Genomic DNA, 144179 nt, shown 5'->3' with positions numbered 1-144179 from the left:
AAGAAGTTAATTCTGTAAATGGGGGCAGTACATAAAAGTGAGTGGAGGAAGCACAGGTTCTGTACAGGGGGCCACAGACCATCCTACCAGCACCTGGAAGCTCCAGTGGAGAATATGAGAGTTTCCTGTGTTATGGCAGCTCTAAAGGACTATCCCAGAGCATCCAAATTATGCTTTCGGCCACATGCGCCAAATTGGTCAAGGATCACAGAAATAGAACAATATTATTCTCAAGCTGCAAACACAGAAGTGACAGCATACAAATGATAACTAAAAATGCAAATTAGAGATCCTAAGACCTTGGAACTGTGTATTTCCCAGGAATAAACTTATGCCCAGATTTACATGATTTCCTCTTCCAGTTATGCCAAATAAAACACAAGAACTGGCTGTGATGAGATGCCCCAGGCACTTCCTTCCCTGGTTGGAATCAGAGAGAGGCTACCAGCCCCAAAAGAGAAAATGGTTCAGCTTAAACTGATTATTGACTTTTTTGGGGAAATTCAAGTGGGGAAGGTGAGACTGCTGAAAGAATTTGACTTTTCTGATAATAGAGATTTCGGCTTGAGGGAACCCACAGTGGAGAGCAATGTCACCATCTGAACAACAGAGAAGAAGCAGAAGCACAATCCTTGGGATGCTATTTCCCTAATATTTACAGAAATTTCCTGATTTTTTTTCATAGCCTGCATTGATACATAACACATGTGGAATACATTAAGTCAATTACATTATATCTGTTAAAGAATTACTATGGATAGGATTCTATTTTATCTGAGGGAATCAGAACTTTTTAAAGTAAATTTGGTCCAGAATTCACTTTCCATCAAGTACCAAATGCTTTGGGAAAAAATATTGACTATTGCAAAAACATTATTTTGTGTGAAAATATTTGAGTCACTTTTTGAAGTATTTCAAAATTAAAATATAACATTTGGGATTGGAAGTGAATGAAACAGTTTCCTAACATTCTAAATACATAGACTGCAAAGTTTAAAACAAAAATGTCAAATGTTGACTTTTGGAATGAAAATAGCTTCTTGTTTTATAGCCACTCATAAAAGAATTGTCTTGTATCTTTATAGAATATACTGCATAACATATCAGCCTTAAGGGTAATAACATTGGCACATAAATATATACAAATGAATTATTAGAATTTACCAGTCTGCAATGACATGGGAGAACTGGAGCTGGGTACTCTTGGTCTTCGGTTCAATGCATGTTCCTTGCATTTAAGTTTCATAAACTGTTCAAAAGATTATTGACAGAATTAATAGCCAAAATTTTGCTTCTCAACATCTGGTTCATATTCTTCTCTCTGTTATACCGGTGCAACTCTAAATTAAACCAAATGCCTTATGTGAAGCCACTCCAAATTTATTATGGTATAAGGAGTTGAACTTGATTCTTTGTCTTTAAAATATGTATTTGCAGCCAATAAAATCAAAGAAAGCTATATACTCTATGGCACAAGAGTGCCATCCAGTGGTTATTTCTAAACGTGTATTTGTGGGAGAAGTCCCCCAGGAGCAGGCTGACAACTGTCTATACCTGCTAATCCGACACCTGCAAATGCCAGCTCTGCAGAGCAGTTATTGCCAGGTTGGGATGAGTAGGGCTCATTAAGATAAACACCCTCTTTTAAAAATCACATCTCAGTCATACTGAAACGGTACAGATGAGGTCGTTGCTTGCTTGAAAGCAGCAGTGTGCTCAAGGCAGGACACGACAGCGGTGTCACCGCGCCGACGCGCGCTTTGGGGCTAAGAGCTCTGCCTCAGCATCATCCCTCTCTGATGCCGTAGGGCGGCGTAACGCGGTTTGGGGAGAACGATGCCAGTGCTGATTTGGGCATTTTTGTTCTGAGCATCATCATCACCCACTGGAGACACGTCCTGTGAGGCTGGTTTGCAGTGGATACTTATGCACATGCCTATCCATCAGCATGGCTATAAACACCTCTGATCTGCAAGGAACAGCTCCAAGCTCAGACCTTCCACTTCCCAGGTAAATGCTCTGGCCTCCGCAGTGTGTCACAGAAAGGCCCTTTCCGAAGGAGCAGGCGTAGCCGCATTGGCGCGGGCTCAGCGCCGCTGGTGTACGTTAGAGATGACCAAGGGCCACCTCCTGAACGAAGGCGCTCCGGGAACCTGCAGGGAGGAACACGGGATTTCAAGCTCCCGGGTAGGAGGCGACCAGCCCTGCGGAACGGCAGCTGTGCTGGGCACTGGAGAAGACGCTCGCTGCCCCAGGAGCTTATGCAAAAGCGCACAGCAACTTTCCAAACGGAGCACGACCCACGGCCGGACACCAGCTCACCGGGGTTTTCACCACCTCAGTTTTAGACTTAGGAACTCAGATACTGCCATCACCTCATACCTTTTATTTTTATACCTGTCCTGTAGCCAATAAAATAAATCCAAACCAATAACACTGGGGAAAAAAATATATAGAGAGGCTTTTTTTTTTTTACTGCTCTGCCTTACTCCCTGCCTCACAACCTAACCCCAAATCTGTAATAGTTCCCTTTATAGTTAACTTTGCAACGTAGATGCATATGAATGGCTATGAATGATTCATGGATTTGTTTGGCCTGATTGTCGACAGATTAAGTCACTTTGTGCAATGTTCCTATTAGTGTCCCACACTCATCTTACTTCTAAACAGGAATTCAATTACCTGGGGTTCTGTGGCCTCCCCTCCACCACTTGCAAGATGGAGAGCTCAGCCCAAAGAGCTGCTGTTCCTGAAGTGGATGGACATAGACGCCCCTCAGTAGATGAAAAAAATGGAGAAAGGGTACTTTTATTTCTAGATATAAATCCAATTTGAAGCATCTCTTGCACTAATATGTGAGATCGGATGGCAAAGTCTCATGTTCTTCCTATAAGCAATACAACAATGCAAAGACCCATGGGCAAGCTATGAAGGGATTGCCAGTTTTCCATTATTGCTATTCTATTCTACTTCCAAGCCCATTTTACTCTGTTCTGGTATGATCAGGTATGCACAAAAGTGACATCAAAAAAAAAAAAATCACCTAGAAAGCAATGTAGACCTAGCACTCATAATCCAAGTTGTCCGAAACATTAAGGATTGAGGAAAAGAAATTCAACACAAACATTTTCCACTGAAGATTACTTGAATACTGAAAATATGACTAAATCTAAAATCACACAACTTGAGCTAAGAATTTAATATGGTAAAAGACTGTGACATAGAGATAGCAATAAATCAGCTCATTATATATTTCATAGCAATTCTCTTACTATAGATACACAGCAAAACGAAACAAACTGCCAGTTGTTTATACTAGCTCTGCAATGGACAAAGCCAAACTATATGGCCACACCATGACCAAAGAAGTCTAATTCCTTTTTGCTAATGAAACTCATAAAGCAACCCACAATTCATTCTGAATTTAAGGAATGAAGTCTCACACTTCAAAGCAAAGCAGAAATCCAAAAGCTTGTTACCAGAAACACAGATATTATTTGGTGTCACTAGGATTGAGAAGGGTTTCTTTACCCTTGTCCCGTAAAAGGATACAAATGGGTATTTCCCAGGTAAGTTGCCTTCTTCTAGAGGAGGGAAACACAGGTACTTGTGTAGACAGACTGTAGCTTTTTGGAATACTCTGTCCTTGCAAAAGGGCTGTGGTGGCAGCATTCTGACCTATTTCTATGTTAAGTGAACCTTCGAAGCAAAGGTTGGACATAGTGGAAACCACAGGTTATGTTTTCTGAGGCCTTTTCGGTGTCAACTATTTAAGAATTGAAAATATTGCTAGCAAGAGTTTCTAAACTGAGAGGTAAAGCCAAGAGAAACCTCTTTAGAGGTTGCTCAGTCCGACTTAGAAATTGACAGGGTGGCAGGCACAGTAGTGTGGGTTCAGACCTCTGGAGGCCTCGGAGAGGAGCCAGACCCAAGATCAGAAGCACTCACAGTCTGCAGCAAGGGAGCAGATAGGCAAGGAAATCTGCCACCTTCTGTTTCTCCTGAGGACAATATAACGACGGAAATAATTACTTAATCTTTTGTTTAAATAAAGCATTGGGAGGGGGAAAATGCTAAAAATAAACACTGATTCATTCCTTGTCAGGGAAGCTTCTCTTGTCAATTATCACATTGGTACTGCTGTTTTTAATCTAGTCAGATGGTGAGATTGGCAATCCCTTCTGCAGGGGCTTTTGGGTGTTATTTTGTAGAGAATTTTGCTTAAAGGACTGATTACTGCTTTTATGGGAGCCAGTGGGAGTTTGGCCACCGTCCTTCATGCATGTTAATTTGAGGGACTTCCAAATGTTAGCTAATGATCTCAGAGTTCTTTTTATGAAAGATGTGTGGGTTTGTTTTAGGTTTTGTTTTCTTTTTTTTTTAATTCCCAGCAGGAGGCAATTAAGAGAGACCAGGGAAAGTTTTGTGCTGAAGCTCTAGACCAGACTCCCGGTCGTACTCAATGCCCTTGTGTGAAATATGTTGCAGCACCTATTGCCATTGCACCTGGGTATATTATATGTGATAACTGAAGGTGCCCATATAACTCATCTAGCACAGACCACTTGCTTTGCATTGCTAGGTGTACCTATTGGCCTTCATTTATAACTTGAAAAAAACAATTACACTAAAAATTACCTTTTTTTTTTTTTTTTTTTAGGAGCAAAATGTAATAGCCTCCACCCCAAAGAAAAAAAACATGTCAACATGGAAAAGAGAGGCTCATGTGGGTGGGGAAGTTTCATTCCTGGTTGTTTTGGGAAGCTTTATGTAGCTGTAAAGGAAAAACATAGAGGGGAAAAAAAAATCCAAACCCACCCCATAGAAGCTAAGGCAAACGAACAGAAAGCCAAGGACACAAGTCCAAGCAAGTGCTGTGATTGTGGCGCTCAGAAAAGCTCATGGAGAGGCATCTTTGGGCTAAATGCTGACTTAAAAGGGCTTGGAACGGGTTGCAAAAACAAACAGTAGCTCTCCTTTCTCCTCCTTCCCACCAAAAAAAAAGTTCGTTCCAGGCTGTGCTTGGGCCAGGAGCAAAATTTTTTATGTACCTGGAGAAAACAGGACTAATGACAATGCTAAGCAACTGCTGTGGCCTGCTGGCTCTTCTCCTGGTGACAGCAATTGCTCGCAGGACCTTGGTTATTCCCAACCTGACAGAGAATATGACGGCTCCAAACGGCATCCGCCGCCTGCGTCACCTTGTCCTTGGCCACCACACACGGCCGGGTCTGAGCAGAGCGCGCGGCCGGCTTGTTCTTACCTTGTTCCTTCCCTCCTCAATGTACTACCAGCACAAATCCCACAGCTAAAAGGGTGCACGAGTGTCCAGAGAGGCCCTGGCCACACTGCGGCCTGCACCGAGGAAGAAGCGGCTCCGGGCCTGGCACGGAAGATCGTGGTGTAGCTCGTATGCGTGCGCCCTGCGGCATGGAAAGCATAGGAGCCATTTTCCTACCACAGTCTGAGTGACTCCTGTCATCCAAAGGGGCAAAACACCCTCAGCAAAGCAGCGGGAGGAGCGGGCGGGAGAGCCCGCGGCGCGGGTGGCCGCCGGGCCCGCACACATCCCCTCTCCTCCTTTCCAACGCGGTGGAGTCACCACAGGGCCCTCCTTTGGCTCCTTCCCTTTTCCACGCTTGAAGAGGCGTAAAGCAACAAAAACGTCTTCTCCTGAGCAAAAGAAAAACAAAGAAACGCAACCAACCAAATCCCAAGCCAAACGGCATCTGGCTTGGGATGAATACTGGGCCACATTAGTTGGGAGCGAGCATTTTGGAGAAAGACAGGCTCTAGTTAAAAATGGACCCTGTCATTCTGAGGCTGAATATGAAAACAGCTTGCAAAACATTTTTTCAGGCTTCTAACAAAGAGTTAGTCCGTTTTTTTCTGCTCTGGTATCCAGGCTACATTGTGCAGACTCATGCATATCGCTGGTTTTATTCACTTGAGTAATTCCATTTGAATTTGGAGGGACAACTTGTATGTGGCAAAGTTCTGTGCTTCCTAACTGTCTTCTGGGTGATGAAGTTTATATACTGAAATTATGTGGGTTTATGTTTTTGCCATCTGCCAGTGCAGTCCAGGACTTACTGTCGGCATCCAGGTCAGTGTGAGGCATCAAGTTACTGTTACCATTTTCCTGCCTCACTCCTCTTCTTTTCCCTGCCAGACTAAAAACCTGCCATTCCCCTCTATGCAATCTATTCCAGCTATGCAGTCATATCATCTGTCTTCATGCATATACATCTTTTACCTGAGTGTTTAAATGATCTGCCCCATGAAAGATCCTTTTTGTACTTACACTTTTTTTCCCTAGTTATTACTGATGGACTTCCCAGTTGTGCCATCTGATTCTTTTTCATGAGTCTTTCATGACTTCTCTCAAATTGTAAATCTAAATTCATACTGATTCTAATGTGATACCCAAGTGTTTTAATAGCTGCCAGCTGGAACACTTTACTACTCTCAATGCCAGCTCTTTCTTCCTTCATATTTGACTAAAACATATTTCTTCAAGCTACCGCTTCTCCTATTCTCATAACCTTGTATGTCCTCTCAACCTACTTGCTCCTTGTTTGCCAAGGCCAAACTGTCTCAGGGACGAGAGCATTGTCTATCTTTGGTGAAGTTTGAGCACAGCTGAGTGTTTATTAGATGTCTCTTTTCCTCACTCAGCAAATATAAAGGACAAGCAATTAGATTTCACTGCATGTATTTTATACCAAAGATAACAGCTTTGTACTGATGCACTCTCAGCTGTCAAGTGTATACCACAATACTCTAGTTTTCGCCTGAGGAAAGTAGGCAGACCGTGCAGCCACTTACACTCGGTAGATACACTCCTGTATCTACTAGATTATTGTTTCCTAACCTACAAAATTTTGTGAATTTTGTAGATCCTCCCTTTGGAAGGAAAGTATTTGGAAGTTGCTTAAACAGCAACTCACGAGCTGTCAAGAAGACACGTTCAGTCACACCTAAGTATGGGTCTCTGTCACTGAATTTACCTACTGTGTCATGAAGGAACCCAACGAGAGAGCAAGTTTCTTGCATTCTTGCAGTTCCTGTGAAAGCCCCAAACAAAATCTACTAGGAACATTAAATACACCATTTCCAGGGGCTGAATGACCCATCTATTAGAATGTCCTGTTTCTAATGGTGACAGTACATATTATATCCAAGGAAAAGACAAAAGGCCAGATACACGATAGACCATCCTGTGATCACGGTAGGAGTTTCTCATTACTTTATCTTGAAGCGCACAGGAGCTCTGTTTTCTCCCTCTGCCATATTTAGAACATAAAAAATTACCTGTTTCAAACTCAGGTAACACTCAAAAGACGCTTTTCTTGCAGTGACACTTTGCAGTCAGGGCACCTATCCCAGTGACATGGGGAGTTCACGATGCAGAAGGAATGCTCAGCACACTTGTGCGTGGAGTCAGCAACATGACCTTAAATAAAAGTGTAAAAGTTGATTAGCTTTCTCAAGTAAATACTCAATTAAGGACCAAAAATTATTAACACCCATAAATACTCACATTCATTATCAGCATAAGCTTTCCATCAGACTGGTGCTGGTGCACTGGATTTATATGTCCAAAATATGCTGTGCTCCTGCCACCTGAAAATGAGTATTTCAGGAAGGAAGTTCTTTCTCACAAGCTTCATTTAAAATTAGGTCTCTGTCGAATAGTTAATTGCAGTCCTGGAGATCATAATTAACTGATTTCCTGGGGAGGACTTGCAAGTGAATAGAGAATTGGTTAAAAGAAGCATTTCAAAAAAAAACGATTAAGGAATTTTTGTAACAGCTAAAACCACTTTGAATTGGACTATTCAAGCTACATATTCTATCTTTATGTATAAAAAGTCCTGTTGCTCAAAAAAAAAACCCTAAACTCAAAAAAATCTAATTTATTGGGGAAAGACATGAAAGTAAAGCAATGTCTATAAGGTTTAGGCTTTTCTTTTTTTTTTTTTTTCTTTTTTTGCCTATACAAGAAGGCACATAGTCATAGACACAATATGACTGTTCTACACACTAACAAAGATGATTTCCTGATTAATATACTAGATTACAACTGTGACATTTCCAGAAATATTTTAAGTAAGGAATTTCTTTTTTTTTTTCTTTCCAAAAACCAGAACCTCCACTATATTTGGTAAAAAGGTGAAATCTTTACTGTGTTACACCAACCAAAATGCATTTGTATACTTAAAAATGAGAAATATACTCAGCACGTAAAAATATAACTCAATATATTTCTACTTCTTTATCCAATAAATTTTAGGTTAGGTAGAAAAATTATAAAAGAAAAGATATCAATATTATTCAACTGCAAAAGGAAAAGCAAAGTCTCACTGCATCAGCAAGTTGCTAATATGGAAATACAGCATTCTGCAAGGAAAGGTCTGTGGGCCACTAACAGAAAAGAAAAAGGGAAAATCCTACTATTCTGTGTTTTTTTTTTCTTTTTTTCAAATAAGTGTGATTTCATATCTTATTAATATTTCCAAAGGCTTGATTCTCTTAAATCTGAAACCTTGTTGGGTATATTGGAAACAGATGGAAAGGAAACAAGTGACCCAGATAGGAAAAAAAAAGACTTGAATAAATATCTATTTAAGTAATATTTTAAATAAGTAAATCTTTTTGCCCGATAAAACATGTTTAATAAAAATATAAATAACGATATAATGAGCCCATAAACTACATTTCCTGAAGTAATTTCTGTCTTTGCACATTTCCTGAATTATTTTTATTATGAAACAGTAGTGCAGTGCCATTAATCGATAAGTATTCTGTGCTCCAGCTCCCATGCTAATTACAGCTTTTTAGGGCCTCTTCTCACACATCCTCACGCTGCTCAACAATCGGGGCTGATTGCACGGCTGCTATTTTTAGGCTGAAATGGCAGAAGAATTTGGAGAGCAGCAGACAGTTTTTTGAGTGCTACAGCTGTTTTGGAGAAGTTGGTGGAAAAAGTTCCAAGTTGTCGGGGTTTGTTTTAATGGGGGAAAATTATGCTGAAGTTGAAGCAGCGGTCACTATTTTGTCACCTGGTGAATATCGCTTCGTGACCCCAATCTCGGGAAGGGCAGCAGTTTTCCTTTGCAGACAGGACTGGTAAGGTGGCAGTGGAGGAGCTTTGGCGAGCTGAGCTCTCACAAAAGCAGTCAAGGAGCCAAGTTCATAGTTTAAGACTGACACTGAAATGCAAGATTCAAGGTGGTTGGCACCGAAGGTACTTTTTTTTCCAAACCACGGAATGAAGCAATTTGTTAACTGATGCATTTAGTGACCGTAGGCCTGTCGGCAAGGGAGTAAATGGTGATTTGCGAGGGTCAGGGCTGCTCCCAAGCTGTGGGTGGAAGGAGGCCGCCTTCACCTCACCCCACACCGGCCTTTGGCCATCGTGTCGCGCTTGCCTCGCTTGCACCCAGCTCAAATGGGGTAGTTGAGACAAACCAGCAGGCAGGAGCATTTTGTAGATAACTGGCCACATGAAATCAGGCCCAGTGTGTTCTCTGAACAGTTGTATCACAAGGTTTGTAGGAAGAACAATAAAGAGTTTTATACCTGGAAAAAATAGAAACATTTATGGGCACAAGCCTATTTTAACCTTGTAAAGATGTTAGTAGATAGAGACCTCTCATCAGCTTTTTTTTTCCCCACCTCAAATCATTATTATTAATAGCAATAAAACTGTGGCACGCTCATGTAGCACTGCATCAGCATATTTCAAGTGCTTGACTAAAAAGGTGGTTTTGTCCTCATTTAACTGTGGAAGAACCTGAAAAAAAAAGAGGAATTGGCTACAGTTACCCTGCGGCTTGGCAGAGTTAGGGAGAGGAACCATATTTCATGGCTTCAGCCTTTTTGGGGATTGACACGCACCAAATGCGTCACTGCCGCGTACCTGCTAGTGCCCTGGCATCCTACAGTGCTGCTTTATGGCCCAAAAACCACTAACAAAAATTGAATAGTGAGTGCTACTGCCTTATAAAGAGAATCTTTAGCAGGATATCATCATTAAATCTATTCTGGTCCTACAAATGGTAATTTGCAAAGGAAGATCAGATGATACATTCCAGTATGATACTGGAGCACACAATACGAGGAATCTGGTAAATGAAATATATGTATTTCATATGTAATATGCTGTAGCTACCTTCTATAACTTGTTTTACTGTAATCCTTTGTATTTTCCAGAACTATGTGCACTTCTCTCCAGAATTCTCTGTGAACACCCGAAGATAGAAGTGCAGCAAGGATTCATCCTGAAAACAATTCCTGGGTGCAATTCCTTCAATTCCTGACAATGAAAATAAAAAACGTAAGTACAATTTTCAAGCATAACAAAAATACAGGCTTTTACATTTTGCAAGTAGACCACTCATTTTCTTAAGTATTTCACTATGGCTATTGTGATTTTGGGAATCAGTATTATCATAAGCAGCAGTTGCTTCATATTTTATTTACACTGTATCCTAAACTTCTTAATATTTGACTGACAGACGTCAGAAATATCAGAGAAACCCTGAAGTACAGGTCACTTGCTATTTCTAGGGTAGTAGCAGTGATGATACCCCTGAAAATGGTGGGATTTGGGATAATATTCATGCTGCAAATAAGCATTGTATGCCACCCATGGTCCTGGCCTGTGGTCAGCAGGGCTTTTTATCACCAGCTCAGCACAAGCTTGAAGGAGTCAAGCTGATTTTAAAGCTGATTTTAAAGAGGAAGGCCAGTGTCCATCAGCACCTGCACTTTCTACCAGCAGAAGAGGATTATCAGTCTGCAGAGTGTTGGCCCCAACCTGGATCTTTGCTGAGTTAATAAGATCTCCTGATATCCGAGTGTCAGAAAACACGCAGAGCCATGTCTGGAGTTTCTTAGGCTGGACTCCTTGCAGCAGGCAATGAAATCTCCCATTCTGGCCGCAAATCAGCCTTTGGAGCAGCATTTGGTGAATGCTGTGACCAAGTCAACACCTGAGCTAGCTCTGCAGAGCTCCAGACTGCACCTCCAGCTCTGTCTGGGCAATCTAACAATTTAAACCATAATTTAAGATGTTACTGCTTTTTTCCTCCCAGATTTTCCACTGCTGCTTGCTGAAAAACACCCCTCCCTGCAGCAGCCTGGGGAACACACACACACACACAGGGCCACAAAGCGGAGTGACTGCGGTTGAGGTACGGCCCTTGCCTTCCCTGCAGGAGACCAGCACGTACCGGAGCGGCACCACCACGGCGGGGCTGCCGGGGGCCAGGGCCAGGACGGTGACGGGGCAGCCCGTGTGCAGAGACAGGGGAGCCTCACGGTCTGGGCCAAGAGGGAAGAAGCAAAAAGGAGACGTTCAGGAATTGGAGAGATAAGTAGAAAGCAATGCATAGTATAGAAACACATAGGAAAAAATGATTAAATAAAAGATTATGCAGTTGGCCACTCTAACTCAGCAAGCTTGTGGGCATATAAGACCAGTTTTACAGGAATCTCTTATATGCAGGTTTTTCTTATGTTTTAATAGTTTGTTCTACATTGAATCCAACCCAACCTCAGTCTTTTTTTTTTTTTCTAAAGACAAAAGGCAACTTTTGATAGAGATCTAGAACTCTGTAGAAAATAACCCCTTGTCCTATAATCAGATACACACCAGGTGAACAGTGCTTATGTAGACCTTCACTGACATATATGTGGCTAAATATAGTTTTACATGGTGAACTTCAAGGCACGGTTCATAAGTTAAACTGTGGCGATTCATAAAGGAAAAGTACCCAGATGGAGATCTACGGAAGAGGCCTCCTTGTAACCTAAACTAATCATTGCTATGCTTTCTAAATAATTGTTCTGGCCCAAAACATGTTTAAATGGCAATTTCCAGGAAACAGCCCAGCTCTCATCCTTCCCCTGGCTGGGGTTTCTGATCAGCCAGCAGTAGTACCACACTGCTGCTTTTATACAGTGTCTTTATGAATTTACCTGGGGAACTGAGATTTTTAATGTAAGGCACCTCTTAAAAGCATTTTTATACTTTCTGCATAACCAAGCTGAAGACCTCCGTGCAGTTAGCTGGACATTGATGAATGGCCCCGGTGCTGCCTACACAGCTGCTTGCTGACATAAAATTAACAGGCTTTGTGAAAGTGTTACTGCAGCCACCTCTGCTTGGAATAGATGCAGGGAAAATTTTGAGCCTTGGCACTTCTTTGTTCGGGAAAGCTGTGAGCAATGGAGGTAATGCAATTTATCTGTGGATGCAAATGGATTTATTGCTGTACATCCTGGTCAAATTCAATATAGCTGCTCTTTTTTTTTCCCCTTTAATTAAGAGTAATTGTGATATGTTGCCACACTTTCCATTTATCACTCTTACCTTGAAAATGGTCTCAAATCAAAATAATGGATTTGCCATTATACGGACCATCATATTATTTATTATATGGACCTAAAACATGCATAACTTTATCCGTTGGGACACTAAGTATCTGTGGACTTAAAAGAGTAAAGTAAGTGCACAGAGTACTCTAAATTGCTGACAAACAGGCACTGCTTTGTAGTAGGTTAAGAGCTAAGGGCTTGTCCACACTAGGAGGTTGCCACCTCTCCACTCACTAGTCCTCGCTAGTGAGACTGGAACCTGGATCTCACTTCTACAGCCTTGGAAATAAGAGTTTTTATTTACATTAGACTTTGTCAGCTCAGATATGTATCAAACACAAAATGCAATATTTGGTCCAATTATTATTTTTCTGATACCTCGTAAAATAAGCTATCTGCAAACTGTGGCCATGATGTATTTTAAGGAGCATTAACAGGCAAGTGTTGTGTCTGCTGTTTCCACTTCAGAGAATATAGTGGCACCTTGTGGCAGGTTGAGGTATATGCTCATATTTTTCCCTTTTTTTTTTTTTTTTTGCATCCTAACTTCAGCTGTTTCGCAGCTGTAAGCCTGAATACATTCTGGAAAACTACTTATGCATCACTCATCTGTGTATTCACTCTTTCCCAATTTTGTTTCAAGTACAGGTTGCAGTGAGCAATAACTGAGCCTTGTTTTATTTGGCAAACTTTGGTTAACAGCGAGAAATGAAAAATGCTAGATTGCCCTAGAGATGGTCCAGAAAAACTTGAACAACATTCACTAATAGCCTATAAAGTGGCAGACCAAGACTTACACTATCCAGATCCTACAGTACACTGCCCTATCGTACAATGAAATAAAATGCTATATATTTCTATGCAGTGAAATAACATTTTCCAGAAAAGACCATTATACCAGTGCAATTTTGTATGCTGCAAAATGTTTTGAACTCCTTCTGGATAAAGGAAGAGGGTTTTAGTTTTGCAGTAGTGTGCAGCAACTTGATTTCTTCAGTCAATGCTCAAAAAATACTAATAATACAAAACAAAGCCCTTGGCAGCACATTCTCTGATTTAGCTGAATAGTTGTAAGAGTTGCTCTGAATTCTTTTGCATGGCAAGATACAGTATCAAAGCATTCAGGACGGAGTTTACACAGAAAAAGGATGGGGGAGTAAAGGCAAATAAGAATTGTAGTTTTACTTGTGAGGGGAAAGCAGATTTTAGGATAACAGGAGCTGCAATGCACAAAAACCTCCTCCTAGAAATATCCATAATCTAGTCTTACCTCTGAGATCCCCAGATCTCCATCCTTTGGGCTGTCACATATTGCCTAGGAAGTGAACTCTTCTGCACTGCTGTCCCCATTAAAGAGCTCCACACTCATCAGCATTTCCTACTGGGAGAGGTTAAAGACGGGATTAAGAGTTGGTGTCTTTCTGTAGTTGCTCTGTAAATTAATAGATCACAACACTCATTTTTGTTAATTATATTTAAGTGATGGCACCCTTTTCACTTCAGAATCGCTTCTGAATTACTTTTTCGCCACGTGCCTACGTGGAGGCTCCACACAAACACTTCTGCATTTTGCGGGACACTCGGTATATTTTTTTGTGCAGTGGTGGGTTCAATTTCCGTGCGAGCGAAGCCCCTGCTCTGGATCCAACACGTTGGTAGGACACGGTGCAGTCAACATCTTCCATGGGATGTTCCCAGTCCTCAGGCACCGGCTAAAAGAGAGAACCACGCAGTTCCCGGGGGCTTGCAGCGCAGCCTGGCCTGCCTTTACAAGCAGCAATGTGTGCAGAACTGGGAGCTCAACCTTGCCATAAAGTTAGGCTATTAAGCTATCAAAGTGTCTGCTCTTCCTTTAATTAGTAATTATTGCGCAGCAACTTTTTATGTATTTTGTGGTCTCTGTATTTCTATTCTTTTTTTCCCACTGAAGTTTACTGTTTTGCCATAAAGAACAAAAATTATTAAATGCAATATTTAAATTATTGTTCATTTTAAGTTATATACATTTTTATCATTTTATATCGAACTTTGGTTCATTCTGGAGGAACATAAATTGGTGAACTAGATCTCATTTTGTATTTTTGGCAAAGATACCTTAGGTGCCAGCAACAGTGATGAAACAAATAAACACAAACCCCAAATAAAACTAAATAAAAAGGTGAGAATGAACAGCAGCATTTTTAACACAATCTTTTTATCTTAAAAAACCCACATTTTGAATCTCTCTCATTTTAATCTGTATAAATGCAGTGCAAATTTTCTATTTAATACTAATAGCATACATTTTATACATTGCCCCTGGGGAAATGCTGTGTATACTAGTTTACCATATCTTTACTATATTTTGATATGAGAGAGGAAGATTCACACTGAGATTTTTTCTTTTTGAGCCAGTCAATCTTGTGGCAGGATCATACTCAAAGTTTCCCAGTGTCTTTTCTTCCTTCGCTATGTAACCCTGAATGAGCAGGCTGTTTTATTATCCTTGCTCTGTTTTCCACTATTTGTCAGACAGAAATACTCACCTGCCTGGAAAAAGAGAGATGCTTAGATAGGCTCGTGGAGCAAACATATTTCTCAGGAGAAAGCATCTTATTATAGTATTCACCAGTGAAAACTGTGAACGAGCCATTCAAAAGTCATTGTGATTTTAGGCTTTTTCACTGTCATTGTCTAAGCTACTGCCTAATAAATAGATCTTTTACAAATATCAGCTTACACTTCTCCCTCCCTCTCCTCCTCACTGGGTGTCTAATGTTTCCACCAGTTCATGATGGGGCACATACAGACCAGTGAATTTGGACCTACCGTCTGAGGAGTACTTTAAAAGTACCTCTGAAAAGGACCAAAAATCAGACCATCCTCATCAAGTGTGAATTTATTATAGAAGGAGCCAAACCTCCACAGGAAAACTGGAGGTTCTGCGGCTCCAGAAAATGTTGAAAATCACGGATTATTCCTGTCTGTGACTAGAAAATAGGAAATGTATTATGGTATCTCGTTCGGTCTCGGGCACAGGTTACGGAGAAACTGTTAGAACTTGTCTCTCTCCAGTCCCATGTGCTGGCGGCAAGCGGATTTCTTCACCCTTGTCAGTGGAAAACACCCTGATGAGGCACACTTGAAAATTAGGGCCGTAGTAGCTAGAATCAGCACTGGAGGGGTGTCCTCTTGCGGCCTGGGCTATAAACTGCGCTTTATTAAAGCAATCCCCCTGCTCCTGCAAGATGGACAGAGTGCTGCAAGGTGCCGGCAGGGCCTGCGGGAAGGAGCCAGGAGCGGGGAATGTGTGAATCAAATGCCTGTTGCTTTGTTGATTAAACAGATTGCTTTGAAATATGTTCCCCCAAGCAGTTCCAATCTAATCTCTTTGGAGACATGTGGCTAGAGCACATACTTTACTTCTCTGCGCTTTCCATCACCAGGGTTTATCGCTTCCTTAATACAGGAATTTAAAATACTGCTCTTGAATTTTTGAGTCCTATCTAGGAATTGAAGTCCTAGACCTCCACACTGCTTTGTCTCGCTCAAGTCCTGATCAGGAAAGCCAATTTTAAATGGTACTTTGCAACCGTGCATGAAATCTGTGCTTTTAAAACAAGGGTTGTGAGAACAGATTGGCAGTTGCACTAATAAATTTGGAAATGTGAAGTGCTGCAGCATTTCTCATTTCTTCACTCTGAACACATGGACGCACCAAGATATTGCCACTTTTAAATGAAAACCTCAGTGCAAAAATTTCCATGTTGGTCTTAGGAGATTGATTTTATAGCACTACGTGTAAAAAAAGTCATTCATTTTTGATTACAGAAAATTCATACTGTGGTAAATCCTGTTAGGATGAAATTGCAGAAAAAAACTTAAGATTTGACACAGTTACTACTGTGATTACTTGTGACCAGCAGAGGAGTCAAGGGAATGTTTGGGACTGCAGGCCCATTGGTAAAAATAATAATAATAAAAAAAAACCTAAATACAGCATGAAGCAAACGGGGCAGTTGCTTGCGTATCAGCCACTCAGTCTGTATTTAGCCCTAGCATGGCCTTAGTTTACTCTGCTTTGCTGCTGTATTGCTGGAGACACGGTGCCATCTTGGGCCATGTCAGTATCAAAGGAAAAAAAAAACACTCATTTTATATTTTGCCTTCTTGCTCCAGCTCTACCTGGGCCTCCCCACAGCGACGAGTCCTGCAGCGCTCGCTGAGAACCGCTGCAGACGTGGTGGGAACCACCGGGTTCCCCGAGCCAGGGCTGGGGCTTGGGCAGGGGCAAGTCCAAGCCGGGCAACATGGGAGATCCTTCAGCACGGGGGGCAGTGGGAAGGGGCTAATCCTCCCCACTGTTCTCCCAGGAGCTGCCCGATACATCCACACCACGTCCGGGAAGGGATAGGGAAGCACCCGGCGCCTCGTGGAAGTTGTTCCAGCAGGAGGGGGAGAGGAGGGAGGCTGCCGGCGCACGGCCTTGGGGTGGGCTGAGAAAGGGAGGGTGCTTAGATTCGGGAACGGTTTCCATAGGCATCAATACACATCTCTGGGGTGGATTTACTCCTTATTTTCAAATAAGTTTCCCTCAACTCTACACAAGGATTTTCATTGCTTTGCAATAGCTGGATGTTTCCAAGACAGACGTCGCTCCTGATAGGCCGTTATCCGTTAGCATTTTCTGTTTCATGACTCAACTTTTGTTTCAGACCTTGGCACCAGCTAACAGAAACGGCCACAGTGCAGTCATGTACCATTCCAGCATGCCCATCTAGGAGGAACAGGGATATACTTCGGCATTGGAAGCATTTCACAAGAGTTTTGGATTTCCCATTTTAGAAAGTTAAAAAGCTTCTTCAGACTTTGGTCCAGTGCCCAGCACAATCAGTTTAAACCCATTCTTGCCACAGGGCAGGATGGATTACTCTGTTAGGAAAGTTCTTATCAGTAGAAATGTTGTAAGTTAGATGTGGCTTCTGTTTGGTGGTAATTTAATTACCAGTTCTGTCAAATTAATACCCAGCTGAAGCTAACTGGACTGGATTATACTGTAGGAGTGTTCTGCAATACTTGGCTGTTTCAGAGCTGAACATCATCCAGTAGGTTTTGCCCTCTATTGACTACATTCTTCAGGGATTACTAAAAACTTTGAATGGCAGCAGAGACCTTCCCTGACTTCAGCCTCCTAATGCCATATTTTGAATCCTAAATCTAGTTTGCTACAGGAAGCCAAACCTGACAGGACAGCACGAGCATATTTATGTCTAATCTGGTAACTGCAAATCAGATAATTCCCAGAGACTTCCTAAATAGGAAGTTGTTATCTGATGGCCTCTCAGTAACTGTTTTGAGGTAAATAATGGGATCCCAGGCAGATCCCACATAGCCATTAATGAAGCAATGTTTTTGCTGACTGTTTTCCCTCTTAAATCTAGAAAACTATCTGTCCATGTCAGAGTTAATACATTAAGAATGCAGCAGGAGAAAGTGCTCTGTAAACAACATTTCCATGGCATCTGTCATACAGCATCTGACATTTTCATTAGGAACACATTTCAAAAATGATTTTTAAATACGTTTTTTCACTGTCAGAATTTAAGCTGTTAACTGATGCCATAATAAGCTCAGAGCAGAACTCTTTATTCTCCAATAGAACAGTACTTTGTTCTGGAAATAAACCCATTCTGAAGTGCTAGGTAAATTGGGCAACGTATAAATTAATATTTTGCTTTAAGATACAAGAAAATATGTGTTTCTACTTCATGTCACAACAGTGGCCCAGGGCCTCAGCATGGTCATTCAGCAGTGGTTTGTCATGCAGCCGTGTATGATGGACTGAAGGAGTGAAGGAGCTGAGCGAACAGAAGGACTTACAGAAGTGGGACCTTATAGGCAGCAACTCGTCCAATATCATTATCACAAAGCATTCCACTTGTTACACTAACCTGACAAGGAAGCAGAGAACTAAAATCTTACCACATGACAGCGTGGCCTGCGGAGAGGGAGATGCTGCCCTTTGGTGGTGGTAGGAGTTGTGCAGATGAAGACGGAGTCCTGCTGCCTTCCCCACGACTGGATGGGGCTCTGAGTTTGCTCCATTTGGCTCTGTTTGCTGCAGATGTTGGCACTGCACTGATGCAACTAGCAGCAGTGTAATTCTGATGTCCAAATGCAGCTGCTCAGTGAGGATTCTTTTCAGTCAGCAGAAAAACAGAGGTTTCAGTGTTATGCTTCTTGTCGGTCCCCTCCTAACTAGTGCTTTCTCTCGCATTTGCCAAGGACCTCCTCACATGCTAGGTCATTTGCTAGTAGCAATCATGCTGAATTTTGGTGGAGGGATCTCAAAAGCCAGTCCTAATGGGAACTTCGGAAATACTGTTTCCATACACAGACATGGAAGAAGTTCAGTAATAATACAAATACAATTTTTTCTCCTAAAATGTATCACTGCATTCTAGGAATTGGTATTGGTTTCCAAATTACCTCAGATTTCTCCAAGACATTTCTTAGTCACTGGAAGAATAAGCAGAAAGACCATCACCAGCTGCTAATCATCTCGAAACAGCAGAATACATGACAGATATTCACCTATAAAACCAGATTTAAACCAACCCTATGCATGTTATGGGAACTACGAGGAATTTGATAATTTGATGAATTAAATATCCTTAATGGCAACATTTTCTGAGATCTTTTAAATTTTGTGTGCTTCTGAGAGTGTTATGTGCACTGCACACTGCTGAGAACAAAACCCAGCAGAGAGTTTAGCAGTCCAGAAGGTGTCCAAGGACTGCACCTAACTGATGAAGGGAAACCATTAGTTTGCAAAGAGCTACTTAAGGATTAAGAACTGCATGTTGCCATATAAATGGCCTGCTACATTAGCATCAGTGTGTACTTGCTTTCTCAACGGTTGTGAATTTAACTTCTTTATTTATAGTCTTGAAAAGAACTTACCTTTCTGAATAAACACCACGCTCCTGCAGGTGCCCGCCCATCCCATGGGAGTTCAGCGAGCCTCCAGACTTTGACTTTCCAAAGAAGTGCCACACTTTTCCCTCCTGGAGGCCTGCGAGTTGCCTAGTTAAGAGGAGGTATGTTTGGAAAGAACTTCATACAGCAACTGGGCTAAGCACACGCAGAGCACAGCAACCCCAAATCAGTAGCACATTTCTCTTCTACCGGCTGATACGTCTGTTTTGGCATTATCCAGAGCAAGCTACTGTAACATACGGACTTTCATCTAGGATTGATGAGGAAAGGAAATTCAGCTGGAAAGGGCTATAATAAACCACCGACTTTCCAAGTAATGAGGCAGCCTCCTGGCAAGCACACGTATCCTGGGGATGTGCAGCAGCCCCAGGAAAATGCCACCCAGCCTCCGCCATTCCTTTTGTCCTCCCCGCAGCCTCCCTTCCCTTTGGCAGCCCCACCAAGAGTTTCAACATTTACTGGGTGCCAACGTTGGCAGGACGCGCGCCAGCCCAAAGGCCGGGCCTTGGCACGGCAGGAGGAAGCGGCAGCTTGTGCCTGTGTCCCCTTCCCTGCCCTCGCCTCTTGGGGAGCCAAGTCAGCACCAGCGCCCCGGCCACATCCCCGCTGTCTTTGTCTAAGAAATGAATCTCCAACCTCCCAAACCCGCCCAACTGCCCCGGGCCCCTCCGTTCCCCGGCCCCTGCGCGGCCCTTGCGCAGGAGCTTGGTGCAGACATCCTGATGGGAGCAGGAAGAGGAGAGGGGCCTGGAGGCAGCAGAAACGTGGGCTGGGCTGCCTGGGCAGTTCTGCTCGAGGAGGGCAGCAGCCCCCAGAACACTGTAGAGAAGAATAGAGCTCTAGTACTGAAAGTGGGAACCCGTGTTGCCAGACGACTCACCAACTCCGCTGGAGGGATTGTATCCCGGTGCTGGCGTGTTCCCAGGGCTTTAAAAACAAGTTTGAGCTGCACCTGGAAAGAAGGGGGTTGAAACATCACCTGCCTCCCCGTTCCTCATCGGGAGCGCTCTGCGGTGGGCACCGCCTGCACCCCAGGTTCCCCACAAACCACAACCACCACCCGACACCGGCGCACGCTGCTCACAGCGTCACTTCTCCTGGGCCAGCTTCTGCTTCAAAACTTAACATTAACTCCTTTCCAAGCACTTGGATTTCATTCCCTCTATTTTTGACCCCAATTACACTACTGGGTACAATCACCTTTTTAGCAAAGAACACAAGCAGCTTTGTGGATATTCTTACAATGCACCTCCATAACAGAAGCAGGTAATGAGGATTTAACTTGGGCCCAAGCTAGCGACAAAAAGCTATGGCCATCTGAAAGCTCTGTGGTGGCCTGCATGAAATAATGAATGGAATTACTCCAGCTAACGGCAATTATTTAGAAACAAAACACATCACATCATTTTTGGCTGGACACAAACTGAAGGGGCTGCCACTGAAGCTAGCTGCTTTCAAATATTTCTGAGAAAAGCTTATGTAAATTTGATATGCTCAGTCCCAATTCACTCGGTAAAACAAAAGCAAAAGGATGCAACATTCTTCTGCAAACTGTTCCAAGGTAAGAGATGTACCATTATATCATAAGTCTTGCATCCAAAAGAACAAATCTGTCAGCCTCAAGGAGTGTTTTCTCTATTTACCACTCCCTGCTTCTGAGCCTTAAAACGTATGAATAGGAGAGGGATTTTCCTTTAACATACAGACATTATTATGAATGACACATAACTTTTTGCTTTACTTAATAAACATATCTAAGCCAAACCTAGTTCATCGCTTTGTGAATTACAAGTGGATTTGAAGAACAACTCGGTGACTCTGTCATTAGTGAGTTCTCAGGACGAAGCAAGTCTCTACCACACACCTCTGGCTTTGATTTCAGGGACGCAGTAGCTCACGGGCCCTAAATGTACTGCTCACTTCCTACATTTTGGCTGACCTACCTGGCTTTTACAGCTGTGCCATCCTATAAAAGCGGTGCTTAAAGATGACTCTATGAGACTTTTGCACTGATGTGGTATATTTAAGACAAAACTACAGTATAAACATTTCAAGACTGGGTTGAATGGACTACAAATCACAGTTTCTTGTTCCCATGTACAGTTTCAATACAGATCTCAGTGCAGTGCCTACAGCAGTTCATATACCACTACTCTTGTGAAACAGAAGCAAGAGGGTGCACTTTATAAAAAACAAATAAATTATACATTGAGAGCTATTGCCAAGCTTTACATATAAAAGGTAAAAATACAGTAGTTAGTGTTGCTTTAACAAAAAAAATCTAGATAAAAAAATATTCTTACATATCTTAAAAATAAGTTTGTCCAGTTATAAGTAGGTGTGTGTATGCTTGTGTGTCTGTGTGTGAGAGACAGAGAGGGACAGAGGCAAAGTGCTCAAGCTAAACAGTAAAACCGAAGTGAACTCTGTAGGAAAATCCTGCAGCTCTCTGCCTTGCAGGGTCTCACATTACTATACATGGAGCAATACTCACTCCTCCTTTCCTGCAGATGCACAGTCAAACATGCTGCTGAATGAAGGATCCTGGCTCTCAAACAGGCTGCTCCAATTGCTGGGATTTCCCTGCTTAACACTGTGACGAGATAGTATAATTAATTATAGCACACTAAATCTACTTGCATTTGAGTGTGGTGCAAAAGGGGCAGTAGTTATTTCTGTAGTGCTAACATTCAGACCAAACACACATGGATTATACCTGCATCATGGAAAGGCCATTAGCTTTTTTTTTTTTTTTTTTTTTTTAAGGTTTTTGGTATAAAAGTTACAATTGTCCAGCTGCATTTGAACGTTGTGATGGAATCGTGTCTAACAGTTACATCATTTCACTACAACCTTCTAGCTTAATGAACACCTCTGTGTGCCCAGATAACTGGTCATGGCACAGAGACACTAACACTCAACGTGTAGATGATCTGGGCAGGTGTCAGAACCTGTTCACAGTGTGAAAAACGCATCCCACCCTGTTTGTGAAGGAAAGGCTGACCGGAACAGCACAGCTTTGCTTGCAAGAGACCAGAACAAGCAAGGTGCAGACACAGGGTTGAAAAAGAGCTTGTGGAAAGAGACCCCAGTGTAACTGGACTGTTCACCAGAGCTCCTGCTCTGCTACAGCAAATTTTCTCCTTGCCAAAGTTCTGTGTTCCAAAAACTGCCCAAAACATACCTTGTAGATAGCTGTCTGGCTTTGACAAAGTATGTGTGCAGTTCAAGCTTAAAATTAGATACATCCTATCTAATGCATTAACCATGGCTGATTATCATTTAAGTACTTGATACCATTTGCCTTACCTAGTATTAAACCACGTTACTGAAGAACTAAAGAAGATTTTCCCTTAGTTCAAGTGGTAAGAGGTCCTAAATGCCTGCATTTTAATTCTGAATTAAAATTTGAATTCAAAATTTAATATCGACTATCAAAAGCATGTAGTTATAAGATGCAGGTATTTACCATTTACTCCATGTATTTAGACCTTCCAGTCTCTTTCTTTCAGGCTAAATAGTGAGACTGAAAAGGAGCTCAAGGTCCACGTCCATAGGGTTAACCAGTTGTTAAGCTGTTCGGTTTGATTTTTAATAAACATTAAGATTTATATAAAAGCTTTTGAAGTGCCCAATTACTTTGTGTTATTAATTAAATGATCATTTTTAATATAGAATTTAAAATTGCCCATCTGACCAGCATTACAGCCACACACAGCAAAAGGGTAAGGCAGACTAACGAGCATAAACTGGAACAAGCATCGGTGAGTCAGTAGGTGGTAAATTTGTAAGAAAAACAAAAAAGAATTTTTTCTTTTTTTAATAGGGGAGATGGCTTTTTCCAAAGGACTGCAGCACAACATGTAGCTGCATTTATTCATTTCTCCCAACTTTCAAAGCTTCTGAGTGGATGGCAGACTTGCCAATGTCTCAACTTTAGATTCATACAATAGGGAAAAGTTTTATATATGAATCTCTTAAAACTTTTAGAGGGTGATTGGATCAATAATGTTATACCATACTAAGTTGTGCCACTTTTTCCCAGTGGCACAAAGGCATTAACTGACACGTTATAACATTAAATGCAGGAACTAGTTTTCCTATTTGTTTGATAAAACAAAGGTGATAAGTAATGCTACATGATTTGTTATGATAGCCAGTCATGACACAGCATTTTATCTGTCATAAGTGTTAAGTGAAATAGTGATGTTCAGACACTGAACTGTTCAGATCATACAACCATGGTGTTTTAGTCTCTCTGGTCTCCCTATGAGAGTCATGATTTAGAAAGCTAATTAAGTCATGCTGACTTAAAAGGAGTATTTGCTCCACGTATCAGGACATCACTGGAAACAGTTGGATTTGCAACCCTCTAATATCACTAGAAATTTTAAGTAGGTCCCTAATTGGACTCTTTAAGATTTTAATTTTTTTAAAGAAAGTTTGATGTATTAGTTTTTCAGTCCTCTCAAAATTGGGTAAAAAACCCACTGAAAGCAACTGGATTTTTTCTTTAGCTGTGTTAGTATGTATACAACAATCCCACCCATCCAAGTCACACTAAGAGTGAAATAGCTTAATAGTTGAAATCATTTAGATTTTAGGGCGGGGCACTTTCATCACCACTTTATTTACTGGATGGGATTCCTAGGGAGGAATCTAAGTATGGCATTTAACAGACAATGCTGTAAACCTGTTGTTTTGCTTTTGCGACACGTTCAAGCTCACAGGGCTCCTGAACCCAGTGGGGACAGTCACATATCAAACATGCCTGCAGGCTACTGCATTCTGCCTCAAACCCAACACCCGCAGCTGGCAAATGCCAGCCCAGCTACTGAGCAAACAGATCACGAGCAAATGCCCAAAGATTCCCCACCCAGCACCGGCTTCGTGCGGGACGCACATGGTGGCAGCCCCAGCTCCCCTTCTGCAGCAAGTTGGTGGCAACTGCACTTATCCCAACTGAGACATTTGATGTTTGAAACAGGAACCCTAGATCTTAACATACAATAAGGCTCAGACTTAAAAGTATTAAGAAAAAAGCCCATACTCAGCTGGAAGTAACGACAGAGCTGAATGGCTGGCGAGCAGGAACACTCCCCCGGGTCCAGAAGAGCAGCTCCCCGTGGCCAGCAGTGCCGCGAGCAGGGAGGACGCCTGCCCCGCACCGCTGCGGGCAAGGAGGGGAACCTGAACGCCTGTCACCAGCCCTGGCTCCTGCTCCTTGTGGCAACGGCTGCAAATATTGTCTGCAGACAGCCACGCTGCTATGTCAGTCTTCAGAGCTCCCCATGGTTTCTATGCTCTTCTGTTAAGGCCTCTGGGGTTTTGAGGAGCGGCGGTGGGCCATGTAAATGCTGAGTGGTCTCTGTCTTTAACACTCTCCTTCAACATCTTGCAAACAAGAGCACAAAAGCAGCAGTAAAAACATCCAAGGGGCCCCCCACTCTGGAAGCAGCAGCCTAGCTGGACACCAGCAGATTGACACAACCCACAGTGGTTTGGTCCAACTCTCTGTCTATACTGAGAAACATAAACACAGCAGGAGTGCGGGAATGAAGCTGTGCCTTCAGGTTTGAGAACTTTCACGTTTAAAACTGTTTCCAAGAGACACACGGATATAAATATTTATAAACAGTAACACTACGTAGGAAAGACTCTCCAACCCTAGTCATATGTACAAGCCTCTTCTTAAGAAGGGACAACCCGAGTTGTTCAATCTGCACTTTCCTGCTAGGAGATGTGGAATTCATTGCTGAGTTCTACATTTCTCTCTTGGCTCTGCATTGATAACTTTCACAAGATGAACTCGCAAGGTTCACTGGATCACCCCTGAGTTTCTACACAAGGATCCTTTGCTCAGGGTGCAAAAGAGCTCTTCACACAGTACATATCACATCCTAAACTTCACCTCAGCCCCCAAAACCCTTCACTAGCACCATGCAGAATGCTTTGCAGTGTCCTACCTTCCTAACATTGAAGAGCCTGAATTGCTTTTGGAAACTTGTCATTGCTTTTTCCTGTTTTCACCTTATTCTTTCTGCTCTTTGTCCCATAAAAACACCTATGAGAAGAGAATTGGAACAGGTTTTGAGGCGGTGTTAAGAACTGTCCTAGTTGGACCCTCGTGCTGCTAACACACCTGACAAATATTCCCAAAGCACTGCATCTGGAGACAATACCTAGAAACGATATGAAAATAAACAAGAAAAGACATTTCCTTCCTAGCCCTAAATGACAACAAAATGAACCAGCAAGCTGCTTCTGAAGTAAGTTGTACTCACAACTTCACTGCTTGAACGCTCAAAATTCAACACACATCTGTAGACTAAAATGCACATATTTGAGTCAAACAAGAAATGAAATCAGCAGGGTCAGAATGTGGGACCTCTGCTGTAGTCTGCTAATGCTATGACCTTTTGGCAGGTTAGTTCTCCTTTTCCTGGTTGCAAAATGCAGCTCAAATCCAGTCAAAGTATTTGGTCACTCACAGACTAGATTTTCATTCTTTCCAGGTATTGTAACAAGAGGCGCAAAGATTATAAAGGGTTTTAAGGCCAAAAAGGCAGGTATGTGCTGGTAAAACAAAGAAAAAACAGTGGGAATAGTCACACAGAAGAAAGTGATCTTGGCTATGGGAAACAGTCATCACTATTGTGAGCCACCAAGTACAGTATGGCCACAAGGTGGCCCTACAAGGTCTCCTAACCTTGTTATTAAGCTATCAAGACCTGGGATGCAGTGTTCAAACACTACTCAGCTAACACCACAGTGAACACTTTCCATTAACACTTATGAAGCAGCACATGGTAAAAGCAAGACTAAGCCTAGTTTGAATGGAACACATCTAGATTTTGTTCCTTATGTCCAGAACTAGCTCCAGTGTAGTATTTCACCTCTCCTGAGGGAGATGAAACTTTTGTGTGGTTTCATATCATGGGTTAGGTTGTAATTCCAGTTGGATTGCGATAAAATGTGGAAGTCTCTTCCTGAATCCTGGTAAAACAGCTGGCTGTTTGATACCCAGTTCAGTGAGAGCTTGATCCCAAACAAGTCCTTCCCTTGGAGATGTTAGAAGGTTCGAGGCTTCACAAGGTGGGAAGTGCAGAAGCTCCTTCCTCTACAGTTCAGTGGTGAGTAAACATTTCGTCCTTGCTGTAGCATCCTCAGTTATCGGGCTAAAAAGAAGAAAATGAGGCCCTGTAAAATACACTGCTCCAGAAAGATCTGCTATGAAGGATTTCAAAAAAAACACACAGACTTTTCAATTGGATAATGTACAGAGGGGCAAAGAGTATGATTTTCACAGAGTGTAGAAGCAGCTTGATTGCCATCCACCTCCTGACTGCAGGAGCCTTCCCTTTGTAAAAACACTCACTCAGCTCACTGCTAAGTGCCTCATGGGCACGGCAGGGAAGGGGTAGCAGACAAAAAGGTTTCTACAGCTGTTGCTTCCTGGCTTCCTTACAGTTTGGAAATAATCGGGGGGAGGAGAGCACAACAAACCCTTGAACAGCGATTCAAATACTGTAAGTTCGTACCACAGGTCTAGCCTAGCACTAAAAGATGTTAACCACGTAAAGAAACTGAAGTGAAATGATAATGAGAAAAATAACCACTTCATAGCACTTATAATGACAATAGTTTCACCTCTAACTTCAGCAACATTAGTATTCGTTGTTTCAATTCATTTTTCCTTTAATTATTTCAATTAAAAAATGTTTTCTTCCCCTTCAAACTATGTTATATAAAAATATGCACACTATACATTAGCTGGTCTACTGATTTTTAAAATTTCCAATGCTGTAGAAAGAACTACAGTTTACTAGCACACAAAAAAACAGGTACTGTATCCAAATGGCCACTCTAACTACTTAAGTGGAAGTGGTAGGTGGACACACTTCCTTTACATAGGCTCTGAACTGCAGATGAGATCCTACCTTGCAAGGACTTCAGATGTTTGCTGGGATGCTGGCAATCCAGCTGGTGATGACAGAGCCTCCATGCTGTCTTTCACTGCCTTCAGAGCTAAGGCAGCATCAATTCCCAAAGGTCCATTTTGAATCAATCCCGTCTGAATGGGGAAAAAAGAAACAGAAAAACAGAAATTAAAAAAAGCAAGACAAGATACACATGTTTTCAACTGAAATTTTCAATTTCAATCATTTACAAACCTGAAAACTAAAGCTCATCATGTTCTATGGTGGGGCTTAGTAAATGGAAATCCCTAATGGAAATCATGGTGTTTATCTGCTATGTAACACAGCAAAAATGAAGTTAAAATATTTAAATATCAACAGGATATGTATATCATTTGATTTATTCAGGCCGGATTAATTTGCCTTAGTTTTGCTCTGCTGCACTATTGTACACTAGGCTTTCAAATCACTGCAAACATGAACAATCCTACTAAACATTTAATAAACAAAACATACTTCTTAAGTTTTTTTTCTTTAATCCATGACAAAAGCTTTTTCACTACCACCCCTCCCCACCACCCCCCTTCTTAAAACTAGCTCCATCATGGCTGAGGAATGGCTGAAGAACTCACTGGCACTATCCACCTCGGGGTTATCGTGGGCTGGGAAGACACCTATGAAAAGCAAAGACATAGTCATTAGAAAAGGTCTGGAGTAACAGAAAACATTCCAACAACACTGTCCTCAGAATGATCTCAGATATTCATCTGCTGCTGCTACAAAATATCTCTGAACAGGGCTAGTCATAGGCTACAGGTGAGGTGACTGCACACAGAAGGGTAATTTTTGTTCACACAGGATACTGTCAGTCACAGAATCCCACTGCTTTCAGTATACAGCCCTTTCCAAAAGGCAACTAAGCTCATGGTTATTTTTTTCTGCTTTATGAACAAAACTTAACTAAGAGCACACTTCTGTGAACAGTTTAAAGACCTTCCTCCTTCCCCTTTTCCCTGCTACATACTTTATAACTCCTTTTTGTCTTAGCACAATTTGTAAGAGATATAGAAGAATCCTTCACTTGTATTAAAAGTTTATTTTTGAAGATTTTTTTTTAATATGTATGTATGTATATATGTATACACACACCCACACACTTTTTGAAGCATTATAAGTAAGACCAGTATCAGGCTGGCACTTGTAGGAGTTCTAAGGTAAGACTAAAGGCTCTCGTGGTACAGATAAAAAGCAACTTTGGAAACAGATGCAGGTTATTTCCCTTCCATTAAAGTTGTATGTGGCATATGTGCCACATACATATCCAGATCTGTCACTAGCTCACTCTACGGCCATAGGTACAAGCCTGATAGACAGACTAAGCCAAAGCAGAGTCTGTAACTAGACAACGTTTCCTTTTGTGTCAACAGCAAAATCTGTTGCATGAACAAGGAAAGAAGCTTGGTTTTGAAATACATTTACCCGCGGGGTGGCTTCTGTAAAGTCAATTAGATTTTCTGTCAGTGGCGTTACTGAAACGTCCTGGTCATCTGGAGCGCTCTGTGGAATAAAACAGTCGAGTTATAGACCAGTGTTCTTAACGATCGCTGCCCTTCATCAGGCTTGTTCTCTAATAATCTTTTCATATGACCTTTTTTAATAGCCTTTTCATTTCACTACCAACATGCTGGAAACAATCTCGTTGCCATGAAGCCTGTGAAACTGCCCAGTGCTCCTGGGTACAGATACGTTATTGCTGTATTCTGCACGGAGGTCAAAGTCTGTGAGCTGAGGCTCCAAACTCAACAAAAAAGTGATAACAAGTCAGTGACATCAACTAAATAATGCTGCTTTAGGGCCACAACAAATGAAGGGAATGCTGCTTCACTGATCCAGAACAACCCCTCGATCTGCTGAAATAGCAGCAGAGTTCAGTTTACTACTGTCTTTTGTTTTGGATGGGGACAAAGGAAATTTGACTCCTCCATATGATGTCCAATTAAACGTTACCTAGTGTTTAAGGTAATCAAAATACAATAGTTACACATTTCAATTTTAAACTTTTCTCTCTGTGATTATTTTGTTAGGAACTGCATATATCAGTGTCATCACTACTGTCTACCATTGGGATATAACAGGCTTTTGCACAAGTGTAAGGAAAACGATAAAGCACTTCAGAAGTAGTGCCAGGCAAACAATCTGGAAGCGCCATATGAAATGGACTTCAGAACCATCTATATAGTGTCCTTCTCTACACCAGAAAGTACTCTTCAGTACTCACACTCAGAAAGAGCATCCCAAAGTAAATGTTATGATAGGCACTCAGCAAGGTCTCTTTTGCCAGCCTGAAGGCATCAACAGCTCATGTGATATTCAAAAATCTCCTGGGCTGGCAGGTGACAATACCTTTAAAACAGCAACCTCTTCAGCTGGAGTCAGATCAGCTGGAATCAGCAACTCTTCATGGTCAGAAGCAACATTATCCTCATTTAATGCATTCCTGAAACAAGAAAACATTCTCACCACTGCATTGCATGGATGGCATGAAACACACAGTGCTGCTTTCCTGATAGCTTAGCCCAGAAACACAAGTGCGGATGATCACAGTGAGCCAGACAAGAGACTGGTGTTTGTGAACACATTCAAGTAATTGCTTTGCAATACTCAGTACCTCTAGATCACTGCTCTGTTTTACAGATTCAGAGAACAGCTGTGTAGTTTGTATCCTACAGACCCAATGGTATTAGTATCTTCAACCTTGAACAAGCTTTTCCAGCACATCCTTTGTCTACACAGAACTGAAGTTTTCACTGCTGCCCTCTTAATTTTCCATTTAGAGCCAAGGGCAGTAGGATATAACAAATAATAGCTGTCTCAGAAAATCTAGGAGATTCCCTTACTACTTGCTAGGATACAACTCTGAGTCCTGGCCCACACAGATTGACCACTGCAACACGAACTAGGGTCAGTCAAAAAATTTGCCTAGTTAGATATAGTCGCGTATGGGAAAATTATGCTCAACTGATCTAATTGATTCTGTCTTTGACAGAAGACAGTAACTTTACACACACAGAGAGCCGGTAGCCTAGTCTTGCCATACTTCCTTTCTGAGTAGCAGATTTTGAAGATGCTGGGTTTAGTCCTGTTTAGAAAATGATTTACCAATGAAGGCAATCTCAGCATGAGACTTTCAAGGAAGACTGATTACTTCATATGCTTTACCTTTCTTCGAAGCATTTGATACTCCCTGTTCTTGAAAATGAGACAGTGGCTGAGGTAAAACTTGGGTTCCCACCAATCACGAGGTTTAAAGGAATGAGAATTTCTTGTAGAGAGAAATAGCACTTACAATGCTCACGGGCCAAAGAGAAAAGAACCTTGTGCCCTATTGAGAACAAAGCATTCTTGCATTTGCTACTCCTTCATTTTAAAGTTGTACTGCTGCCAATTTCAGTTTAGCCAGCTGCAGAAATACATACACAATCCTAATGCTAGAATCAAATACATTATTCTTTAATAAGAGACTGCAAAAATCCTTTAGAAATAAAGACAGTACAGTGAGCCAATCACAAAAATCCTCTTTTGTATTTGGAAAGAAGAGATCAAGCAAATGAGGAAATACATATTTCTCACCACAACTAAACATGTAATTAAAGCATTTCGTCTATGCACAGGGGAATTAGAGAGAAAGGTCAACAGCTGTAAAACAAGCATATGCACCACTGAGAATCTTCATTAATAGATTGTTTTCCCTAAAGGTTACAGGGATGTGACTACTATAAAGTTCATGTACTAAACTGTCTCAAAATATTAAACAAAGCATTGATAAAAATGATACTGTCTGATTGAACATACCATAAATAAACATGAAAGTGATAAGTTATAAGTGATGGTGATAAGTGTATTTCATATTTTTCTATATAAATGATTTCCATTTTACGGGAGGAAGACAGAGGCAATAAGGTAAAATGATCTCTTTAAAAGGACTCAGAGAGCCACTGGAAAGATCAGAATTTAGCCAGAATTTCTGAATCCCAAGCCTTGAGTTCCTAACTTGCCTAAGTTTTCCAGTTACTTGTCAGACATGAGGACTGCATTATATTCCTAGATTTTCAGATCAATACCCTGTTCTAATAGGAATCTTAAGAAAAAAAAAACTCTTCAGAGGATTTCTATGCTTTTATAGTTTCAGACCTATGTTTGTTTCGTACAGGCTAATGCTCCTCCTTGAAAGCGGTTTAATCAGCAACTGCATGGCTGAAGAATGCTAATGACAACCATATACTCCTGTACTGGCAGCTTTGTTTTTCATTTTTTTAATATCATCCATTTTTCCAAGTCATGAGAAAGCTAGCAGCATATACAGAAGTGACTCCCCCCTTTCTCTCCTCTGCATGGAAGATGTGTTTGAGTGACCACTCTCCTTAACTGTCCATCTTTCCCAGCCCCTTTCATGCCAATCACTATGTGATTCCCTTACCCAGGGAACATTTTTCTCCAGAATCACTTACGGAATGATGGTGTTTGAGGCAGAGATTGCTTTCAGCAGCTCTCTTGGTTCTTGAAATGCTGGGCTGGTTGTTGGGGGACTGCTCTGGTTTTTGCCTGCTGGAACACTCCTGTACAAACAGAATAGGCACACACTCTCACTGCAATATCCCTATGTGCTCTTTTTCATTAACTGGTCTAGAAATTACATATTATAATGCTTTATTTTTTATATTCCTGGTAGTTTTCTATCAAACCATGTAAGTTTGATTAATTCATAAGGAAGTGACAGGTTTTTGTACACAGCATTCTTTCTTCACTGCAGAAGAGCTATTATAAACCAAACTCTTCCCCCTTCCCACACTAAGGTTGTTCAGGGGTCAGAGATGACTTCAGTATTTTGGTTTGCTGTTGAAACAACTTTATCAGATTAAAGTATGGGAGAACAAAATAAATATCTGGATTAGCTTGTACATAAGCATACTTTGCACCTGTAGTTGTTGCCGTTTTTCATCTTAAAAAGGCTTCATACTTACCAGATTAAGCTATGCTGTAACAGTAAAGCGAACCTAAAAATGCCCTTTCAGAGGTAAGACTCAATGATCACTAAGCCACAGAAATATCATATTGAATGTCAAGACTCCAGAGCTCCAGAGTCTTAATGCTGGATTTGAATAATTACATCCTATTGCTACCTAATCTAGCCAGTACCTGACAGCAGCATCCTGAACACTGGAATTCTTGATACCTCTCAAGTTGTCTTCTCTTGTGACCTGAGAGAAAAATGGAGAAGAAAAGTATTTTTTTGATACCTGTTGCCATTTGTATCAGTTCTGAGATACACAGAAAGGTTGAGTTCCTTCCTCCCAGCACTGATGTGCACTCTTCATCCCCAGCTCATGGACTTAGCATGAGTTCTACTATACTAAAACTTCAGGGGAATTGAAAAAATAACTCAGCAATGCAGCCAAATAAAGCATTGTTTATTATGAAATGTTCTAGGGCATGCTAGAAACATACCTATAAGCAGAGAATAATTTTGGTTAGGAGGGAACCTTTGGAGGTCATCCAGTTCAATCCTCACTCAAAGAAGGGATAAAAACCAAAATTACATTAGGTTACTCCAGGCCTCCCCCAGTTAGGTTCTGAGTATCACCAAAAACAGAGATTCCTTTTTGGGTAACCTGTGCCACTATTTGGCCACTATGACTGTGAGGAAATTTCTTCTTATATCTAATCTGCATTTCCCATATTATAACTTCTGTCTGCTGCCTGTTAAAAAAATAAGAAAAAATAAGTGTTCACCTTGTATCCTGTCTCTGTCTGGGCCTTCAGGATATTACTTTTCATCTCTGCTGGAAGCCATGTTGCTACCGGTATAGGGCTCTCTATTGCATTATTAAGACATTTATCTGTCAACTTTATCACTTCATCCTAGGCACAGAAAATTTTTATTAGAAGCAGTTCCCACATGGAAAAGACTGAGTCGAAGTCACGAACATCTCTAAATAACAACAAAGTCCCAAGGCAGAGGAAGAACAGGGAGAACTATCCTGAAAAAGAAAGTAATTTATTCTTTATTTCAGAAATTAGTTGTAAAATTACATGTAAAACACAAAGTTGTACAAAAGGCGATGCTTAGAAATGCAGATGCAAAGCATGAAGTGAATAGCAGTGAGCACTAAATTTGCAATAGATTTCACTGATTCAAGATCAAAGGGCTTGCTTTAAAAATCTGGCAAAAAGAGGCAGAGATTTGAGATAGATCACTGAGCTAAATGCATCATCTCAGACCTGCATTCTCCCTTCAGCTCTCTCCTCTTAGGATCGTTTATTATTCTAAATAATGTGTTTTCATAATAAACTTTCATTATTAGCTTACCAATCTAAGTTCTCTTTCACCTACTGAGCAGTAGAACTTTGTAATTACCAGTCTTGCAGAGGAGGAGCTAGGTTGCTACATAAACAAATGATCACAATGCATATTCATCCTGACCATATGCAATTAGTCATCACTTGACCTGATGGAGTTTTCAAGTACAGCAGGGCTTTAAACACTATTTATTTTAACAACGCATTTACACTGGCATAGCAGCCAACATCTTACATGGGTGTATCTTCAGTATGAGTTAATAGTTTGCTCTCAAAAAAAAAAATTAGGGAATTTTTACCTTAAAATCCACTCGTAAGTCAGGGCAACAGGTTAATGTTATTATCTACCTCTCCTATAACTAACTATATAAAAGCAATCTGGCAGCCTGACATATTCTGAGAACAACGAAAAATTAGATACCTTTTCAATACTGTATAATTTGCTAGGTGAATTCTATTCCTTCATTATAATATGTTTCTTAAGAATTCAACCTACTAATTGCTTTTTCATTACTGGCAGAAATTAATTAGCTGAGTGGAAACTTTGTGACCTTTCTTCTCAGGGTATAGCTCAGCAGGGGGAGACAGAGACCTACTTTCCTCACTGTACACCAATTTCTGGATAAAGAAATCTCCTTCCTCAAGGCAAATGCTCCATCCCTACAATGGGCAAATTTTAGCTAATTTCTACTTGCATGAACCGCAGCCTATCCAGAACAAAGGAGCCCATTGCATGGAGAGAGAGCAGAAAATACAAATCAAAAAGGTTATGGGAAGGCAAGTTAAAAAGGTGAATACCTGTCTCTTAACCAGCTAATCTCTGCTTCTAAGTTTTGTCACTAACTGGAAACACCAGCGATAACTCCTAGGCACTCAGACTTTGTAGAGGGGAAAAAAAATTCCCTCTGCTTGTCTCCTTCCAAGTAGTTTCTTTAGGTGCCCAACTGAGGGCTTATAAGACTAGGTGAAGGAGCACCCATTTTTAAACTTTGGCCACAGTCAGCAAGGAATACCGAGCTTTTTAAAACCTGAAATGAACACTGTCAAAATAAATGTTGACATATGTCAGCATAAACAAACAGAAACCACCATTTGTTAGCAGATATTAAGAGATGCACATTCACGAAATTCATGCACACCAAAAAAAATTTATTAAACATTTAAAGCGTAGTAATTTTACAGAAGCTACTGTGATTGTCAAATGCCTGGGATAATTAAAAACTAAATCATGATTTGTACTCTTGCGGCACCCAACACTTAACTTTTTACACTGGACCTTATTGAACTGGATAATGTAACACCCTCTGCAAGGAATTCCCCAGCACTAATCTGGTGCCAGTCTAAAAGAAGACATATTATTACGATTTTTTTTTTTTTTTTTTTAAGAAACAGCACGTAGGTAGGTCAGAAAGCATTTGGCACCTGACAGATTCTTAAGATATCTAATTTACAAGATGTTCAATGATCACTTAAAACAATTAGGCTGCTGTGCTTTGTCAATATTCTAACTCATTTAGATTTCTTACTGTTTCCATGTACGGAACAAAAAATATTTGTCCTTTATTCTTCAGCCCAAAGCACCATTTCTGTCTATGGAGCTAAGCAGTGACATAAAAACAGAATGCACAATTAAAGGCAGCAGCAGGATGTGTTTTCCCAAGCCTTTGTGCTTTTGAGCAATGCTTCTGCTGCCACTGAAAATCTCTCTGTGAACAGAGAAAGCGTCTACTATACACAGATTTTGAGCAACCTCCAAGTGTTCAAATTCAAAGATCACAACAAATAAAGGGAGGGGAAAAAAAAGAAGAAAGCCTTGCATACTTGCTCTTCTAACTTTGGAGCAGATTTAAACTATAGGCAAATGGGGTTAACTTTATTGCTCACTTCACTTTAGAAGCTGATGAAAGCAGAGTGCTTGTGTATTTAAGAGTTATTTGCTCTCTTTTGTCAGATCAGGCCACTGTGCTAGTGAAAGCCTGGAAGTGACAAAGTTGCATGCTTCCATTCCAGCAAAATTTGGCAAAGAGCAGCTAGGAAGAATAGGGCCATTCATTCCACCTTTCCTAATTCACATTCTGGAAAGGTTTCTCCCTTTCTAAAAGGGCAGGGAAGGCTAGATAAATATTTGCCTACCAAAGAAATCAAGCAAGAGCTTCTGCAAGTATAGAACTATGTAAAGACAACTTCAGCAGGCCATCCGAGCTGGGAAGAAAGAAGTTCAAGATTTTTAATTAACACAAAATAACTGAACAGTTCGTTGGCATCTGGCAATTACCTACAAAGTTGAAAACACAGCTCTACCTTCCCAAGCAGTGAACTAATGCTTTCCACTGAGGTATTTCATCAAACCTTCTATGGGTTCTGTTTAAACATACATTAGTATTTTATGCATTGGTAAAACTTAAAGGATATTAAACAGGCTGAAATTTGCAATTGCATACTTTCAGAGAGAACAGCTAGAACAACAGCAAACTCCAAGATCTAAGCCGATTTTAAGGTTTCAGTGGACATATAGCAGCCAACAATAATATATTGTCCCATTCTGTTCTGCCAGAAAAAGACACCAGAACCACTTCCTTTTATGAGTAACAGTGAAACGACATGCATGCACCTACATGCCAGTAAAAGTATATTTTGTAACAAACCCCATGTGAAGATATTTTTTTAAGCAGCCTGAAGAAAAACAGGGAAATAAAGTGTTTTTAAGAGTTATTCTGAGGTCACTCTTTTCAGAACCAATTTCCAAATGATTAATCTTCATCTCTAATCACAACCGGAGCGTTCTCATCCAGCAAACACTAGTCGACTGTAGCCTACCTGTCTCTGCAATCCAAACCCTGCATAATTTGACGTACACAGAAACATTCTCTCATCTTTGTTCAGCTTTTTAAACATCATTCTCAAGTAACCACTTAGTAAGCTAAATCCCAGAGCTGAAAAGCTTTGTTTCATCTTTTCCACTTGAGGAAAATCACTGATAATTTAAGCTTTCAGAATGCAATTTGCACTTCCTAAAAGTTGCTGATGTCTTTGCTTCCAAAAGGAAGAACCATGCTGGTGTACTGTTGATCCACAGATCACCTATTTCTCAGTTACACAAACATTCTTGCTCTTTAACCAGGGTCATTTCATGCCAGCCTCTGTAAACTCTATATTCAGAGTTACTCGGCTTCTCACATGAGAGCTGGACACCTGTGACTGTACTGTATTGGCAGCTCATGGATTAGCTCATTACAGGAATCTGGCAATTTCTAAAAGATTATTAATACAGTTTCGCTCCATAATCTACAGATTTTTTCTTCTGTTAAAAACAGAGCTCATCGGGTGAAGATCCTCTCAAATAAGCTGTGCACACTCGCTCCTGTTCATGCTGAGGCAGTGCTTTGCTGTAAGGAGAGCTATCGGCTAATCTGCTTAGGGACGTGGTAATCTTTGTAAGGCAGTCCCTAAGCAGAAAGGTACACAAGGCCTCCCGGGCAGCCCTCCTTAAAGGGCACCAGCAAAACGGCCTGTAGCAACAAGCCTATGGAAACAAAAGCCTGTTCTCAGAGAAAGAGGGGAAACCAATGCCTTGGAAAGGCCTTAGCCCAAACACGCACTACTAAAAGCCACTCGCCCAACCTGACTCATTTTACTGCTGAGGGAACAAGCAAATCGCCATTTCACCAGAAGGTGGATAAAACCTCAGACCTCGCTGCAAGGACAGTACTAAATACAGAGATAAGGCTGCAAGTTGTTTTACGGTTTCTTCTTACTCAAAATATGATAAGCAGCCTTAAGTTTTAGCACAGGGTAAAGGGATTCAATTCCTTTTTTTAAATAGGATTTATTTAGAGCGGAACCCTGGAGGGAAAAAATAAATTCAGTTTCTTTGAAAAGCAAAATCAAACAACCAACAAATTGAACAGCTATCACATACAAATGCGAGAGGGCAAACAAATCACCCTTCATGTGCTCTGCCCACTGTAAGGGCCTTTGCACTATACTAGGATTTTACAACCACAGCCCCTTGTCCAGGCTGGTGAGCCAAGCCACCCTCTGCGGATGCAGTTAGCTCTCCATGAAGCAGTAAATCGCCACACGGTCACTGCTGCTGTAAGGCAAGATCCTGTTCCCTCCATCTCTTTTTATTCATGCAGCTTATTTACACTCTGTCTCTGGCATTTCTTGCACCTCTCCACAAGCTATTTAACTCACAATTTCAAAAACCGAAAAAGTATTAACAACAAACAAAAAAAAAAAAAAGGTCAAAAATAGTTTTCTGACATTCTGTGATTAGATTGGTTCACTGAAACATCCAGTGATTACAGGAGGCAGCAGAGGAGATGGGGAAGCTAAGAGGAATGAAGGGCAATGGAGTCCTCCCCCTCTTCTGAGCAGGGAAGCTGTAAGATTGGCTCAGCAATGTGGAAATGCAGCCTGACTTGCTTGAAGGGATTTTTGAGAGCACTACATCAAGCCATGCCATTCCTCTCTGTGTAAACACAACCTCCACTAACACCTGTTTCAAGGAGCTGGTTAAAAACTACTTACTTAACAGGAGAGGCAGATTGCCAGCAACTTTACCTTAATGAAAGGTCAAAACAAAAGTTCTACAAGAATTAAAGTGTGTGATGGGAAAAAGAAAAACACCCAAAAAAGCCTAAAATCTGAAAAAAAAAAGGATGAACTATATATATAATCTACAGACAAAAGAGAAGAGAGAAGGGGAACATCTCAACTGCTTAAGCATCCCAAACATCACCAGGCTGCAGTACTAGTATACATATGTGCACTCTGATCCCCTTCCTCCTGATCTGATGCAGAGATTTACATAAAACAAAGTACTTGTATTTCTTTTACATTTTCCTAGCATTACTTACATTTCTTAAAAATCTTATAAATGGAACAGGTTAAGCAGATTTTTTTTTCAGAATTATCTGAACAAATCTCCGTGACCCAAGAAGGAGGAATAAAGCCCAAGTACCTGCACGTTTATGTTGATGTTGGGACGGGCAGTTGTCAGGGGGCTGCTGTGCTCTGCCTCCAGCTGTTTCAGCTTTAGGAGCGTGTCTTCAAATGCTGAAAAAGAAGGAAAAGACAACATCTTGCTAACGCCACCATACAGACATATTTGACTTGTGGCTCGCACTCTTCCTAAGCCTAACAGCAAAAGTTTTAAAGATGTGGATTAGCACAGGAAGGTGCGGTGGGGAAAAGCAACTTGTTCAACCTTTAATGCAATTTTCGTGTCTATAAACTTGATATATCTTAGACTATTCTGTACTACTGCAAGTTCACTATTGCTCAGATGGTGGCACTTCATTTGTGGCTAAACTCAAATCTCACAAAGAATTGCCCCTCTTTCCTCATACCCTTTGCCCTTGGAAATAAGCTGCTTCCATCTGAAACAGGCCAGATGCGACTGACTATGTTGTGCTAACCTGCAGGATGAAAAGGCATGGCAGTATCTTACACATCTCTGGAATAATTTCTAGCAAAATACTGCTACCAGAAAAATCAGAAAAGGCAGCATTTTATTAGCCAGTCAGAGCACGAAATAAATCTCATGCACGGTACCACAGAGTGACCTGAATTTGCCAAGGAGAGCCTTTACAAGGTGGTTCCTGTTGCTAAGTAAGTGCAGTCCAGCAGATACACAGACAGCAAGGCTAGAAATCTCACTGAGAGAAGTCTGCTTGTGAAACAGCCTCTCCTGAAAGATGATTCATTAACATTTTGGTACAGGACTTCAGCTGAACTAGGTGCACTACTTCATGTCCTGGAGGGAGCTGCACTCCAGTGTGAAGTGTTAAATTCATCCTTACATACACTGTCAAAGGGAGTTCTCTCAAACTGTTTTGGATTTCTGTAAGGAAATAGCCTCTAAACTATTTAATGAGCTAACTTTGACCCCAAATATGACATGATAATAGGAAAAAAATTGTAAATTCTCTTACGATCAGAGTCCACTCTTTCAACAGCAGTTTCCATTGTGCCAGGATGAGGGCAACCATCAGCATCTTCCGAAACTCCTGTGGTCAGGCCAGCAACCGGATGGCCGAGGGCATCATCAACACAAGTTTCTGGCAACTCTTTGCTGTCTAGTAAATCAACAAGAGGTACACTGCAAAGGCAGAAGGATGGGCAGAGATAGGAAGCATCACATCACCACTCTTGCAGTAACAACAGAAAGCTTTAACGTACACAACTGCTTTTTCAAGCTGGTTGCTGCTAACCAGGCACATTCTGTAAAATCTGTTTCTGGTAACTAACAGACACTGGCTGCCAGGGAGTTAGAAAAAAAAAAAAAAAGAGAGAGAGAGAGAGAAAACAGGAGATATTCAAGTCTCTAAAAGAATTGACTTAATTCCAGTGACCACAGGTCCACATTTTCTGTTTTTTCATCATGTAGCAGTAGAAAAAATGAAGAGGAGGAGGGAAGTCTCTAAGAAACTCCAAAAACTCCCTGATGTGTAAACTTCAAAACAGCAAAAGAGTGCAAGAGAATGAATCTTCAAGCAATCACAGTAAGTCCTACCCAGCATGTATATTCAAAACTCTTTCCAATGGCAAAAATACATTGATTTATATCACTTCTATTTATTATTATACCACAAGATGATTCTACTTCTTTCAAGAAGTAGGTAAGTTTTAATCTGGTACATGGATCTTTTTGGAAGAAGCATTTGAAGCTTTTCTAGCTCAAGGCACATTTTAGCATTTTACATAATAAAAAGAAAATTTGGGGGGAGAGAAGTTGATACTATTTACAAAAAGGGTTTTTTTTGATTGGTTTTAGTTTTACTAATTTGGATAGAATGAAAGCTTTGTAGTCAAAGTATTTTAAATGAATCACAGCACTTACACTGCACCCAAATGTTAGGAACATTTGTCTTTACTTCCTTGGCTTTCTAATAGAAATGCCTCCTTTTAATTTTCCTATCATCTGTACTTATCAGAAAAAAGTGGAAGAAAATATAAAAGTTAGTCATACTATGATGCTTATGTTATGCAAACAGTCAGGAATCTGTCATCCATCTCTTCAAAACTCAGGAACAGCTAAAGTTATCACGACAGCAAACTGTAACAGCTCGGTAAACAACAGCTGCTGCAGAACACAAAGGGTTAATCAGACAACCTGTGCATGTAACTGCAGTTTGGCTGTCTTCCCTTTCAATGAACAACTATATTTACATATGGTCTGGCTAAAATATCGGTTTGAAAAGAAAATCCATCAATTCTGAAGCTCCTATCACAACTTTGAAACTGATTAAATACCAACCGCAACGGAACTTAGCCTCATGCATAGATGGAGGAATTTCCTACCAGCCGTGGACTAACTGCTCATTTGCCACTAACGGGTTAAGGCCCCTTTCCCTCCCTCCAACCCCTGGAATTTGGAAGCAGTCCTGGTCGCTTCCAAGGGCTCCAGGAAGAAAACACCCTTCAGTGCAAGCACCCAGAAGAATTCTTTCAATGTTAAATATATGCTTTTGCAACAGATTATAGGATATCACTGCTTTAACAGTAATAATGTACTATCATCTTAGGACAATTTATTTGCTCTAAGACAAGTGGGGATCACTTGCTTGATTCTCTAGGCAGTGGAATGAGCACAGAAGCTGCAAGCAAATCAAAAAATATGAACATTTTCCATCTACTGCATAGTCTCTCTGTCTACCACTAATGGGAAATAGCAGGTAGCAAATGGTCTTGCAAGGATGCAACGACAGGTACACAGAATTTCAATTTTTAGAATAGGAACAGATGCTCTTACAATTAAGACAAGGAAGAAAGTGAAACTGAATCCCCTTATCTTGCTCTCAGAGGCTGTCCATGCATGGAAGTGAAATGTGTTTTCAAATCTCCCCAATGCCAACATTTTTCTTTGCATTTTTGCTGATAGATTTCTGTAAATAGCCTCCCAAATGTCCGGTATGACAAGCTGCATACAATTTTAAAATTTTGCCTATAGTGAGCTTATAGGTCCCTGAGGCCACAACACGTCGAAAGGAGCATTGCAGTACACTGCAGAGAAAATGGATGAACGACAGAATTGATCTCTATTAGAAAGTTGCTATGATAATTACACTATCTCCCTTTCCTCAGGGACAGCTGCAATATTTAATAGACGGACAAGAGAGTTAATTTTGAAACCTGTCCGTTAGAGATAAGGGCAGTCTTGAAACACGATGACATATTCAACAGGAACCCTCAGTATGTCTAGAGCTGCTTCAGAAGCAGATTACCACTTACACTGAGACGGCAGAAGTTTGTAGAAAAACTTACTGCCATTTTCTGCCACGAGATGGAGGCCTGGCCAGCGTGGCAAGGATTCAAACGGGCTTCACCTCTGCATCACAGGAGGGCTGAGAGAAGCCTTGTAGAGTCAAGGTTCAAATAGTCAGTCCTATTTTTCCTCCAGACTGATCAAAATAGCTATTCAGCCACCCCTCAAGGGCTGATCACAAAAGAGAAGTCATACTGCAACTTGAGTTTGTATTGCTATTAGTATGTCAGACCTTAATACAAACACCTGTTAGGAAGTATACATTTCTCCCAATGCCTTGGATGTAAGCATCAGGAGAAAGGAATTGCTGCCTCAAGCAGCTTAGGTTTCATTTTGTTTTGCAGATGCGCTACTTAACTACCCAATATGGCCAAAACACCTTTTGAACCAGTTGAAGACTAGCAGTGAGCCATCAGACTCTCTCTTCTGTACCTTCAAAAGTATCTCAGAAGACCCTCTCCCCTCTGCACAAGGTTATTTTCATCGCGGCACACAATTTTTGACTAACAAAAGGCTGATAAGTTATCACGTCAGTCCTAAGGCAGACAGAAAAAGGTATCCAGTGAAAAGCAGAACTGCTACAACGGTAAGTGTGCAGCAGTCAAGAATGAAATGAGAAGTAGCATGTTTGAATCTACCTACACAAAAGAAAATTTGAACTTTGCACAGTAACAAGCACCAGGCTCCATGTCTTCAGAATCAGCTTCTGCTGCATATTTCAAGAAACATTCTGAGGGGAAAAGCTGATAAATGACACCGGGAATTCAAGCCAGACAAATAATTATGAATAAATGAATAATCAAAAGCTTTTGATACTTGGAAAAGCTTTCCAACTCAGTAATAAATCACAAAGATATCGTCATATACTCAGGAACGCCTACAGCTAAGGGAGTTTTTTACTGCAAAGGGAGTTTGCTACTGCATCACTACTATTTTTTTCCCCTCTAAATATACTAACATGTATCATCATTAATATGACTGAGAAAACTGTCTATTGCAGAGAGGACGATAATTTGGGGGAATTTTCCAATTGAAAAAGGCTAACAATTTTCTAATTGAAAAAGTGAAACAATATTAATATTTCATTCTCACTAGTTCATGAAATACAATCTACAGAATACACTGATTATCGGAGTCAGCCACGAAAGAGATAACTCTTTTTGCAAGTAATCTAATCTGAAACAACATGGAGTACTATAAAAGCTAATTCATTCTCCCAGGCTGGCAGTGGCACAGAACAGCTTCTGTCTCTGGCTCTGCAGGCTAAATACCTTTTCAGCACAATTTTTGTACACTAGTATGAAATTCTTTGTCCACTTCCTTCATTTTGAGCAATGCTGTACCCGAAGGTGATAACTGAAGTTGATTACCTTTTCAAAAACTTCTTACAAAAATGTAAAATACTCAGGGGGGGAAAAAAAGAAAAAAGAAATGCAAACTTTGTATTCCTTTTCAAGAAAGAAAAGCAAAAGAAAATATCTTAGGAAGGCATGATCTCACAAATATAGATTGTTCACATGGATTTGGGTTTCTAGTGAGCAGGCCACATCACATTCTAAGATTTTTACTTTCAGCAATTTCGTTGGACAGTGACAAAATCTGGAGTCTTCTTAAATAATGAAACCATAAGGGCAGTCATATCTGTGCTACTATTATTGCACGAGATTTCCAAATACTGATTTAGCAGAATACATCCAAGCCAAAACTAGGAGAAAGGAAACACGTTTAGAAAAAGGTGTTGGTTGCAGAAGCTTTATGGATACTGAGCAAAGATCTATCACCACTACACCATTTAAAGAGACATCTGTGCAGTTCAGCAATGCTGTTTTTTAAATATGTGACCTGCCTTTTTAAAAAGATCAGATAAATACTGGTGGTACCAATGTGTGCTTGTTTGCTGCAATTTCTCAGCCTGCTGTTGGGAGCTCTCTCTCTCTTACCCTGGTGTGAACTGGGTAGCAATTTTATTGAAGGCTGCAGAATTGCCCTAAAGTAAACCCAGCACAGAACAAAACGAACCCTTAGGGTGTATGCAAGAGTGAAAGCCAGCTGGCAAAACATGCACAAAACTAAAGTAAATCAATTCCAAAAACAGATGGATTTCAGACAGCCAGGGCTGATTCCCCTGGTGGGACTAGCTCTGCTGTCACACAACAGTCTACAAAGAAAATTTCAGCTACAGATTTAATAATTAAATTGCGGTTAATCCCTGGGCAATCTCTGATGTTCTGTGCACTGCACTGCTGCTGGGCTCAGGCCACATCTGCAGGGCTGTGTCCAGATCTAGGCTCCTGGTCCAGGACGGACACGTTATTGTGAGAACTTTCTTAAATGTTAAATACAAAACCATCCCCGATTCCTCCACTCAGATTAACTGTATCTCTTCCCTTCTCTGCCCAGAAAATTATATCGTATTTCAAAGATAAAACCCCACGCTTGCTTTCATCTGCATATCCCTATATACACATTTTTAAGTACCAGCCAAACACACACAGAGGTTTGCTTTGCTCTAGAAGTTTACCACATCCACACTTTGCTAGATCTAATTAAAACAGCACAACAGACTGTGCTAATCATCTCCGTGGACCCCAGTGATCTTTAATATGCAACTTGCATATCCTCTATTAGAGTTGTAAATGGAGACTCATGTTTGATTAACAACCTCCTTTCCTCCTTTCAGACGTAAGAGGTAAGGAAGCTGAAATACCTCAGGCAAAATTAACTTATTAGTTAATTAGATTTACTGGATTAGACTTTATTTTTCTTCAGATATATGAACATAATATTTTTCTACTTGTGGGCTCTGTGAATTGGCAATTTGAAAATTATTCAAAGACCTTCTCTATTCCAAAACCAACCACAGGCCAATTTAAAAGCCCTTCACCACAAACTCTTCCTCTTTTTTTTTTTTTTTTTTATTTATAGAGGAATAAATAATTTCAGTTTAAAAGCAGCTAACTTCAAAAAACACAGTGTTCAAATTTAAAGCTTGTTGAAGAAGCTCCCAAGAACACCGATGAGTCACAAAGCTGGAGCCTTAACCTTTGACTTCACCATTAACCTCATGATTCATGTGGTCAGACTCGTGGTTGTCACCAGAGGGGTCCTGTTTCATTTCAACTGAAGCATGGCAGTGAAAACGAAAGAAGAATTTCTAGAAAGCAATTCAGACATTCCCAAGAAGGGCCCCCGCCTCCCCAAAATATTACTCTTTGCCTTTTCAGGAATTCTGATAATTTTATTTTAAAAAATTTAAAGTAATTCTATTCCATTTCCAAAAGATTTATCAGAAAAGGACTTGTTAAAAAAGTTAAGTTTACAGATCAAACATTACACCTTCAATCTTTTTAAATAATCATCATACAAGGGGGTGGGGGCAGTCACATGCCCCTACTGTGTTTAGATATTTGAAACTATACGAAAACCCGCAGGTGGCATGTGCAATTGGGTTATAATAGTGACTTCCTGCCTGGCTCTCAGGTTAAAAAGAGCTAAAATCTTTCAATCATTAAGGAAAAAAAGATTAAGGCAATTAAAAAGATAGATATACTCCTTCTATTGCAAGATTCACTGGCATCTTATAGTCCATACATTAATTTTTCATTAAAGACTCAATACCAACAGCACCATACGCAGAGCTTTCATAGTAAGTTTTCTTTTTTTTTTTTTTTTTTTTCCTTCTTTTAATTTCACCCTAGTTTAGCTTCGTGTCCGTTGTCCTTATCAGAAAGGCAGCTCAAAGCGCGTCTTTCTGGCGGCCTCTGCTCCGAAGCAGCGCCCGGCTCCAGAAAGGCCCGCGTCTTACAGACTGGTCATGGTGGCACGGACATAGGCCAGGGCTCCGCTAGGAATGCCCGCGTTCCTCGCGTTGCGCTCATGGACAAAAGCGGAGTAGGGTCCGTCCGCGGAGTGCGTCCTCGGCGGGGCCCCCGCGCTCCACGCACTTCCACCACGGTGACGGCCGTCGGCAGCATCAAAGGGCCTGGATTATTGGGGAGCGGGAGGGGGCACAATTAGTCATTAGGCACGGATGGGAGAAGGGGTGGAGAAAACAGCAGGCGGGAAGAGGGATGGGAAGAGACAAGGAAGGACGACATTGCTAGAAGGTGAACAGTGAAGGAAGGAGGCATGCGAGTAAACATCAAGGCAGCGGCAGGTAAACAAACCCTTTGCTGCTGGCTAACACGGGCGTTTTTGCAAAAGTTAGAAAGCAGGAGTTAAGCTACCTGCCTATAATATCTGCTCTTACACAAAGGTGAAGTGCTTCATCTGTCAAAGCACTTCACAAATCTGAGCAAGGACGATGCTCGTTTTATAGATGGGGAAAATGAGTAACATGGTAGAGAGACCAACCTCCCCAGTATACAGAGCATTTTATATTCAGGAAGCTTAAAGGGTTTAAGTGGCAGATCTAAACATACAATTGAAACAAGCTCCATCAAGCAACATCAAGTTTCAGAGCCAGTGGAAAATGCAGATTATAACACGAGTAGAAGGAAGCAGAAGCCCAGAGGAAGGAGCATTACTGTGAAGGAGCAAACAGGGCAATGTACACAGACCATTCCCTTCATCCTTTTTCAGTAATGGACTAGATACTATTGAAGATGATGATCTTAGTTATATCCACTTAGCATAAAAAAATATGTTTGCAGGTATATTTGAACATTCAAGCCAAAATTCCTACTTTCTTTTAAAAATCTTAGTTTTGGGAGCTAAAACGACCTGAAATAGACCAAGTGCTGGTAGCTGTTGTCTCTGTTGTAAGCTAATCGAGCAAAGAAATTTGCCAAAAAATGTTTTTAATGTATTCAATGTTTTTAATGTAAAAATCTCTAACTAATGACCCAAATCTAAACAACAAAGTGGAACTCTCTTGCTCATTTAGAGGGAGTCCAGCACAGCCCTAAAGTTCAAATTTCATCTTCTCAAGTTCCAACACGACCAGTTTTACATTTCGAGTCCCCTCAGAACAGCCAAGCAGCCAGCGCGTTAGTTGGAAGATCACATGTATGAAGGCAGGGAAGCAGAAAAGCATGCAGGACTCACAGCGTGGTAAATGATTCATGTTCAAGGATAGCCCTCCTTTAGCAGAGAGAGGATTGCTACAAAGCTCACCCATGGGTAAATTCAGATTCTTTTTTTCCTTGTGGGACATATTCTAAGGAAATGACCCATGAAACCTGAAGTAAGCAAAAACACCCCTTACATATTCCAGGATAAGGAAATATAATGACTCATCTTTTGTTTTAGCTTTTCAGAAAAAGGCCAAAGTTAGAAAGATACCAATTATGTTTTATGTTTTCTGGCCTTGCAGCTAATATTCCAGACCATCTGGAGAGGCAAGAAGGACATATGCACTTTCCCTATTCCAACAGCTTTACGGGAATGGAGGAAAGAGAAAACAGCAAATAACTAAAATCCTTCCTATCTGGCAAAGTACTTCCTACAATCTGGCACAACTGTTGTTGGCAGCTGTAGCATTAACACTTTAAATTAAAGGAAACATTGACATTAGGAAGGGCTCTAGTTGCAGTGTAGCCAATAAAGGCACCTGCCAAGAAAAATACAGAAACCCACGAGGTCAGAACCTTACTCCTAAACCCCTTCAAATCCAGCCATCAACAAAATCCCCAGCCTGAAAGATTTTGTTGCTCTTATAAAACCTTGGCAAACTCTCTCTCTAAAAGAAGACTATTTTTCTGACAGGAAGCACAAGTAATTCATGCAGCAACAGGCCAGTTAAAGACGGGGCAGGTTAGAAGAGCCCTTGTTAGCAGCATCGAGACACCAAGAGCTGCAGGCGCCATAGCCAAGTCACAGCCCCCGCGACAAACGCGCGCGTTCGGGCAGGGGCATTAACTGCCCCCCGCTTGCCGGCTGCGGGACCGGGAAGCAGCGCGGCGGCTGACTCAGCTCCAAACTGCTGCCTTCTTCCCACGGCTGGATTTGTCCTTCCCCACAGGCAGCACAGTTTCCAGCACACACCAAATCCCCTCTGCCAGAAGACAACTGCCTTCAGCAATAAGGATAGGCCTCTAAGAGGCACAGAAGATAAGCAGTACAAGCACCGCTTGCTTGATCAGCAGGCGTTAATTGCCAGAGAAGATGCTTTCTTTTTCGGGTTACCTACAGGTATATTTTATTTTTTCGCTCATTCTCCTGTGGAAAGGCTACGTATTGCAGCAGCTGGCACGTAAGCTCAGCCTCCTTGACAATGTCTGTTAAAGAGAGACCGGCTGAGGCTTTTAATCCTGAACCAGACACACAAGATGGAAACTGAAACAGACCAGCTAGAAAGTCCTCTCTGTTTCTGAACAAAAGCAGCAGGACTTCAGTGCACAACAGAAGCCTTGCAAATATGAGCATGAATGCCAGCATGAATCAGATACCCAAGAAAAGCTGTTTGGAGCAGGAGTCATACATTTCCACCCGAGGAAATACTCATTTCCAGCACGCATCTTGTGGTTAGCCCAAGAAAATAAAAATAAACCTATTTGAAAATGCTGAAGAATAAGGAAACCGCCACCTTTCAGCCACCACCGTGGAAAGAATCGAGCGATCAACAGGATCTCATCATAGACAAGCACAGATTTCAGATACTAAACAAATCAAGGGCAAAAGAAAGAAAAACAGCATTGATCATTTGTTTTGATTGAGATTGCAACATAATGCAACAGACAAAGCTGAATTATCCTCCCTCTTATAATCCGTATCAAAAGTCTTTAATCAATAAGATTTAAAAATAAAATCCATTTGTCACTGTACATTAGAAATAGTTATTATCTATATGTTAGAGCAGCAAAAAAGCTTGATATTCCAGACAAAAGGAGAAACTCCTCTCCTTTTTTTTTTTTTTTTTTTTTTTTTTTTTTTTTTAAATATTGAAGGCTGAAATTGCTTCGGATAAGAGCTTTAATACCACTCCATTCCAGCACCGCTGCTCTTTGGACTCTCATAGAAATCAAAATTATCTCTCAAGGATTGGACATATGCACAATAAACTGGAAAGAGTCAGAAGAGTGCAGAAATGCTAGGTGTCAATTTTGGTTTGAAATGCCTTTGCAATATAAAATTACTCAAAAATTGACACCTGATATGTACATTTATCTTCAAACCAACCAGCCTAATTTTCAGATGCATCCAATTCCACAAATGAACACCCTATTTACATAAAATCAAAGCTCTTATCTTTAGTTTGTATCATTTGCCTCAAATTCCCAGCCTCCTCCAGATTAAGAAAAAGTTAGTTTACCCATTTCAAAAGTTTTTCAAGGAGATTCAGAAGGACACTGATTTATGAGCTTCTGCATTTTGTTAAGGATTCAGAGAAGTCCTTAGGCCTCTGTGACACCAAGCAAAGGGTTACAAGAAATACTGTGGCAAAACAGACAGTCCCAGCTCCTTCGAAGACTTAGAAATGCTGCTACTGGTTTAATGATCGGCAGTCCCTGGAAATACCTTTTTTTTTTTCCTGTCTGGCAGTGACTAAACATGTTGTTTTCACCTCCCTAGACTATATTAATAGCATTCATGCAGCTGCATCATCACTAACCTGGCTGTCAGTTTATGTTAAGGATACAAGGTAAGCAATTTATTTAAGAGTAGATAAAGAAACACTCACTTGGACTATGCATAAGCAAGCAACATTTATTTAACAACAAAGCAGAACATACCACTTCTTGTCTTGCTGGCTGGCTCCAGGGCTCCTTGGGAGGTTTTCTATTTCCACTAAGACTGGGGTGGAGGGAACTGCTGTTAGGACAGGTAAGTTTGGCTTTGCAGTCCAACTCTTTGGAGAAAGAACATAAACAATTCAGTTATTACACACGCTTTAATGAAAGAATGAGTGTTACACACGACAATACATAACATCACTTTTCCTAAGCACAAAGCTAAGGCACGGCTGCTTTCTTCCATTACTGCACAATCCAGAATGTCTAGGCTCAATCTTCCCCAGTATGGCACATCCTACTGGAATCCAAAATGAATTCACGGGTGCTCAAAGATCATGGTAAAAAGCTGCAGCCTGTTGTGTCCTTTTTTGATTCATGCAGTAATTCTTTCCCTCTAAAGGTAACTTAGTAATAGTGATTGCAACTTCTGGGTTAAAATTCTAGCCTTCAGGTAGCCATTTGAAACTTAACCTTAGCTCTTGCAAAAAGCAACTCATTTTGCATAGAAGACAAGAGAACCTGCAGAGCAGCAATCCACCTCCATGCTTCCAGACTGCTTAATATTAAAATAAATTTGTTTCTCTTCTCTGCCAATCTGTGAGCTGTTTTGCTGCACTTTGCATCTGAAATACCCCAGAGAGTCAAGGTTTTTCCAAACTCCAAGTACAATTATTTTGCTACTCATGAAGAAAGTGTGTTAGGTTAGCCTAAGGTCTGTTTCCAGGGATATAAGGTATTCTGTGCACAAGTACTAAGAGGACACGCATCTACAATTCTGTTCTCAAACTGAAAAAAACCCTTACGTTTTGCTAAGGATACATTCAAGTTGCAGATGCATTCCTCTCTTTTAGAACACTAGAAAAAGAATACTGTACCAAGAAATCAGCATAGCTGCTTACAGATTATGCTCTCCCTATTTTCAAAGTAACTTGGCATATAGAATTAATATACTTCAGAGACTAACAACTCTCAAAGATACATACAGATAGCATAATTTGTTGTATTCGGGCATGAGGTATTTTCCTTATTCCAAAAAAGTTAATCAATTATTATTTCTAAAAATTACGAAATATGCAAATGTGCTGAAACTGCATTTAAAGCGATGGGCAAGTTGGGCCTTACTTGTTGCGATCCATTATTTTGGTTAGTAACAGCATTGTTTGGAACACTGGAAGAGAAAAAGACAAAAGGAATTTATATCAAAATGTTTTAAAAAACAACAAACTATTTTTGCAAGCTGACAGGACTGCGTTTTCCTAAAGAAATACAAAGTCCAGCAAACACCTTTCCAAAGCACTTTTCCATTTCCCCTCCAAAAAAGCCCAAAAAACTTGTATTTTATGGTCATCTGAGGCTACCAAATTAGTTTGTGATTTTTCATAGTGAAACCTGTCTATAGGCTCTGACTTTCCCTCTTCTCCTCCTAAATCAGCTACATTTAAAAAAGCCTTCCTGATTCCATTAGATAGGGCACTTGAAAAGCAAAAACGCCATGATTTTAGTTGCATGTTAAACATCCAGCACAATGCGACATTTTCAAAAGCTTACTTATGTGGTGCAGATATGTTTGCTCCTATGATCTGAAGTTTCACAAAGTATCAGAAAAATTCATGAGCTTCCTCTGCATATACAGTCTAATGGAGTGAATTGCTGCAGCCTTAAAAGCAGTCATTCAAAAATTATGAGCCAGCTCCACGGAGCATAAAAAAAAGAAAGATTTTTAAGCACATCCTTATGCCTGCTGATTTTGCATTCTATCTGAAACACATTTCACATTTTCAGGTTGACAGACTTAAAAGTATTAATGTCTTGCACAATAGCACGCATTATAAATCTTACATGAAACTAAATATTCAAGAGAAGATTCTAACCCAACTCCTATATTTTTAAAAGGTTCTGCACTCACATGGCTAATTACCCTTTTCACTTCTGGCCTGGATAATTGCGACCCAATTTGGCAAACTGACAATTTAAAGAGATTTTTATATCTGCTTCAATGATTTTTTAGAAACAACTTACTCCAATACCATAATATTAGGACCAAACAATCTGTTCCTTGTCTTTTTCCCAACTTTGTCCCTTCGATGTTGATAGAGCGTGGAGGCTGCAGAATATTACACCTTGACCCGAAATATTAAGGAATGCCTTCTGGGTAGCACATTCCTCAGGGCTGAGTTAACACTCAGCATGGAGTTAATACTCGATGGATCAACATACATCTTTCATGATGCATTTCAATTAGCAGGGCTGGAGTGTAGAGTTTCAGAAAGGGCCTGGACTGCTCTGCAGGTGCACATAGCAATGCCACACCTCGATACACCTCACAAGAAGGTCGTCTTATCAGCGGGAGAAGCCGCATAGGAAGTTTCTCTTGCCACTCCCAGGATGACCTAAGCAGCACGATACTGGCAGAAGGGCATGACAACACCGCAGGAGGAGAGCACTAGTTAATCAGACACATCATCACCATCTGCATGTAGACGAGCTTCCAGCATGTTGATGATGCCCAGTGTGGAAGAGAACTTCTCCATTTTAGAAGAGCAGTACAGCAGAGACTTGCCCAGGAGGTCACCAGGATGAAGAAATCTCATCCCTCTGTCATGCAAGAATCAGCCCTGCTGCTATGGAAGGGGAACCCAGCTGTTGTTTTGAAGTGTTATTTTGATGCTCCTTACCCAGCTATCAACTTTCATGGTGTTTAACATGCATGAAAATCTATTTTTCTTTCAAAATTGGTTGCCATTAATCATTGCAATGTTCTCGAGTCAGGGCAAAGAACAGAAAGCAGAACTGAGTGACTGCTTGATCCTTTGCTACCATGTTATTCTATCTGGCCTGTTTTTCTGTCTTCTAAGGAATAGAATAAAAATCTCAGTGATTCTATATCACAGGATCATTTTAAATTGCAAAAGTAAGTACAAAGACTCTACATATATAAAAAGTCTCCCTCTCAATGTCAGTAATGAATAATTCAGTACAAGTTTATAAAAGTAAGTAAATATGTACAAATAAATGCAAGTACAGTACAAAAAAAAAAAGGCAGCAAAATATTTCAAATATTTGCTTTACAGTATATTACTCATCTATGCTTGATTATATATTTCATCACATAACCAGCGTAGGCAGATCTTGGGTGTGAAGAAATCCTCACATGCTTTTATCTGACCTCAGTGCTTGGGCAGCACATAGAATTTATGTGCAAGAGCTCACCATCAGCAAACATTGGAGCTAGTCACAAATCCACTACTCTGGCATCCATAAACATCTTTGCCTGCCATTAAGTATGTTTGGCAGTATTGTTCATGCAACAGAAACAGAGCAGCTTTGCTCTGAATGGCAAGAGCTCTTTAAAGTAAACACACACAAACACCACACCAAAACCACAGTAAAGAGGTTAATGCTGTTCTACACTTAGCTGGTCTTCCAACCCTTCACAGATACATGCCCAAGTACTGATGACCAACAACAAGAAAGGAAGTTAAATATTAGAATGTATCTTACCTTGTTTCTTCAAGTTTAGTAACATGTGCTGCAAAAATATGCAGGGAAGCATTAATTAAAATTTAGTTTTTAATCAGTTAGACATAAAATAGAAAGTATATTATTAATAAAAGCAGGTGAGCATTGCTTAAAAGCAGACAAGTAAAAGGACAAAAGATACAAACTTCCCATGTATGGCATGAAAAAAAATATATTGGAAGAATAAAATATTTTTTTAGGAACAAACCAAACAGTGGGATTTAAGAAAGCATCTAAAAGCATTGCACGGAGCCCATTCTTGACCTAGGCATGTGTGGAAATGAAAGACAATCACATGCTGCCAGGGTGTGACAACAGGCAGAACCTAACACCTAAGAACAGTGGGAGAATCAAAACAACAGGAATTTAAAATTCAAGGCAAAAACTTTAAACATTATCAATATAAAATCACTCTTTCTTGGATTCAAGATTTCTATCATCATACATATGTACATTTTACAATATTTATGGGTGTTCTATCCGTTAGGCAAACTACAGTGACATGCCATGGACATGAGGTTTTTCCTGATAAACATGTTTCCTACGACAAAGGAAACTTATTTTCAAAATTAAAGAGGAGAACAAATTTCTTTGGAATCTGTAAAGATGATGATTATTTCATTCCCACTGCAGATTGTACTTTGCACAATGGAAAGTTGGGAGTTCACCTTTCATTTGTAGTGTTCGTCTTGAGTATCTCTTGCTGGGCCTCCTTTCAAAGGATGCAGATCTTCTGGCCTTGTTGGTCTTGGTGGTTTGATATTCTGTTTTCCCACTAACAAGCCATGTAAAAGCACCAAAGAGTAGAATCAATCACTTTTTTAATCACAGAGTATAGATACTGTCTGCAAAAAAGTCACATTTCTAACTGTTTTGAATTCATGGCTTAATATCTGATCTCAGTTCCCTTAAAAAAGCTACAGCTTCAGAAGGCCTTTCACATAAAAGAGAAATCAGAAAAAAACTCACTAACCTTCAACCCATTTTTCCCAGAGGAAAAAGCTGACACAATGACTCCCTAAGCATCAAATTACTCAAAAACCTCATGTGGTCACCATGCACACAGTTTGGGAGAGGCTGGTAATTCCAGAGCAAAGTTGAGGCTTGAGCTATCTTGTCAAAGGTCACAGAGAAAAGCTAAAAATTAGAATGGGGCTAAACACTGGCATCTAGAGTTTTTCATTTCCAGGAAATAGTTTTTCCCTTCCTCCATGATTTTTTTTTTTTTTTTTTGGTCAGGATATGTTTTCTCAAGATTTTGTAAGAAAGTTAAGTTTTAAGTTTTTTAAGTTTTTTTTTTTTTTTTTTTCGTACAGTAGTTATAAGCACACGGGTGTAACCACACTGGTCAAGTCCTTTCCTGTTTCCACTCAGGAAATAACAGAGGAGATACCCGAGCTGGCAGATGACACGGACCTGTATCGGAACCGGGATCCCAGTCGAATGAAGCCGGATCGACTTGAGCCTTTCTGGACGGGACCTCGGAGCCGGAAGAAGGCGTGATGTTCCACTGCACATTTCCACAGGTGTTTGCAGGCCTTGGGATGATCCAGCCTGAAAACAAAAGTGTGCTCCTGCTCCTTCCCCTTAAAGCACACAAAACACACTGCAGATTTATAAGGGGCTTGAATAAATCCAAGCTACAATTAAACACAAGCTAAATAAAGTTTCACCATCCATAAAACCAATGCTAAAAGAAAAGTATTTTTGGCAAGAAAATAAAAAATAACTTTTTCAGAAGCTTTAATGAACTGCTCCAATGTTTGGAGAAGGCTACAGACCATACAGTTAAGAAACCAAGCCTCTGAATAACACATTATTATAATAGAAAGGTATTTCTCACTGAGACCAACTTCCCAGTCTCACCTTCCAAATCAGATCAATTTACTTAAATTACAAATAATCACATTTTTATAATCTCGGATGAAAATAATTTCTTCCCTGGGAAACAATTCTGGCATCTGTTTCCGGAATTCATTCCACTGCTTGGGACTTATGCTACCTAGCCTTCCGCCCCCAACACACAACACATCAAACTGAGTAGGGGCTTTCAAAATTATGTGGCCCAGATAGATTTAACCTGGTATTCCCCTTTTTAAATAAAGGTGAAGAAAAAAAAATGAATCAATTTATCTCATAAATAAGCCGTCTCGCTCCCCCCTCAAATGGCACAATTAAAAATCTGTCAAGGCAGCCCTGTTAATTCTCAAAACATAAGAAAAAGATTAGGACTAAGAAAAACTAATGTCATACAATCGAGATGGAGATATAACTAAACAGATAGTTAATCTACCTGCTCGTCATCTTCAACAACAACTAACGTGAGTTTGTTCTTCTTGAAGTCCAGCCTTGTTATCTTTGGCCTGCAAGATGAACAGAATAAGCAGGATACTTCTTAGTAACCCACCTGAGAGGCATGTTGGCCATGCTGGTCCAGGAGTCCCTCATTGATTTTGGATCTTTTTTGTTTGTTTTGTTAAAATCATGCAACAAGGGCCTGACTAGATTGGAGATATCAATGTTTTACCCCAGCATTTAAGATTTCTTCATCAGAAATTTAAAAGACTTGCAAGAAGTCAGCAACTCCAAAACAGAAGAATCTATAAAAACTTAAGCAGTAATTACTTGAACAGAAATTGTAAATTTCTACAAAATATCCATGCTTGCCTGCTCTTCCACATGTACAGAAAACTGGTGCTGAGGTCAAAAAGACATAAAGAGAGGTTGAAGTAAGTCCTCTTTTATTAAAGAAAGGCAAATTTTCTAAGTTCATCACAGATCAATTTCTATGATGGCAGTTTTAGAAAAACCCATATCCCAGAGCTACATACTGTTTCCAAAACAAACTACATAAATAAGTATAAATAAGTAAATAAATAAAAAAAGAACGGATGATGGGGGATTCCTGTATTTTGGAATTCACATGGCACATATATGTTACTGCTACCAACTGAAGGTTTTTCTGAAAAGTTTATACAACAGAAATTAAGTCTTTGATGAAATTTCCCATCTGTCTACTTATTCTTCGAATAAGGTTTTTAAAGATTGGAAAGGAATTACTTGACACTTAACAATACATAGGATTACAAAAATACTGCATTACTCTTATTGCCTTTGCCTCTCTAGAAAGCAAGGTGCACCACTTCCCCTGAATGCATGAAAAAGCTTCATTTTATGGGTTGGGTGCACACTTGATTTACAAAGCAGCTACTAGAAAATTCAGCAGAAAGTGAAAAACAAAAACACCCCAACGTTCCTCAGTCTCCTACTTACACTAGCAAGTTACACACACATAAATGCTGTTGGCATATCAACTAAGAATATTAAAAAAGAAGAAGATTATATTTTGGACACTGTGAAAACACTCAAAGTCTACAGAATACTTTTGCAGGTAAACAGCATTCACAGTGGTTTCATATTCTAAACACAGATATTTTTGACTCGTGGAAAAGAAACAAAAGACAAAAACAGAATCGGTTTTAATCAGAAAACTTACCAGAAAAATAAACCAATCTTGGTGTCTCCTTCAAAGACCAGAACTCCGGTAGGGGTTAATCCAAGGCTGTAGTCATTGCCATCCCTCGCCTAATTGTCACAAAAGAAATATTATCTTTGCTTCCATGCTTGACCCTCTATACAAATTATTCCAGTGATTAACACAGCTTATTCACTCAGTGTTAAAGATGTATTGGCTTATTTGGTGCAAAAAAAGTCTCATAAGCAATTCTGCACCCAGTGATCTTGTGCAATGGATTTTTCTAGTCTGCAGTGCCTTAGCAAGACTAAATATAATGCCAAATTAAAGAAAGTTTCTTATTTGTCTGTGTAATAAGGACCTCCTCTGCACTCCTTTCCTCCTAGAAGGTCTACTTTTCCCTGTAGTTTTTTTGCTGTTAACTGACCAGAGTCCAACCAATTTTAATTTAATTATTAGGATTTTCACATAGCTTTCAGTCTAAATACAAACCACAGTACATATTCCCACACCAGTCACGTATTTAATACAGAACAGATGTTTGCACTAAAGCTCTATTTCTAGAAACATTTGCTGCCAGGTAGAACGTTGGTGTGAAGCCAGATCACTTGTTACGCAGCTTAGAGGAGTGCAGTCTTCCTTTTTTTTTTTTTTTTTTTCTCCAGAGATTTAAAAAAAATGTTGAAATGCTGGCCAAAGCTAACATTCCCATTTCCAAAGGTCACCACCACACTGGGATTAAACATACCTTAACTATGTGCATGTCTACACCATACATTTCCAGCCATTTAGCTTTGTTTAAGTAGTTAGTTTCAGCCTGCGCTGGTGTTTGCCCCCTGAAATAAATTTTTGGCAGTTAAGTAGATGCCTGAAAAAGCAGAGAAAGGAAAAGCTGGCACGTGAAGACAGAGGGAAGAGAAATGCCTGAGAGTTGGTGAAAGACTTAGGTATTGCTGACTTGCTTTTGCTTTCATGAACTTTAAGGTCCCTTTTGTACAACATAATCTGAAAACCACCGCTTCAAAAATTACTACATTTCAAGCTTATGCAACCTCATAATTTTACTAGGATCTCTGGAAAACTACAATTTTTACATTATATTCTCTTAGAAAACATGATGGAACCACAAGAGAATTACATTTTTGAACATGACCATGGAAGAAGATTCAGCAGTATTTTTAAAAAAACCTTATTTTCAAGAGAAAAATCTGTGCAAAGGCATGGCTAGGTGTATCACAAGATCTAGTACCTGCATTCCTTCCACTTCTCAAAAATGGCTAGCTCCATCTCTTCAGTCTGAGTGGGCACGAACCTGAACTCAGACACCAGTTCAGGGACATGTTCAGCAGGATCATAGTCTCCTAGTTCAGCTATAAAGGAAGAGTTATGTCAAGCAACGTTCCCAATAAAGACAGCAGATATCAACAAGAACTTTAGTGTGCTTTGCTTGGATTTAAAATATTAAATTTACTTTGTGGTTTTGCGTTTTTACCTTTTATTTTGACAGAGAAGTTGCAGACACTGAAAGAATGATCCTGAAGTTTATACAAAAACCTTTGCATTAATTTTTGCAAAGTGCTGCTGATATATTGGCTAAAAAGTCTGCCTTTAATTAAAAGCACACTAAATCTGAAAAAAAAGGAGAATAGTTTTGACATTTTTCATAAACTGATTTGTCCATTCTACAAATCAATTTCGATTTCAACTGCTAGATATCTTTTTGTCCTACTAAAACTACTGTGTGTCAAAGGATAATCACGCAGATGTTACTTTTCTCTCTCCTTTTCATCTAAGGACATAATAAATGTCCTAATGGGTCAGAAAATGGCTCCTGTGGCCCTACTGCTGAGTGTGCTCCAGAGGCATCAGGCCATGGTGTTTAGAGGGCAGATGGGAACGTGCTAGTCAGCACGTGTGCCGCATCAGAATTACAACCTCCCCTCTTCCAAAGATGCTAACACTTAAAGACCAGCACTTAAAGACCAATGAACGCCTAAAATGCTGAAACCCACATTTAGAAACCTATATAAAAATGTCCTGCTTCTCAGAGACTCTAAGCATTTGCTCTCTCCAATGTTTTCCAGTGGCTTTTTGATGCTCAGCTTGTATCTAAGGAACCAGGAATAACTCCGTAACTTGGAACTTGGGTGTCCAACACAGGCCAATAATTACTTGTTTTGAGAAAAAAACAAAACAAAACGAAACAAAAACACACATAAACTTGTGAAGGGAAAAAAGAAAGATCTTTCGAAAGATCTGAAAAGTCAAATAAATACACAAAGTATTCTGAAGCTACAAAACCAACATGTTGACTGGATTTCTGAACACAGCAAGCAGAGTAATAGTCTTTCCAGCAACTCCTTGCTTTTTTTTTTTAATCCTTTTTTTCTTAATGCTGACAGAGGAAGTCTGTAGTTCTATACTAATTTACTCCCACTAAAATGCCTGCCTCTGTTGAAAGGAATGCTGTCAAAGCCAGCTTAGGATCCAGCTGATTTAAATAAAAAGTACACAGCTGTCAGACAGGAAGATTAAAACCCTGGGAAGGGCCTCACTGTAGAAAGAGGAAAGAAAAAAAAAAATCACAAAAAGCAATGTATTTATGTCCTAATTGGATCATTTTGTTTTTCCAAAAACTGATCCATTGAATGCTTTCATCTTAAGACTCTTACCAATGCTAATATTTCTAACCATAGGATATATTCTGGTTTTGTTTCACAAACAAAATAGTGGAAAAAAAAACAATTCAGGTTTCTCTACAACTTCATCCCAACTCTATACCTACACAAGATCAGGCCATTAACAGTAACACTGCTATCACCTTAAGAGCAAAATGTGCTTTGGAAAATAATTGAAAGGGCAAGAATTTCAGTGACTTAGCCTCCTGCAAAGCAAACACAACAGCAAACAAGTTTATAATCCTACAGAGAATCTGCATGGCACAAATACACGGCGCATATCCAAAACCCTTTCCATCAAAGAGGACTACATGATAAATTTACAGTAGAGGCTTTGGGATCCTTTTGTATACTAACAAACCACATAGAACAAGAGGATAAAGCTATAGCATCCATAAAGGACTCCACAGCCTTCTCTAGCAGACACTTCTCAAATGTCAAGCATCTCCTCTTGTTTTTTTGTGAGTTCCTCCACTGAAAGCCACAACAAACTCAACATTTGTTCAAGTCACACTTCTCAATCAAGCCTCATCCCTCAATAAAACAGAAGACACTGGTCACGAAGATCAGTGAAGTATAACCTATACAAGGAACTTATACAAGCACAGCTCTCAAAAGCCATTGACACTGAAATCAAAAGCTGAAGACTCATTAATAAAAGAATGATAACTCAGGTGTAATGTTGTACAGCACAGAAAAAATGTGCATCATCTCTTTAGGTTGCAGAAGGATCTGAAAGGGCAATAAATACAGTTCATGCATACTTGCTCAGAGACAAGCACGGCTTAAATAGGTTTCTAAAATTTGCTGAATTCAAAAATTGCGTGCATTTTAGATACGTGGCTTTTTACTTGAGTGCAGAAGCAGTCATTTTATTTTATTAGCACAAAGATGAGAACAGATGGCAGGAAGTGGATGAAGAAAACAGAAGGTAAGCCAGGCTCGGACCTCAAAGCAAATCAGGAAGCCTACGCATCTTATGGCTCGTGTGAAAATGAAGAACACAAGCATCTGGGGAAGCAAGTTTTAGAGCAATAACATTCTAAATACAAACAACATTGTGCTATGTACTGAAAAATCAAGTATTTTTCAACACAAACTATCAACAAAACAATAGTTAAGAGGAGTTGTGTTTCACTGTGTACCACTAACATCTGGACAGAAACTCTTTTCTGAATACAGAAATGACAGATTAAAATATAATGAGAGCCTATACTCTCATTTGTAAAACTGAGAATGTTTGTAAAATTTCAAACTTACAAAACTCTGTACAACTTCATCCTTTCACACTTGTATCTGCTCACCTTGCATGTTATAAGCTGCCAACTGGACGGCTGTGTCAAAAGGACATTCCAATCTGCCATGAGAGAAATGCCTTGTTAAAACCTTAGCTGACAGTGGCTCTTTAGCAGATGATACTCAAATACTTAACAGTGAGAACATACAAAGAACTGGGATGAGAAAGGGAAAAAGGTAACAGTAGTTCTTCAGCAAATTAACAAGAGATAAGTACTACATTATTTTATATTATCCTCTGAAACAGCAACACACTAATTGTCCAAAAAACTATTTAATGCTATTATGAACAATACTTACTTTCCACTAAGGATATCCAGTTTTAGCTGCAGAACAAATAAATACCTGTAGATGAGATAGAGAAGTCATCGATTAATAGTTCTAATGTGTCACTCAGCAACGAGAAACAAGCCAGAGGCTGACGAAGGAAAAAGACCAAGCCTCCAAAAGACTTTTTTGTCTTTATAGAGGTTTTCAAGAATAAACAAACGGTCTTTCAAGGCTTTATCAACTGGGTTAGTAAACCTTACACATATTTTAAATGAAGTAAACTCAAAGCATTAAGCTACCATAATTCCAATTGCATTGCTAGATGAAAGAAAGAAACCTAAATAAGACCTAAAGACCTAAATGCTAAAGATCTCTGTTATTCTCCCTCCTGGTCCCACCTGGGCACACACAGAACAGACTTGCATTTTCTCTTGCATAACTCTTTGGATTTCATTATCTAAGTGGTAAATCATATTTTGCTTTTTGGGAGGTTAGATTTTTTTCTGTTTTAACAATAAGGGTTCAAAACAAGCTGCAAGTTAAACACCACACTCCACTCCTGTCATAGGATGCAAATATCCCTCTAAATACATGTGGTCTGTGTTGAGACAGCCTGACTTTTGGAAATGGCTATAGATAATACAACAAGTTCTGGAAGGGTCCACAGGAGGTGGTACCCTGGATTCCAGTAGCAACTGTGCCAATGGGAAGAGACTGAAATGCCAATTAATAGACTTAATCAGTGTCTCTGCTTTGAAACTGGTTTAGCACCCCTTTGACCCAACAACACATTCTGGACACCAGCACCTAGAGGTTCCTGGTGCTCTAAGTCATCTTTCATGATCCAGTTACAGCACCGTTTAGTAGCCTGCTATGGACTGGTTAAGGGACAGTGACTTCATCTTCCTGGTGTTGAAACCTGCATTTCAAATTCTGAGACGTGGCTCCATTCCCCTGCTGCACAAATAGAGCTGATGTCCTGGACTTTACCCTGCCCTGTGTCATTCCTTTGCAGTGCCCGTGCCAGCTGAGCTCGGCTCGCCTGCTCTCGGGATCTGCAAGGCACCAGTCACTGACCCGCAGGGCTGCACACCAGCTGCTGAGCAAGCACGTGCAACAGCGCAGCCAGGAACAGCTGACTTTCAAGAGCTTTTCAGAAAAGAAGATATATTTGATCTCAAGATACATTTTAGCATCCCAGTAAAACATATTTTTATGTCTCTGCTAGGCTCCTCTTTTGGATTCGTACTCCTCATTCAGCAATTTGCACACATTACTGCTACAGGAAAGGTTCATGCAAGTGAAACTGCTAAATGCAAATTTTTCTTTCTCCCTCATCCTAACGCTAGGAAGGATTTGTCAAAGCATTTAGTATCCAAAGCCTTTTTGAATACTGGCCTCTATACTGAATAAACTTGTTTGGTACTGACCCTGGATACCCAAAGAATTAGCCCAGCTTTCACATACACAGTGGGAGCAACCAGCCTGTGCTTGTTATGCAAGCAAACACTTGCAAACAGTTGGAGCACAGTCCCCGTGCTGAGCTGTGTTACACGACCTCTGACTGGCAGCATCTGATGGGCATTTGACAGGAAAGGCCGGAAAGCTGCATCTCGGCAGCCGAGGAGAGGATCCAAGGGGTGTCCTGCTGCACAAAGAAAACGTGGAGCCCTCAGAGAACCACTCTTACTGACCCCTATAACCCACCCGAGGGCTGCCCTTCTTGCTGCTTCCCCGAGGTGCAAGGCTGCCTCAGGACAGAGCAGAGACCGGCTGTTTTTCAGCGCTGGGGGATTAGCTAAGCAGACAGAGAGGGTTTAAGGGCCTTCAGGTTTCAAGCCTGCCCCACTAAAACCTGAGCAAGGTCTGATTGGCAGAACTCAGTCAGGCGGGATGATAACGTTTCATAGTGGAAGATACAGATTTTTTTTGTTTTCTTTTAAGACAGTTAAAGAATTGTTTAGAACATTAATCAGGAGGTAAAATATTCTCTGGGTTTCATCCTGCTGTCCACATCCCCAAAAGTCAATTAAACAATTATAACTTTAGGTCATGGAAGCAGCAGAAAGTATATATGGGTGCTATAATCTTCCTGGTAGAACTCCTAGGGATTTGGCTAACGTGTAGACCCAAGATCTGCACAAACATTAACCTAAATAAACAAGGCACTTAACGTTCTTTATTATGAATGGCTGAGGGTATGAGGCAACTGCAGTTATCAAGAAAGAACAAACTTATTTTCCCTCCAAACTGTATCATCATCAGCGATTACAACCCTGCAAAGAAATACTATTTTTTACAGAAGATTGATACTGCTTACAAGTTGTATTCTCTTTCAATGAGCACCAAACATGTCTCAGACCAGCATGAAATGGATTTGTGAGATGCATCATTCAAGAGGAACCACTGATCAACTCCTATCACCCTACACATGTAGTACTGCCAACTTATGTCTCAACATGGTGGTAGAATATTTTTCCTTTGCATACATGCAAAGATCACAGAGGCTAGGAAACATAATTGAATTCGTTTTTGACAAAGAGAAGTCCTAAATTACAGTACAACACTTTACCGAATAATGAGATAGGCTAACTTCATATAGTTTAAGCAGATCATAACATATAAAGAGAAGGGGGATACAGTTTATCTGTTCAGTTAAAAACCTCTGTCCATTGCATATGAATGACTCAGATCAGTTACCAGACTCATCTAATGGAAAATGGTGCCTCAAAAATATAATGAATATATAGATCGCTTAATTTTAGATCCCATTTATTTAACAAGAGTTCCATTAGATACATTTACAAACAGCCACCTAGTGCAAGTAAGCAAGCAGCTCTAAAGAACCCATTAAATATCCCCCAAACATTTCCCTGACCCTGGGTGTGTATCTCCCCAAATCCCTCTTACCGTGTTAGCTCTTCCCGTAGATTGTTGGGCTCTGATGAGTAAAACTTCACACGAAAATGCAGACAGTATGGAGGGCCGACTGCAAAGCAGAATGCAAGATAACGCATAATGAGGGTTACTGGATGAGATAAATTATTTGTTATTTCACAGAACTACATCACAAAAATTGTCTGCAATTAGCTCTGTCATACCACAGGATATTAAGTCAAGAATCCCTCTGTGACAGGGATATGCATGGGAAACATTAGGGCGAAACTACATTTAAATATAGGCACACAATAGTTTTATATGTTACAAGTCAATCCAACAGTCATATCACATTAAGTTGATTTGTCTTGCCAAGAACAGACAAATCCAGGTTAATCCCTATATTTAAGGGCTCCATCACCAAGAAAGCTGTGGGTCTTGGCTCTGTGCTCAGCCAAATCCCTAAGGTACTCTGCTGGTCCATAGGAGGCCTTTCCAGAGTTCTGGAAAATACCTACTGGTGAAAACTAGGCCAATTCATTCCACACCCTTTCAGACATATTTTAGGGGGAATGAAAACCCTTCTTCTGGAAAGCAAAGAGTTAATTTGGCAAAAAGATGGATTAACAGCTTTAAAAACACACAGTGCTCTGTCTGACGTTTGCATAAAACAGGAGAGATGTTTCTCTCCCGCAAGTGCTTCCTAAACTTCTGTTTTATTAATACAGAAGCACAAACCCCTAAGGGCTTCCACAACGGGCAGCGAGGAGGCTGCTAAAACCAGGCAGCCGGTCACAGAGACTACCCAAGTTCACACCATGAAACGAGACGGCCACAAGAAACCCCTGGGTCCTGGCGTGCCAGGGCTTGAACACGAATAGGTGAGGGCAGCTGCACGGCAGCAAAGCATGCACACTATGACACAAGTGTCCCTATAGCCATCTATAACACCGGAGCATCTTTAGCTGCTTTGGCTCCACTTAAACTATGAGTAACGAGCCTCTAACGCACTTAATTAAGGACATTGGACTGAAGTACTAGAAGCTACAGAGATTTTTAAACCACCAGCAGCACCATGACAGTTTTTTGTCACTTAATTACCCCTTTCAGAGCACTGCTTCTTTCCCCCCACAACATGAGTTTCAACTCTCTGTGCCTCCTACATGTTAAATATTTAACATATCTAAAAATACAGATCTAAGAAAATGGAAAGTGACTTACTTTTAACTTGTTTTTTAATGCTTTTTGTGTTGTCCAACCAATGCTGAAAAATAAATTAGTTGAATTGAATTATCAATAAAGCAATCTTAGAGGAGAAAGAAAGAGGGGAAAAAAACTATTTATTAGTGAAGACCATCTTGAATTACAAAGCGGTCCGTTAAAACAACATCTAATCCAAATCTTTTCAAATTCACAGCTTAGTGCTTATCGAAATACTTTATTCTAAAAATACAGATTAACTTATACAATAATGGGTCGATAGTTACCTTGAAGGAAAGAATAATTATTCAAATAACCTGATACTTACAAGTAGATACTCAAATTCAAAATTTGTAATGCAAAACATTAGTTTTCAACAGCTACAACTGAAACATTCACACAGTCCATTACTTAAAAGTCCATCTTTAAGAAAGGATATCCACCTGAAAAAAAAATGCACTGACAAAACACTTTAATTACTGAGAATCTCATGCAGCCCAAATAAACACAGCCCAAATTGCCCCTCTATGGGCCAGACGGTGACAGTGAGACAGACACATAAACCCTCCGTTGACTTTCTGCTGCTCGGCTCAGCCTGTGCTTTGCCCTCACAGGCAGGGTGCAGCGAGCAAGGAATATTGCTGCCTCCCAGTCACTCCCTCTAGAGCATCCAGCTGCCCCAGCCAACAGCCAGGCAGTCCCTATGCCCAAGCACAGGGTCAGCTCACCCCAGCTCTCAAAAAAATATTCACCAGAGCTGATGTTTTAGCAATTGTCTCATGGAAGAACTGAATATTCTGAATATTCATCTACTAATGGTAATTATGAGCTAAATACTAGACATTACGGCTATTTCTCTGAAGCCAGGAAAATGGCTTTGTTAGTGTTGTGCATAAAGGCATGTTAAATACAAGCTGTAGATGATAGGTTGAGGGAAACTAAAATAACTGCTCCCTAAAATAACTGCAGGTACTCATGCTGCAGAAGTGTTTACAGCAGAAATTAAAGACGAGGCTGGAACTACCATCCAACTAACCAGCGGCAGAGCTACTTCAAAGCGCCGTGAACGTGGAAACAGCTCCCTGCTCCAAAGCAGGTGACTCAGGCAGGCAGTAAACAGGGCACCTTACTCAACGTAATTGCCTTGACCGAACTCCCGCGTGCAGCGTGTCCCGGATGGCTCACGACACCCGGGAACGCCACCTGCCTTGGTGCATTCCACGACTCACCCTGCAGCTAACACTAAGTGGGGTTATGCAATTAGCAACACTCCTTTCGTTAAACTATGTGCTGCAAAGTTTGCAGTGGGTCTGAAAGAGGACAGAGAACAACAGGGGTATGAGAAAGAACCAGTATTTTCAGGTTGCAATGCCAAATGCAAACACGTTCCTGCTGTCGGAGCAGCCCTGCCTTCCGCGGGGAATGCACAGAGACAACCTGTTAGACTGCCAGGATATGCAGAGATTGATAAATGAGATGCAGATCAGAATAACTGAACTCTCTACTGTTGCCATACACACAGTTAAGTTGGTTCTCCTCAGCTATTAATGTATAGTAGTTAAAGCTATTTCAAATTCATGTTTGTCATTTTTTATAATAAAGCAGGAATGAAGCAAATATTTACGGCAACATCTTACACTGACAGTGAAATGGATTTTAGTAACTTTCCTTTCTCTAAGGACAGAGGTCACTCCATAAACTCACTCGCTCTGTTTACACCCTCCCTTTGCCATGCAAACACAGCAACAGCCCGTTTTGAGGCGCGCAAGTGACGCGGCTACAGCAGAGCCTGGTTCGCCACGCACAGGCTCCGGGGCTGCCTGTGCGCGGCTGCTTCATCTCCAGGCTGTTTTCCCTCATCTCCTCTACATTCCAGGCGCAGGCGGCCGGGAGGCCGAGCCAGGCACTGACAGCGGCTCCGCTCGGCCTGGCCCCGCTGCCTCCAGCGGCCCAATTCGGAGGGCAGGGGGGAGCTCGCGTGTCCGCCCGCCAGAACCGCGCTTAAACGAGGGCAAGGGAGAAACAAACAGCACACAGGGACAGGCACACACGTCAGGGACCCTGAGAGTTATTCCAAGTGATTCAAATGGAATTTGAGCGGACCTGGCAAAAGAGACCCTTCAAGTTTACATTCTGATGAGAGTTTGTTCAACACACACGGCGCTGCGGAAATTCACAGATAAGGTTTGCTAAACAACGAGCAAGGAAAGCGGCGTACTGCACAGTCCTGGGGGTCCCTGCTAAATCAGACCGCTTCTTCAGAGACAAAAAGCAGTTGCATGGCAAAAAGGGAGCGTAAAGGCAGCATTTTTATAACAACGGTGAGACTAACACTGGTTAAATACTTTGTGGTATTATGAGCTTTATCCTTTCTGTAAAGCTATACAAATCGTTTTAAGTATTAAGCATCACAATAGATCAAATGATTGCTAAAATAACAAAATAACATATTTTACAGTTCCATTAGGAATATCTAGGAGTTGATGCCTATAAACTGTATTAGAAAATAACTCATTTAGAAATTTGTCAATGTCAAATTTTCAGCACTCCTTACTGGAAACAGCATATTCCCAGCACTATGAAAGTGAAAATTAAATGGCCTAACAAGTTATCAATCCTCATATTTCCTACCACGGGCAGGCTGCACTGCTCATTGTCAGCCTGGTTCAAAGCTACTCAAATTGAGAGTTAACCTGTCCCTAGACTTCAGCAGGTTTTAGATCAAGTCTGATATATTGAAGGCAATAGCACAAAAACCTCCTTTACCACCTCCTGCCTCTTAGAAAATTCCACTCTTAACCATCAGACTAAAACCGAACACAGAAGTTGCATGAAAATGTCCATTTGTTTGCTTCCCAAAATGCTCCAAGATCCCAAAATGTCCCAAAGAACCCAGCATTTGAATCCTAAACTGTAAAATGTCAGAAAGTTTGTACTAGGTGGATTTTTCTCCACTGCACCTAAACCCCAAACCCTCTAACTACTAGTCACTTAAGGAGCCCAACATAAGAAAAAGTCATACACCCATTTTGGAAAGGTATGTTTCAGTTGTTTAGAATGGGTTTATTGAAAAATAATTTGTAATTAAAGCAGGTGAGAAGTTCTCATTTTTTTTTTAATTTAACTGGGCGTTGCAGATTTGGGGCAAAGGGTTTTTTGCTTTGTTTTTAAATCTCCAGGTGGAAGTGGCTATTGAGGCAATATGTTTGGATTTCAAGTGGGTAGCAGAAGTAGTTATCTGCCGACCCAGAAGACTTATTCACATTACAGCACTGGATTCTTCTGCTGTTTATTTAACAGACCTCCTGAATAATCTTTGACAAATAAGTTGGTTAGCATGTGCTTTTGTTTCCAGCTGCAGATTGGGTTTCTACAAGAATTTCCTAGCTTCACTTTGTCAGAAAGGCTGCCCTCACCACAGTTCTTCATTTCCTAAAGCAATTATTTCTGACTGCTATTTTGGACTGCCCTTGCAAAATGCAATATGAGTGCTTTGTTATATAGAGTGCATTGTTAATACTCATTTTAAACAGACTATCAGCTGTGCCTAGCCTCCTTTCACAAACACACAGCTAAGAATAGGTGACCAACTAAATTAGAAATTGCTTGTACCTGGTAGGTCATACACTATCAAATACTCAAAAGTCTGGATTGTAAGTAACAATTTGCTGGACAAAAGTAAGCCAGGAATCATAGCAAAGACAGTGCGTTAGGATAAGCAAATACAGGTTTAAGCTACAGGGATGCAGGACAAAGACAGAAAGTATTTCCCATCCAACATTTTTTATGTACACATAGGCTTCCTAAATACAACATTCACAATACAACACTTCAAAACAAAAAAAGAAACTAAAAACAGCACAAAGAAAACACACATCTTTCCTGGTGGGCAGGATTAAGTACTCAAACATAAGGAGCAGCCAAAGCTGTGCAACTACAGATGATAAAAACAATTCACTGCTTGTTTTTTTAAAAGCAGAGACAGATGTTCACCTGACTTGCTCAGATCCTCACCCAGAAGATGTCAACAAGACGACTTTTGCTAAAGCAAACATGCACTAGCACAGACAAAAGACGACCCTCTCCACACTGCCACAGCAAGAAGGACCACGGAAAAACAGAAGCTTTGACAGGAATAACAAGTGAAAGACATGAACACAAGGGACAGCAGGGTGCTGTAATATGTTAGAGCATGTTTGCAGTGGAGGGGCCATTAAACTAACACACCACAGAACTGCTGCAGAAAAGAATCCAAGAAGGGCAGTTTTCTTGTAACACGTTTGTCAATATTATCTTCCCTCTAGCAACAGTAAAAAAGTTACTTACTGCCACTTGTGCGGAATCCATGAACCTTAATCCAAAGTAATCACTTTCTATGAGGTCCAGATGATACATGATCTGTTCAAACAGGAGCTGGCCTTTGGCTTTTTTCTGAAAACACAAAAAAAGATTTGGTACTTAGCAGATAGCCTTAATGTAGCAGCTATGTTCTCTTCTAAGCATACCTAATATTATAATTCCAAAAGCAAAAGAAACACCAAAAGAATTTGGAAAATAAAATGTATCATGGAGATCCTTTCCTCTCGTAGCTTTTGAGGGCTGTTGCATTTGAAGGACCAGTGCATGCACCACAAGAAGCAACTGCTCGGCCATAGATTGTAAATGACATGGGAAATATACCTTTCTAGAAAATCTGAGTAACAACTTGCACAAGCCTGAAAATGTTAAAATATTATTTTGTCATTGTACCTATTAGGTTTTTCCTTATCAATTAATGTTCAACAGAACTGGAAATACAGCTAGTACAACTGATACTGTCTAATACACTTGAAATTCTTCAGAAAGTAAATTGCTTAAGAAATTTCCATGTGCTATCAAGCCAATTCGCCTCTTTTCAAATGGATAGAAAAGCACATTGAATTAGATTACAGCATTCCATTATCGAGTGCTTTTAATCACCAATGGAAAACAGTCTGTGACAAGGAACTCCACTAAATAGTACATAGATAATACATTTACATAACTCACTTGTAAATGCAGAAAAGTGCTGTTTCCTAATACATAATTATGAAAAAAGCAGCTCTAGCCCCAAGTAAACATCTTTACAGTGACAATTTTAAAAATTAAACACCTCTTTCTGCAAAACAGGCATGTAAATAACATACTAAGCAGTTTGTCTACAACACACATTTTCCCCCACTATGAGCTCCCTCATTGTAACACACTGAAAGAAAAACTCACAAATATCTGAGATAGTTAAAAGAAATAAAAATATATGGAAAAATAGGTCTGAATAGAAGCCATTGTACTAAAAAATAATTTTTATCAACAGGAAGAAATGCATACAGGATTTATATTTATTTATTCTGCAAGAAGTTTAAGGATTTCCCTATTCTCACAATACTATTGGTTTGCAACCTTTTGCCTTGGTATTACATAATCGCAAGTTGAGAAATGCACTAACTTTCTAAGCATGTGTCACAGTATGCCATGAACAAACTGATTTAGCCCCTCTCTCAGAATCCTCATCCATGTGGAAAAAAGGATTTAAAACTGAACTGGATAGAGAAACACAAGATGCATATAACCGTCCAAAACTTAATTGTTTATATATCAGTTTTTGAGATTAAGCATGAAGTTCTTATTCTTCTTATTCTCAGAAGTCATCCGATTCAATCACTGAGGTGCATCAAAGCAAGAAAAGCATCACAGATTTTTGTCTCCTTCCAGTACTCTGATCTTCAAATATCATTTGCTACTCTATAACCACAGTCACTGGCTTACTATAGTTAAATTCAGCATGATTTTTCACAGCCCTAAGTAAAAACTTAGAAAAATCTGTAAACTGAGTCTGCACAGCAACTTCTGCCAGTTATTTATTCCCAAGTACTGTGGGAAGCAGGAGAAAAGGAAGCAATTTGATCAGTGGTGAACTTCTCACATCACACACACACTAATAGAAAAATGTTGCACAGTGAAAATGCTGTGATGTAGAAGGCACAGAGCTTGTCCAGGGCAAGTTTTTCTGTTGACTTCAAGATTAAGTCTTTCCAACCAGCAGCCTTAAGGCAAATCACCTGCATACAAAAACATACAATTCACTGCTTCCACTGAGCCAGTGGCCTCTTTCCTGGAAAAGCAATACATTCAGCTGTTGATATTTTAACACATGAGCATTTTCTGCACCTTATGCAATAAGATAACCTAATAAAGGGAAATCAATTCAGCAATTGAAATGGCAAAGCTAGAAAAATGTTACATTTTGCACAATGCTTTATGGCTGGTCCAAAACTAGAGGAAAATTTCTACATTACTGATCAGAACATCTTCAATTCTGCTTGGTCCTTGGCAAGTCATTTCTTTAAAACACAATTAGCCAGCTATCTCAGCTACATTCCAAGGCTTATAACCCTTGAGGGGACAGGGAACTGACGGGCAGTGAAGCCCTTTAGCTCAGACTTGCTGCACATATTGCACATAACAACAACTTGTTATTCTTCAAAGTTCCAGTTAGCTCCAGTGTGTTGAAAGCACACGGACTATCACATCTCAGGCATTCATCATTGTTGTAGTTCAAACACATAAGACGTGAAGAACCAAGGGATCAAGAATAACGAGGGCTGGAGAAAGTCCCTGACCAGCAGCCCGGGATCGGCTGTGGGAAGTGCAGGGGGCGGCTGGTGCTGCGGAGCTTCCCACTGAAACCACCAAGGACGACAAGGTAGAATCACCCACGTAGTAGCTTGCCTATCATTTAAATCACCGATTGCTGCATTTGGTGAAAGGTGGCAAAAGTTTCACATGCCCTTTGACATGAAGTTCAAATTCATTCTTAGCTTACTGAAGTACTTCCTCCTTACATTTAACAAATGGCACCTAAGAACGCATCATTTTGTAACAAGTCACTTTTCATGAAGCAGCCTAAGTCTACTTGTGTTCAATAAAACTGCCAGCTCAAGTGCTTGTGAAAACCATAGCAAAGCTTCACTTCTACTTCTGCAAGAAGCCAGTCCAAGCCTCCAGTGGCAACACACGATTTAAACAGCATTTTGATCCTGGTGCCACCATAGGCCTTTTTTCTCCTCTCTCTCTCCTTGTCGCAGAGCTCAAGTTACTCTTAGAGGACAGGTATTTTCAAGCTGCTTAATGGTTATCAATAAACTACTAACTACTCCACTCACAGTCATGGTTCTTCAGGAACAAATTAAACTCCTTAGGGGTTTGTAACTCTTTAAAAGATATCGACTTGATTTATACGACTTGTTATACTCTGCAGAAAACAGCAGCAAACATCTACAGTAGGAGAAGCAGCAATTGAACTGGGAAACTGAAGTAAAATACATAATTTGAGTAGGGAAAGACATACATGGGCTACTTCACACTTGGAAATAAGCTAAAAAATGCATTTGATCACTCTGACATGAATCTGGGCCCGGATGAAGGGAAGGTTACGCCTTTGTGCCATAAAGGCATGTCTTTATAGCTGTACTTCAGTTCTGTTAGATTCCTTTCAAAGGATCATTAAATTAGTATTGCTTAAATGATCAATAGCTACTGAAGGGCAAAATCTTCCTTTTGACAGTTAACTCGGAGGGTTACTGCACATGTGCACATCCAGCTATGGATACCACTGAGAAAGGCTAGGGACACTTATTCCAGGTTTCCAACTACTCAGTAACTAGAAGTCTTGGACTTGTTACACTCCCCCAGAACGTATTTTACACCTTCCTGTTCTATGTTCATTTAATTCCACTTCTGTGTCTATTTCCTAGTGCTCCTTCCACTCCAGGACATACCTGAACTGCTTGACTTAAGGCTCAAGTTCCCCTTGCAGGATACGCTCAAATACTTCATGCTCCATCGTGGGTTTCTCATATGAACTTTGGTTAGGAGCAAACCAAAGACTCTTCTCTGCAGCATAGTTGTGTCCATGTGGGGTAGCCCCCAAACTGCTGCACTTGGGGTTGTTTACTCCAGTTTCATCTCACTAAACTACACTTCAATATTTTAAGACATAAAGACCACTTAGAGAAAGAAGTTTTCATCCCAAACTTTACAATCTTACAACATATAATGGTAAGTGCATGCTTATTTCCTCACTATTTTTGCCAGTGAAAATTCATTTTGCAAATTTCAAAGCCATACCTGAATGGTCCTAAGACAATTACTCATTTGGCTCACAGAGACTGATTTTTAACACTGTTAGCATTAGAGGCCAATCTTTTGCTTTGTTTTTTAAAGCAGCATCTGTACCACAGATTATATTCTGTATTTAAATCTATGGCTACAAATAATCACCAAGTGGCTACAGATACTTTGTAAGTGCATTTTGGCATAAACTAAGCACTGCAAGGCACCTCTGGCCTTGCGGTAGGTTCAGTGCAGGCCCACAGCCACCAACACCCACAAGAGGCACCAGCAACATTCTCTGACACTCCAGATAGATTTCTTGATTTTGCTCAAAATAATCTCTTTTTGTCCTACTTTGCAAGCTTTACCCGTAAACCGTTCAGCTAATTTGTACTGTTTCGCAGAGCTTGTGTACTTGATCATGTAAATTCCTGTTTTAATGGCGTTTCATCACAATGAAGACAAAACGATCGCATTTTACAATTCCTATAATAAATTTCATGCATAAGTAAGGAATATTACTATAAGTTGAAAAGCTACTAAGCTTCAGATAGCATTTGTTCTTGTAATTTGTGCCTCTTACTTCAAAGACCTACCCACAAGGCAGTTTTTGACTAAAATTTAGCTTGCTTGTGCTGAAGCTGGAATACAATTAACTCTCTATTATCCATGAGAGGATTAGGCAAATTGCAGGTTAAACAGGACTAGCTCTGCACAAAAAAACCTCTTCTTGCACAAGGTACAAGTGCTGCTGCTACAAGAACCCCTGTTGCTGTTGTAAAGCTCCACAGAAATCTAGCCACAAATTTTTAGAAAGTCTAGAAGGTCCACGCTCTGCATATGCTCCTGTAATTAATTCTTCATCATTTATGTGGCAGTGTTCCCTTTTATCTCTACTATCCTTTCCTTTCACAATCTTCACTGCAAATCATGTAGAATTGACTACTTCCATTACAAATAACTCACTTTTTCAGCCTTCCTGATTTAAAAGTCCCCTGGAGACCTCCAGTATTCACAAACACATTTTACTGGGATATTTTCACACACATTTTTGCTCAAAAAAAATTTATAAGCTGCTGAAGAAACTAGAAAAAAGAAGCCTCAAGGGGGTTTCTGTGTCTTTATACCCCCCAGCCCCACATCTCCAGCCGGGCAGTTGCTGGGGGGCACTGGATGCCAGGGTCTGTAGGAGCTCCGGGATGGAGTCTCCATCTCTGCTGCCTGTTCGCAGCTCTCTGACTTTTGTGAGGGGGGTAAGGGGCAATATGGAGATTTAGTTCCGCATGGGAACAGGATTAAAAATAAACGCGGGATGCAGGGAATGGAAAGGATGCAAAAGTGAATTCTTACACTCTCACCCATCTAATGTTAAAGTACACATTGCATTGAAGCATATAAGATATTAGGAAACAGCACAACCAACCACACTGCTGTCAAAGATTAGTTCAATTCAAACTTAAATTTTTGTAATTCAAAGTTCATTTTTTTGTTGCATAAGAAAATTCTGACACATACTTGGCTTGCAAAATAATGTTCCCTGTGTTATCTTTTTTTTCCTTTTTTAATTAAACTGAAATTCAGCAATTCTCGATCTAGCCAATAATAAAACTGTATTTCCAGATTGCTGCTTCTTCAGTAGTAAACTCACTGTAAGGCTGCAGCTTCCCCAGCACTTGAAGGGAACAGGGCTCTGGTGCTGCTTCTCAGTGCTGCTTCACCACGTGTGGGAGGCGCGCGGGGCACCAGGCTGCGGAACTGCCCCAGCTGGGAACTCGCATAACAAAACTAGAGCCATGATTTTCAGCCTTATCATTTTCTTGACTTTGTTTACTGCATGGCTGCCAAAAAAATGCTTCTTCTACCAAGGGGCGTGGAGACAAGGATGAATGCAGCGATGAAAGCAACATCTTTTTTCCTATTGCAGCACCAGGTTACGTCAGTATAAAGTATTCATGTAGCTATAGAGTGAAAGGGGCAAGGCAGTCATTTCCAACCTCTCGCTCATCCACTCTTTCCCTGGCTGTGAACTAACCTCAATTTACTAAATGATTTAGTTTTAAAAAAAAATAATGTTGCTATTCTTGTCTTTTTAAAAAAACATGATTTCCCAGAACCTATATAGCCAACAGCACTGTGCACAGCTGACCTAGCATGCTTGAGACTCAGCAGAGCAAGAAGGCACCTCCTGGGAGATAACAGGAGAGCATTTCAAAGCAAAACTACTCCAACAAAATAACGGGACCAGACTTGAAACAGATCTTAGCTTGAAAAAGCTGATGATCCTTAAGGAAGGTAAGGGAAAAAAATGCGGTTTTTAGAAAACAATAAAGCAATGCTTTTGCCCCAAGATTTTGTACTCTTTTTTTTTTAATTAATGCCTCTCAAGTATAATTAGGAATGGCCTAAGTAAAGACACAAGAACAAACACACTAAGGATTCTGAAATGAAACATATACTCTGCTTTTAAGTCATTGTGTTTTAATCACCAAGGAACTGGTACGTGTCAGCCTCCGACAATGCATGGTAATTACTGCACCTAACTATGTAGATTCAGTGCATCTGCTTACTGTTACTGTGTGTTTGTTAGACTTTGCATAGGCTCTTTATAAAGACAGAGGAAGAAAAAAAAAACATAACAACAACAAAGGCAAGAGAGAAAAACAAGAGTTTCCTGTAGAAAGAAAATAGCAGCTCCTGCACCATGGCTCAAGTTTTCTAGACCAAATGGTGGGTCATGACACCTCTTCAGGTTCAGGTTATGTTCCTCAAAGCCTCAGAAATCTTGTTACAGGCACCAGGAATTTGCCTGCAGAGCCAACTCCAGGTCCAAAGATCGTTCTGGTTATGTGGAGATACCAGTTTAAACCCAAGGACTTTGTAAGTGCTGCTCTTGCTATGAAGTATTTGTGGGCATTCCTGCCCTCAAATGAAACATCTGAGGTAGCAGGCAACAGTGGACGTTCAATATGCTGTTTCAGTGAGCTTTACAGATATGTACAAATTACCTTAATGCTTGTTTGCATAGTCATTTTACAAATCAAGACACCAAATTGTTTCCTTAACTCCACATTACAAGGGCTCCAGTTGTTGCAGAGAATTTTTCCACCTGCTACGTCCACACTGCTCAATGCTCTAAAAATTGTGCGTTCCTCAGGTCACTTAATATCATATTCACTCTTAAACTATGCTTAAAACGAGAAAGGGAGAAAAATAAAGGCCCTTTTAAGGAGGGCTGCTCCACACACTTCTAGCAGCAGCTCCAATGTCAGTGTAGCTGCTATTAAAGCTAAAACTCTACAGAGCTGGTCCAAAGGTCTCACTGACCCACAGCTGCTAAGGCAGCCCCACGAGCTCAGAGCAACCCGTGGAAATGGAAAACTGGGCTGCGTCACCTCCGGCACTAGCTTGTCCTCTTGGCCAAACGGGTGTGTAAACAAGGAGGAGAGAGCTGGGAGAGCACTATAGGGGTCCCAGAAACGCAGAACAAGGAACACTGTGCTATGAGAGCGGCCTGGTGACACTGACTGCCTTGGGGAGAAAGAGGCAAAACTCTTCTCTCCTCCTCGCTCCTTCTAGGATAAGAACCACATCCATCTCTGGTGCAAAACAAAACTAAACAAAACTCCACAGAGATGATATTTTAGGATTTTTTAAAACAATCCTATAAAAATCCTTCAACATTAATTCCCCATAGCCACGTACATGCCAACAGCTACACTTGTACCTTGGAACGAGCTGCCCCACACCTCGGGGAAGCTGCCACCTTCCCGTCCCCATCGCTTCGGCTTGCGACTTCCCCAGGGACGCAGGGACCTTCCCTCCACGCTGCGCACGGGAACAACATCCAGCCCATCCGAACGCTGCCCCCTCCACCCAACCAAACGCACCCCAGGGACACCGGCAACGCGGCCGGCGCTAACGACACCGGCTGTCCCGGCGCTGCCCGTTCCCGGCCGGTGAACGGAAGCCAGGCCGCGGGGCGGTTGCTAGGACAGGCGAGACACCCTCGCGCCTCTCCCCGAGCCGCAGGGCAGGACGAGGCCTACCGGCAGGTCCACGCTCACGTCGGTGCCGTCCAGCAGCGCCACGCGGCACGTGATGACGGCCTTGGCGTCGCCGGCCGCGGGGATGTGCGTGGCCGCTCGCTGGGCCTCCCGCAGGCGCTCCCGCTCCGCGTGCTTGCGCAGGGAGCGCCGGCCCAGGGTCCGGCGGAAGAAGCTCAGCATCTCTGCGGCGAAACCCACGGCGCGGGAGGGCAGGTCAGCGCCGCCTTGTCGAGGAAACGGGAAAAGTAAAACTCACACCGAGCAAAACTCACAACCTTACCAAAAACTAAGCTTTCATGAACAGCTAGAGCCTCGAATTGCAATTTAGTTTCCTTTAGTCGAATTTAAGCATCCCGGGAAAAAAAAACTCTTCCCAAATCTTGGGCAACCGCTGGCGGGACGTGAGGGACAACTTGAAAGCGTTTTTTTTAAAATCGTTTACCTCGCGGTTCCCGAGGTCTCCCGCAAATAGCAGCAGCCCACCATCAACATCAAACGCTCCCGCGCTTGTTTACTCCCGGACGAGCCGCTCCGCTCCCCTGGGGCCGCACCGCGGGCGGCCGCGGCTCCCTCCGCAGCGGCGGGGCCCGCTCGGCGGCGCCGGGAGGGCGCGCGGGTCCCCCCGGCGCCTCCCGCTCCCTCCCGCCCCCCGCGCGGCCCCGGCCGGGAGGCGCCGTGCGCGGCGCGGACCTGCTGGCGGCGGCGGCGGCTCCCGGCGGCGGCTGCCGAGGCCCGCGGGCGGCGCGCGGAGCCCGCGGCGGGGCGGGCCGGCGGCCATGGCGCCCGCGCCGTGGGGGGTCCTTAAAAGGGCAACGCGTTCCGGAGCGTCGGGGACCCACCGGCGACTCACCTGGGGCTGCTCACGGTGCCTCGCGGCCGCTGGGCAGGACGGAGGCGCGCGCAGGGCCCACGCACCGCGGCCGGGCAGGAAGAACGCAGGGGAGGCGTGGGCAGCGCCCCGGCCCCGCGCGGGGAGAGGGGGACAATGCCCCTTTAAGGAGGCAGGTCCCACTGGAGGAGGCGGGGGAGACGCCCTCCCCCGCCGCGAGCGCAGGTGGTTGCGCCCGGGAGGGAGGGGGCGGCGAGCGCGAGGTGGGAGCCGCGCGGCGTGAGGGGCGCCGCCATGTCCGGCCCGCGGGCAGCGGCGGGAGAACTTAAAAAAAATAAACAAAAACGAGATTATGTTTTGAATTCGCTAAGGCCGTGGCGGTTTAGGGCGGAGCTTTAGGGTGCCCAACCCCACTTTCACAAGATTTCTGAGTTTAAGATAGGGGGCAATTGCCCCCTTCTTTCTGTTTACCTGTAACAAGTCCTCATGGGCAGAGCAAGGGCAAAAACCCGCAGACAGCTGCAGTCTTCACGCTGGGGTTTAAATAACGCTCTTGCAGGGGCCCTGAAGCTTTCCAAATACTTTGTCTATGGGTACACATAGCAATAAGTAGGGCCTGCTAAATAAAGCAGCATCATCTACAGACTCATCCTAGCAATCTGCACACTGAAACTGGGAGTTGTAAATTCTCACCACAGGTGATACTGCTGGACACGCAGCTTGTTTTTTAAACAACATTTGAAAGGACCAGCTCAATTCGGTAAAAATAGAGATCACAGGGATGTTTTTCTCATTTGCTGTTCCCATTTAGAAGGAAAAAATCCCACTGCCTTTAGCCTCAGTAAATGCAGAGAGCTGCATTTCAGTTAGGGGTATGTTTTCGTATGCATAATTTGAGACCTCTAAGACAGAAAACTGCATGGAAGTTAACAAACTCCACTTACCAAGTATATTGCCCACTAACAGTAAAATGTTCTAGGTAAACCAAGTCCAGATTTGTTTAAAATGCCACAGTATTTGGGAATCCAGCTGCCTAACCCCATCTGTCAAAGTAGACACTACAGCTTGTTACTGGGATCAATCATCTCACAGATATTTATTACCTTCCAAATTCATCTAGGAAAGAAATGGTCTGAGGTAACTAGTAACTCCCAAGCCCAGGAGACAAATTAGCTATAATGAGAAATGCTTTAGTACATTCTCAGTACTGACCTTCTGGTAATCCTCAAGTGTTGCCAACTGAGCGGCAGGCCGATTTTAAGGTTAAGTATCAGTTATTTTAGCACCATAGCTAAAGTGGATAGAGGGACCTAAAGCAGAAGAAACAAGGCAAGTGTAGGAGAAAGGCAAGATTCAAGTTCATGACTGGACTTTTAATCATTAACATAAGTCACAAAACGGTGGCATCTGGACACTTACTACCAGAGGAGCAGGGACTGCACTTGCTCACAGCTCCCTGAGGAAAAACAAAACAAAACAAAATTGTTACATTTAACAGAAGAAAAAAAAAAAAAGCCCATTCATTTATCTGGGAAGTTTTCAGGTACCAAGTCTATTCACAGTGCAGATCAAGTAACTAATGATCTGCATAAAAATGATGCTTAGCTTCTAGCAGAGACCTGTATCACACAAATGGTTCTCTTTTCCCTTGGTTAAGTGTACACCATCTAGCATTTTCCTACTTAAGTGTTCCATGCAATACACTACCTGCCATCTAGAGCACATCCAGTTCAACTTGCCACCCATCTGAAGTATTTCCTCAAAATTTGCTTCTTTCCTCCTCCTCACTCCTGTCACCACCCTGTGGCTCTCGGCTTCCTTTGTCACTCCAATGGAACAACATCTCCACTTGCCTACTTCATATCCAGCCTCTTACTACTCATCATGTAACTACACTGACCTTCCTCTCCAATTACTGCTTGGACACAACCCAAGTGTAGGCACAAGGTCTTATAACTACCTTCCTCCTCTCCTCAGAGGCTTTCCGAGTACTTTATCTCTTAGTACTTCAAATCCAACCACCCCGTCCTCACTTTAAAGCCCTAAAATCAAGTCAAATTAAGAACATGTTGGTAGCCCCTCCTGAGATTTCATCCTCTGCCTTCTCTTCTACATCCCTTTACCCTTCTCTTACTACTTTAGCTTGGAACATCCCCCTCCCTTTTTGGCACTATTTGTTCCCCTTTGTTATTACAAGTTTCCATCCAGAATTTTTATTCTTCACATCAGTAGTCCTCATGCCCTTCATTTCGTCATCAGACTATATTCCAAGCTGAGCACTTTGTCTCTGAAATACATTTAAATTTAACAAATCTCTAAAAAAGATGAACATGGAGTTATTCTCCCCAACAATACAAACTGCAGTATATCTTTTTTCAGGTAAAAAATCCTTAGGTTCCACTGCTAATGTCACATTTTCTTTATGTAGGCAAACAATTTCATTCCTGTTAACGCAGCATCTTTTTGAGTGCTCAGTGCATAATGTACACATTTTCATCTTATAGTAAAGCAGAATTATATTTACAAAATGCCATCTAAAAATGCAGAACACAGATGAACATTATTTGGTATCATAATTCTGTAAAAGTAGCATAACAAAGCCGTGTGTACAGCAGCAAGAAAATAGCAAAAAATTAAACTTTAAATTACTAAAGCACATCTTTATTTTGCAATTAAACAATTAAGATCCACAAGTAAACTATATATGTATTTTCAAGTCTGTACCTAGACATCTAATTGTCAACTGAAATTGAATATATCCACAAAATATGCATAACAGCATCTTTTTCACATAATAGAATGAAATTTTACTTAAGACTAAAACAAGATTTGTTAAATTGTAATTAGCATGTTAATTCTGGGAACTGCTGGTTTTCTGTAGAATGTTAGTTTATCACTTTATTGGCAAGAAACTTCATTTTATCAAAATGAGGACAAATACATAAGGCCCTTTTTAAAGCATACAGTAGCTGCAGTGGTAAAAGCTGAATTTGTTTTTACATTGTCCAGTGTCGACCAATTTCAAGTTTCCATCATTTTCAGTCAACCACCCTGGCTGCTTAGCCAAGATACCACATTTTGTGGGTTTTTTTTTTTTCTCCCCCTTGTGTGCTTTTTAATCAATTGATAGGAAGAAACTTCCCCATCCTCTCAATATTTATAGAAAGACAGAAACACCAGAGTTAGCCTAAACAACAAAAGAGCCATTCAAATCTGAGATGATTTTCTTCACATGTGATCATAGAGCAGTATGAAACTGAGATGAAATTTGAGAGCTCAAAGACACAGCTGGAAATGCAAATTAATTACTAGACATGACTAGCAAAAATATTGCCACCATCTGATTGTTAATAATGATCTAGATGATCTTCCCTTTGTATTTACACATAGTATAGCACCTGTTACAGAAGAAAGAAATAATATGCACAGACCTGCCAAATTGACTGGTTAAAATGATACCACTGATAAGTGAAGCAAACTTAAACCAAACTAAAAACAAAGCTGTACTGAGAAAGCAAAATCTTAGTTTCCTTATCTTAATTTTCCTTAATTATTATGGGTTGCAATTGTGGTGCCCAAATGCACTGAGATAATTGCACTGGATAGTTTATAGTCTAGTCTTTGTGGATATATTCTAGCTAAACAACAGCTTCATGTAAACTGTGCAACCCCTTCACTCATGTCTTAGGCCCTCGGCCTAGGAGTAAAAGGATGACAACTTCTTTAAACTCTGTTGTGCATTATTATCTTTAGTTATCAAAATTCAAATAAGTTAAGATAAAAAAATACTGATTTTGAGCTAATGTTAAAATAATGCTAAGCAAAAACATTTACAATAAACATAGCTAAGATGCAGTTATCACAGAGATAAATTTATGAGTACCCTGTAGTTTTTATCTGCACTTTTTTTTTTAAATGCAGACTTCTTATTTTTAAGTCAGAAAAACTGAGATGATAGAACTATTAATATCTATTATCTGAAAATCTGTCAGTAACATACAAAAAATAAACCAGAAACAGTTGCAACAACAGAAAGCATTCGTACCAGGGTCTAATGCCAATTATCTCTGTACAGAAAGCCATTAAGCATCTCTCTCCAAACCCAATTTATTTTGTCCAAGAGTTCAGTCAGTAGTAAGCATGAGATAAAGTGCTACTATTCAAACATCAAATACTTTGAAAAAAATCTCCTTTTAAAAATGTGTAAACTTGCTAAATATGAAATAATGCAGCCAAGAAAACATCAGCCAGTCTTTAAAACCAAATTCATGTTATGGCCAATTAGGTCAGCAGTTTCAGTTCCCAAGAAAAAAATATATATCAATTTTTTGAATTTTTTTCAACTTTTATAAAGGGATGTACTTCTCCAGTTCTCATTAGCTGAGCTCTCTGGGTGAAACACGCCAAGGGCAGCAGCAGCAGCTCACGTGCCACTTGTAGCTGGAGAGGCCCTATGAACTGAAAAGGTGCACGCTTGTGGCAACCACTAGCAGAGGCAAAGCCCATCAATGATGGCAAACTTTGCAGACTACTAAACTGACCAAAAAAAAAAAAATTTTTTTTTTTTTTTTTAAGTTCAGTTGGATAACAGAGACTGGTCAAAACAGTTGCATTAATACCAACAAACTGTTTTCCCCTCCTAACAGCTTTCCAAACAGCACTAATTATTCAATTCTGCAATTTCACATAAGAACCACTTTTAACCAATGCGTTTATTGTGCTTTAATCTTTCATCCCAGTACTAAATGCAGCACTGGAAAAGATCTTTTCCATTCTCTAGAGAAAAGGGGGGAGGTCTTGGATTAGCGAGTGTACACAGCCAACCATGCACCAGAGATACTGAGAGTGACAGAAAGCCTACACGTGACATTAGGGAGCACTGTTCCTGTAGCGTGTGAAAGTCCATACATGTAAAGTTTGGATTTGGACCATGATCCTTTCCCTCCCTTGATCCTGAGGAGGGAGGGCTCTTCACCAAGCGTGTCCTCAGAGCGGGCCTGCGGGCACAGCTACGAGCCCGGCCTCAGCAGGCTGCTTTTGCTTGGGGGACCTGCGGACAGGGGCTCTCACTAATTCCCTGAGCCCTCAAATGTCGCCCACACACCTGCACACACTGTCGAAGCTTAAAAATCCCACGCAATCCGCTCCACAGCGGACGTGGCGCTCCAGCACCTCCGTGCCGGAGAGTCGGGAGCTGCCAAGGCCCCGCCGGGGCACAGCGGCGGCTCCTGCTCCGTCACCTCCTCACGGCCTCCGCTCCCTTTCTCCAGGGGACGTTGCGCCCTAATCTGCTACCTAAGAGAAACACTGCTCTTGTCTCTAGGAGACATCAGCAAAATTCTGAAGGATTTAATATGCTTAGAAAAACTTGGAAGAAACCTGAGTTAGCATCAAGCATAACAGGATAAATAAATTTTCTCTTTTTCATTATTGGGAGAGCATATGTAACTATAAAAGCAGTGCAGTTTATTGCTTAAGGCTTATACATTATTTAAAATACCAAATACTTGCAAATTCACTACAGCTGAGTGTTGAAGAACTCATTTATCTGCTTTATATATAGCAGTATGTCTCAACACTGACTGGCTGACAATGATGATTTATAAAACAATATTTGCACCTTATTTCATATTTAGCAAAAATAAGAAGAAATGCCCTCATGGAACTCACCCACCAATGTTTTTATGTTAAAAAAAAAAAAAAAAAAAAACACCTTCAAATTCCTTTGAAATAACAGATGGTGGTGGCAATTTCCAACCTGAACTAAGAAGGAAAACAAAAGTCTTCACGTTATACATTGGCACAAAATTGTCATAATATTGCTCTTATTTACAATGAAAATTTTTCTTCCTTTCTAACGGGAATTGTATCATGGAAGTGTTACAAATGTACTCATTGCCCCACCAACCCAACATCTTTTCTAAATCAAATGGTATGAAAATAATTACTCATAAAATCCAACAGTCATAACATTAACCACATATAGGTCATTATGCCTGAAAGATACATTCATGTTTTGCACAGAAGGAAACATACAAACTTATTTTTTATTTTTTAAAGATAATAAAGATCTTTCTAACCCAAAGTGAAATAATTAGCAGTTTTTTTTTTTTTGGGGGGGGGGCATATAAAAATATTTTAAGGCCATTTATACCACAACAGGTAGTAACATTTGAACAAATGATGTACAGTGCAGTGAAACTTCAGAGTTCTTCTCTTTCCCAATTAAGTTTGGATTAACACTATTATCTGCTTTTGAGAAACCAAAAAGTGATTTGTTGATGGTCGATTATAATCAAATAGTTAATTTTATTTTTTTTCCCACTGCAACTGGTTAGTACAGTCAAATCAGCTTAAATCAATGCAGATGAAGATTTTGAAGAGTCCCATTATTTCTGCCTATATCTGCAATCAAAACAACAACAACAGACAACTAATAAATATCCCACACACACAATTGTGGTATAAATGGGTCTTTTGAACTCAAACTGCTTTGGCAACTTTACATAAGAATATTTTACTTTGTGACATACAAACACTATACAATTTACTATAAACTCTATTTCTGCTTTCCCTCAGAAAGAAAAAAGGCAAAAGCTATTTTAACTTACAACTTGCCTAGGAAGTTTTATTTCAATACAATGGATGAATAATTTTAGTTTTACACATGAAGTACTTAGCTTAAAACAACCTTCCAGCTAGCCAGCATCATAGCTAATAAAATTGTTGCATGGGAGTTAAAGCTTTTACTTTCCTAAAGAATAAAATTTTCATTGCAAATGGCTTTAAACAAAACTGAGATTAAAGCTACTTTATTACCTTCAGGTTCTCAGATCCAGAGATTCTGACAAAAGTCATTTTCACTGAGGGAGAATATTGATTTATGCAACAAATCTAGAAATATAAGTAACAGGGCCATAGGCCATCTAATATTATTTTGCTTTCTAAAAATATTTAAAACTATATCTTGCATTTGGTATTGTGTTTCTTGTTCATTACTAATTCATTAGCCAGGATTTCACTTTGCCAGAATCCCTTTTCACTTAATATTTCATAGCTGCTCTTTCTAATGTCCACAGAACACAGTATATTATATTATATAATTCTTCAATAGTTAAAAAACTTTCTCAGTGTAGAACTTTCCATTTTAATCTATGCTCTATACAGCTTATAACAAAATTGACTGGATAAAATATTTTGAGGAAAACCAATAAATTAAAACTTTTAAATATAGGGCATAAAATAATATTGTTGCAGGGCAGTCAAAGAAGCGACTGATTTCTTTTCTTACAGTATATTAAACTGGACATCTTGTTGCTAACTTGTTTTTTTTCCCTTATACTGGAAAAATATTGAAAAGGGGCATATACATGGATCTTTAGAATGAGCTCAGATACTGTATGACAGAGACACTTGTTACAAAAGTTCTATCCAAAGAGGAGGCAAGGCAAACAAACTGTAATTTTGCACAAACAAAACAACTGGGATCATGAAGGAATTAAAGTTTTGGGGCAACTTGACAATGTTCTCCTCCTTTGTCCCCTCCCCCTACTATACATATACTGATCTATATATAAAGGCAGACCTGTATGAACATGGCTTGAAATCAGCTATGAGGGCTTAAAAATAATTAGTTAGCAGATAATGGAATTGAATCGCATCTGTTTTTAACTTAAGTTTCAGTGCTATTAAACAATTATGTCCTTATTAAGACAGCTATTCTCAAGAAAAGGATAAAACAAAGTATCAGCTCCTAAAGACCTACTAGCATTTCCCAGTAAGCTGCCAGTAGGGACCAGCTGAAAGGACTGAAGGAATGTGTCAGGTTTTTCACACAACTACAAGGCAGCAGCAAACAATGCTCATTCAGAAGTTGGCAGAGGTGCGTTTGCTACCGAGTAGTAGCATGCAGGTACTTGAGAAGAACAGAGGGAATGGTATTTCCATGACCCCTTGCAGTTACAGGTTCCAAGCACCAAGGGCCCTTTTCAAAATCTGAACCCATTAAGATAAATATGACAGGACGAAACCACCCCCACAGAATCACGAGTGCCTTTTCACTGGATGTACGCTCTAAGTCTCAAGGCACTTATGGGGTTAAGACACAAATGCATGCACTAGTTCCCATCACGTAATCTTAAATCACATGAATCAGAATACACCAGTGTATGACACACAAGCTGTGTCAAAGAAATGCTGTTTATTATTTTATTTATTTTACAAGATGCTGGTAAGTGGGCATTATGCAGCTACTGCTGGGTTAACACAGATGCCAGCTTTCCTCTAGCAACCAGCTGGTCTCTAATAAGGGTGTCGGACAACGTGTGCTGCATCAGTAGGCAGTGTGTATCTAGTATTGGCAATATTGCTAATGTTGTAAAAAACAAAAGTGAGAGTCTGTACATAGTAAATAAACCTAGCACTGGAAAAAGACCATGGCTTAGTGTATTTTTTCATTTGTTTTTCATTTTAAGAGACATGGGTGTAAAACAGAGTGAAATAATTCCAAGCCTTGTTTGTAGCAATTCAACCAGAAGCGCAGAATATGGCACTACAATGAAATATTGAAGATTACCCTGAACACAATTAGTTCTTTCAGTTTATGGTTTGTTCGGAGCAAAGCATGAAAATAAAGTCTTCAAACGCATGAAGGTTAGAAGAGTTTCAGAGACTGATTTTGTTTCAACGTAAAGTGCAACAGTGCTGAAGTTTTCAAAGTCCTTTGTCAATTCCTTGCTGTACTTCACTACCATTTCCTGCAAACAGTATTATGGCACAAAGAATGCTGCCAGTTCATTACAGAGGACAGGACTCCTCAGCTGACATCCTAGCTTTCTTCTTTACTATTTATTTATGCAGTGATGCTTTTAAAGGTTTGTCAAATCCTTCTTCATACACCTTCAAAATAGCTTCACACACAAATCTGTATTGACTCTGCAAAAAAGAAAAGTAGATTCACTTTATTGGAAAGAAATATAATGGAACCTTGCCATATGGAAGCAAAAAGGGTCTCCGAGGTTTACGATCCCATTCACCTGACGTTCTGTGCCTCAACGATAGTTTAGAAAACACAAAACAATAGGAAAGCTATATGAGAACATCTTGTTTCTAAACAAAAGAATGGAATGAAAGGCATTTGAAAATGCATGCCAAAAGTCATAGCCTCAAAACCATTTCCATCCTGACATGTCATCTATTTAGGAATTTTTCTATTCTTCATTTTTTAAAGTCGAGTTTTTCTAACCTAAAGTTTGCATGCACTTGTATATGGTTCTTTGCTCTATTTACATTAATTCTTACACGCAACTGCCAACTATTTCTCAGAACTGGAGATAAAAAAAAAATGTTTCATGGTTTTAAAACCCTAGGATCCCAGCTGCTGAGCAGTACTGAGGGTCTTACTGCATTTTGCAAGTCTAGCAGCTCCAGACATAAGACGTCACTACTAGCACTTTTTAACCAAGTAATAGCAAAAAATCATAGAATGGTTAAGGTTGGAGGGGACCTCTAGAGATCATCTAGTCCAACCCCCCTGCACCTAGAGCACAGGGTGGGATCCAGGCGGGTTTGGAAGATCCCCAGAGAAGGAGACTCCACAACCTCTCTGGGCAGCCTGTTCCAGTGCTCTGTCACCCTCACTGTTAAGGAATTTTTCCTTAAGTTCATGTGAAACTTTTGATACTTTAGTTTCTGGCCGTTTCCCCTAGGTCTATCAGTGGCCACCACTGAAAAGAGGCCAGCACCATCCTCCTCACTCCCTCCCTTGAGGTACTTACAGACCCTGCTCAGGTCCCCTCTCAGCCTTCTCTTCTCCAGGCTGAACAGGCCCAGCTCCCTCAGCCTCTCCTCATAGGGCAGATGTTCCAGGCCCCTGATCATCCTTGTAGCCCTGCGCTGGACTCTCTCCAGCAGCTCCACATCCCTCTTGTACTGTGGAAGCCCAAAAATGCCCTCACAGTCATCAAATTAGACTATTGTCAAACTGAACTGAAACAGTTATCATTTTGCAGAGGGCCATGAGTAAAACTCTACAGCACAGCAGTGTATATGCTGTCTGCAAAGCAAGCATCCCTGTCTCCCTGGTGCAACAGACACCCCGATCGATGCAGTCACTGTTCATGCTAGACCTTCAATGGGCTTAAGCAACGGATTTAGCAACAACATCACTCATGACCTTATCACTGCATGTGTATTCATATAGAAAAAAATATACATGTTTCTGTAAAATAGTTGTTTTGCCCTAGGCACTGTTCCCTGAAGGACCTTTTCTTGGCCTGCTTCACACAGCAGTCATGCACGATGCCATCTTGTGGACAGTGGCCGAATCTTTTGGGACACGCAAAGGCAGGAAGAATCAGCATAGCTCAAGCTTATAAAACCTCTTAGATTAAAAAAGTCTCTTATCCTTTTTCCCCCGCTGATGCAGTAAACACCTATGTTCCACTGAAACATGAAACTACTGGTTTCTCCAAGAAGAAAATGAGAAGACCACAAGGTACTTAGCACACGCTGAAAAAATAGCTAAATCCTTTTCCTGATGCCAGCTCCTCCCTTTATTAATAGAACTCTCTTCCTCTCTATATATGCCATAGACATGTATAAATCCATACTGCACAGTCATCCCAAACAGCCAGAATCATCCCTTATTCTTCTTCCCTTATTACCATCATCATCTTTTCTGTCCTAGTTGCACAGTAAAACATTTCATTCAATTGAATGTGAACACTGGACAGCAACATTGAACTATGGATGACCTACAAACAGAGGTCTTTTTTTTTTTTTTTTTTTTAATTGATTTGTGTGTTTTTCCTCCTGTCTTGCACCTTTTTATGCTTGTGTTTTACACTACTCCCTTTCTTAACCGTAGTCATTTTGGCATTAATTTCTGCCTGGAGCCAAGGCAAAGGTGTCCTCTTTGAAAAATCATCAACAGCAGCCTAATAAAAATATATCCAACAATACCTAACATGAAATTGTTCTTCTTCGACACAGAATAGCGAGCATGATACTCACAGGAGTTTGGATCATCATGGCTCTTTGATCTCTCATGGTTCGTACAATATCCAATGGATAAACGGGCTGATTGCACTCAATGAGACACATGGCTGTCTCCATAGTGATAAGAACTCCTGTCCGCCCAATCCCAGCACTGTTAACAAAAAATATGAAATGAAAAAGCATCTTGAGAATAATTCACACTTAAACATGTATGCTTCTTAAGTACACTGTACATTTCCAATCAATTTGATTATTACTGGGATGACCATTACTGAATGTCAGCTGATTTGATAAAACCGTATGCCCTTAAAGTGATCCATATCTTCACATTTGAGAATAAGGAACAGAACACTTATCAGAAACCTTTGAAGCATGAGAACAGTAATAACTGTCTTAATATTAAGTAGTACTACAGAGATCCAACTTGCTATGAACATGTAACAACAATTCCCATTAAGTACTGTAACACATACATTTCAGACCAACAATTTCATTAAAATCATCTTCAGTTTAAAAGAGAACAATACTAAAAATTTATCTTTCCCATTTTACATATATACAAATGCTATCTCAAATAGGAATCCTCAAAGGCTGAACGTTTTATCCTGAGCATGAACACTGGCTTGTTTTAAATGCATTTTTTTCACATTCAAAAGTGTCCCAATTTTGAAATAAAATAGAATTAAAAAAATATATTTATTCTTGTATGAACAGAAGACCAAATCCCTACATTCAAAGATATTTCTTTAAAACTCTGACCAGAAGGTGGCATCGTGGCTATTAATATGTATTTCCATTATATTAAGGGAATTTTATGACAAGATGTAAATGTGCTGTTAATGTTTAAATTGCTAAATAGGATTTTAAGTTCCTAACTTTAAACACAAAGAACTTATTTGTTGAATACTCTATCGAAATAATAAGGAAGCGACATTTGTCAAAGAATGTAAGGACGCATTACAACTTGAGAAGATTCAGAGAATGGCAACAAGGATGATGAAAGTGTGATAGTTTCATATGATAAACATCGTATGTAGGCTGGGACTCTTAAGTTTGGACAAGAAATGACTGATGGAGGGGAAACACTGAGACATGACAGAAGACAAGCAAGTCGTGAATGGCACGGGCAGGGTGGGTGACCAAATCTCTCTTCTAGTACAGTAATTATAAACTCACTGAACTGTTAAAATAATCAGATCCAAATATGTGGAACTTTTTGCCACAGGAAGGCAAGAATGCACGAGCTCAGGAACAAGAACACAAATTTATTTGGAGAAGAAAAGCTTTAGGGTTTTGGTTAAACCTTGAAAATAGTTTAAAAATGTGTCATCTTAAAGTACACGTTAAAATATCATGTAGCCTGAGAATCTTCAAACTTCAGTCAAAGTGTCTTTTATTTCACTATTTCATTTTTATTATGGATTATTTATCTGGCCTTTATAGAGCTCTGCTGAACAGTCACTGGAAGACTTTCTAAATACCTTTTGCCATCTCCCTGAATTACTATAGAGACTTCCTACATTTTACTTAAATGACAGATCAATACTTGCAGACACTCAAAATATTTAACAAAATGTGATTCTGTGTTAAGAAAAAGTAATTGCTTCATTTACATGTTGAGCTTTCCTGTCCCACCTAGAACTGAGATGCACTAGATACTTACTTGAACAAAGCACAGAGAAAATTCTTAATGAAAATAAATTAGTTTGGATGATTTAGTAAAGTTGGAAAAAAAAATGAATACCTGCAGTGAACAACAACGGGTTCTTCTCTGCCAGCCCTCTTCTTCCGCACAAGACACACGAAATCTAGGAAATCACTCGAATCATCAGGAACCCCATGATCAGGCCACGCTATATACTGAATTTGAGTTAGTTGGCGGCTTTCTTCTTTCTGATCAGTGAAATTGTTCAGTGTAATTAAGGTCCCATGGAAAAAAAATAATTAAAAAGAAAATCAATGGTACACTTATAACAACTTGTGCCCGTAATAAAAGTGGCAGCAGGCAATTAGCAGAGCGGTCAATCTTACCCCGTAGGTGTACAAGCAAAATGCAAGTCCCAAATTATAGCAAGACAAGCTGAGCAAGAGCAGCTAATATCTTACTGATCAAATGACAGACCTCGTGGTGGTGGGGTGGGGGCAGACAGGCCATTCAACGCCCTCCTATTGACCCAGTGTGAATAGCAATATTGTTTTGGCCTAATCTGTACTTGTAATTTTATCCAGCATACTATATATATACACACACACACGCACACACATTAAGCATATTACTTCTTTTCCTACTTCCTCCTCCTCCCGACCTCCCAAAGAATCATGAACAAATAAACCTGCCTTAGATTATTGGCAGGAACAGGCTGTACAATCTGCGTAAAAAAGCAGCATTTCAAGGAACAGGAGTTGCCACACAGTAGATTATCTTTTGGCATGAAAATATCCACAGAGGTTCCACTGCTGATAATAAATGAGCAATTCTCTCACTAGCACACAGGAAAGGACTTGAGCTGCAAACTGCCCCAAAGGCAGCTCTGCAAAAGTGGCATCTAATCTCAAAATCCAAGGACTGAGAAACAAGTATGTAAACTAAATTCCAGATACCTATTTCCAAAAGTTTCTGGAGACTGAAAGGCTAAGAGAAGAACCTGAAAATTGCACATGCCCTGGAAATCATGTTACACATGTCCTAGGAGGTCCTTGGTTACATCTAGTGGCCAATCCTAAATCATTATGCCTCAGCAACATTGATCTACCATCTACCTGCACACGGGCTACACAGTCTTCAAGCTGGAATTAAGAAGTGCTTGCCTCTCAAGAAAGATTTTGCAGTAGCAATAATGAAACACCAGTAATAGCTGGTGTTTTGAAAACTTTAAGACAACAACTAGTTTCTCAAGTTCTTTAATTACTCTCTTTCTTTAGCCAGGGCATTAAAGGCAGCAATAAAGATTGTTTTTCAAATATTAACCCATTTTAATGGGATTCAAAACCAATTAAGAAGATTAGGGAAATGGAATTCTTGTGATTCAGCCAGTAAGCATATTTTGCTAATGAAAAGTTCGTTATCATTCTGAGAGCAGAAGTCAAACGAGCCAAGTATTCGGCAGCAAGACTAGTTTTCTAAAGTCTCCTAGAAACGAGTCAGTTCTATGTGGCTATGCCATCAAGCTGAAGAGAATGTCTGACTAGGCAGTTTAACACTGAAGATCACACAAATGAAGCACAAGAACTATATTACGATTTTACCTCCAGGTTAGTCAGCGTCATTTCTCGAAAGACATAAGCAGGGTTTCCTTCTTCTGAATGACACGTGATCTGGAAATTCCCGTACGATGCGCTCCCCGATGGCTCTGGCCAGTACTGGTGGCATTTAACCTACGGCCAACACATGTTTGAAGATGTCAATGTTTAGATTCAAAGTTTTTTTTTTTTTTTAATCTCTTGTTCCTTACATTCAGTAAAGACTATTTTTTCACTTTGTAATTACTGTTAGCTTACTTACCGAAGAGTAATTAATTATTGCCTATGAAATAGAGTATCAGGGAGGTTTCCTGCTCCTGTTTTCAGCAAGACAGAGGCACCAGCTCTTGAGGCTAGTGTAATTGAAGATGGGTGCCTCGTAATTTCAGTACAACTTTTAAAAAGGCGTATTTATAAAAGATTTTGTCTCAACACCTCGACGGCAGAGCAGCTGCTCTATAAACATTTCCACTCTAAAATCCTAAATCAGCCCTCTCAAAAGCGCATTTATATGAGAAAACTTATGAAAATAAGAGGAAGGCTGTAAGCAACAAGTTGCTAAACTAATGCAGAATCTGAGGGGATGTGGATGGTAGACTTCAGCTATCAAATGTAAATGCAAAGTCTAAAAAATAAGATTTTATTTCTTAATGGCTATCGAGGTCATTTCAGCTCAAGTGTACTTTCTTTTTTCATTTTTACAACCCACCTGGCGATTCTTTAAGAGCAGCCAGATTTGCAGACTTCCTGCTCCACTGAGACAACCCGGCATGCAGTGGGATAGTGGTGTCAGTAGCCTCATGATCAGCTTTAGAGCAGGGAGTCTGCCTATGGGTATAAGACAGATAAGTCCTTTTATTTCAGTATTTAGCAGGTCTCCAAAGAACTCCACAACTATCATTACTGAGCAGGTAGGGAAGCCTCAGAGAACTGCTATTGCAAGTCTGTTCTTAGCAGATCTGCAAAGAAAATTCCAATAAATTTGCACTTGTACTGAAATTCCCTCTAATCATTTTTACCTGGAAGCAGGCAACATTGCGCTGCTAATATTGAGTCACTGAAAAATGGTTTGAAACCATTAAACTCCCTTTTAATTATTTTAATTATATTTAGACGCCTGACCTCCCACAGAAAATGCATAGTTATTAAAAACTATTTAGTATATATACAGATAATTGACCTGAGGTGTGAATTGATCAGAGCACTCATAACCTACTACCTACCTGATCCATCATGAAAAGAAATCCTAGGTTAGCAGAAATTCCACAAAGCTCTTGTTTCAGACTGTCATTTCTGCCAATGCACTCAACCATCCAGCCCTACTGTGAATACTCCAGACTATAAACCTGGTAGTTTTGGAATTTTGCTGTGTATATGACCAGATATAATTGTTTCAACTGTCTCCAAAGAATGAAGACGAAGCAATGAATCAAACTACCATGGGTAAACTACAGATGGTGGGGTTGGGGTGAGAGCTGAAGCACCATACACAGTTCCTATTAGTTCCTATTTTCTTAATTTTTCTGTTGCTAATACTTTGCATTTGTATAGACATTAGTAAAAATTTTTAGATTTTCATTTTAACAGGTATTCTCTTGAGAATACTCCTGAAATAATGGTATTTGATCTTAATGCTACAAAAATGACTTAAGTTGCCTTAAAGAATTGATCTATGCATATCAAAGCAGTATTCTACAAAAGCTTCTTCAAGTGTCCTTGTTTGAAGTTCAGACAAAAAACTCCTAAGCAGTAAATTCTTTATTTTACAACAAGGATTCCAGAGAAGCCTATAAATAATTTAAGAAATTGATTAATATTTCAATGCATTTCAGCACTGGGGCAAGTTTTAAAATTAACTACATTAACAATATCAAAAGGTTTAAAACACAGGAGTCACAACTGCAATAGTACTAAGAACGAACTGCCACTGAAAAAAAATCAAAAACATATAAGCATAATTAATAGGATCTTTCTCTAATCTTTTAAAGGGCAGTCAGCAACAGATTTTTTAGAATATCATGCAAATGGCATATAAGCAAACCTTTTACTTACTCTGCCTCGTTCAACTTGAGTAGTTAACATTACAACCATAGATGAGCCTTGTTCCCAAGTCATCTGCCAAAAATCAGGACAAGTGTTCGGTAACGGACCTTGACAAGCAATGTACTGGTTTATTATACTGGAAGAAGGGATTTCCATCTAAGACAAGAAACAAATCATTATTTTAATCCTTACAGAACTCTATTCTCTTGACCAATGTAACTCCGGCATCACAGATTTAGTTTTTAGTGAATATGTACAAAACAACACAGAAAAATCAACCACATTAATTCTATCTACCATAAGTCTGTCTACTTAAGTTGGTAGCTAACAATCTTTTAAAGTACTTTGCACTGAAAACTCTTACCCAGGTGCACTTCACAGACAGTTATTAATTGCTATGAACACATGCAACCAACATTAAAGATTAAAAAAAAAAAAAAAAAACACAAGAAATATACAAGAAAAAGAACAGAGTAGTTTGCCAAAAAATAAGTGTAAGCATATTCTTTAACTTTTAATCTTGGAATTTCATTTCTGTTTTCTGTTCCTGAAAAGACAAATAAGTAGCTGTACTTTTTTTTTTCTTGCTCATGACAATAAATGGGATGTAGAGGTTCGTTCAGATTAAATTTTACTGATGTTGAACATTACTGTCACAGTGTGCAATGAGTGTGCACCACAAAAGTGGCAATGAGTTCCTCTGTCAGAGGTTTATTACAATTGAAAAAATCCCTGTAAATACCATGTAGCATTAGCTAACATTTCAACCCTAAATTTCAAGCCTTCTGATTACAGGGTTTTATCCATCATTCTAGCCTAAAATCTTTAAAACTTTAATTTTAAGATTTTGCTTTTTTGAGTTTTGCATTGAAATCTACTAAATTAAGTTTAGAAGCTTTTTTTTTTTTAAAAAAAAGTACTACTCACATTTATATAATTTGCATTGATGTAATCTTCATTACTTTTTAAAATAACCCGTGTAGCATCATCTGAAAAAAAAATTAAAAGATGTTACTTATTTATTAATCACAATAAAATACTTTTAAAACACATACACAAGCACACATACTTACAAGGCGAAATGTCTCTGTATCTATTTTTGGAAATGTTTTGAGGTAATTTGGCACAAGACATAGTCATTCCAGGCTTTTTCCTATACAGTTGCTGGAAAACAAAACAAAAAGCAAACAAAAAAGGTCAAAAGAGAATAGATGCAAAAGACTCTTTTGTGTATTACTGCCTAGAGACAACTTTTAGAACATGAGTGACTGAACAGACAAAGAAGCCTTCAACAACCATGGAAATATTTTCCCCATTCAGAAGCTAACACTGCATGAAGTTAGTTCTATTGTGGCCTCACTGAAAAAACCAGCACGTGGAGCCATAATTTCCTTCAAAAACAAAGTGAACATTAACTGTAGAGCTTCCAAAAACGCACTGATCTGGACACAAGTCAGTGGGATGAACATCTAGGGGAAGTACCAGGTACAGACAGGCCACGTGGTGGTTTAGGGCGAGCAGATTGTACAGGGTATAGACTCCCTGGTACCCTGCAGTTGTTTCACCGTTTGCTTCAGGTCTCCTTTCATTCTTCATTGACAGCAAGTGAATCACAGCCTGCAGTTCCACTCCACTTTGCTGCAGAAAACCTGCTTTCAGAGGTTCCCACCCTTTGATCGTGTGCTACCCAAACCCTTGTCCTGCAAACAGCATCAGCCAAATGACTAAAAAAAAAGCAAATCTGGAAACTTTTTAAATTACATAACTGCAAAAAGCTGGAAGCAAACGATAAAGCTATTTTTAAGTGACAGAACATAAAAAGTAGCATAAGGATTATTCTGTGTGATAACTGCACTTGTAGTATTTCAGCAGAAGACTACATTTTTATGTCATTCTTTTGAGAACATAATTATTTTGCTACAAGATACTGACTGTATGGAAACTTAGCAGAAAATGGCTCTGTTTGAAGCCTTTCTGGATAGTAATTACTTAAAACTTCTACACAGCCAAAGGCAAGAGAGTACTTACATCAAACTGAGCCAAAACAGTTCCAGTGATAAGCCCGTCTGCCAGCTGAATCATGGATTCCCTCAGAGCATTATCATCTTGATGGACACCATCAAGTGGAGATTTCTCAGGGATGTACTGGAAGTCAGGCTCACTCTCCAGTTTCTCTTCCACAACATCATAGACGGCTATAACAAGGACATGAAGACTCAAATGTGAAATGCTGTTGGTTAGTTCAGCAACTTTTATTTTATCTGAGTAAGAAAGTGTCCAAAGTCACCATGAGGACTTGTATACACAGAATGGGAACACAAGTGATTAGCACAAATAAATGAATAAAGAAAAACAGTTTGTGAGCTGGCTGAGGTACTCTAATTTCAATCATTTTGATTAAGCATTATTTAATTTCTCATTCTGTTTTATTGCTGTGTGACTGTATTGAGGTACAGAATTAAACCCAGCAACCATCTGCAGCCAACACTCCAACAGCGTATGTGCTGAATACATTGCAAAAGGTGTTATTTAAACTGCATTTTTAGCACTTCTATTAAGCATTACCAAGTAGGAATCATACCAGTAGCTTTGGACAGTTTTAAAAACATACGGAACAGTTTTACATATATTGAACCCCAGAGTCACTCTAGAAATAACAGAACATCTGAGGTGGGAAAGGAACTCTAGGGATCATCTGGTCCAATGCTCCTGCTCAAGCAGGGTCAAGCTGGTCACCCAAACACTGTTGGGATGGGGGTGACAGTTTGAAGCAGTAATTGGGTCAATATATGCTTTTTTTTGGACTTTTCTATTAATGAGGGAACAAGAGTTTTCTTTTTGTATTACATATAGATCACTCACCATTGGGTCGAACAAGGAGCACGAGTTCCCCTGAGTGTCTCTCACAGCTCGCTTTAATAAACATAACAACTTGATCATGGGTGTGTTCTGCTATATCCCTGCCGTTAATCAGTACAACCTGGTCCCCTTCATTCAAACGAGGGACACAGAGATCAGCCTGCAATACAGAAATAAGAAAATCCTGTCAAACAAGTCGTTCCCATTTTGTCACCTTAAAATATCAACTTAAAATAACTACGCTCAGGGACATGAAGCCTACCAGCCGAGTTGCTATGGTTGCCACGAAAAAAATCTAAGTGCTGCACAAAGCAGAAGACAGTGACATTCACATGAACACATCGATTTGCAACTGGCAGGGGACTGTCACTGTGCTGAGTCTTTCTGCAGCTGTTACTCCACACCTCTGGTTGAAGTTGAAAGCTCAGCTGAGCTCCTCCGTGTGAATTAAATTTTCTACAGACAATAAAAGCAGGGCGCTCTAAATCTTCAAAGGGAATGGAATTACATCACTGAGCCTTGTCCAAATCAGTTTCACAGGTTTAAAAGCTTTAAGGACCATATATCACACGGGTTGTGGCAGGAGTAAGGCGATAGGGATCAAAGAAAATGTACAGATCCAAGTAAAACAAGAAGAAATCAGCAAATAATTATTATACCATACTCTAACCATGGTTGCAGATACAAAAGAACACATGCCATCACCAAAACCCTTCTTGTAGTTTGGCTATTTAAAACATTCAGTTAAAATTACTATGTTAGAAAATACACTAGAGAAAATTAGCAGGGAAAAGAACAATGCTGTCTGCAGACAATTCAGTAGCCCTATCTAGAAAAAAGGCAGCATTTCTTAACATTAACAGGCAAACAGTTCACTCAATTCTCTTCTAAAAGATGCAACCAGAGCTGGCTTCAGAGCAGCTTAATACCAGGTCAGTGTTTTTGGCAATCAAAATATTGTGCCTAGTCTGAAGTCACTATTGATAGTCACTAAATACCAGTAACAACAGTCAATCAGACCTGATGAATGACTCATGATGTCTGATTTTAATCTAAATCTTGGCTTTTCTCAACTACATCTGTCATTAAAACGAGAGATTTGCCATTTTAGTTATTTTTAAAAAGAATGTGACTCAATACAGAAATTATGTGAAGTGATATGAATGCCTCTTGAAAAAGTAATAAAGTAAAACCATTTTTCTGGCAAAAGAGATGAAGAACCAGTGTATAGTGAACATTCAAAACTCAATGCAATTTTCAGGAATTTAAACTTGTTTCAGCAAGAAATAAATATTTTTGATGATTGAAGAATTTACGTTATACACCTCCATCAAAACCTTAATACCAATAATTTGTATTGCTAGGAAAATATTAACACAAGCTTATTTTCATGAGCAGCTGAAAAATAATCGCCAATTTTCAACACATACTTCAAAATACACACCCAGAAATAAAAAAACTTTTTTTTTTTTTTTTTTGGACAACTTACAGGTGTTCCTGGAGCTACCCTGGACACAATTACTGGCATCTTCTGATCATATCCACCCTTTAAAAATAAACTAAATTAGTCACAGTTCATAAATATCAGAAACAATCTACAGATAGGGAGAGAATAGATGCATTATTACCTTTACATTGAAGCCAAACCTTCCATTCTCATCTGGTTTCATTCTGATCATAACAAGATTGTCATGGGGGATACCTCCATTGGGCTGGTAAATTAAAAAAAGAAAGTATATTTATAAGTAATTTGTTCATAGAGAATATTTAGAACGAGAATGTACATGACAATATTTATATACAGTAATTTTTCAAATTCCTTGCTAAAAATTCATACTGGGGACTTGAGAAAGTATCAAGTAACAATCCAAACTGCTCTACTTACCTTGAGTGAGAATGAAAAAAGTCTTGGGCATAATTAAGAGTGTGTTCTTTCAGCAGCAACTCAAAGTCAGAAAGAGACAGCATTAGAAAAGACTAGACAGCTTCAAGCAGTCTTAAGAAGAACAGAATTTATTCAGTTGCAACATTCTAGACTTTGAGGTTGCAGCAAAAGGCCTGCAGTAAAAATGCACAATGGTAAGAAAAAATAAGCAGATAGAGGTATACTTTTGTTTTAGTAGCAAATGCTTCGTTCCATGCCCCCAGTCCTGTTTCCAAATGTTCCTGAGCTGGACCTTCTCAGGAACCTGCTGACCTGCCCCACTACCACTCTGAACAGACTCTGCCCATAGGACAAACAGAGCACAATAGACAGCTTAATGAAGTCAAAAAGCTGAGGATTTTTTTCCTTAAAATATCTGAGATGGAGCATCAGAAGAAGTTTTAGTAGTACACAAAATGTATTCAGCTCAAGAAAGAAACTATGAAAAAAAATCACACTCCTACATTTATAATTTAAAAAATTAGAGAGTCATGCCTCTTTCCTTCTTCTGTAGTACCCAAAATAAAAAAGCAATCAGCAGATCAAACCAGATGCTCGATGACAACAGTGCACTGCTGTCAGGGGGGCTGCAAATCCGTAGCTCACTGGGCCCCAGCAAACAACCTCATTGACAACAGGCATGGAGAAATGTAGCCCATTCTCACACAGCTGTGTTGGTTTTGCAGAACTAAAAGGAGTTTAAAAACCCAACTGAAGCTATTTTTGTCATTTTGGTCAAGACAACGGAATGCAGAGCAGACAGATTTGGTGAGTAAGGTGGTGTTATTTTTCAGGACTGAAAAGAACTTTAATATGACTCAGGTAAGCCCTAACAGAAATTTTTTAAAAAATCTGTTTCATGATTTAATTAAAGCAAAACTTTCGGCACTGTCAAGATGCTCCTAAGTTATGAGTTTCACTTTTGTGCATTTTATTAACACACACACCCCCCCACCCATAAGGAATTAAATAGTATGATGTGAATCTTAACTTGACAGCGAAGCTTGAGAAAACATCACAGGCTTAGAGTTCAGAATAAAAAATAAAAATAACCCAAAGGCATTTCTAAAATATCAATTTAGGGAGCCTGAGTCATAGTTTCAAATGTTTGAAGCGGGTAAAACTGTTTATACAGTATCTACTGTATCTAGATTTTAAACAGTTTCCCCATCCCACAAAATGTTTCTTATCTCACATCAGTATAAAACCAAGAACCATTTGAAAACTTTCATAGGGACAAAACTCCCCCAAATTATCAGTCAGATCTCACCCATGCCACACAGTAATCAATAGACTTACTCATCTAGGACACGCTCGCACGAGGCAGAGGAACTTGTGTTTAGATCTGGACACTCCTCCCTGCAAACCCCCTGGGAGCATCTCCTTGGAAATTCTCAGGGGTAACTGTACCATGAATCCAAGAAAGCTTTCCCGACACAGCTGCTCTAAGAGCCAGTAGGTGAGAGTTTCAGGCCGAACTTCAGCTTTTTGAAATAAGTTCAACAGGCATTTTTGCAGACCAGCACCAGTATTTACAATGCCTTTTTTACAACTAATGGTGAACAATTTCTCAAGCAAGAGTACTCTGCAAGTGCTGAAAAGCCAACTGAATGTTATAAAGACATGTAAAATGCTTTATACCATTTTCAATGTTACATTGTGGCAAGAGACACACAGTTACTCCTGCAAATGAGAAAACTAGCAAAGAGATGGCATGTATAAGGGAAGTGCTTCAATGTAATGCAGAAATACAACAAATCCCTAAAAGTATCAAAACTGAGCTTCAGAAAAGTAAAACTATCTTTCTGATTAGAAGACAACTATACGGGACCCAACAACTTACTGTGGATTTTTCGGGCGACACAGGAACATCAAACGTTTCATTAATATGGTTATCCAGTTCTTGCTGTGAGTGTGAATGATGAATTTGGTTCCAACTGTTCCTTTTAAATTGCTTGGGTGGCAACGCAGGAGGCTGCCCATCTATAGGGGTCTCTTGAGATCTAAACACCAAAACAAAAGTATGAAGTGGAACAATAACTAGATATGGCCATTTCCTTCAAAATTCCAGGTCCAATAAACAAGTTGTTAGAAGAAACTCAAGAGTCTGCAAGCTGTATATATGTACATATCTTTAGAAAATCAAAAATTTATTATGTGGCAATAAATTGAAAGCGCATGTTTGGATGTTTAACTGTACACAGATCTAGTAAGTTCACTTTTTATGCGTGACTTTAAATGTTTTAAGCACTCTTACCCCCTTTATATATGAAAATTCTCAAATCCACTGTTTTTATACTCTTTAGTCTTACTAAAACCTTATTTCTAAAATGGTCTCTAATTTAATATATACTCTCCAATAAGAAAATCAGTTAGTTCACATCTTAAATTAATGCCAGCCATTTAAACCTTAAAAACACAAACAGCATGATTTAGCATTCCCACATTTTTTGGCCTTTGATCTAAAAAAAAATATATATATATATAAAAATGATGTGCAAATGTAAATCAACTCAAATATCTCCCCACTTACTTGAAAAGCTCATTGGAAATGGTACTTTTAAATTGCAAAAATGAAATTTTAGAAGTACATGTCTATATTGCAAGAGAACTTGAAACACATGTAGATTTAAAATACTGGTCAAGAGGGCCTTCAAAACAAATGTATTTTGGTTAGGCTCTAACACTGTCACCGAGAACAAAATAGGAAAAGATTGTATTTCTGGTTTAGATCTGGAAAGCACTGTCCCATAAATTAATAAAAACGTTCTCTGTGTTTATGTCTAATACGGATAATTTCCTATATTACTCCTTTTGGAATAAAAGCTTAACTGCATAATTTGCATTACGTAAACATGTGATTCATCTTTCATTATGCTGTTTCATACTTAATAATGTTTTTAGAGGCCCAAAAGGGCAGTTTGCACATAGCTCCCATTAACTTGGTTGAATGCCAGTTTCTAAATACCAGCCAGGATACTTGCTTTCCTCCCTGCCAACCACACTATGACACATTATTTAGTAATTTAGCTACTTATGACAACGGCCCACTGATACAAATCCAAAACCCACTAAGAATGAAGCAAGAGGTTATGGCTAAATCAAAAGAGATGCCCCTGAGAGGAGGGATGATTCCTCCTTGCACCCACACAGGTACCCTGAGCCTCTCTGGTGCTCCTGCCCGGGCTGATGCACCTGGTCAATCATTTTAAGGGTGTGAAAGTCCATTCTCACAAGGCAGACACAGGACACTGCCTCTTTAGTTTGCAGCAAAAGGTAGGATTCAATGTGGGGGGAAAATAAATAGAAGAAAAAAAAAAAAAGAGAGAGATCAACCACACAAATGGTCTTACTGAATTCAGCCGGTCTAGCCATGGGAAACCATTAGCAGCGTAAGGCTCTCACACTGTATTCCACATAGCTACAAGTTAGAAAATCTAAGGTAATAAATTATATTTGGTTTCTGTGCAAGTAAAGAGCAGATCTCAGATACATGGCTTCATGTAAAAAGAAAAATTTAAATGTCATAAAATATGAACTTCCACAAAGTGTGATAAGGGAATGCAAAAAGATACATTTCCCTTTGAAAAACACACACATTTCCCACTGCAGAGAAAGAAAGATAGCATGATTGCCAACACTTGCAAAATGAATTTGCAAAGCAACTACAAATTATTGATTTACAAAGGTCACCCAGAGCTTTTTAACTCTCTATGTATTTATTCATCCAAGTCTGGCCAGCACAGGCTCTACAGCCTTTTAAGCAAAGGGTAAGATAGTTGTATATTTTCCTGCAACAATAATTCCTGAGAGTTTTAAACTAAAGGGAAAAAAAGGCAGGGGGAGGGAGGCACATTCATACAGACACAAAAGAGGTAATTTCAATAAAAAGTAGGAGATGGCATCTTATGTTTGACCAGCCGCCTGTACATACACGCTAAGAAACACAAACACATTCCTGCAGAACATACAAACCGTCAGAAAACATTTCAAAAGCAACTTAAAGGAGCATTTGAGCAGCAGCAATGAAGCTACCTCAATGTATTACCATAACGAGCTGTGAGAACCAACACGGAGGCCCTGGGCAAAGGCTCCAGAGCTCTGTGCTCGGCCGGGCAGCGCGCCTGTTGTGCAGGCAGCAGCTCTGCGCCCCTCGCGTAAGGATGAAACAACAGCCAAAAGCTCACCCGGGCGGGCCGGGGTATTCGGGGGACGGGGACCCGCGCTGACCTTCTAGTGAACTAAAACACTTCATCAATGTGCCCGTGAGTTTATTAAGCTCAATGTGTATCATGTGCTTTTGGAATTCTAGCTTGTAATTACTGCAATTAAGTACAAGCAGAAATATCTCAATTTACTTTGAAAGAGTATGCAGATGAAAACAAAAATACAGAATTAAAGACTGCATTATTTTGACTGAAAAATCCTTCTAAATTGCATTGAAAAGCCTTTTTTAAAATATATATTCAGTCCATACCTAAAGAAACTACTAAACCTACAGCTTGCCAGGTTAGCCAGCTTACTTTCTTACATATGCCTTCCTACATAACAGACTAAGTTTAATTTAGCAGGGGAATTCTTAAGTCCCTAAAAAAACAACTTAGTGAAGGAAAAGCAGCATTTTTTTTTCTTCTTGAGCATGGAAAAGTGCAAAATTATGAAAAAGAACATCTATTGCAGCATAACTAATTTGCAAAACCACTTCCTCTCTTTTTAAGAAACATTTCTATGGTGACTTATACAAGAAATAAGGTAGTTAATAAACAAGTGCAAATTACAGTCAGGAACATCTATCACAATTTTAGTGAAATACTAATTCAAAGGCATATGAAGAGAAAACTTTAGAACTGTATCACTCTCCCCTTCAGCAGCTATTTCTTTTAGGCACCTTGCTTCGGAAGAGAAATAGCCTCGCCCTCTACATCCTTAGTGCAGTAAAATGTAAATACAAAAAAAATCATCTACAAGTGTTCAGGTTTTGAGCCCCCTTTGCCTTGTGAGTAATTAAAAAAAAAAAAAAGAAGAGGCTCAAGGAGTTTTGTATTGTCAGGCAAAGGACTGACATTAACATTGAAAGTTAAATAACTACCCGATGGCTAAGTTTTAACTATTGTGCTTTATTTAAAAAACAAACAAACGAAAAAAGATGAAAAAGAAACCTTGTATTATTTTGCAAGGTATAAAGAAAAAAATTTTCCCCATGAACATTTCTGCACATTAAAAAAAAAAGTTGAAGTACAATTTTAAAGTAGTGTCTAAACACATTTGCTGCATAATTTTTCTGGATATACACATGAAGTTTATAAACATGCAATTAGGTTTTATTTTACATGTAATTATGTTTTATTTTATAGATCTCTGCTGGGAATTACTTGCACAATTTCCTTGCCTGCAATGAGCATACAAAATTATGAGGATAGGTATAGTATTATTTGTATGCATGCATATATATATATATATATATATATATATATATAAAATGTTTTAATACTATATATAAAACAAATGTATGTGCATATATACAATATATATAAAATTAAAGATTCAGTAGAAATGTAAGACGTTACTAGTTACTTTTTGAATGTTTCAGATCTTTGAATAACTCATTTTTGTTCAGAAATAAATGCGTTTCCCCTTTGTCACAGAATTTATGCTAAGAGAAGTTTTTATTTGCACTCCTTTAAAATAACTAATCTTGATTTTAAACCAGTACTCAGTCTGTTACATATAAAGCAAGAAAAGTGCTGAAATCAAAACTAAGTTTATAATTCTGCCTGCTACCCTACAGTAATAACCAAGAGCACTTACGGTGATGATTCCAGTATTATGCTATTAGCCTGGGTGGAAGATGGAGATCGATGGTTCACAAATACTTCACTCGGTGAAGTGTGAACCACATGGTCCACTAAATGTCCAACTGATGAGGGTCGTAAACGGGCTCCTTCTTGAGTGAAGGTAGAGTTGCGACTAAAAGGGAAAGCAGAGTTATGCTGTGTGAAAAAATTGTATTATTAAACTATATTTCTTGCAGAACAACACAGGCATGCTAAAATAATGTTTTTCCCCCTCAGTGCAAGCCTATACTCATATACACAGTTTTATTAAGTAATTTAAACAATGACTAATTCTATTTGAGTGATTCTTTTTCAAAATATCGCACTTTATGATTTCAAAAATCACTAAGACCATTACGTGGCTAAATGAATATGCTGTGCTTCATAGTTTTCTTCTTGAAAGCACCCAGGGTTTATTTTCATAACACTACACAGCTAGTGGTTTTCAAATCAGTTATTTTTTCCAAGAACCCTGAAAGTAACACGGTCCAATGAACAAGTTACTGAACTGACTGAAACAAGACCAAGTCAAGAGGTGAAAAACCCTGGCTCTGATAAGCTCATGAAGAACTGAACCTGGATTCAGTCAGATCAACGTTTCATCTCTAGCATCTCCTCTGAGATCAATCAAAATCATTACTCTCGGAGCCTTCATCTCTGTGACTCAATTCTCCTGCTTGAAAATTAAGATAGTGACATATCTAATATTCCTAAATTGCTTTGAAACTTGTCTTTTATGTTCAGGTATAAGCATTATTATTACACAATATTTTAAATTACTTTGCATCCTTTGAATAATAAGCTGCAATATCAAAAAAACCTTAAAATTTTATGATTTATGCAATATGAAAATGGATCATACTGATTCTAAATCAGCTCCAGCATATCAGAAAAACTGATTATTTTCCCAAAGAAATTGGGAATCATCTCTCACCAACAATCAACATAAATCAGAAAGTTTTATCATGTAAGAAGCATAACATTTGAAAGGAATAAAAGAAATGTAGACATACTGAGGGAGATAAACCTTCAACGATTTAGGATGAAATACTTTTCCCCAATGTTTACAAGAAGTGGTATTCTATGAATAAAATATCCAGAACTGTTACTTCTAAAATATTACTCAGATTTTTTTCCTCTGAGCCAAATGAATAATTTAGTTTTATCTATGCTACACAAAACTCAGAAATTCTCAATTTATGATGACAGGCTATATATGGGTACCTTCATATAGGTGGAACAAGAAGTACCTACAATGAGAATTCTCCCTTAAATAGTTTACCTCCTGATAAGGTAGATGTTCCAAACAGGGAACTGGCACGTATTTCTGGGAATTTTGTCTCTAACACATTAATTTTCCTATAGCAGTGTAGGCTACTTTCATTAGAGGAGGGCAGTCACTTCCACAGGGAGAAGCATCCGCTCTACTTACTGATTGGGGGTTCCAGGAGGAGAGCGTGACGGCAGGCTCTGGGTTTCTAACCTGTCATCAGACAGCGAGTTCCTGCTCACTACTTCCCAGTCCATCCCACTCACTAATTTCCGTGACAAGGGTTTACTTGGGGACCTAGAAGAACAAAGTAAAATGACTGACCAAAAACTGTACGAAGAACAAAATTATATAAAACACACCACAGGAAACTGTGGATGATTCATCACAGGAATGCAAACTATCTAGAAGAAAGGAAACGCATAACACAAGACGGTGTTTACATGGACAACGCTGCATTTTCTCACTGTACTGCACTCTGCTTTCTGGACTTTGCAGGGCAGCATCAATCGCTCTGATATCGTAGCAGCATCTGACAAATCCGTTATTCGAGTTAACTGGCTCATTTGCACAACTGAGTGGAGATGAGGCTATATTTGTTATCTCTGATGAAATAGTGCTTCCCTTTTATCCTGAGACTCTTCAAATGATGCATCCAAGAATTCCTGTTGTCTTTTTTGCATCATATGGGATGACTCAGTCATATCCATATGAATAAACATATCCAGATTTTTTCCTGGATACAGTAAAAATTCTTAGAAATTCATATAATTCTTATGTCCTTGCATTTTGAATAAGTTTATACTTTACAACTTCAATGACCCTACATAATTGACTTTCTCTGTATCATTACCCAATTTTATTCCAGTGCTCCTTTCATCAGCAGCCTCCGCCTTTTCGTAATAAGGTCACAACGTATTTCTGTATCAGCTCTCTCCTCCGTTCCTTCCCCCGGTTCCACAAACACGCACCACAAGATAACTTCAGCTTTTCTCTCATCCAGGCACAAGGTAACTGTTCTTGATCTCACCATTACTACCTTACAGATTTACTGAAATTGCAAATCCATGACCACGAGGCTTTTCTGTCAGCACTTCCTTAATTTCTCAAAGCGCACCCTTCTGAAAATGAGAACTCTACTCGCATGCATATTTTTGCTTCCCACGAAATTTAACTCAAGTCCATGGCATAGCACCTTTAGTAGACTGTCCTCCCCATGACCAAAAACGTCTAAAGTAATAACCCACCAAAAGTCCTACTGAATTATCTATATCCACATGCAGGATTTGTGTCTTATTTACACCAACAGCACTTGGCCAATACTGAAGGAGCAGTGTCTTGTGTGTGGCTGCAGCATGTGTGTGTGTTTTTTCCCCTTACCATTGCTGTTATTGTTCATTTTTTACTCCCATACAGTTTCAAACACGCACTGCACACTGTTTTGCTGTTCTAAAGACTTACCACGTAACAGCCTAGACAAGTTTCAGATAAATGAGATAGGTAATGCTACACATTAGTGACTCGGGCCTTACACGAGCTTAAAAATTGTGCAAGTATATTGATAATCTGAAACGTAATTATCAATTTTTCATTTCCTGAGGTGCAAGACATACAGCATTCTTGTATACACCACTGTATTTAAAGTTTTCATTTAGTTCAAAAATAATTAGATTGCTTTCATGCTAATTAAAAATTTGAATTTGCTTTAATTTGCATCAGCTGTGAGCAACTCAACTTTTGAGCTTTTCCTTCACACCAGTTATAATCTGGAATACTTCTGAACAGGTAAAATAACAAGAAATCAGTGGAAATAAAAAGCAACAATTCTTATACTTGATCCACTCATTTTTCTTTTATTAATCCAAAGTTCTCATTAGCTCCTCAAGTAAGCTTGCAGTGAGCAGAAGAGCGCTGCAAGACAGCTCTGGCAAGAAGCAGATTCTACCGCCAAACAACTAGTTAAAGGGAAAATGCTGGTTGACAAAATGTAGCTAAAAACAGGAATGAAGATACGGTATTTTTTAACTGTCACGCAAAGGCAGCTGTTGAACCTTACCTGCCCTTGTTGAAAAATCGCAAGCGGAAAGAAATTAAATTATGAAAAGACATCAAAGCTCAGAGGATTTTCACCAAAACTATATTTTTGACCTTTTCGAAAACTCCACCTCATTTTCCTAAGTTGTAATTTGCAGCTACTCAGTTTTGAGAAACTTCCTCAATCCATGCAACAGATAAAACACAACTTTAAAATGAGAAAAGCACCATTCTTTTTCTCCATCAAAAAGTTCGATGTTAAAAAAAACTCACCTTACTGTGCATAGGGCTTGATCTTTGAGAAACTAGACTTCACTACTATCACAAACAGCTGCAGCTTTTATCAGCAAAGGTTAGTTTCAATTATTTTATTAACAGTGCTAACCTCAGAGTCCCACCCACTCATGTTTGTTGCCTCCATTTCCTGTCTTTGCAGAAATTTCAAAGAAAAAATTACCACATTGCAGCACTGAACTTCTCAGTGCTGTGGCTTTTTGGTACTAGTTCTCTTTGCTAACACTTCTATATCTAAAAAAATATTTTGATTCAATTTTAGCTATATTGTGAATATGGCTGCATTTTTTTTTCTATATTATTAATTCCTTAGTAATGACAGAGTGCAGCTCAGGAGTTGGGGTGGGAAGAATAAGCTGTAAAAACTTTTGAATTTTTTTCCAGCGATAAACACTGAAATATTAAATTCAACTCTAGTCAAATTAGCAATCCGGATGCTTCTACTGCACCCTGTTACATAGCATTATTAGTTAAAAGACAGAACTAATTTAAATTTTAATAATATTGGTGCACCTGCTGAGATACATTCTTAAAATGTCCTATCTGTATAAACAGACACAGAGATCAAAAGCCTCAACTGCCACCAAAACAAAGTCATAGTCTTGTGTTGTGATATTATGCCAAACAAAAACCAAAATATTGCGGTAAAGATGTAATTACATAGTGCAATTAAAAAGGAGACTGAATTGCTAAGCCAGCAAACACCCAGAAGATTCTAGCTCAGCTACAGTTCACAAAAGCTTTCAAAGACAGATTTTTTTTCTTATCCCCCTGCTGAAAAGCTGGGTTCTCATAGGAAAAGGAAAATAAAAAGGTGGCGGGGGCAGAGGGAAAGAGGGAAGCGAGGGAAGCATTTAGGAAGTATTCAGGAATACAGGTGGGAATCTTTTCAAGCATTTCCATCCCACCAAAAGAAAGCATAACCTGACACTTATTTTATATTTTGACAATTAATCAAGGAAGAAATTAATCCAGGAATTCAGCTAAACCTGCCAACCATTGGCTATAACTGCTTGCTTTTTAATGAATGCCAAGAAATTTCATTTCCACATTTTGTTCTTGGGATTTATGTTCTAGGCTCCAGATACTGAATAGAAGATCATTACTTGTGATCACCATAATTTTCCATAGCTCAGAACAACTAGATGGTTCAAACATCATCTTAGTGCAAGTCTCTATCATTTTCTTACAACAAGATAACTCAAATCTTGGTTAATGAGTACTCAGTAAAGCAATTTTTACTTAGATGCAAATGAGGAAAATGGAAAGTAAATCTGGGTATCCCTAGAGAAAAAATAAGGTCTAGAAGCAGCTCAGCATTTTTTTTTTTTGAACAGTGCAAATTTTCCTGCTAGTCACAATGGAAGACATTTTCAGATGCAGTAATCATATGAGCAGTGCTGATTATTGGATTTTTTGATGCAGCCACTTATTTCTCAAGGAAGCCCCGAGCGCGATGCTAACACGCGCCTGTTTCATAACTCAAGGCAACAAATACCTAAAGGACTTTCACAAGCAGAAGCAACTGACATGAATCTGCAGCTTGACACCCTTAAGCAGCTGCTACACAGACTGTATCTGAGAAAAGATTTACTCAGAAAGAGAAAGGCAGGTTCTGGGAACAAAATTCACATCATACCAAGAAAATCTTAAAAAGCAAACTTTAGCCAGCCCCTGCAGGAATTCTGAAGGGCTAACACAACTCGAAATATAAATGTTCAGTACACAGGAACTTAAAAAATTCAACTCTTAGATCAAGCTCCTTGGACTATGTGGTAATGTCTTGCCTTTCACTCTTTTTCCACCCTGAAGGATATTAAAAAATATAATAATATAATTCAAAACGCATTAATGATGCATTGTGATGAGGATGCTCAAAACTCTAGTAAAGGTCTTCCCAGGCATATTTGATATGTTTCTAAATTCAGCCCACTTTGTGATATATGTGTGCATGTATTAGAGTGTTATCAATCATCCACATGACTAAAGAGCTCAGAAGGTGAGGAAGAATGTTGCACCGGTCAACCTAAAGACATATAACATCAACAGAAAATGTGATTACTGAGGACAGGAGAGTCACATATCTTATTTAGTTAAAAAGAAAAAAGCTGAGAAGACTTGAGAAAACATCAAAGCAGTATTAACTGTGGCTTTCAATTTCATTCAGAAGAAATATTACAGATGTACAGATTACAAATGCCTTTAGCAGCACTTGTTCAGTTTTTGACTCCAAGGGAAGAGTGCCATCTACTGAATAGCAATGTCAAAAACAACGTATATACTTCTCTCTCAGCAGTCTCTCTTCCAATTAGTTATGGGAGGCGGCCAAGTCCAAAGCACAGTGAGAAATACATAGTTGTTAACTAATTTATAGCCATCATGTAAATAAATACTGGACAACTTCATTGCCACAATGCTGGCAGTTGACTTTTGAGGGCTACAGAATTCCCCCAAATAAAAATCAAACCCAGACTTCCAAGTAAATTAAATACAAAGAAGAAAAAAGAAGCCTACAACTGACAACCAACCAGTATTATAAAATTCACCTGATGAACAGATAATGCTAGTACTTTCGCCTCCCAAAATCACTCTACTATGGAACTGGGTTTCAACTGTGTCCAGCCGAACTCCTTTATGTTGCACAGGGAAAAAGTGAGGTGGGAGAAAAGCAGTAGGGTAGGAAAAAGCAAAGTGGAAGTAGAGGAAAAAGGGAAACAGAAAAGTAAAAAAAAAAAAAAAAAAAAAAAAAAAAAAAGGAAAAAGTAGGAAAAAAGGAAAACAGAAAAATACTGGGGGGTGTGGGCAGGCAGGGGATCAACATAACTGCATGCAAATTAATGATTCAGTTGTTCAAATATTATGCTTATTCATTTGTGAGAGCACCACCAGAAACTCCATTTTACCAATATTAATGTATTTCACAATTCTGTTGTTGCCATGACCTGCAGCAGATGGGCAATTGGGCAGAAACAGCCCTGAATCTGGGCAGAAAATCCTCTGATGAAGGAGGACAGCTTGCTGTCTCAGGGGAAAGAGGGAAAAAGTAACTGCAGAATTTACTAATGCTCTGACAAACAGCATTTGCAGGTTCTTGAGAACAGTCCCAGTGCTTAGCAGCACATGCAGGCGAGTACCTATGCACAGAGGTATTCCCCAGCTCTATAGAATTTTCTTAAACATCAAACAGCACAGAAGATGCTCCTTGTTCATAAGATTTCTTTATATCACAGGCAAAGGATCAGATGCTACTGCCAAAAGGATGAAGCAGCTGCCCCTCCAAATAATAGGTCGTACTTTCCGACCAAAGAGTTAAATCATCTCTAAACCTAACTGAACACACCAATAAGTAATGCCTTCTGTCATGAGCCAAGTGTCTCTTCAGAAGCAGTTTGCTTTCACTATAAAATTTCATGGTAAAAAAACTCAACACAACCAGAGTAATGAAGCTTTTCTCACCAAGTCAGGCACTCGCAGTAACCTATTCCAAAGGATGTTTGTATATACCATTACAGGCTGCTCTATCAAAAACTCTTCTATCACTGTTTAATCAACAAGTTATATCCACTAACTTGTTGTTTTGGTAGTAGTTTCATTCTTTACAATGAAGAGCTGTGTGTATTAGACCTCAGTGTGCTACAAACTACACAAATGGAAAGCAATTCTGATTCTGTTTGAAAACACACCGAAGCAGAAAATGTAAATAATTTTTTATTAATTCTTCTGTCATAAGAATCTCCCCTCACTGCCCTTGAAGACACACCCTTCCATATCAAAATTAAACTTGACAATATAGTGACACCATGCTACCAGCAACAGTAGACAGAGATTGCACTTTATTTTTATGCATTTTTACAATCAGAAAACAAGGATCCCTCCATAACATCTTAAAGAGATGCACAAACAGAAGACTTGCTGTAATCAACTAGCATATCAGAAAACAAATTAGTGCTGTCAATTTAGCAGATGTAGACATGGCCGTAATTAAATCCTGTGAAAATACAAATTCCTTACCTTGCAAATACCCTGTCTTTATTTGCTTTTTCTTTACCATACTGCACAGACTGGACCTCTGTTCTCCCACTGGAAAACAAAACAAAACAACAAAATGCAATGAACTGAGGATAACAATTTCTTGCTTAAAATTGAATCAAAAAAAAAATTCAGTCATGTTGAAACAAGTGCATCTAGCTAGTACAGTACAACTTAAGACAGCATTTGGGTAAGTACTAGAGGCATAGGTCTTCTTTGTCCTTGGAGTCAGATTGTTAGGAAGACTAATTAGCAGTTATGTCCCTTGTCACAGTTACTGCTACAAGTAGCATCTACACTGTACTCCTGGGCTACTTCCCAAATTGCCTCCTGCAATTAACGCGCATAAGCACTATGCTCAGCAAAACCGTTCGGTAACAAGACATGAGTGTATCCTCTCCTTCACCATAAGGCAAAGGGTTTAGAAGAAGAAAAAAAAGAGATTCCTTCAGGGAAACAGATGAGGAACATTAGCAAAGGCACATTCATAATGCAAGACTTTGGTCAACTCAAGCTATTCTTAAACAAGTCCCAGATCTCACTGCTCCCAAGCTTCTGCCAGCGTGCAACTCGTTGCAGGAATGGAAGACAACAGCCCTGTCCAGTGAGCCACAGGAATCAACCCACAATGTCCATCTGCAAAGATGCGTTTGGTTGATTTCATGATGGGCAGCACATCTTTTCTCCCAAGAAAAAACAGCAGACTCTTCTGGGCAAAAAGGCAACAAGTATTTTACTTGTGTCAGCTGCTGAACTGAGAAGACTTGTTTTCTGAGTGAAAAAAGATGTCACCACCAAGCAGCTGCTGTACAGAACGTACCTGAGTGGGATTTCGGTGTTGTTGTCAACAGGGCCTTGGTAACTGATGCAGCCCCTGCCCCACCAAACGCACGTTTGTGGCACACATTAAAGGCAATGGACATGCTGCCTAAGCTGGGTGAAGTGCCTGATAAAACTGTGTCACTCAGAGGCAGTTTCATAGTAACCACTCTCATATCACACGCAATATAGTGGTTTTAACTTCGGACAAATGTGACTAATCAGAGAAAACTAAATGTTATTAAAGAACTGTTCTACAAGAGGAAATACAATAAATTCAAATTCAAAATCTTTAAATAAATTTAAAAGCTCCCTACAGCTCCCTACAACAGCATTGAACCAGTCCTTTAATATTCTTCAGAACTGCATAATATTGTTTGTTAAGCAAGTGCTATGAATGTTAAAGGAACAGATGGTGCAAAAATTTAGTCTCTGAGTTACCTTCCCCTTGAAACATTTCTTCAGTCCATAAGTGCAACAGAAATAGTCTGCTATTGTGCTTTCCAGCTTCTCATCATCATCTTTTGTATGTCACAGACAGTTGCCATTCTACTCAGATGATCCACAGCAGCTCCACTAACACTAATTTAGGAACCATTTAAACCATAAGAATTCTGCATCACACACAGAGACAGTTAACTCGCCTTGCTTAACTAGGAGCTCCCTTTTAAAGACAGCACCTCAAAAAAAAAAAAACAACAGCAACTACTCTCTCATTACACCACAGTACAGTTATTCTATCATTCTTTGCATCTAAGTTTTTTGCCTATCATGTCGGAATCACACTTTAACACAAGTTAAGGGCTTGACTTCACCCTTATTTTCTCAACTCCTGCTTTTGGTGAGAAACATGGCTGCCTTTTTTTCTTAATCTAGTAGCCTGTTTGCATGCATCTAACTAAAATGGACTTTACTTGGGCAAGATTCTCCCTGTTGACTCCTATTTGATCTTTCTTTTGGTCTGGCTTGTCCATGTTGCTGCATATAAGATCCTGGCTCTATCTGTTCTCAGAAACACCAGGCCAAAGACTACAAAGTTTTGGGCAACATTTTTGAAGTTTGACATAACCTAGCAGACACACAGCTCTCCCTCTGGCAAAGACCCGCAGCCTGTGAGAGAATCCCAAAATATCAGCTTGGTAACAATCGCTAATAAAACAACATTTCCAAGTTGTTGATCTAGAAAACTACTGACATCTGAAGCTGAAGCTAAGGCAGAGGAAGGACAGCTGCCAGATTCAGAAACTACTTAAAAGTGTGGCATTTTTTAAATAAAGATACTCAGTAATTCCCTACTTACATTAATGAGTTACCTTTTCTAATATTTTCTTCCCCATAGATTTCAAATCAGCACTTACCAGTACCGGAACTTTGAACCCAAAGTGAAGTAATGTGCAAAAAAGTTCTTCTGGGGGGGCAGTGGTCTGTCCAAACGGAAGAACGTGTGATGTTCAACACAAGCTTTCCACAAATTCTTACATGCTCGATAATTCACCATATTGAATCCCAGTAATGTTTCTCTAGATTCATGCTGAAAGGGAGAAAAAATGATTTTAGCTAAAAATTATTCACAGTGTGATTTGAAATTAATCCAAGATAATCTCTTATTTATTTATTATTTTAATTACATTATTATAAAGCCTTTCAAAAATTAAGAGTTGTCTCAAAAGGTTAAGAGGTTCACAGGTTAACATTGTGTTTAGTTATGTTTCACAGGCCTGGCTAGGAAGGAAGACATTGCCAAAAGGCAAGATTCCAGCTATGTAAGCAACATTAAGTTACTGTGACTGAAGACCTTGAAGGCAACATGCCTCCTTGTTTCAAGGTCTATACGGTTGAGATGAGGAATTTAATCCCAGCTGTTTAGAAGAGATGAGAAGTAGAAGTCACCTTATAAGTCACCTTATATGTAACTATTTTAAACTTGAGGAATAGGTATTTATCTCAAGAACAAATGATATACTTAACTTTAAATGATTAATTGGGTTCTTAGCGATGGAGAAACAAGCAACAGTGCAAACAAGATTAGCCAGTCTGCCTGCTGAGGGAGCTTGATTACAGCCTTTATAGGTCAGAAGACATCAGCACGCTTTTCACAGTACCAAATCCTCCATGAGGATTAGCATGTTTTAATTGCTTTTACTTAGCACCACACTCCTTCACCAGGATAATTCTTCCCTGGCCTGTGCATTTTAGATTTAAGTGATCTGAAATACCTCTCCCAGTGTTGTAGTTGGGCAGTCATCATATTACTGGCTAAGAAAGATTCTGTACTGCTACATGATAAATTAGGACATAAACTGGATTTCAAAGGTAAACAGTAGACTCAATCACTTTTGACAAAACTCAAAGGAAAATAAAGCATCTAAAATTATCAGTTTACAGGAATTACATAAAACACATCTTCCCATGTATTTTCTATTAAAAATGTTTACAAAAGTACTCACAGTCCTAATCAAGATAGCAGAAAGCAGTCCATTAGCTGTTCAGTCCAAAAAGGCTTTCCCAACCAATAAACAATGTAACTGTACTTACTATTATAAACAACTGTCTCCTCTTTACACTTCTATCTTAAAAAAGAGCAACTCTAGAAAATCATGGACTGCCTCATCTAGAACTAGTGAAGATTTGAGGATCCAGTAAAAAGCTCTCATGATGCAGCACGACTAATGCTCTGCCCGCCGTTACACAGTCAGAAAGAAAATTTGACAAGTTACACAAGCTGGTGAACATGCATGTTCATGTCACACTTCAACCACTACAACCACAGGCTGGGGCGGCAGCAGGGAAATCCTGCCCCCCGCCCCGCTCTGGTTTATGCTCTAGAGACTGAGCTGATCCTATTCTCCAATAGCCATAGGGTTATGGGAGTACTGGTTCAGACACGAGTCACAAGGGCAGAGCTGCTCATGGGCGATGGAAAGGAGCTGCCGCTGGATCGGCCTAGTTGTAACGCGCACGGCACCCTCACAGGAGCTCCACGCAACCAGCTTCGAGGTGCCTTAACAACACTTGTACTCACAGCCCGCAAGGCTCGCGCTGCAACGTACAGAACTGATCTGAAAACCCACCCTTAACCTCAACTGCAGCCATGAATCAAACTGCAGGCTAAGGAAGAGTGCAAGATCTTGGCTTCTAAGTGAACCAACCCTTTTTTTTTTTTTTTTTTAACCGCACTGAGTTCTGCAAAATTCAGACATGAGTTGGGCCCTTGAAACTTATCTTTGCTGACTGGTTTGGGATGTAAACCCTGGCTCTGCAGCTGACTGGTGGCAGCCCTTGGAAGAGATTAACCACATGTCCCAGAAGACTGTGGGGACTGAATGAGTTTTGGTATGACATACAGGCAGCTCAGTGTATTAAGTCCCTGCCATGGGGAGGCCCAGTTAGACTGCACTCTGAAATGATTATCACATTAATTGCATCTATGTTTCCCCTGGGAGACAGGAAACCAGCAGGCTTGCTCCATAGAGAGCATACAACAGCCCAGGTCTTGAGCTTCACCTTAGCTGGGGACATGCATTCACCCTTCAGATCTTTCATTTCTTAGGAGTAATTTTTGGATTAAAAAGCATACTCTAAGAAAAGCATACTCTATCTTTTTTCTTTACATAAAGGAATAAAAATGACAAACAAAACAAAAATCCATAACTTCACTTAAGCACACAGTTGCTAATGGAGACATAAAGACTATAATTTTATAAGCACATGATCTCAGAGACCCAGGATGTTCCTTCTCCCACAAACAGTGGGAAAAAAGTCCTTAGAAAGTTTAAGTATCACACAGTTTGTGTCAGCAGTATCAACGCTTAATGCAGAAGTCCAGCGGCAGAAAGAAATAAAAACTACTCTCCTTTTCTGCCTCCTCCCTCCTCATTAAACCAGGTCTTGCTCAAGGACAAAAGGCTCAATACTGTTTTGTTAAGGACTCCAGTGATTTTTCCAGCAGATATTTGAGCTCTAAAACAGCAAAGGAACATGCTGAATAGTTTATATTGCTGTCCAAGAATCAAGACTGCTAAAGTACACTGGACAGCATTAAGAATGTGATGCCAACTGTTGACATGCAACAACCCGGGGGGGGACTAAGAACAGAGTAGCTTAGGGAAGCATAGAAAAAAATGAAAATAAAGTACCAGGCACTTCCTGACCTAGACCAGTTTCAAAAACCCATAAGGGAAGTAACATGGAGCTGTAGAAAAAGCACAAGTACAGCAGTGCAAATCTGGTATAAAAAAAAATAAGTTACTGCTTAGATGGCTTCCAAGACTGGATGAAAAAGTTGTACAGATAATATTATTTTCTCCAAAATTCAAAACAAACAATGAAAGGAGAATCCACTTGGAATACGCTCTCCAGTCACCTAATTGACAGTGCATACAATAACTTCAAGAACACGCTAGTTACTAACGAAAACAACGGACTTTAATCAAAGCACTTCATCTGACTTCCTTTATATGATTTAAACACAGATGTAATCTGTTAAAAGTAGGCAAATAATTCCTTGCTTGTTGATGCCTCTAAGCATGCCAACTGAGGGAATAAACTTAATAGGCAATTAACAGATTGCACTTTTGAGTACAATTGCAATTAAAAGTCCTGCACACTCATTCAAAGTACCTGTTAAGAACTACTTAAAAACCCTAAGGATGGCAGTTGGAAAAAAAAAAAAAAAAAAGAAAAAAAAAACACAAAATCCTCTCCTAAGACAACTGATTTAATAAAGCACTTCAATTTTGCATGAGAATAGCTATAGATAACCGTTTTACTTCAGATTTACATGCAACTTTTAAACTTATCATGAACATATGAATGCATTTTCATCGCCATATCACAAAAAACAGTATTTTAATAGCTATGCAAAGCAGTAGACTAGTGGCCTTTCTATATACCAAATAAGCAATGGTAAAGTCATTTCACAGGTTTCTGCTATCTAAAAGGAGCCATTAGGCTCCCTATTTTGTTAAAAGGGGATGAAAATAAATGTAAGCATACAGAGAGTAACTTAATCCATCTTAAAATCAATTTCCAACTCATGGAGGATGCTTCATCCTTTCCAGGTGTCTGTCTACTACTGAGGAAGTCTAAGGATTAGTTTTGGTGAATTACTTTGAGACAAAACAAGCTGTTCTCACCTAATTGAAGCTAGGTGAGACAGAGCTTATCCCCCCTGGATTTCTCTTATGCACCCCCAGTGCCCCTGCGGACTGCAGCAGTGCTATTGCACTTGCCAGGCATTTCTGCCTGGAATCCATCTTCCCTATCTACTCAGTAGCTCTGCCCTTCAGACCTTCAATTCTTTCCAGTTGCAAGCCAGAATCACACAAAATCATTGAAACTAATCTGATAAATTAATTACCCAGCTATACTTTTAATTAATTCATCCATTTTTCCCCAGTGATTTGGCTGTGATGAGTTTAGACTCCAGTCTCTTGCAGGCACCTTCCAACCCAGATCTTGCTGAATTAAATGCTCTGGGGTCCTGTGGTGCTTCACACCACAAGCAATGAAACACACCCTACCACCATACCGAGCTTGAACTTTCTGCTATGTGATTGACAGCAGCCTTGAGAAAACAGCAGAACATCATTTAAAACTGCAAAGACATTCTCATCCATTTAAAGATAAATAATAAAACGAACTTGTATTATTAAAACTGAAAAATATAAAGCATACATTTACTCACATAATGAAGGAGCATTAAGCATTAATTTTTTTTAAACTTGGTTTCTTTTGAAATTAAAATTTAATATAGATTTACTTTCCATCTTTTCTACATTTTTTCTTCATACACAAACGTGAAGCTAAAATAACTAAAATGCAAGGCAAATCAAAAAGAAATATTGTCATGGCCCATTTGATAACCAAAATAGCCAGAATATAGTTGAAACTGAACCTCCGATTCCAGCTAAAGACAGAAATCAAAATAATATTACATTAGGTAGAAGGCACACTTTTAATTATGGATAAATTTAATTGCTCTAGTTTTTTGAAATGAATTTTAAGACAGTACTCACCAATTCTTTCCTAAGTTGAATAAAAAACTGCTTGCACTTAAAAGAAATTTTTACAATCTTCAACCTAAATAGAAGATAAAATCAGAATATTTAAACACTTAGTATACTGAATCATGCCAAAAAGCTTAAATACAACTACTGAGAATATACTTTCTAGAGAAAACAGCTTTCAGTTTGATGTCATTAAACTGCCATTGACATAAAATAAGATTTCAATGCTAATATAGTTTGCATAATTCCAAATTTAAGCTATATATTTGAGTTACCTATCACATTCACCCATTGTTGTAATCCTAAACTCAAAATATTTTCTAATTTACATATTTACCAGTTCCAAAAACTAGAGCTATTCTATCCCCAAGTCAACCCAGTGTGAAGTCCTCTTTTTTTTATGGCATCTTCACTATTTCTCAGAACAATACTATCAACTGAGAGCTGAAAGGTATTTTTTTTCTTTATTCTTTCATGTTCCTACATGTAACCAGAAGCTGCTTTAGCAAAATAGCTGAGAACAGATATGAACATGAAGAGTTTATGATCTTGATTATTTTAATGTTTTAAATATATGCATATATACATACACACACATATATATATTTATATTTATCAGCATACTATCAAGCAGGAAAAACATTTATAATACCATACAACATGAAAAAAGTAACTTACAGACTTTTCTGTTTTGCAGGTTATCTATAAGCATACGAGAACAAACAGTGTTTCCAGACAATTCTGGATGGCCACTATATGCTAGTCATGCTAAATGGAAAAAGACAAACCACGTTGCTAACACAAGCTGACTCTATCCTTTGTGTTGAGTTTCATAACGGAATATTATTTTGATCAAGAATGATGCAAGGCTACAACTGTAACAAAACTCAGCTCATTAACTTAGGTGAGCTTAAAAAGGAATAACTGCTCTAATATGTAGAATGCAAAATTTATACGCTATCTCACTCCAGAACTTTTCATGAGATTCAAAGCCAAGAAGTCTAGCTCACACAGTTAACCTCAGGGAAACTAAACAGCAAACTCCTCAGCATTACAATTAGCCTTTCATACTACATGCTTATGCAGAGCATAAACTGGCATTTCTGATGGTCTCTGTACTTCAAATTACTATATTGGTTCAGTAAAGTTGGCAAGAAAAAAGAAACTGTGAGAAGTTAGAGATGCGATTTTTGAGATACAGTGAACTGACCAACACGCAGGTTCTTCCCAAGTGACTGCACTTTTGTCAGAGTTGCCTTTTGCTACCTCAGTGAAAATGAAGTTTCACCAGGCACAGTGGGCACCATTTCTCAACCTGGCAAACCACAGAATAGCTAACACCCTACAATAAAACTTGAGAATCAGCTCAGAAGACCAAAATGTCTCAGAAATGCAGTGGGTTGCAGGAAAAAGGAGGACTGATTAATTTTAAGCTCAGCGGTCCTTTTAAAGACTTAGCTAGAATAAACTTGACATTTCCACAGTACTGATTCTGTCCTTATAATTAAAGAAAAATATGCTTTCAGACTCCTGAGGAAGAAGTGTATTAAAATGAATTCTATTTTGCACCACAATCATCTAACAGCATGACCTGCAAAACAGGACAATAACCCATTCATAAAAATCATCTTGCACAGCATGAGGCAAAACACTTCAACCTGATATTACATTCCAGTCTCTTTTTGTTTTGAATTTGTGAGGCTGGTAAAGTGTTCTGAAATATAAACAAAAACAAATAAAAAATCCCCAAACAATCCTCCCCCCAAGCAAAAAAGAAGCTTTCCTTACCATGGAAAGGTGTTAATTCGTACTCTGTTTTTATAAATTAGTATTCCTCCTGACATCACCCCAATCATTATTTCATTATTACTCTGATCCTTCAAAAGAAAAGAAATGGATGACTTAAATATTCCTACTTATACTATTTACAATAGCTAATATTTTTTCACATTAAATAATTCACATGATGTAATATTTTTATAACACTATATGCAATACATGCTGCACTATCACATTACAATACAGTCACATTATATAATATTTCTATTTATATATTAGTGACAACAATTTATAATTTGATTCTACTCTAAACCTGAAAGACTTAAACATCCAAAGTCTATTTCAGCAGCCTGCTTTTCTTCTTCCCATATGCTGCCCTGCAATGCTAGTGCATCCTGGCTTACCCTTGCATAGTGCAATTCAACTCCATAAAGTTCTAAGGTACGAGCTGTGTTGAGATAATTGAACTCTGCTTCTGCAGGAGACAACCCTCTGAAAGAAAGAAGTTGAATAAGAAACACTAACATGCACATAAACCCACTCCCCACTCAGCTCAGCTTACCTGAGCTTCAGCGAGCTCAGGTAAAATCCACATGCGTTTTACTGTGTTCTCCCCTCCTCCCTCTTAGGAATCTCAGTTCTCACTTTCACCAGAAGGAGACCATAATCCACAAATCTTCTGCTCCCACATAGACAAAGTCTGCAGCATACAGTTTTCTAACATAGATGTTTTACTTTTTCATGCACTGTATCATTTAAAAGCCTGGAGAGCTCTGGAGCGTAGAATATTTGCAAAATTGTTTTCTGTACTGATTATAGCAATTTCTTTGCAAGGTGCATCCTCCAAACTTAAATCATCAACCACCGACTTTAATTTTATTTTCACTATTTAATTGAATTTACTAAATCATTCACTGAAATGTAGTAATTCAGTAGTTTTTAGTGCCAACAACAAATCCAAATTAAGCAGATGGTTTTGTAAACACAGTCTTAATTTTATTAAATGTTATTGTACCAACAGAGCATCTGAGTCCTAAAACACCAAGGAACCATCACTGAAAAGAGCACCACTTAATATTACTCATTAAATATAAATATTAATATAGCTTTTCTGTTACTTTACCACCTTTTCCTCTTCAGGAAATTGCTCAATACAGGTAATTTCCTCTTCAGGAAAAGGTCAGAGAATTACACACAGGAAACATCAGATATTGAAGTTACTTCTTTCTTTCTTGATTACTTCTAAAGTAACATTTGTCTAAAGGTAAGAGCATCATGAAAATAATGCCTTTATCCAAACAGTTTTCTTAATGATTAAAATAAAAATTATTGGAGGAACTACTACTTAAGTTGATATCCTCAAAATTCACTCAAATAATATTTTAAAGCTACACTAAAGAAAGTAACTAACTTTTTTGCTAAGATTTTCCGTCTCCTTATGTCATAGAAATACTATCCGTGCAGAGAATCAATGGTACTTATCACACAGACGTTCCACAAAAGATACCAACATTACACATACATCTTTACAAAAACCTTTAGGACAAAAATATTTTTATACAATAACACAGCACCAGCAGTCAGGACTTGACAAAGTCATTTGATATATTCTGCTGTAAATCCTTACATGTGCTGCTGATGTAATTTTGCTATTTCTTTTTCAAAGTCTTGAGGCTGGCTAGGGATGAAAGAATAGTCTGAGAGGTAGCCTGGCAGGTTTTCTGAATGGTTGTAGTCTCCCAGCTCGGCTAAAATATTGAAAAGAGAAGTTATTGTTTATTACGGATGTGTTTGGCATTTGTGCAACGCCCCCAAATTCCCAAGAATCTGTTCTTGCATGTCTTAAGATCAGCAAACAAAAATACAAAGGACATTTGAACTCTCCTTTTCCCTTTTGTATAAATGAAGTCACATTGTCAGTGAATACATTTTAAAAGAGCTTTCAGATAGTGCTTATGAAACCAGCTTATTAAATGTTTAATTTTTAATATATAAATTGCTATCTATTATGAAATTCTAACAAATCATTTCTTAAAATTACAAGAAATGAAACAAAATCACATTTATGTCATAAATAAATCAAAAGTGTACAAACTCAAACAGAATTTGCCAAAATACAGACTTTGAGGTCATTGCTGTGATCAGAAGAAACACAGTTTTATGTGGCAGTAATGGATAAATCAGTTTTACAGTAATAACCAAGTAACACAGCAGGTGAAAACTGTCAGGTTCACACCAGCAGAGCAGAGCGTGGGGTCCCGGGCAGCCATCCGGACCCTTCGACAAGGCAAAGGAGTGACAGATGGAGGGATGAAGGTGCTCAGGGAGAGAGAGGATCACAGAGAAAGGAAGGGGAAAGAAGTCTGCAACATTTGCACTGCCAGGAACAGAACTCAAGTTAAATCATTTCAAAACTGCCAAAGAGATGAGGTTCCATAACAGCGTGTATGCCTTACTAAAATCCACTACCAAGAGCAGAGACCTGCCTGAGGTCTGCAGCTGCTTTGCCAAGGATTTGTACAGAATTCCAAGGGCTAAAGCCAGAAAGAAGTTAGAAACAGGCACACGCAGAGCATGGCTAAGAACTGAACTTTGAACACGTTACAGCTTATGGACAGAGACCTCAAATATAAATATAAATAAAGCAAATTGCACATACCAGTTACTTCTACAATACTTTAACCACATCACTTTTTTCTTTTTATTTTCTTTTTTTTAAATTTCTTTTTATTTTAATTTACTTTTGTTCCAGAATGCAAAGAAATGCAAAGGTTTTGATTTTGAGGCTTTTTGTCTTTTTAACTGTATGGGGTTAAAGAAGGAAAAGAGTAAAAACTGACAAGTATTTTTTCATATTTAACTCAGCAAAAATATAGTCTGCTGGGGAAAGAGACAGATCATTTTCCTTATTTATGTGAAAAGTAAAATAACACATGCGAATATAGCAATAAAATGTAATATAAATACCTTTAACTGTAATTACTACTATCTATTATGAATAAATGAGTAATACTGCTTATATATTCCAGTACATTAAAGTATCCAAATAACTATTATACTTACACTGAACAGCATAGGAAGCCAAAAGAGCAGCAGTATTGTAAGGACAGGGCAATCTGTTTTTTGTATTTTTAATAAAAAAGAGAAATAAATAAAATTACACTTTTGATTTGAAATATGATTATTTTGAAAAGTCATTTTTTCATAGTGTATGAAGGCACAAACTGGACAAATAAACACTTCAATTTGCATACATCAAAAAAAAAAACCAACAAAAACCTAAGTTGTTTTAAATCAGCCTATATTTTACTGGTAAAATCCCTCATCATCAATTTAGAATTTTTTTCCTCAATAGCACTTGCATATAATAGTTATCATGAGAAAGATGCCTTACCTTCCAGTAAGAATGTCCTGTTTAATTTGCAAAAAATATTGGTACCTTATTAAAAAAAAAAAAAAAAAGCCATTATAATTACAAATAGCTTCTCATCAAATGAATACACTTTCTTTCCAGTTAAAATATTACATTTTGCATGCTACTTTTTATATTCCTAAGAGAAATTCAACTGTGATTAATTTAAAAAAAAAAACAGCTTTATAAATTAAATCTATCACCTTAACACACTGTATTTTATTGTTGCAAAATTTTTTTTTATCACCTACTTTTTGTAGGTCTGTTCAACTTTAACAAAAAAAAAAAAGAAAAGATAACCCTTTATGATGAATAAATCTAAGAAAACAACTATTCAATTGTGCAACCAAAAGCTGAAAAATGCATCCAAATGTGCAGGCACCTTAAAGTGATTTCTAGGCAAGGTAAATTAAATAATAATAATAAGAAGAAATAATGTACTCTCATTGGATATTTGACATTATTTTGGTTGGAATGAAAGCAAAGTATTCTTAATACTTTCTGTACATTGGAATAACACTCTGAAACAGCAGTTGCACATTCTTTGACATTAAAAGCCTTTGGCTGAATCTCCTCCAACTTCCTTGAACTTTTGAAGATTTCTTTAATTAACATTTAAGAAAAGACTGTTTTAGAAGTTCATCTATTCTTTCTGTGTCCAGTCTTGCAAGTAAAGATGGAGGGGGAAGCAGCAAAGAAACACACGAACATTTTAAAACAAACGAAACGTTTTCAACCAAACACACTAGCAGCAGAAAAAAAACAGGACTTAACGAAACTATCATTCATTCTATTTAGTTTCTTCTTATCTCACTCACAAGTTTTTGAGAATTTCAGAGAAATACAAGTGTTGATATCAAGAGTAATAAATCACACCTGCTACAAACCACCATGGAAACAGAGACTGAGCTGAGGCAATGCACGAGACTTCTACTGAGCTGGCACAGTGGGAGCACAGACATCAACTTTCACCAAAAGAACTTTTAACATAATTAAAGCAGCTTTAGATATTTTAATGCTCTGGTGCTTTTTTATTAAAAAAAAATAAGCCACCAAGTGGAAAAATCTGAATATCACTCTTGCTTTATTGCAAAATAACTGCATTTTGGGACCACTTAAATTCCTACCTTAAAAGCTATATATAAGATAAAACTCCTTGAGTCAGCCACGTTCATTCATTCTAAACACGCACAGAAACTACTTATCAAAAATACCTGTACCAGGTTTGGCTAAAACTGAACACTAAATATTTCCCAATATTAAAGTGCACTACACAATTAAAATCAGATTATATCATTGCATTACATATAGCATACATTGGAGTTCTTAAAATTGTTTAAACTAAGATTTAGAGTAGCCTCAGAAAAAGGATTAAAAAACACTCTGAAGAATGAGATCAAATCATTTACAAGGCAAATGTGGTAAAAGGTCAGGCAACTACTACAGTTAACTGAAGTAAAGAGTTAATTTTAATTCCCATGAATGAGGCAAAAAATTAGGAAAACACTCATGCAAGTGGACAGGTACCGAACTAGCCAAAATGGCAACAATTATCTTTCATCACATTAACCTGAAGCCAGCTTTATAGACTTCAAATTACTTGTTCATTTTCCAGCTTAAAGTGTACGTTGATGTTGAGATACATTTCTTTAGCAATTACCAAAGCAAGAAAAGGCAAATTTACATTATTAAAAAGATACACTGCACACAGCTTGCTTGAGTTTCTCTTCACAAATATACTGACCAAATCAATGTTTTCTATTGTCAACATTGCAAAAATTTTAGAGGAAAACAAAAACTGTATCTGCAGAGACACTTAATTTTTCATTTTTTCCATTTTTGTGAAAGGTTTTAATTAGAAATATTCCATGGTCCATTCCAGGGACTTCATGAATAAGCAAGAGTGAGCAGCAGCTCCCTCTGTGCTCCCTGCTTTCTGAGCAGAGGAAGTTAATTGCTCGTTAGCTAACTGCCTCCTTCCCAGCACAGAAGCCACCCACATTATGGAACAAAATGGGAAATCAATCGAAGTTTAGCAATGCAGATCTGAGCAAGTAAGCTCAACAAATTCATTTAAACAAGGCAGATGGCACCACATAACAATGTTCTTCCCCTTCTCCATAAATCTCCAGGAAGAATGAGAATTATTGGTACCTGTGGTCACTGTCAATTAGCAAGCGGTCCTGCGAAGAGCAGAACTACTGGAGCTTTCTTTCCTACCAAAGCCCTTGGGAAGCGAAACCCTGTGGAACAGGGTGCGCTGGCACCGACCCGGCCCCGACCTGCTGTCCTCGCAGGGATTCTCGGGTGTCTAATACGCTGCGGGATTGCTGCATTAATATTGTCCCACATATCAACTCACTGCCATTGTATTCCATTAAATGTGTAAAAACTGAACATCTTTTAAAAGCTTTTTTTGTCTTTATTTAATTTTTTTTTTAAGCAGGGAGCCTACTGATTCTATGAAAGAAGCCCTCATTAATGACAAGGCAACCTAACTTTGCCACAAAATCCCCCCCAGACAATAGGCCTCTCTTTACAGCAACTCCAAATACAAACCAGTTCTCAGGGACAGTTTGGCCTATTAGCAAAAAAGCCAGAGCTGACCTAGATACAGAAATCATACAGTATTTCTCTACTAAATGGATGCTCTATGTACAGCACTGTATTTACAGAATAACAGTCAAATAAACAATCTTTTTTAAAACTGTTTAGATGATCCAATGTTACTATTTTTCATCTTTCTAGAAATACTATGTATTGTTCTTTAACTCAAATAGCACATTTTTATTATTCTGATGCAGAAATCACCAAATTCTCTCAAAATAAACAATCCAACAAAGTAAATATTTCTCCAGGATCTCTTGAGACTCATTTGAGTAAATTCAGTCTGAACAGGTGTATACAAAATTTTATTTAAATAAGACAAATCAAAATAATCTGTAAACAAATGTGGGCTACATTTTCATGCATTTGGCGCTTAGATTTCCAAATTCATCTTTAATCACTTAGCTACATTTTCCTGAATAAGTCTAACCTGTTTTCAGAATGGCAATCTATTATTTTCAATCTGTTTGTGAAATCATGCCACTTATGCAGAGGACTAGGACTGATTAAGAATATTGAAAATTTGAGGCATTCCTTCAGGGGCTAGTTGTAACTCACAAACCTCCTACCTAATTCACACTAAGCATTTTCTTAAACACATTGCTATCAAAATAAATTCATATAATCCAGCTAGCATTATGACCACATAAGCAGAGATTAGTTTTATTAGCGTGAGGCAGCAAAGGGAGGGAAAAGAAAGACATCAAAAAAATATACAGAATGATCAGGATACTTTAATCCCAAAGTGAACACAAGGTAAAGTTAAGTTTGTGTATGAATGGTGGAATTAAGCTTTTCCACTCTTTCTCTACCTATTTTTTCTTTTTCTATTTCTACTTAAGTAGTATTTTCATGTAATTGCTTCCCTTTGCTTATGGATTTGTAAATTTAGTTACATTATAAGCTTTTTATTAGGTGCAACTGCACAATTCTTGTCTGTAATTATTAGGCAAAAATTACAAGTTTGCAAATACTAATATTAATACTAAACATAAGCCTAAACACACTAATACCAAATGTAAGCTTTCCAGAAAAAAAAACAAGTTTTATTCATAAATTAACTAGACATACCTAGTATATTCTTCTTGGAGCTTGTTTGGGTCACTCACAAAGAACTTGACTCTGAAGTTCAGACTGTGAGGAGAGCCTCCTAGAATCAAGGAAAATATTTCCAATTAATCAAGTTACTCGTGAAAAGCTGATAAATACTGATATTTGAATTAACCCAATATATCCATGTACTCACTTTTTAATTGTTTCCTGATAGGTTTGTTTGGATCCAGCCACCTCTGGAAAAAGACAAATTGTAACACTAACTTTAGAGGAACAAACAATAAATTATAGTTTTATTTATCAAGAAACCACTGCTTTCTATCACTTCTCATGTGATCTCATATCAAAACTTTGGCATACAAAGTTTTTTTTATGCCTCTGGAAAGACACTCTCAGGAACAGCTGCACTTGCTCGTCTCTCCTCTCGCTGCGTTTAGGCTCTGCCGCCTGGGCACCCACGTCCTGGTGCTGAGACTGCTGCAACAACAACTGTCGGTGGAGCCCGACACACGTTAGAGCTCAGGGAGAGCCTGCACATCTTCAGCTGTTCTTTGACTACCTGGTAAATCGAACAGTGACCTTCTAAGTTTCCAACAGAGCATGGGGCCTACTGGATTGAGGACCACAAAACACTTACTGGACAGCAACCTGATCTCAAATGCCTGTAACAGGGAACACTCTCAGGAAAGTGAAGATACATCTTCATACAACCAAGCCTTGCTGCACACATCGGTGAGATGTTGGTTCTCAGCGCTACAAGTCATTTAAACTGCCTCCCTCTCCCAAGCCAAGTGGGCTCTGCACATACCTATACATTTTAGCCAACTCATAGTGTCTGGCACCCACTAGGAATTTGCAGTTAGTCCTGGGGGTCGTATTTTTCTTCAGAAATAACAAATAACACTGACTAGATGCAAACACTCTATCTGTGTGGGTGATCTGAGAGGAACTGAAGAGACTGCTGAATAAAGATTACTGCATGATTAACGAAAGGAAAAAAAAAAAAAGAAAAAAACAGAGGACCAAGTAACACTATATAAGGCTAACGGGGAAGGCTTAAGTATGAACTCTCCAGCTAGGGAGATCTTGTACAAAAACATTTCAAAATCTAGAAAAACCCTTGAAAATCTTTACAAAAGGAGTTATGATTTAATATATCTGATTAACATCCAGATTCGACAAGCCATTGCCTTGTTTTTGGTCTTTACCGTTTGAGATCACAGTTAATTCAGAAAACCTGGAATTGAAACATCTAGTAGAAAAGTTTTAATTTTCTCCCTTTTCTAGTTGCAAAGATCAGTTCAGTATGTACCAATGAAGTTCAGGTCACAGACACATAACCTTTTTCAAGAGCGTTTAACATGTTTTCAAGTCATACTGTTGGATGCCAACGTAAAATGTGGTCTTCCTCCTCAGATACTGCAGAGGGTTATACCACTTAATTGCATATAGCAGCTGAAGTTGTCTGGATTTAGGCAGATGCACCAAAATCAAACAAGCCGAGGTGCTGACAGCAGAGAGATCATCCTGTTCTGTTCAAAACCCTCCACAAGACTGAGGGGTAGGTATATTTGGCAGCCTGTGAAGTTCAAATAACATGTAATGGGGAAACATGGACTCTGGCTTTACATTCCCTCACATAGACTAATGCCTTGCACTTTTCCCCGCTCATCTCAAAAGCCCTGTCAGTGTGTGCAATTTAAATCTCATTCCAGCTCTTACCTCTTTCTCTCTTCCCCATACCAGCATCATCCTCATCAGTGTTCATCAGCTTTTTGCTACTCTCAAGGGCTGTGTCAAGAATTGCAAGGCCAGACCACTTGTGATAAGATAGTGGATGAACTATCCCCAAAATATGAATCATGCCTCTATGACATAGCTCCTTTGGGGTATATTCCAACAGACCCAAACACAAAGCAGCTTAGTGAATCTGCTGATATCACATAATAATGACATTTCAGGCAAAAAGTGCAGTAGCTTGTGGTTGAGCTGTCATGAGGGGAACGCACAAGATCATGACCTTAGGGCCAGACCTATTAAGTTTTTTTTTTTTTTCCCCTTTAAAAGTACAGAAAAAAAATGGCAGTTACGATTTACCGCACCTCCAAGTTCTTCTAAGATAGAATAACAGCAGCAAATGAGTTCAGGATACACACTCTCCTAACCAGTAGTAGTACATTCAGGCAAACAGATGCAGTCACAAGAAGAATGTCAAGTTTTGCAATCCAGATACTATTACAGAACAAAAATCTGCTATATGCAACGACAGAACTTACAGCTAAATTTTACTGGTGGTTTTGATTTTTCAATAGCTAGAAAATATATCAGCTGCTCATTTTAAAAAGCAAACTACTGCTACATGTTTACACTAAGTACAGATAAGCAGAAGGAACTTAAATTGTTCAGTGTGCAAGGAAAGCACTATCATAGACATCATAGAAGGCTTCAGGTTGGAAGGGACCTCTAGAGATCATCTAGTCCAACCCCCCTGCGCACACAGGGTCACCTAGAGCACGTGGCACAGGACTGCGTCCAAGCGGGTTTTGAAGATCTCCAGAGAAGGAGACTCCACAACCTCTCTGGGCAGCCTGTTCCAGGGCTTTGTCACCCTCACTGTTAAGGAATTTTTCCTTAAGTTCCTGTGGAACTTTTGAAGCCTACTTCTCAGCAATGATCAAACATGAAGTTAAGGGTCTTCTCCCTCCTGGGTTCAATAGCCCAATCAAAACAGCACTGGCTGCTTATTAGTCTAAGCATGTATAGCAAACACACACAGGAATTTCAAAGCTTGTGGACAGTCACTGGAAAAACTGCAGGGTTACTAGAGGAACCTTCTCTTTATTTTTCTCTCTATTGAAACACTGACTTTTGGTAGACATTAAAAAAAACCTTAACTTTTCTGATATATTATTTTGCATATTTTCCCAGCAGAAGATATAAAAAGTTATCTGCCTACTTAAACAAAATACAGGAAGTTAAGATGGACAGATGTACGATTTAGAAGAGTGTAAAAGGATGGATTAACCGTCAGATCTGCAATATTACTTCTTTTAACATGTTATCTAATTATGAAATCCATCTTTTAAGAAAACACAAAGCTTGTACAAATTACGAAATCTTCATTTAGACAAAATGACAAAGCTCTGGCACTCAGCAGAAATTCCTTTTCCCCATCACCCCCATTACCTTTATCTCCTGCAGTACTCACTATCTTAATAACATTCCACGGTGCTATTTTGTGAACAACCAGAATATCTAATACCACCTTTCTTTTTTTCTTTCCAGATGACCAGCGTATAAAGGTAAACCAATATCAAATACTAAAATTAATAGTAATTATAAACTCACTGGTAAAATTCTATTTAGTTCTGACATACTATTTCATTGCAACTGGATATTTACTGACAAGCAAAATGTTAGGTAGTCAAAGAATACTAAACCTTTAAAACACGTGCTTAGCAAAGAGCGCTGAAGTCATTCTCCTTCCAGATTAATTATTAGCCAATTACTTCTATGGTAGTTTTATATTTTGCTTTCAGATAAAGAAGAAAATTCAGAGAGTTTAAGCTTTTAAAGTCAGAGAAATGAGAATGAGAAATCCTGTACATTTCTGAACTTTTAGTAAAATACTTAGTGATATTTAAGTGATTTTTAAACAAAAGCTGAAAATAATGCAGCTTTTTGCATGTCATGTCTATGTCTGGAAATAAAGTTGGCAATAAAAAAATTAGGACTGTTTTGGCCATGTCTTATCAGAACCATCTACAGTTACAAAGAAAACTTTGGTAATATGTAATATGCTACACAGTTTTATTCATGTTAGTTATCTTAAAAGGGTTCTCTAACCAGAAGTTTAGAGAAAAAACATAATTAAAAATAATCTGCTCTTGAGAAGAAAGAAATGTGGAATACTATTCGGGCAGAAGAAAAATGAAAGCAGCATTGAAACAAGAGTAGTCCTTATTTTACTTCTACTGAAGAAGGATGTTTCATTATCTCAGCATCTTCTGAGACTTCATTTGGTAAGTTACTGTATGATTAACACTTTACAATTTCTCCTTTCATAAATGTATCATTTATCTCTATAGATCACCCTGCACATTTTGTGAACAGAAAAGATGACTCTTCACAGAATGTGGGGGAGATAAGTTTATATTCCAGTCTGGCATGTCTATAACAGGAATTAGGCAAATAACTTTATTATAAACAATATCATCTAAACTAGCCTTTAAAACAAGCACTAAATATGTAAGACTTAACATAAAAAAAAACGTTCAAGAACAATTCTGTGCAGCAACCACCATCTAGCAATGAAGCTGTAACATTACAACTGGATCCATCAACTCCTCCCGTGAAATAAAACCTGATTTACAATGTTTCAATGGAAATATCTTTTAAATAAGGCATATTGACTATTATAAAAGCTTATTTTCAAATGAGTATTTCTTTAAGGCTTAGTGATTAACTGATAACCCTTGACAGATACTGGACTAGATGAAGCATGTTTAACATGTTAGGTGTTTGGACTAGAAACCAGAACACTTAACAGAAAAATCTGAAAGCTAATAACATTTTAATGCTGAAATCTAATTCTTCGCTAAGTCAGAATCAAAAACGAGCTACTATTTCTGATCCTAACTGATGATCACGCAATCTAGTCAAGAGATAAAACAAGAGAGACAACATCTTTTTAAGGCACTATTTCATACCCAGGAATCTCAGAATTTTCACTCCAAGCTTGTGAATATTAAAAATTAATTTTAGCCTAACTACAAGATGATGACGACCCACTCAAATGACACAGTTGGACAGGAGGGCACAATATTGCAATGGCTTCCAGTACTTCTTTCTACAACAACTCAGAGCAGAGATGTTCTTCTGAAGCCCATCACTTGTGGAGTCCCACATTTCCACCTCAACTAGCTACATGAGAACATGCGCAAAATTCATCACAAGCCTCTTTTTTGGTGACAAACTGATGCCTAGATCACCGGTATCTGTTTGTTTTCCACATTCAACCACATGTAATATTGCTTGCAGGACACTGAAATAACACTCCTTGCAGGAGTGCTACACTTCAAGTGCTACATTTCCATTTAAATGATGCAATCGCTTGGAACAAGGTGAAGAGTTGGGAGCCTGTTTAGTTCTTCACTAACTCTGTAAGTTTTCCTTTTTACATAAATGTATCTTAAGCAGCAAACTCTTCATACTTCCACTTATTTAAGAACAGCTACTGAAGCTCCATATTAAGATAATAATCTTGAAGTGCTACTCGAAGTAATATAAGGAGCATTTCACAGAGGTTTTTGTTTGTTTTACATCTAGCCCTGTAAAAAGATTAAACACTTCAGAAACATCAAGTGTCCTCCTTCTACTTGTGCGAAGCTTAAAATATCGATTGAAGTCTTCCATTTTCAGTCTAAACAACATCCACCATTTTGTTTCAACTTTAACTAACGTATTATTTAAATGTTGATTACTACTAATTAACCTGAATACTTTTCACAACTGCTGTTTAATCAATTTACTGTATCTAGCTTATTCCTTACACGAGCTTGATTTAACTCGGCCTCCATTGTTTCTACCACACACGCCATTTCCTTTCTTATTTCATCATTCTCCCCTATCACTTCATCTTTCCAGTGTTATTTCTCAATTAATTCTGCTCCACCTTAGTGAAAGTCTCCTATCCCCATGACTGTTCGGCCTATTGAATTATTAATGAAAATGCCATTCTCAAGTGCATAAAATAACCATATATTAAAACAAGTGGGAAAAGTGGTATGGGGAGCAAACTGAACAGTCCTGTGGTCTTTATTAATGAAGCCACCTTTTGATAATCTTTTGCATCATAAGCTCAAACCAAAAAGCCCATTCCCAAAGGACGAAGACAACACAATTTATGGTGTCAAACCATAGATCAATTAAATATCTATCCTGCTGCTACTGTAATGCTGCAAAAGCAGCACTGAAATGCTAACTCAAATAGGTGAGAAACAAAAAATACAGACAGACAACTTAAAGGTTTTTAAAAGCACTTTTTCCTCAACTGCCAAAGTAAACAGTCTTTTAGGGGAGCAGTAAGTCAGAACTGCACTAAAAAGAAGGCAAGAATCAGCTCTTTTTTTTTTCCCCAAGAAACAAACAAAAAAGCCCCTCCATTCCCCCTAAAAGAGTAGATCCCTTCAAAGCATTTCAGTGGATTCTTACGCCATACACACCAATCATATCCAAAATCTAGGGTGCTTCTGTCAAAAAATCCGAGTTGACAAATGGAAAGAATTAAGAGTTTTACAATTAATAGGTACCTTCATACATTCGTTAAAGTCTAAAAACCAGGATTTAGAAAACAAATTCAACTTACAGGGTTATCAGTGGATTCATCAGCCAGCTGTAAACCAAAGTAATCTCTCTCTGTCAAGTCGAGATGCTTGAAGACTATATCCAACAGAACTTGTCCCTGATCATGTTTCTGCAGAGAGCAAAAATATATACCATTTATGAACAAAAAAATATAATTGGACACAGACTTGAAGCATGCAGACCGCATACACATTCTTGCACATGTGCTCAAGCAATCTAAATTTTAAATATCATGAAATGTATCTCAGCAGCACTATTTTTAAATGAGCTCAATCCCTTGTAAAACGTATCCAAGGCATTATTATTTTTCATCTTTGTCATTTTTGACAGTAAAAATTCCTCACTTCTCAGATAGCTATATGATTATTCCTGAAAACCACTCATTAACCAAATTGGATGTTTAAAAAGATTACCAGAAGAAAATGAAAAAGAGCTAGAATTTGACTTAGAACTTAGTAGCCTCATCTAGGCCATTCCTTTATCACTTAAAAGTACATTTTTTCAGACTTGCACAAATTACTCGTTCTTATCTGAAAATCTATTCCTGAATCTAAATGAACCAGCATATTGAAAACACTTCCAAAGTTAAATGACACAGCCAGCTGAAGCAGCCAAATAACTAACTGCAAACAAGCATCATTTGAATATGTTTTCCCAAAGATACTACTTTGCTCCAAAGGAACCAATTCAAATGAACTGAACATAGAAAAAATAACATTTCTTTTCAGAGACAAATCAACAAAGTTGCTTTTACCCACAAAATGATATAAAAAGTATCTGCATAGCTGAAGGTACTTGGCAATCCCTTGCCTAAGATAAGGGCACTGCTAACAGTAACTTAAGCACGGAGCTTGACTTTGGGACAGGGCTCAACAGACATGTTCAGCAAAATGTGGGAAACTCCTTCAAAGAAGCTGCAAAGTATCAGAGATTCTTGAGGAACAAGAGATGCCAAAAACACACTGCAAGAATAACTGAAGCAAGAATAATAAAATACAATTGATACATTTTCCACCTAGATTTGCTGCTTCCCTGGAAACAACCTTCTCTCCATGTCCCAGGTGCCAAGCATTACTCATGCTACCGCGAATTCCACATACATCTTGCCTTGTTTCCTGTCCGCAATAAGGTGTTATTTTGTGAAGTTTAAAACAAAAAGGACTACTGTTCTGGTCTCTAATGACCTCACTTCTCATAATACCTTATAAAAACAGTTTATTTTTAAGGTGGTTATAGAAAGGTAACAAAAAAGCCAGAAGCAGGCTGCAAGGATTTTATCCATCTACTACTACAAAAAAAAGTACAAATCAGTCAGACATTTGTTTACATTTAAGAACATCTTCTCAAAACTCCATTTTTTGTTCTGCTGAGATTACACTGAAGTTGCTTAAACTGTCAAAATCATTTACCTGACTACAAAGAACTCAGAGACGTTTGATAATTTATTTCTTAATAAAATAAGAAGAGCGAAAAGGTAACAAATTATGCCTAGAAGGATGACAGCAAGGCAAACTTAATTGTAGCCCTGCATAGTTATGTTGAAATAACAAGCAGATCAAGTCTTGTGTAAATTTGGCTAAGTTAAAGTAAGAATCATTTTATTTTCTGTGAAAGATTTCATTTTTTAAAATCCTATGGAGAAGATCTCTTCACGCTTAACCAACTGAACAGTTAGTAGCAGCACGGTTGTTAAACAATGCAATATGAAAAAAAATCTCAAATAATTATAAACCAACTAGGGAAAACACAGATGTTAACCTAAGATATACATGACAATAAACACACAAAGCAATTTTTATGGACAATTCTAAAAATAGCTACTTGGATTTTTACTAAATTAGAGGTTTCTGATATTTTTTGTAAACTAGTAATCAACAGAAATTTTAAATTACATAGTAACACTAATTGCTTTCTGGCATTTTTCCCTACATAGATCTAAACCAGAACTGAAACTAACAACTTAGGATAGTAGCTACTGGGAAAAGGGAAACATTTGCACCCAAAGCTTAGACTTGCATTTACTACAGCTGACATGTTACTTGTTTGAGTAACATATAGGTAGCAATTCCCTAACTGTTTCCAATCTCAAAGTGTAGATTAGGCCTATAATCTGTAAATATGCTATATAGGCTACAATCTATAAACAGGCTATATAATAGCCTATTTTTGTCCAGCCATTTATGCCGCTTCTGAAATACCTAAGTAAATGCTTCCTCGTGAAAGGATATTGAAACCTGGGGACTCGCTGATCGGTTTGAACTCACTAGTTCCCGGTGTCCCTTCACCTGAAGGAGGCCGCGGGGGAAGGCAGAACAAGCAGAGTGAAAGTATTTCTCATGAGCCAGAGTGGCAAATTTGAGTAACAGACACAAGTTTCAACATGAAGCGTTTGTTTTGATCACAATGTTTTACTCCCAGCACAAAATAGAGATAAGCATCTAGTAAAACCAGACCTCAGTTTAACCCATCTTCGATATTTATATAATGATGTTGTAGCTTGCCAGAGGTGGTGAAGGTCACAATCCTGCGTGTTGTGAAAGGTCTGAAACAGAATTTGTAACACTAGCATAACCACTGAGCAGTGCTCTAAATTATAACAAGTATGGTAAATAAGTTCCTTGGGTTTCTTTTTTTTTTTTTTTTAAATAATGAAGCAAAACTAATGAGATTTTCTTAAGAAATTTTCTCCTTTTTTTCCCTGTTTTATTCCTATTGCTAGATTAAAAGGCAACACTAATATTGTATCTGTAAACAGGGAATAATGGAAAACATATCAACGATGGGAACTTCCTACTATGAAATGTCCACTGCAATTTAACTCAACTATTTCACAACTGAATGGCAAACCATTAGTGAAGAACTTCATTACTGCACAATTGAATATAAAACAAATCAGTATTTCTGCTGTGTAGGAATCCAACAGTTTAAGCAGACTTCTTATTGGTAATGCTACAGGCAACATGGCTAACAAATTTTGCCCAAACACACTAGACATCAACACCAGGCATCAATAAATTAGTTGTACCTGATGAAGCATTTATCACCCAGTGTCTAACATCCAGAGTCACTAGATGCACATTACTTCTATCACAAAACTGTTGTTGGTTATAAACACACTTGTTTGAAATTTAAGAAAGCAACCAAAATTACACAGGCTGAGCGCCTGTGTGGCAGCTAACTACAGCCTTCCCAAATTGTATCGCTGACACACTGTTTTTGTTGCCAGCTCAAAGAGATTTTGGACTTTAAGATAAAGTAAATCTTTCCCCGTGACTGCTAAATCGTAAGTCCTGCTCACAGAAAAACTCATGTCATTTACCTTACCTTAGTTTTCGCTCAAGTTTAATATGATTTCTGTACCTATATACCAACTTTCGGGGAAGAAAATTAAGTCAGTTTGTGCAGAATGGATACAACCCAAGGTATTTAAACAGTTCACTAAAACAAATTGATCTTGAAAAAAAAGGAAGGAAGTTTATGGCAACGCAATCATCCTGATTACTAACTCAATACAGAACCCCTTCTTCTGGCTCTGCCTGCATGCAGCATACTTCCTAAGGTGGAAGCAGCAATTCTTCCCAGGGTAAGCAGATCATTTCACGGGAGGTCGTTCTACAGATGGGCAGCACAGGTTAGCTTCAACCAACTTCTTGCCTGTAGCCAAAACTTTGTCTTGCTACAGTCCTCAGGGATTCTATTATTTGATTCGGTACATCCTATACAATGTAATATTTAGCACACAGGATGCCTATTTTGCAAAGCAATGGAGGAAGCTGGTTGAAATGTGAGCTTGGAGCATGTCATCTAAATTACCAGGAGACATTGCCTGTGATCTGTACTTTGTTCTTGGAGGAGAAAGAACATTTGGGTACATTTTTATTAAGACAGAACTGCATACTCCAGATGATTAAGCTTCACAAGCATTACCATACAGAATACCTACAGTAATCACCAAGGGAAAAACCTAGCTAATTTGTTTGATGTTATCATTGTTCTTCCTATTCTGAGAACAGTTCCATAAATATTTATTGCCAAATATTGTGTCAACCACAATAAAGAAACACACAACAGTAAACCCTGAGAACCTGTAAACAATGTAGGTTAGCATATGTTTGCTATAGTTGAATATTTCAGTTTATTTTTTATTTTCTAAAAAAACAATTTGATGATAAATATGAAGGGGAAAAATGTTGACTACCAAGGAACTTAGCTTTTTCTAAACTCAGTTCTAACAAACTTGTAAGCTGATCTATCTATAGAACCATTGAATGGAGAAACATGCACTTAAGCTTTCTTCCCACCTCTGTTGCATACTTGAAAATTTAACACAGATTTTTCTCAACAGTCAGAATAGAGATTTGAGGATTTATGACAGGTTACTCTACTCTAGACAGGCACTACCATTTCTCTTAAAAGATATAGATTCTGGATAGCTAAACTAAAAATAAGCAGACTGTACTACACTTACTCCTTATTTTAGTCAACTAAAACAAAAAGTTTCAGTTAATATATGTGGCTTGCAGACTCAGGTACCTGAAAGTAAGGAACACAAAATGTGCAATTTCTAATGCAACTTCAGTATTTTGTCTTCAACCACATACCACTTTTTGGCAACGAACATATTGGAGAATTTGTTTTAGCAAGCATGAGAAGTGATACAGCCAGCATACAGGAAAGGCTACCACAGAAAGCAGAAGAGGCTTTATGATGGTAAACTACCATCTTTGATGTTTCCTTCCCATAATCCAAGATTCTCGCCCTTCACTCCTGCTTAGAACAGCCCATAAGAGCCTTTCAAAGCAACACTTGAATCAACTGCAATACCTTCAGAGAGCACTCTAAAGCATTCCACCTTGACCGAAAAAATCTACTCGAACACGTAGAAAGAGCCTGTACAATAATAAAACAAAATAACCACCAAGTCTACCACTAGCATCAGCTACCAGCTAATGCATCCTTGCCCCTTTTTTGCTAGATAACAGAGGCCCTGTTCCTCCGATAGGTACTTGCAGGCTATCCAAGCTCTACTAGCCTGAATACAGAACAGAGCAACTCAATCATTTGCAAATCTTCCCTTAAAGTCTTTCAAATGCGTCAATATCTTCATTGAAGGAGGCATCAGAAATCAATATAATTGACTTTTAATTTAGACTATTTGGAAAAAAAACTTGCTAACACAGATCTGGAAACTGTTTCAGCTTCTCCCTCACTTCCTGGTTTCACCCTATACCTTTATAGGATGTCAAGCTACTCTTTTACTCCACTTTGAAGTTCAAGTACTTTAACTTTGTCTTGTAAAACTTCAATAATCATGCTACCTGTAACATTTATCACCTTGCTAGTCAACCTTTATCCGTACAAATTAGTAATTCTTTGGCTATAAGATCAAAGATGAGTTCTAGGAACCTTGGGACAAGCCACAGCTACCTTCCTATTGACTTCTCATTCCTGACACAATTTCAGCTTTTCCACAATGCTTACTATGACGTTTTCTTGAGAGCCTTGCACATTGGAAAAAAAAAAAATCCATAGAAACCAATGCACTCTCACACACGCGCACATATTATAAAAGCAGAGAGCAAAGGGATCCTTTAAGATGATATCTGTAACCAATGATAACCATTCACGTGATTAAATGTTTTTAGCTAGAGTCAAGAGAAGAGCTACCACCATATTTGATGCTCATGCTCAAAAAAAAAAAGAAAAACTCACACAAAACTGACGAAAACTAAACCTTGCTCCAGCTCTCATTCAACTCAATGGCAAAAACCCTCTTGATTTCACTATACAACACTGAGCCCCCAAAGAAAACTACTAAAAATAAACTATAATTTGAATATTCAGTTTTTAAAGAGATGTGTTAACAATTTAGAGCATGCCAGCATGACTAAGTACACAGTGACTAAACACGTGCACGTACAAGCATGCCGGTCAGAACAGAACTTCCCCTTCTACTTTGTATATAACACTATTTTGAGAGTCACAATCTAGACATGCAAATCCAGAAAAGAAAAGCAAGCTCGGAGTGACACTGACGTGCCATAACCAGATTACTTACATTTACTCGGAACGCTTGAACAGTGTTATCCAGGAGAAGCACGTTGCAGACCACCTCCGTATGCTGCCTGTCTCGTGCCAGCTCAGACGCTCGGACATTGTAGGTTCTGCCAGCAGGCAAGCGGAAACGTGCGGTCATTACTGTCCACACAGGGTCTTTGGAAGGAACAAAAATAAATAAATAAAAATAAATACATATATTCAGGACAGGTAAAAGCAAAAGTGAAGGCTTCAATAAGAAAAGTAAACCCACACTGACCACTGCTAAAAAAAATAGCATAAGGAAATAAATCCATGGTATCTAATAATCTAATCTAATAATGGAATATCACATCCTATAGATTACAACACGGCCTCTACTTAATGCCCATTCTCCCCTCCTTTCCTATTAAGTGTCCTTTAGGGGTTTCCTTTTTAAGGCTCAAAGCAGTATTTTCATTTAAAAAGTACTGTAATTCTGCATACATAGCATTGAAGTATTAGGCTCCAAATATTAGAGGCACTTAAATAACTAATTTCAGTTCAAAAGAAACAAACAGAAAGCTTATACCAAAAAAAAAAATCTTTAAAAAAAAATCTTTAAAAGCAAATACAGATACAAAGGCCTTGATGACTTTTTCTGCAAGGCAGGCGAGTTCACTATATAATTCAGGTATCAGACAATTAAACACACAATGGTGAAAAAAATACTAGCACTTTTTTTTGTAGTTGTTGAATAATTGAATTGACAGATTAGTGATTCTTACATCTAGGTTTTCAACCGTACAGTATTAGTGTATTTATTTGGGAAGCACAAATGATATCTATTAGCCGGATAAGGCCCCCCGCTGTCCCCTCCTGCCCCCCCAAAAAATCACTCTAATATTTTGCTTTTCCAGAGAAGACATCCACCTCTTTAGCTATGATCACCTTGTCAAAAAGAAATGTAAAAGCAATCTAGATGTAAAAAAAAAATCTTTCTGATGACAATTCATCCTTGCAAAATGTTTCAGTTTTGAACTGTCATTTTCCAATAAGAATACCTCCATCCTGATTAGATACAGCTATTACTTGGTTGCGAAGAGTCACTTTGGCTTCAGAACTTACTTTTTCCCCATGCAGAATTACAGAAATCTTTGTTTCATTAGACCAGTATAGCAAACTGAGAAAGAATAAAGACACCAGATAACCAAACCACTCAGGATACAAGGTCAACGCATGAATTACTTGTAATAAGGAAATCTTGAACAGTAGTACTGCAAACATTAAAACACAAAGCAAAGCCTAGCAAGAACCTACACGTCTGACAACTGCTCGTGTAAAGGCTAGTTCCACAGTACCTTTCAAATGCCCCTAAATAAAAGGCAGGAGAAAAAACTTAACGGAAGAAAATGTACCTGAACCTCCATTACAGCAATTTGAACTAACAACAGAATATTTCACAAACAATTTATGTCATGTGGACTATCCAAAAGCAATTTAAAAATTAACAGTTTTAATAGTGGAGCTATACAATCAATAGCAACAGCTATGACTTTAGCATGCCATTTGTGTTTAAGCAAGCACCAGAAACAAGAATCTCTCAGAAAAGCCTAGAATTTGATTTTAAAAGTTTACCTATGCCACAGAAACAACATTCTGCCAGGCATATTTTAGAAGGATCTGGCTAAATGACAAATCAAACAAGAGAATGAGGGTTAACTCTGATTCCTTCCCCAAGGATACAAACTACCTGTGTGCAAACCAGGGGTGCTTAACCCCCAGGTAAGCCCTGCAGTCCGCAAGAGGCCATTGGCAGTGAACTAGGAGGTTCCAACTCAGTAATTTATAATTCAGCAGCAGAAAAAGACTTGTTAGCACCAGAAATCATCACATTTTAAGGGAGCAAGAGACAACTCACCTCCACCTCCTGTATTCTACTCCTGCTCCATCTCCTGATCAGCACCTGCAGTATTTCTCTCTCCGTTGCTGCCATGAACCAAAGAGGTTCTGGGTTTCAGACAGAGCAGCAAAACCACCACAGTGAGTCAAGAGGACCCAAGTGCTGTGAGTGATGCTCCGAGCCCTCCCTGTGCTACCAAGCAGACATTCACAGTGTCCCCAGCAAACCCAACGTGCAGACGCAGCAAGGTTCTTACTGCAGCCCAGCTGATCTTCATCACGGACAAGAACCTGCAGCAGCTGCAATCGCTGATTCAGGTTTTCCTCCGATGTACATAGATGAAATGGTACAAACTTGAACTCCCTAAGAGCGCAGCAACAGCTATAGTGGGTCAGCAAAAGTGTCCACCTAGCTCAGAGGCCTGCAATGCCAGACCCTCCTACTCTCTTAAAGAAAAGAATTTCTTTAAGAAACAAAGACAGACACAGACTCATGTTTTTTCCCCTTGTATAGCACTTCACAACCTGGAGCTCAGAGCCTTGCTGAGGTGGAGCTCCTACTCACACCATGGTGAGCTGCAGCCTTCATGCACATTCATTCATGAATGTCGTCTTCAAGACTTGTGAAAGCCATGTTTTGAACCTACAAGCGAGGATGCAATGCAATATTCTAGTCATGTCCAACATACAATCTGCTGTAGCTTGAAAAGCCATCTTGCATTACAAGAATTTCTTCCACAAAACTATTAAAAGGCTTTTACAGCTACAGAATGCAGTTTTATGCTTGAGCATGGTAACTGAAGTCCTGACATACTTCTACAAAGTGGAAATATAACTATCATGCAAGTAATAAAGAGGAAGGTGACAAAGAGAATCTTTTCTGCAAATGATATTCAAATGTACAAAGTGCAAGTATGTAGGAATTGCATTAAAATGCATTCCCTATCACATACTCTATTAAAAATAATCCTCCTTCTAAAATCTACTGGGGCTCTTACATATAACTGCTCTGTGGCCAATGATGCAATCCATATTTACAGCATATATACATACATGATAGAAGCATTTGTTAAGCACAGGCTAACTTGGCACTACAATTTTTCTGGAACACTTGTTTCACAATATAGCTTGTCCCGTAATTGTAGCGTTATCATCTTTAGCCCTTCTTTCTTCCAGAAATATATGCACCAAGAATCTAGAGCATATTATTCCTCCTGATTGGGTATCACTGTTCTTTCTACGCATTTTGAAACATTAGAAAAATAAGAGAGCTAGCTATTGCTTTTACTTATTGCTATAAATCAAAGCTAATTGATTTCCCAGTAAGTGTCAACATATGAAAAGACAAAACTGACACGAGTTCAGCCACATTTGTTGCAACCTTATCAAAGGAAGCTACATTACAATTAAAGTTAACATGGAGCAAAAAAGTAACTGACTTCAGGCACCAAAGTAAAACCTTCTTGAGAGAAGCAGAATTTACAGTAAAAAGAAACTGTATTCAAACAATTGCTTTCAGATTTGAACAGCAATCTGACTTGAACCAAGTGCTGTGTCTGCATATGCATGTCCTAGACAGGACCATGACCAAAATCTCACCAAAATCTTTTTATTTTTACAAGAGGATTATTTAAATTGGATTTACATTGAATTTATCTTTCCATTAAAAATAGTCTCTGCTTATAATTTTTCAGCTTCTTCTGCTATGCCTGCAATACTTAGACACTCAAATTAATAATCCAAAGCATGTGCTGCTACAGCAACTGGAGAAGGACAGAAGTTCTGCA

At 39.1% G+C, this 144179-nt stretch overlaps 2 protein-coding genes and 1 pseudogene across 3 annotated transcripts; 1 reads left to right on the top strand and 2 right to left on the bottom strand.

Annotated features, from left to right (window-relative positions):
- Positions 1 to 13102: 13102 nt before the first annotated feature.
- LOC148595786 (uncharacterized) lies at positions 13103 to 18949 on the top strand (annotated as a pseudogene).
- A 6502-nt stretch (positions 18950 to 25451) lies between these two features.
- EPB41L5 (erythrocyte membrane protein band 4.1 like 5) lies at positions 25452 to 77259 on the bottom strand. The gene is made up of 25 exons (XM_088519584.1): positions 77078 to 77259; positions 69228 to 69332; positions 64923 to 64965; positions 63735 to 63813; positions 60855 to 60899; positions 60563 to 60615; positions 57830 to 57950; positions 57329 to 57416; positions 56602 to 56690; positions 55399 to 55468; positions 54522 to 54691; positions 53774 to 53880; positions 53088 to 53115; positions 50709 to 50754; positions 49587 to 49702; positions 39581 to 39747; positions 38608 to 38702; positions 33075 to 33203; positions 32481 to 32542; positions 31793 to 31900; positions 29688 to 29781; positions 28764 to 28841; positions 27917 to 27958; positions 27306 to 27439; positions 25452 to 26543 (listed from the first exon to the last, which is right to left on the bottom strand). The coding sequence occupies exons 1-25, from the start codon at positions 77255 to 77257 to the stop codon at positions 26486 to 26488; spliced, it is 2307 nt and encodes a 768-aa protein (XP_088375710.1). The 5' UTR covers positions 77258 to 77259; the 3' UTR covers positions 25452 to 26485.
- An 8828-nt stretch (positions 77260 to 86087) lies between these two features.
- Positions 86088 to 140717, bottom strand: PTPN4 (protein tyrosine phosphatase non-receptor type 4). Of its 2 annotated transcripts, XM_088519545.1 has the most exons (26): positions 140534 to 140717; positions 134477 to 134584; positions 128303 to 128345; positions 128128 to 128206; positions 124432 to 124476; positions 124101 to 124153; positions 122665 to 122785; positions 121442 to 121529; positions 121047 to 121135; positions 119268 to 119331; positions 114609 to 114781; positions 112414 to 112482; positions 106237 to 106371; positions 104779 to 104937; positions 100814 to 100973; positions 98675 to 98758; positions 98536 to 98592; positions 97050 to 97206; positions 96216 to 96382; positions 95261 to 95351; positions 95115 to 95176; positions 94197 to 94343; positions 92151 to 92279; positions 90649 to 90797; positions 88920 to 89055; positions 86088 to 86840 (listed from the first exon to the last, which is right to left on the bottom strand). In XM_088519545.1, exons 1-26 carry the CDS (start codon positions 140669 to 140671, stop codon positions 86754 to 86756), a joined length of 2790 nt encoding a protein of 929 aa, XP_088375671.1. In that variant the 5' UTR covers positions 140672 to 140717; the 3' UTR covers positions 86088 to 86753. The 2 variants fall into 2 exon arrangements, 1 of the variants encoding a protein (XP_088375671.1); XR_015913074.1 differs by lacking the exons at positions 86088 to 86840; positions 88920 to 89055; positions 90649 to 90797 and adding an exon at positions 92854 to 92972 and having other exon boundaries at positions 92230 to 92279.
- Between the last annotated feature and the right edge of the window lie 3462 nt (positions 140718 to 144179).

The sequence above is a fragment of the Tinamus guttatus genome, unplaced genomic scaffold, assembly GCF_059628265.1.
Source record: "Tinamus guttatus ecotype Peru unplaced genomic scaffold, ASM5962826v1 Tinamus_guttatus_pri_ptg000060l, whole genome shotgun sequence".
NCBI lineage: Eukaryota > Metazoa > Chordata > Aves > Tinamiformes > Tinamidae > Tinamus > Tinamus guttatus.
The sequence above is the reverse complement of the archived record's forward strand: the minus strand, read 5'-3'. Positions and strand labels throughout refer to the sequence as shown.

Excerpts from the sequence above, each read along its gene's own strand:
- PTPN4 (XM_088519545.1), bottom strand. The coding sequence starts at position 140,671 with ATGACCGCACGTTTCCGCTTGCCTGCTGGCAGAACCTACAATGTCCGA. Across the intron at positions 114,782-119,267 it reads TTCAACTTAGGAAAGAATTG|CATGAATCTAGAGAAACATT; the intron begins GTGAGTACTGTC and ends TCTCCCTTTCAG. Across the intron at positions 95,177-95,260 it reads ATACAGAGACATTTCGCCTT|ATGATGCTACACGGGTTATT; the intron begins GTAAGTATGTGT and ends TTTTTTTTTCAG.
- EPB41L5 (XM_088519584.1), bottom strand. The coding sequence starts at position 77,257 with ATGCTGAGCTTCTTCCGCCGGACCCTGGGCCGGCGCTCCCTGCGCAAG. Across the intron at positions 56,691-57,328 it reads TAGACATGCACATAGTTAAG|GCGAGGGATGGCAATGACTA; the intron begins GTATGTTTAATC and ends TGTGACAATTAG. Across the intron at positions 55,469-56,601 it reads AAGATTGGTTTATTTTTCTG|GCCAAAGATAACAAGGCTGG; the intron begins GTAAGTTTTCTG and ends TTCATCTTGCAG.